Source organism: Dama dama, chromosome 25 (assembly GCF_033118175.1).
Source record: "Dama dama isolate Ldn47 chromosome 25, ASM3311817v1, whole genome shotgun sequence".
Taxonomy (NCBI): Eukaryota; Metazoa; Chordata; class Mammalia; order Artiodactyla; family Cervidae; genus Dama; species Dama dama.
Genome location: NC_083705.1, coordinates 68354469 through 68498647, shown reverse-complemented (window position 1 = coordinate 68498647; position 144179 = coordinate 68354469). Strand labels below are relative to the sequence as shown.

At 46.3% G+C, this 144179-nt stretch overlaps 3 protein-coding genes across 3 annotated transcripts; 1 reads left to right on the top strand and 2 right to left on the bottom strand.

The window, feature by feature from the left end:
- Positions 1–70215: 70215 nt before the first annotated feature.
- On the bottom strand, positions 70216–88997 carry ATPSCKMT (ATP synthase c subunit lysine N-methyltransferase). Its single transcript, XM_061129334.1, has 6 exons — positions 88812–88997; positions 87111–87200; positions 81969–82258; positions 81157–81294; positions 79292–79342; positions 70216–71785 (listed from the first exon to the last, which is right to left on the bottom strand). The coding sequence occupies exons 1-6, from the start codon at positions 88945–88947 to the stop codon at positions 71615–71617; spliced, it is 876 nt and encodes a 291-aa protein (XP_060985317.1). The 5' UTR covers positions 88948–88997; the 3' UTR covers positions 70216–71614.
- A 455-nt stretch (positions 88998–89452) lies between these two features.
- On the top strand, positions 89453–100878 carry CCT5 (chaperonin containing TCP1 subunit 5). Its single transcript, XM_061129333.1, has 11 exons — positions 89453–89641; positions 92278–92338; positions 92868–93032; positions 94379–94577; positions 96217–96409; positions 96490–96639; positions 96845–96964; positions 97545–97730; positions 98351–98488; positions 98905–99085; positions 100309–100878. The coding sequence occupies exons 1-11, from the start codon at positions 89537–89539 to the stop codon at positions 100434–100436; spliced, it is 1626 nt and encodes a 541-aa protein (XP_060985316.1). The 5' UTR covers positions 89453–89536; the 3' UTR covers positions 100437–100878.
- A 6688-nt stretch (positions 100879–107566) lies between these two features.
- CMBL (carboxymethylenebutenolidase homolog) lies at positions 107567–130784 on the bottom strand. Its single transcript, XM_061129332.1, has 6 exons — positions 130625–130784; positions 119294–119527; positions 115885–115992; positions 112123–112265; positions 109144–109235; positions 107567–108298 (listed from the first exon to the last, which is right to left on the bottom strand). The coding sequence occupies exons 2-6, from the start codon at positions 119506–119508 to the stop codon at positions 108119–108121; spliced, it is 738 nt and encodes a 245-aa protein (XP_060985315.1). The 5' UTR covers positions 119509–119527; positions 130625–130784; the 3' UTR covers positions 107567–108118.
- Between the last annotated feature and the right edge of the window lie 13395 nt (positions 130785–144179).

Genomic DNA, 144179 nt, shown 5'->3' with positions numbered 1-144179 from the left:
CAACTAGAGCGCAGATACAGGCGTAACTGGTAAGACATCAATCACTCCTGCTGTCCAGGAGGGGCCTGGGGCTTCCCAGGTGGCGCTAGTGGTAAACGATCCACCTGCCAATGCAGGAGACAAAAGAGACGCAGTTTCAATCCCTGGGTCGGGAAGATCCCCTGGAGAAGGACATGGCAACCCACTCCAGTATTCTTGCCTGGGGAATCCCAGGGATAGAGGAGTCTGGTGGGTTACAGTCCATGGGGTTGCAAAGAACCAGACACAACTTAGTGACTCCATAACAACAACAACCTCATCACCATGTAGAATCTTTCCCTTTGGGATCATAGTACAGCTCTCCTTTTTTTAGGCTACCTTCATGTTCTACTATGAAATTTTATGGATTTGTTCATTTAGGTTTTAACATTTTTCAGGTTTTGCATCAGTTAGAGATGTGTTCACTTGTGAGGCAGACAAAATCTAAACACCAGTGACTATAACAAGTGAGGTTCTCCCTCCCTCTCTCCGTTCTCCTGCCCACCCTCCTTCCTCCTTGCCACCTCTCTCCAACAAGCCCAAGGCAGTCCTGGGCCAATGCTTTGCCTCAGGAAATCATCAGGGAACAGGTGTTTTTTCCACCATCCCCAGCAGGAGGCTTTCATGCTGTGATCACAAGAAGGCAGCTATACCTCCTAACATCTTGTCTGTCTTCCAGGCAGGAAGAAGGTGACATTCTCGTCTTATCTGGTAAGGAATGCCCTCCCATGTAATTCTGCCTATGTTTCTTGGAGCATGGGACTGTTATCACATGGGCAACCCTAGCTACAAAGCATGCTGGGAGATCAAGTATTTTGTTTTACAGAATATTGCCAACACAAACATAATTTGAGATTGTTTAGTAAAGAAGGAAGGAGACTGGCTATGCCCCTGGCATGGTCTATTCTCAGATACCTAACATACTTCATTGCTATTATGAAGCAGATCATTTTTCTTCTATTGTAATCTCTAACTACCTATTGCTAGCTAAAGAAAAATTAAAGCTCTTTATATGTTCAGCTTACATTCAGCCTTTCTGCTGAATAAACTAATTTATTGGCCTTCATTGTTCACCAGGTGATTTCTTTGGTTTTTCAACTTGAGCAATTATAACATCTGAACCTAACAGTTTTGTTTCTTCCTTTAAATTTTTTATTTCTTTTCTTGAACTGTAGCTAACACATTATAGGAACGTGACTACTTAAATTTTGTTACATCATAAAGTAAGGGGACCCCTATGATTTTCTGGTATATATTCTTTATTATTAGTTCAAGGAGCTTCCTTCTATTCAGTTTTCTCATGATTTCCGTGGTGAACGAATATTTATTGTGGGTGGGGAGGGAGGTTAGCATCTATTATGAAAATCATGGAGGTTTGGGGTTTTTTCTTTTAATTTCAGGCAGTTGACCACACTGATAAATATTCTTTGTTGAAGCAACCCTAACTGGCCCAAGGTGTATTGTCCTATTAGTAAACTGTAAAATTCAATTTGCTAATATTTTTATGGCTTCTGCACACATATTCATAAGTGTAATGAGGCTTTGGGGTTTTTTATTCTTTCCTTGTGCAGTTTTGATGTTTCCTACTAACTTCATAAAAATGGTTGGTAAGCATTCTTTTTCTTTATTTTAATATTTTTATATGTGCATTTATTTGACTATACCAGGTCTTCCCTGGGATCACAGAGTCAGCCACCGGATGGCTACAGAAGTCTTTTTTCCATCTTTTTCTATTCTCTAGAACAGTTTCCCCGAATCTAAGTTATCTTCTCCTTGATTATTTGGTAGAACTCATCTATTGGGGCTTCCCTGGTAGCTCAGAGAGTAAAGAATCTGCCTGCAACTCAGGAGACCTGGGTTTGATCCCTGGGTTAGAAGACCCATTGAAGGAGGGCATGGCAACCCACTCCAGCATCCTTGCCTAGAGAAGCCCCGTGGACAGAGGAGCCTGGTGGGCTACAGTCCCTGGGGTCACAAAGAGTCGGACACGGCTGAGCGCCTAAGCACAGCACACAGCAGATCTGTTAGACAGTGTGGACTTGGTTTTGTTGTTCAGTCACTAAGTCATGTCCAACTCTGCAACTCCTCTTGCTTATTGATCTTTGTCCATCATTTCCATTTACGATTGTTTCACTACTTGTTCTTGGGACAATCTTGATTATTTGTATCTTAGGAACTTTTCAATATCAGCTACTTAAAGGATTAGTATAAAGATATGTAATGCTTTAAAATATTTTGAGTCAAAAATATTTACAACTATAGATCTTTTCTTATTTCCTCATGATATTTATTTATATTTTTTCTTTTTTATTGATCATACCTGCCCAAAACTCACTGATTTTCTTAATCACTTTAAATAACTTGCTTCTGTTTGTTGATTAATGCTACTGGACTTTCTAGTTTTCTACTTCATTAATTTCTGCTCTAATCCATATTATTTCCTTCCTTCTACTCTCTTTAGATTTGTTTTGCTGTTCTTTTTTTTTTTTTTTTACAGCTAAGAAAGCTTAGCTAATTTCTTTTCAATCTTTATTGTTTTCTAATAAATGCATTCCTAGCTCAAAATTCTTCTTTGAGTAACACTGTGGTTTTATCTCACAAGTTTATATGCACAGCTCGGGCAGTCATTTGCTTTTAAGTACTATAACTTTTATTTTGACTTTCTCATTAAAACATGAATTATTTAGAAGATATTCTTTAATCTCCCAATGCATTCAGGGGATGTTCTGTCCATCTTTTTGTGGGTGGTTGCTGTTTTTATTGCACTGCCCCCAAAAGAATGAAGACTCAATGACTTCAACTTGGGAAATTGCACATTTCCTTTGTGGCGTAGGACATGGTCAATTTTAATAAATTTTTCTATATATCTATAAAAAGGAGCACACTTGGATGTAGAGTTAATTCCATTTTTCCAATCCTTGATATTCTAATTAGTTATTCTTTTTCTTAATCTGTTCATTTTTGAGAATTTTGTTTCCTATGGCTGCCATAACAAATTACCACAAACTTAGTAGCTTTAAGGGCTTCCCTGGTGGCTCAGAAAGTAAAGAATCCACCTGCAATGCAGGAGACCCAGGTTTGATCCCTGGGTGGAGAAGATTCCCTGGAGAAGGGAATGGCAACCCAGTCCAGTATCCTTGCCTGGGAAATCCCATGGACAGAGGAACCTGGCAGGCTGCAGTCCACGGGGTCACAAGGAGTCAGACACGACTGAGAGACTAACATTTGCACTAGTAGCTTTAAACAACAGAAATTCTTTTTTCTTTTTAAAAATGTATTTATTTTTAGTTGGAGGATAATTGCTTTACAAAACTGTGTTGGTTTCTGCCATACGTCTGCATGAAGACAACAGAAATTTATTCTGTTGCAGTTCTGGACACCAGAAGTCTGACATCAAGGTGTCATCAGGGCCCTGCTTCCTCCCGAGACCCTTAGTGACAATCCATTGTCTATAGCTCCCAGCTCCTGGGGGCTGCCCATGCTGGCTGGAGGCCACCTTGCTTCAGTCTCTCCCTCCATCTTCACGTTGCCGTCTCCTCTGTGTCTCCGGCTCCCCTCTGCTTCTCTCTTACAAAGACACTTGTGATGGCATTGAGACGGTGCTTAGAGTCCACCTGGGTAATTCAGAAGGATCTCATCTCAAGATTCTTCACTTTATTACACTTACAAAGACTCTTCACGAGTAAGGTGGTATTTAGAGGCTCGAGGGATCAATATGTAAGCATATCTTGGGGCCACAGTTCTCCCCATTACAATAGCAGTGTGTTAAAATCTCTTCAATTCGAGGTTAGTCAATTTCTTTTTCAAAGAAAATATTTGTAAATATTTCAAAGATGTGGCAAGATAATAGCCCTATTGTCAGGTTACTTTAAGCCCTAAGTAGACACTGGAATTTAAGAGGAAAGAAGTCAAATTGATCCATGGACTATTAATTATACAAAAATAAGGCATGTACACGGGGCTTCCCAGGTGGCACCAGTGGTAAAGAACACGCCTGCCAATGCCGGAGACGTAAGAGACACAAGTTCGATTCCTGGCTTGGGAAGATCCCCTGGAGGAGGGCATGGCAACCCACTCCAGTATTCTTGCCTGGAGAATCCCATGGACAGAGGAGCCTGGAGGGCTACAGTCCATGGGGTCACAAAGAGTCGGACATGACTGAAGCACCTTAGCACACATGCTTGCAAGCTATGCATACAAAAGCAATAAATTGTTTTTGTATACGATAGGAAGGTATGTAAGTCTATCACCAGAAAATCCCTCAGGGTCTTTTAAAAGTAACTACTTCAGGGGCTTTCCTGATGTCTCAGTGATGAAGAACCCGCCTGCCAGTGCAAGGGACATGGGTTTGATCCCTGGTGTGGGAAAGTCGCACAAGCAGCAGGACAGCGAGGGCCACGTCCCAGACTACTGAAGCCTGCGCTCCACAACAGAGAAACCGCTGCCCTGAGCAGCCTCTGTGCACGGCAACTGCAGAAAGTCCCCAGGCAGCAGTGAAGACCCAGTGCAGCTCTAAATAAAAATAAATGCATCTTTTTTAAAAAACAAAAATACTTCAATTTTCACTTTTTCAATAGGAACTGAAAAGGACTAAATGAATTGAGGAGGTTGACATGGGTGGGGGGGCACTAAAAACAAAAAAAAGTTGTGGTAGTAGGTGTTTACCGTGTCAAAACTGTTATATTTCTTTGGTGCAACTTCACTTTTATTAATATGAATTGTCTGTCTCTGTCCTTAACACTTTTCATTTCACGTTCTAATTTATCTGTAGGAATATTGCTACATTATCTTTTCAATTAATTCTAAAACTTTCAGAGTCGTTTTGTTTCTGTCTTAATTTTTATTTTATTCTTGCATCATCACAGCTGATAAAGTTGGGCCTCTCTCTGCCATTACAACATATTTTTTCCCTTCGCCCCACTTTCTCTAAGCTCCTTTTGGCCCTGTCTTCCCCAAACCTGACTTCTGTTTACCCCTCTGCACACCCGAAGCCTTAGCCTCAGGTGTTTTCAAGTTCCATTACCCACTCCCAAGGTAGATTCAGGTTCTATGAAGAATGCCATAGTTCTTATTTAGTGGCTAAGTTGTGTCTGACTCTTTGTGACCCCATAGACTATAGCCGCCAGGCTCCTCTGTCCATGCGATTCTCCAGGCAAGAATACTGGAATGGGTTTCCATTTCCTTCTCCAGGGGATCTTCTTGACCTGGGGATTGAACCCACATCTCCTGCATTGCAAGTGGATTCCTTACCATGGATGACCAAGGAGGTCCTGAAGAATGCCATAAGTGCCCCCAAAGCGCACAAATTCTGAGAACTGTGTGAATGACCAGTTAGCTACTTTTCCATTTCGTCAGAACCCCACCATTATTTCCAAGGCTGCAGCAACAAAGCCTCTGGCTCGATGTTTCAAGTGCACAAACTATTTTAAAATGCATCTGGTCACACTGTTCTTTTGTTAAAAAAATAATAATACCTTTTAAAACATCCTGTAGACACAGTCAAAAAAACACACTTTGAAAGTTAGTTAGGAAAGGGGCGAGATGTTAAGGACAGCTAAAGAAAGGTGAACAAATCCAGTCATTTGACATTGTTTTGTCGTTCACTGACTTTTTTTTTTAACCAAGCTCAAGCAGAGCTGATTCTGAAAAGGGCAGTTACAGAAGGGCACCAGTGTGCCGAGGAGAGACTGCCTCGGAGGCGGGGTGAGACCATCTCTCGGCCACCCGAGCAAATATTCTTGGCTCAATTCAACTGCAGCTGCTGAGCTAGTAAAATCCCCGAAAAGAAGGAACAGGGTGAATAAAGAGACAGCCATGAAAGAAGAAAGCACAGCCAAGAGAATCTCCAGATAAGGCCAAGGCATTAGAGAGAAAAGGAATTTATAACCCAGAGAACAGACTTCGCTGAGGCTTCTCACATTTCTACTATCTGGGCTGGAATTATCCGGGTTCACATAAAAGGATGCTCTGTCCCAGTCATCATTCATGTGTCTCTGAAATGCACAAATTCCAGCATAGGCAATTTCGGTGGGAACTGAACGATTTATTTACTGGAGTCTTGCTTACGACTGTTGGATCAGGCGAGAGAAAAGATCTGCTCACAGGGAAAGCAGGGGGCTGGCGTCCTCCCCGTACAACTCCGGAGGGGGTCTCTGCCGGACCCGAAATGAGAGCCAGTTATAAAACCTCGGCAAGGCCAAGGGCATTGCCGCTCAGCGAAGGAGGCCATAAACCAGATGGAAAGATAACCTCGCCCCACACTTTCCTGGAACGTAATCCTCAGGTCTGGGGTTTAAATCACTCTATGAGCCAGTTTCCATTTCTGTAAGCAGGTGACCGGGCATCCACGAATTCAGAACTGCCAGAGGGAAAAAAAAATCGGTAAGGTGATGAGACCTACCCGGCGTCTTCACCCGGGAGACCAGATGCCTCCAGGGGTGCAGGGAGGGATAAGAAGGACTCAGGGAGGAGGATGGGTCCTGGGAGGGCTGTGGTCCCCACCTGTCACCCCAGCTCCCTGAATGGCCCAGCCAGGACCTTTCTGGGGACCAGTATCCCCAGCTGTGAGAACAAAGGGGAGCCCACCTGCGTCATTTGCGCATGCGGAACAGAGCAGCTGCTGCTTGCGATGGCCTGTCCATCCCACCCCTGAAACTCTCAGCTAGAGACAGAAAGGAAGCCAAGTAAGGGCTAGCAGTCTCCACCTTCAAGGAGCAAGAAGCTAAAGCCGCAAGGCGCTGCCCTTCCAGTGTGCTAGGTCCTTCAAACCGTGAGAGGTGACTCCAGGGCACTAGGTTCTTCCAGCACATTCTGCAGTCCTCTATGGGAGGTGAGGCCATCTCCGAGGGCTCTTCTTCTTTCTACACGTCCACACCCTCCTCCTTCCTGATCCCACCCAGGCAGTCAGGACCCAGGTGTGGTCACCTGCTTCCCAGACTACCCTCTGACTCTGCCTCTCCCGGGGAAGCCGTGACCTCACCCCGACCCCAGGAATCCACCACCCATCTCCCTCCAACGGGACTCATGTCCCTGGAATCGACATCTGTCATTTGGATGACTAAGAGGTCATCCCCTTTCTAACAGAACCGAGGTCTCCTTCCGAGGAACAGCCTCTCACTCCACCCGCCTCCCCATGTGTGGTCCCGGCAGGTCAGCAAACACAGGTGCAGTGAGGTCCAAACCACAGGGATGGATGCTCTCACAGTCCTAAAAGCCGGATATCTGTCATCAAGGTGCCAAGCTCCCTCCAGAGTCTCTTGAAGAGGATCCCTGCTCACCTCCTCCAGCATCTCAGGGCTGCCAGCATTCCTTGGCTTCTGGCTGCATCACTCCAGTCTCTGTCTCCCCACGGCTTTCTTTTCTGTGGTCTACCTCTTTCCCTTCTGCCTTTTACAAGGGCACATGTCACTGGACTTAGGGCCCATCCGAATAATCCAGAAGGATCTGGTCTCAAGGTGAACTTAATGACGCTGGCCATGACCCTTTTTCCAAATAAGGTCCCGGTCAGGGGTTCATGGATTAGCATTACCATTGGGGAGGCCACCACTCCCAGTGTTCACCCTGTGCCTGGCACTTTTTTCTATTCAATCTCATCCTCCCAACCTGTTTATGGCATACAGACTGCTGTTGTCCCCATTTAACAGATGAGTAAGTCACGTCCCTGAGACAGCACGGAAGGGCAGACCCAGGGTTCAGGTCCAAGCTGCCTGGTCCAGAGCCCACAGCCTTAATCACTGCAGACACCCCAGGCCTGGGGCAATGTGGGGGCCATTCGCTGAGTGCCTTCTCTCCTCACATGTGTGTGTGTGTCACGGCCTGTATTCCTCCCAACCAGGGAGGCGCTGGGGGGGTTGTTCTTTGCATTTCATAGGTGAGGAAATAGGACTTTGGGGTTGAAGACTAAAGCCGCACAGCTGATGAGTGGCAACGTTAGGGCTTGAGTCCAGGTCCACCTGACAAGGAGGCCGTGCTCACGTCCACTGTGCTCATCAGGGCTTTGCATGACCACAGGCCAGGCCCCGTGGCTCGGCCTCTGCAGGCCACCGAGGCTGGTGCATCCGCCCAGGTGGGAAGAGGGGTGGAGCAACACCTCAACTGCTTGGCCCAGAGTCACACGCTGCTCTTCCTGTTCTCCGCTGGCCAAAACTGGACACGCCCACAGGGGCCTGGGCCACTGGGCAACGGGCCACCCCCTACACATAGCAGGACTGCTCCCAAAACCTCCCAACTTCTCAGGGTTTGGGCACATGTGGGCACTGGATAACTGTCAGTGAATAAAGGAATGCGTGAATGAATGATGTCAACCAGGGGAAAATGAAGGTGCCTCCACAGCTTGGCCAGCAGAGAGTGGGCAGGTATAGCCCAAGGCACTGCTAGCTCATATGGCTATTTCCCGCAAATTCTTAAAAGGTGCCCCCTTCTTCAAGATTTCCGTTTATCCAAAAAAAACACAAAATCATCGTTAATACACCGATCTTTTTTAGAGCAAGACAGTTTAGCGCCATCTGCCGCAGTGAAATATCTGCACGCCTGCGGCATGAGTGGCACCCCCTGGGAACAGGCACTGCTGTGCAGTGCACAACCTACACAACTGTACAGGGCATTCTGAATCTGAGAGTGAGACGGATGAGCCACAGCGGCCAGGCCAGTCAGGAGAGTGGTCCAACGCTGTGAGGGGATGGATCTCCGGAAGGACCTCATGCAGCCAGTATCAACCCCTCATGCTTCAGCTGCTGGTGGAGAAAAGATATGGGGAGTGAAGCACAGGCTTCCTCCACTACGAGAGGGGCAAATGTGTCTAGTTTCCAGACTCTGTGGTCCAAAAATGGGTTGACCAGATGCCCCAAGGAGCAAGCTGACTCATGCTGGTGGGTTGTCAGTCCTGACTGGGCTCTGGTTCCAGGAAGGCAGCCTGGCCAGTGGATGACTCCCACCAAGTGGTACCATATTGGTCTCAAAGGTTTGGTGGATCAGTGGTAAAGAATCTTGACCACCAGCGTAGGAGACGTAAGACACACAGGTCGATCCCTGGGTCGGGAAGATTCCCTGGTGGAGGGCATGGCAACCCACTTCAGGTATTCTTGCCTGGAATATTCCATGGACAGAGGAGCCTGGCAGTCCACAAGGTCGCAATGCATCAGACACAACTGAGCACCCACATAGGCTGCCGGAATGGTGCTGACGTGCTGATTCTGGAGATTCTTACTCATGTCAGACACAGGGCGCGTTCACGGCTCTGAGCTCACGAAGGGTCACTGCTGATCCTTGGACTGGAGCCAAGAGCATAGGTCTGTGAATTGGCTTTTGCCCATCTGTGTTCCAACTACAGTGCTGTCTCTGGTCCTTAGCACCCAGGGGCAGCTGGGGTGGTGGCAGATGTCCTTTACCCTGGCGGGCAGGAGGGTCACCCCAACTCTCCCACAGTCTCCAGGTCTGTCTCCATGTCTGGCAGTCCTAAGAGGCGGCTGCTCCCATCTCCTAGGACTTTCCATATCATTGCCCCACGCACCATGTGACTGTAAAACATCCTCTCCCACCTCTGTTAACATGGTGACATCACAGTCTTCTGAGTCAGTATTTTCCTTATGTTAGTGTTTTTGTAGTTTTAAGTTCACAGCAAAAATGGGCTAAAACTAAGGAGCATTGCAGAGGACGAGATGGCTGGATGGCATCATCAACTCAATGTACAAAACTTTGAGCAAACTCTGGGAGATGGTGAAGGACAGGGAAGTCTGATGTGCTGCAGTCCAGGGGGTCACAAAGAGTCGGACATGACTGAGCAACTGAACAACATCAACAGAGCTTTGCAAATACTTCCTGTCCCCCCGCCACACACAGAGAGCCTCCTTCACCATCAGTGTCCATTTGGAAAATTATTACATCCATTGTTATATTTTTTCACAAAGGAAAAATAAAATCAACATCAAAGTACACTTCACAAATGGGTGCAGAAAATTATGAGAACCACAAAGCACTTAGAATAACTCACAGACACACACATGCACAATGGCCGGAATATAAGAGTGAGATTTTTATCAACTACTGGGCTCTTGGACAATTCAGGATTTGTCAAGATTCCCAGTTATGTGAGAATACCTTGTGCATTGTCTCTGGGATAACTCAGGAGACTATCTGCACACCGTCAGATTGACATTTTTACAGAAATAACAGTAAATCTAGAGGAAATCCTTTATGGCTGTACTTTCCTAGGTGAGTGTAGGATAAGGGACAGATGCTCTTTGAGCCAGGAGACCACTCCTCTCCCCCAGCCCGGCCCCTGGGTTGTGGAGTAGAAAGCTGTGAGCGACACTGCGGGAGAGCACATCTCAGCTTGCAGAGACGAGCATCTAAAGAGTTCAAGACACAGAAGACGTGCTGTTCTACCTTAAGCTATAAAATCAGCACATTGAACATGACCACAAAGAAGTTATCATCCAAGCGTTGCTGCATCCTCTGGGGAAGGGTTGCCTTCGTAACCATCATTGACAAAGCACAGTAACACCTTGAGATTGTCCCTGGAAGCCAGTGTTCCCGGACGGCTGGAGGGACGATGTCCACTGTGTCCAATACAGTGTGGCCAGCCCTCAGTAAGTGCCCTAGGAAACCACATGGGCAAGATGAAGTATGTTGTTTCAGTGTGAACAGGTTCCGAAGGGCCATGTGCTGTGTGTGATGGCAAGGTTGGGGGTGTGAAGTGATCAGGAACTGGTCATGAACACGATGAAGTGACGGTCCCTGGACTTGAACAGACAGAAATGGTGCCTGGAGAGGAAGAAGCACCTTCACACACACTGATTGGGGGGGCGGGGGGGGAAAGGTCCTCAGTATCTCTTCTCTGCATGATTCTAAACCTTCACTGATAAACCGATACACCTCAATGGACCCATGCGTTTTTAAAATATTTATTTCTTTGGCTGTGTCAAGTCCTAGTTGTGGCATGCAGGCTCTTTCACGGCTGTGCACACTCTCGAACTCTGGTGTGTGGGCTCAGGAGTTGCGAAGTCTGGGCTTAGTTGCATGTGGGACCTTAGTTCCCTGCCCAGGAATTGAACCCACATCCCCTGCATTGCAAGGTGGATTCTTAACCACTGGACCACCAGGGAAGTCCCGTCGTGCATTTTTGAACACACGTTTCAATCAAATTGTTAACATGGCCAGAGGCCTCACAAAGACTATTTGCCCCAGATCCCACGCAAGCTAGGGGAGGCCTTGGTGAACACCACAGTAAATACTGCCTGATGGGCTTAAGGAAAAGGAATTAATGGGCTCATAGATGAGAGCTGGGAGAAGCCAAGAGCATACATCTTTGGAAAATAGACAATGTGATGATACAAATGAGATTTTTAAAAAATAATAATAAAGAACTGGGGAAAAAAAGAATTATAGCATGCTTTGCATTTAAGAACAGTTTTGTTGTCCCTCCGTCTTATATTTTCAACAGAAGAGAAGAAAATCAGTTCTACACCTTGTCAGAAAAAAAAAAATACATTGAGATTTAGAAAGTATATACACGACAGGGACATTTTCTACTCCAATAATATATCACCAACCCAGACAACAAAACCAAGAGAGACATTAATAGAGGTTTAAACAAGTGTATCTCTCAGGAAGATCTTTTAATTCCTTTAATTTTACATTAAGATATAAAATTGCTCATTCTAATGGGTTCGTAAATGCCTAGTCCTTCAGAAGCCCCATTGACAAAAACACAACACAGGCAGAGGGAAATATACTGTGGTTTCTGCTCCGGCTGTATTTCCGTTTCCTAATAACAATGATGAACTTGAAGCATGGTGTTTGCATACAGATAGGTCTAGATTCCCGTTTTGCTGTGGCTGTACAGTTAAGCATGTCACTGATATGCACTTGCCAGCCTCAAAACACAATTTAAAGACCACTTTATGGAGAGTGGAATTACAGCAACGTGCTTAAAGCATTAGGGCTGAGATTCTTCCCCAAAGTGCTGGCAATAGGGCAAGGTTCTGTGGCACATAAAAGTCAATCACATAGTCCTGAGCTCTTACAGCTCATGGATTCTGACTCTTTTATAAATTTCTTCATGCCCCCCCTCCCATCTATGGTACACTGCCACCCCTTCCATTCCCCAGGTCCTGCCACTATCCCTCCCTCCACCCAGTGACAGCAATGCACAGGGCCTGGCTTCCAGCAGCTCACAGACTACAGAAGCCACTGGAAGAGAAGCAAGTGCAATACAATGTGAGCCCGAGTGCATTCCTGTCACCGTGAAAACACAGAGAAAGCAATGTCTGCCAGCTGGCTTCCCAGATGGCTCAGTGGTAAAGTATCTGCCTGCCAATGCAGGAGACTCAGGAGATGGAGGTTCGATCCCTGGGTCAGGAAGATCCCCTGGAGTAGGAAATGGGAACCCACTCCAGCATTCTTGATTGCGAAATTGCACAGAGAGAGGCCACAGTCCATGGGGTCATAAAGAGTTGGACACGACTGAGTGACTGAGCACGAAGCCTTGATGAACACAAATTCAACCAGCAAACGGCGAGATGGGGTGTGAGAAACAGCATCCCCAACAGGTACAAAAGCACAGAGGTGCGTTTAAAAACAAAACCAACTCACAAATGCACAGTTTTCTCAGGAAACAGGGGCAGAGAGACAGGTGGAGTGGCTGCATCGTAAGATGGGAAAGGCGCTGGAAAGTCAGGGCCAGAGGACAAGCATCCTTTACTATGAATCCAGGAGTTCACCGTGCAGGCAATGGAGGGCCACTGAAGAGGCTTTGTGGGTTCTGTGGGTTAGTTGGTTGCTGCTGTTGGTATTGCTTCCTTGCATAGAAAGCAGGGATGGTAAGTAATCTATGGAGCAGCAACGTAGAGCATGACTGTGTTGGGGATAGAAAAGAGGAAGAAAAGAGGTGAGGGGACCAGCAAAGGCTACCCGTGTAGTTGGACACCAACCCCAAGTTCTGAGTGGAGGTGATAGACAGAGATCCAGGGCTATGAGTGGTATTTAAGAAAAGCTTTCACCAAAGGCTTGGTGTCCAAATGAATTGGAGGAAGAGGAGAGTGAAATAAGTCCGTAAGTCTCTACCTTGAGTAAATAAACAAAACCTGTGTGTCTGTTAGTCACTCAGTTGTGTCTGACTCTTTGCAACCCCATGGGCTGTAACCTGCCAGGCTCCTCTGTCCATGGGATTCTCCAGGCAAGAATATTAGAGTGGGTTGCCATTTCCTCCTCCAGGGGATCTTCCCAACCCAGGGATAGAGCCTGAATTTCTTGCATTGACAGGTGGATTCTTTACTGTTGAACCATCAGGGAAGCCCAGACCCAGACTTACAAATTCACAAGGAGAAACACAACTGTGAAGTGGCCTAAACCCTCTGTTTCATGTGGTCATTGCAGTCTCTGCTATGTGTAACCTGGGCAGAAAACTTAGGAGTGGTTACTGGTGAGCAGGAGGTCAGGCCCTGTGACCTGTGTGGTCTCCTGTGGCGGGGGGCAGAGGCTGGGGGTCTGATGTGCCCCAGTCTCCAGGGCCTCCTACCTGGGCACCCTGACAGGCACCGTGAGCATTTGTCTCGCCCTGGTCTCCTTTCTCTGTTCTCCTCTGGACAAGGTCTCTGTTGTCCCTCCATCAGCTCATTCCCTAAATCCTACCATTTCATACCAGCATCATCCCTGCTCCCTAGTGCCAGCAGAAATGGAGCCCAAACACTGTCCTGAGGCTGTCTGGGGTCAGGCCACTTCTCACCCTCCCAGACTCACTTCCTTCAATAGGACTGCACACGTCTGATGCACCGCAGAGGGTGGTTAGCTGTGGTATCTGCCTCCTGCTCACCCTCAAGCCCAGGATCCTCTTTTTGGTTGTAGTAGTGATGACTGTCTGCATCAGTTGAGCCCCTTCTCTGGGCAAAGGGCTGCTGAATACCTATTGATCCATCTAGTTTTCAACCCTAGGGCATTATACAAGCCTTTGCATCCAGCCCTGAGCCTGGAGTCTACACTCTCAAAGATTCCACCATCTGGAACTTACACGTCTGCATGGCCCTTCCATGGTCCACATGGCACTATGTGTAATCAACACGTGAATAGTTCAGATTTCTACTGTGAAAAAACATGGATTAGAATCACGAAAGGTGGTGCTAGTGGTAAAGAAACTGTCTGCCAATGCAGGAGATGTAAGAGAGGAGGGTTCGATCCCTGAGTCGGGAAGATCCCCTGGAGTAGGAAATGGCAACCCACTCCAGAATTCTTGCCTGGAGAATCCCATGGACGGAGGAGCCTGGCGGGCTACAGCGTATAGAGGTACAAAGAGCCGGATACGACTGGGGCAACTTAGCACCCACTTAGCATCAAGAGCCTTAAAATTAAATAACTCAGTACTTTTAAACCAGATATCTTCCTTTACAATAAAGTGAGATTGTCAAGACTTCTTGCCTAATTTTAAAATTTGTATTTAATTTACACACATCTCTTAGAGATGTCAGATGGCATTTCTTTTCAAACATCCTCTCATTCAGACCATTCCTTCCCAGATCTCCAAAGCAGTTTGAATTGACGAGGTTTTACTGTGTGACGCCACCTCCAGCTGTCACATGGCATCATGCAGGGCTAAGCGTCTTGACTTCAGTTTGCCTTCTTGAGTGTAAAAGCTGGCTCTGCCACAAACTTGCAGAGTGATCTCTTTGTCATTGTTCAGTCACTGAATCGTGTCTGACTCTCTGCGACCCCATGGACTGCAGCACGCCAGGCTTCCCTGTCCCTCACTATCTCCCAGAGTTTGCTCAGATTCACATCCACTGAGTCAGTGGAGCTATTCAACCATAACCTCTCTGCCTCACATTTCTGCATCAATTTCTGCATGGTGATAATCATCACCATCCACCCATCATTGGTGAGGTCAGCTGATAACCTTGGTACAGGGTGGCAGAGAGTAAACACTCAGTTTACTGAGAATAGCAGTTACTATCCTACACTATGTTTTAAAGACATGGTTGACTGTTTTATTTTTTTAGAATGGGATGTAAAACTGTATGGCTCAATTCTATTCAAGAAATTCTTGGGAAGTTGTAAATAAATAAATATTAAAATAAGGTCAAATCACATGCTTGTTTTGGATGGATGGCTAATCTCTTTGTTTTCTCCTGCATGGGTCTCTTGAGGACTTCCCTGATAGCTCAGCTGGTAAAGAATCCACCTGCAATGCAAGAGACCCCGGTTCAATTCCTGGGTTGGGAAGATCCACTGCAGAAGGGACAGGCTACCCACTCCAGTGTTCTTGGCTTCCCTGGTGGCTCAGCTGGTAAAGAATCCACCTGCAAGATTTCTTAAAAAACTGGAAATAGAACTGCCATATGACCCAGCAATCCCACTGCTGGGCATACACACCGAGGAAACCAGATCTGAAAGACATGCACCCCAATGTTCATCGCAGCACTGGTTATAATAGCCAGGACATGGAAGCAACCTAGATGCCCATCAGCAGACGAATGGATAAGAAAGCTGTGGTACATATACAGCATGGAATATTACTCAGCCATTAAAAAGAATTCATTGGAATCAGTTCTAATGAGATGGATGAAACTGGAGCCCATTATACAGAGTGAAGTAAGCCACAGAGATAAAGACCAATACAGTATACTAACGCATACATATGGAATTTAGAAAGATGGTAACAATAACCCTATATGCAAAACAGAAAAAGAGACACATATGTACAGAACAGCATTTTGGACTCTGTGGGAGAAGGCGAGGATGGGATGTTTCGAGAGAACAGCATCGAAACATGTATATTATCTAGGGTGAAACAGATCACCAGCCCAGGTTGGATGCATGAGACAAGTGTTCGGGCCTGGTGCACTGGGAAGACCTAGAGGAATCGGGTGGAGAGAGAGGTGGGAGAGGGGATCGGGATGGGGAATACATGTAAATCTATGGCTGATTCATGTCAATGTATGACAAAAACCACTACAATATTGTAAAGTAATTAGCCTCCAACTAATAAAAATAAATGGAAAAAAAAAAAAAAAGAATCCACCTGCAATGCAGGAGACCTGGGTTCAATCCCTGGGTTGAGAAGATCCCCTGGAGAAGGGAAAGACTACCCAGTCCAGTATTCTGGCCTGGAGAATTCCCGTGGAGTGTGTAATCCATGGGGTCTCCTGAAAGAGGGAACACCATGCACCTGTGCCGTTATCAGCAGCGCTGACTCACGGCTAAAAGAGAGGAAGACTCGGGACTCTCAATTCTGAATCTTTCAGACAGTCTCACCTTTCTCCAAACACTGTGCCCACATCTTGAGATACTTTAAAATCAATAAGAATAGATTTGGCAACAGAAGGTGATCATTCACACATTATCTGAAAACAATAAGTTAAAATATACTTTCCATTCAACTTTCGGGACTCTGTGTATTACAGGTGGGTTTTTATTTTTAGCTAATGTTCCCCTTAGCTAACTTTTAGCTAACCTTTTTTAGCTAACTTTTCCCTCTTTCTTCCCTTTTTGCTCCAGTTGTTAGCTTCCGAGGGTCAGAGAGAGTTCAGTTGCACAGAGAAGAAAGTACTGAGTGCTGAATAGCTCTGTCAGGCTCCTGTATTTAAGGAGACAGAATTGCATATTACAAGAAAATGATTGTTCTGCTACCTTTTCATTAACAATTTGTCTAAAAGGAGACAGATTTAACTGCTCCTATTGAAACTGGGAAGCAACAAATTGAATGTGTTCCATAAGGATTATGTCATACTTCAAACATATGGTGAGCTACAAACACCAAGACGGCACATTTGGAAATACTGGTGAATTCCTTGTTATTTGGTGACTGTTTAATTGAACAGCCATAAATACTACTAAAAAAAAAAGGGGGGGGGGGAACTTGTCAGTATCTACACAATCTCACATGAAATATTGTAATGATTTTCTTTTATATATATATTTTTGGTCCCTGACACATCACAGAAAAATTTCTTTAGGAGACCTATACAGAAGGTTATTAAGAAAACGGTGGCTACAAAAGGCATCCCAGGTCAGCATTATCCAGGGCTAGATCACACCCGTGGCTTGAGGAAAACAGAGGGTATCTTCAGCCATAGGAAAGTCCCTCGGGACATTAGAAAGTCTGGCAGGACACCGGGCAATCCTTCCACAGACAGGACTGCCCCACACTCTGCAAAAGACACAGTGTCGCTGGGCCATGCTCACTAAATGCTATCAAGAGCAGAGGCCCTTCTATTCGTGCCTGGAGAATCCCATGGACAGAGGCGCTTGGTGGGCTACAGTCTTTAGGGTCGCAAAGAGTCGGACATGACTGAAGCGACTTAGCACACTCCCCATCATTGTCACAACCAAAAACGCCCCCTCCAATTTCCACAGTGTAGCACCCCTCAGGGAAAATCACCCCTACAGGAAGCCATGAGAAATGCACAACTAAACCATAAGATCCAGAGAGAAAAATCAAGGAGATGGGTGGGGGGCAGAGTGGGGGCACTTAGCTGGGATTCTGCCTCCTGCCAATCAAACAGCTCAGGCTCCACCCCCAGGCCCTTGCCCAAGGAGAGTCTCGCAAGTCTGGGAACACAAGCAAAGGTTCCTCTTGGCAAAGCCATCTCAGGACAAAATTCAGATTCCATGCTTTAATTTCTTTGACATTCAATTTATGCTCTGCCCCACATACATCCCTATCATGGAGTTAAATTTACTTAGGACACTCTGATGGCTCAGCAGGTAAAGAATCCACCTGCAATGCACGAGATGTGGGTTCCATCCCCGGGTTGGAAAGATCCCCTGGAGGAGGGCAGGGCAACCCACTTCAATATTCTTGCCTGGAGACTCCCAAGGACAGAGGAGCCTAGTGGGTTGCAGTCCATGGGGTCACAAAGCGTCAGACGGGACTGAAGTGGCTGAGCGTGCACTTGAAAATGAAAGGTTTCCACCTCAAAGGAGCAAAGCACAAAGCTGATGTGCTGTTACACCAGTGAGGGAACCACCCTTGGTCTTCGTGATGGTCCCCAAATAATCGCCAGCCTGGAGAGACTCAGTCTGCCAACAGCGGGCACTGAGGCTGGATGGAACTTGAGTGTCTGTGCATTTTCACTTTGTGGTTGCCATCTCCCTTCCTGCTTTGCAGAAAGTGCAGCCGCCTGGAGGTTAAAGCGTAACTGCCACAGCTGCAATAGCATAACCAGGCTCTCTAACTTCCTCTGGAGAGGCACCTACTAGTGTTCAGAGGCAACAAAGGACCAAATGAGGAGTTGCCTCAAGGAGAGAATTACCATGAAACGCCCATCAGACACTAGTTATCATCTTACCCACGTGCTCTACACAAAAGGAGAGGGGCACTGGGCTGCCTTTCAGGGATAAGTCCACGTGAGAAGGATCGTTAGAGGTCCTAATGCCAGCCATTTCTCCCCGCCCTCATGCCTTAATATGCATTTCTTGCACAACGATGTGTGCTGCTACTAATACTAAACACTTAGGATAAAAATGAGACCCAGTCCCTACGTCCAAGCAGCGCCAACTGAGGCTGCTGATGCTGTAACAGAGAAACACAGCATCCTCGAGAGCACCTCGGGCAGGGCAGGGACAGGGGTTGGCAGGAGGCAGTGATAACTTCCGCCCAGATAAAATGCCTGAGATCCTGAAATGATTGGGGCAAACGGGTGTCATATGCCTGAATGACCGAGAACATTAAAAACTGGAAGCAAGTTTTGTGTCTAGACAGAGCCGAGTCTAGGAACCTATTTGATATGCAATTTTCTACTTAGCAGAGCAGGTACACAGAATTCAATTTGGGGGTGATCTGTATTCTATTCAGTTTCCACAATAGCATTCAAAGGTAGGCAGGGACAAGGGAATTTATCTTTCTGCAAATTCACTCCCTAGGGGTCCGCTGGCTCACAGCAGGTTTCAGTGCAAGCTAGGAGGACGGCAGAACAGACAACAGCAAGAAATTGCAGCCACAAATCGCCCTGCGGGAGCCTCACTACTAGAGCCACTGGCTTCTGCCTGCTCCTGTAATTGCAGACCCCAAACTGAGGGAAAAGGGATAACTAACTCGAAAAAAAAAAGCCTCTTCCACTACCTACAGAGCTGGTATTGCTCTAGTCTAGAGCAGAAAATCTTTTCTAACATATTTCCTTGAGCTAAAATATTACCATTTCATCACATTTTATCATTTCTATAATTTGGAATGTGTTTTGCAAACAGCACATTTTAAGCAATAGTATTTTGTTCTCAAGGCACCAAAAATACTGTTATTTAATTGATAATGTGTTTTACAATCAGTGATATCTGAGGATCTAGGAAATTCAGTAATTGCCATGAGTTAAGAAGTATCTTACAGAACAACTAGAAAAACAATACTAAGTGGCTAAGTGTTGCTTCCCACACACATCCATGTCGTCAAGAGTTTTTTTGTTTTTATCCCAGCAACCCTGTGGTTCAGCTTTTGGGATTTCCAGGGAACTATTAGACCTACCTTACTCTTGGGCTTCCCAGGCTGCTCAGTGGTAAAGAATCTTCCTGCCAGTGCAGGAAACTCAGGTTCAATCCCTGGGGCGGGAAGATCCCCTTGAGGAGGAAATGGCAACCCACTCTAGTATTCTTGCCTGGGAAATCCCATGGACAGAGGAGGCCAGCAGGCTACAGTCCACGGGATCACAGAGTTGGATATGACTCAGCGACTAAAAAGCAACAACAAAGCCTTCACTTAAGTCCCTGCAAGGTAGACCTCCTGACCAAGCTCTCCCCCCGAGGAAGAGTCCACCTCTCGTCAGTCAGAGGGCACACCAAGCAGACAGGGGGTGGGGTTAAACCTCTGAGCTCAGCCCATGTCACATTCTTGATTTTAAGAAAGGAGTGCTCCAAGGCCACCGCTGCCTTCTGCCTCCAGTGGGGCCCTGGGGACAGTGAGTCAGCGTCCCTGCAGGGCTGCAGAAAGCTCAGCTGCCTCCTCGTTCAGCAGCCCAGCTTCATGAACAACCAGGCAAAGTGGTCCATTTCTTGGAAGCATGTGACTGACAATGATCATCTTGGAGAAAAGGTATCCAGAGCCCAAGTATGATGTTGACCTGGTCCTGGGATGGAGCTAACGGCAGGGAATCACTCACCACACAGTGGGGGTCACCTGTAACCTTTCATCCTCTTGTTCATTCATTCTCTGTGGCTATTAAATCTCAGACCTCTCATCTTGGGCCTTAGCATAACTCACTAAGAAAGAATTGAAACGATGCACTGTAGACATTTCTTTTTTTTTTTTTTTTTTATTAGTTGGAGGCTAATTACTTCACAACATTTCAGTGGGTTTTGTCATACATTGATATGAATCAGCCATAGATTTACACGTATTCCCCATCTCGATCCCCCCTCCCACCTCCCTCTCCACCCGATTCCTCTGGGTCTTCCCAGTGCACCAGGCCCGAGCACTTGTCTCATGCATCCCACCTGGGCTGGTGATCTGTTTCACCATAGATAATATACATGCTGTTCTTTCAAAACATCCCACCCTCACCTTCTCCCACAGAGTTCAAAAGTCTGTTCTGTATTTCTGTGTCTCTTTTTCTGTTTTGCATATAGGGTAATCATTACCATCTTTCTAAATTCCATATATATGTGTTAGTATGCTGTAATGTTCTTTATCTTTCTGGCTTACTTCACTCTGTATAATGGGCTCCAGTTTCTTTTCAAAGTCTTGATCCCAGGACTAGGGAGAAATTTTTTCCCCTAACCAATCTAGAATTTTCATGAAAGTGTTAGCCACTCAGTCAAGTTGAACTCTTTGCAGCTCCATGGACTATAGCTCGCTAAGCTCTTCTGTCCGTGGGATTTCCCAGGCAAGAATACTGGAGCAGGTTGCCATTCCCTTCTCCAGGGGATCTTCCCAACCCAAGGATCAAATCTACGTCTTCTGCATTGCAGGTAGATTCTTTACCATCTGAGCCACCAGGGGATCCCAGGACTTTCATGAGAAGCAGCAAAATGCTGAACAAGGTTCAGAGAGCTTTAGAAAGGGCTAGAAACTTCCCCACCCGTGGCCAACAACCTTGAAAAGGCCGGCAGTGACTTGAAAGCTGAGTCCATTTAAGGAGCTGTTAATAGCCTGAGCAGTAACACAGAAAAGCCAGAAAATATCCATTCTCCACGGGAGCCTGGCCGAGCCAGGCAACTGTCAAAACACCTACAGAAGCAACCCTTGAGGTGGGAAACAAGAGGAGAGCAATGAAAAAAAAAAACAGACATTGTCAAGAAATGCAGTTTTACTGAAAGAAAAAAGCTAAAGGGAAATACAAGGCTAATATTTGAGAGTAAGAAAAATATATGGCTTCTCTGCTATTGTTTGGAAATTAAAATTTGGGAGACACAATAAACCTATGTTAAGCTTTACAAACTTCATTTTTAAAAATGTTGTTAGTGGCATTGTTTGCCAGACAACGTGAAAAGATGAAAGTCGCCGTGTGTGAGTACATTCATGGGGAAAGATGATGCTACTGTTGTTCAGTCGCTCAGTGGTGTCCAACTCTTTGCGACCCCATGGACTGCAGCACGCCAGGCTTCCCTGCCCTTCATTATCTCCTGGAGTTTGCTCAAACTCATGTCCACTGAGTCGATGATGCCATCCAACCATCTCATCCTCTGTCCTCCTGCCCTCAATCTTTCCCAGCATCAGGGTCTTCTCCAATGTGTTGGCTCTCTACATCAGGTGGCCAAAGTACTGGAGCTTCAGCTTCAGCATCAGTCCTTCCAATGAATATTCAGGGTTGGTTTCCTTTAGGATCTCCTTGCAGTCCAAGTGACTCTCAAGAGTCTTATCCAGCACCACAGCTTGAAAGCATCAATTCTTCGGTGCTCAGCCTTCTTTAAAGTTGGACTTCTTTAAAGTTCTTTAAAGGGAAAGATGGGATTCCAGAATAATGAAGAGGCCTGACTTTGTGTGGATGGCAGCTACATGCTGAGGGTGCCAAGGTCCCAGAGAACAGCAGAAGCACAAGGCAGAAGGCACCAGGGGACAAAAGCCACCCACCACCTGGGAGCCCCCAGGTGGGCTGTCCCATGAGTGAGCAACAAATGCCTGAGACTTAGAGGTCTACTTGGCCGGAAGATGGTGTGACCCTAACAGACACACAGCTCTCTTCCTACTGAGGCACCGTTTGACATGTCCCATGTTTTCTGGGTCCACATCTTTAAAATGGAAATATTAACATTTACAGGTGTGTTGCTGTAATTGATGGGAAGGGGATGGGAATTTGAACCTGGCACATCATAAATCTTCAGTACAAGCTTGGATTTGATTTCTTCCAAGGAACAGAGACAAAGACAGAGAATAGGAACTGCAATGAGGTAAATAAAATTTAACAGCATCACTAATAATAAGAAATGGCTTATTAGAAACAGATATAAGGGGGAAATAAAATTTTTACATATGGCCTTGTTCTATATAACAGGAGGCACTGTGTATGTGTGTGTGCTCAGTCATGCCTGACTCTTTATAAACCCGTGGACTATAGTCTGCCAGACTTCTCTGTCCATGGGATTCTCCAGGCAAGAGTACTGGAGTGGGTTTCCATTCCCTTCTGCAGGGGATCTTCCCAATACCCAGGGATCAAACCCGGGTCTCTTATACCTCCTGCATTGGCAGGCAGATTCTTTACCACTGAACCACCAGAGAAGCCCCACTGCTCTGTCATTAACTGAATAACCCAAACACAACATCTATACCTATGAAGCTATCCACACTTTCTCCCAGGTCTCAGAAAAACAAAATAAGACTTACACTTTCCATTTGAAGGAAAAGGTCATAAAGAAATGAAAACACCGAAGTCTGGGAGCATCTGGTCTACCCATCTGAAGTGCACATAACATCTGGAAAACATGTATCAGTGAAGTAGATATCCACCATGTCTTCCCTGTCCCAGCACTATTTCCCTTTTTCAAGGCACGGAATCCTCAAGGCCTTTACAAACCTGCCCCACCACTCAACTCTGTGCTTGAGAGCCTGACTCCACCCTCCCTGAAACACTCTCAAGGCCCATGCCTGCCTGGCTAAAGTCAAACAGATTATTGCATCTGCCGGCCATGGAGATTGATTTGCACGTGGATTTGGGAGCTGGGCCAGACCACAGAGTCTAGCCAGGGTATGAAGACTGCCTGGAATGGAAAGCGTGAATCGAGTCCCCATCAGTAGGCTAATGAAACAGCAAAGAGGGTGGCTACGAGGCCCAGCATCTGAACTCTCAAAGGATTGCTCAGGTAAATATGAGCGCTGGGCTGCAGCGCGGGTGAAGTCTTCTCCACTGGGCCTCCCACACAGTGTTGTCCTAACAAGGGGTAACTGTGCGGGTGTGCCTGGAGTTACTCAAAGAAGGAAGCGGTGATGGGAGAGGGCAGTGGGGTGACAGGAAGCCTGCCACTTGCCAGGGGATTTTGACAGCAACCCTCCCCAGGTGAGCTGCAGGGATTAAAAAGTGAAATTTCACCTCCCTAGTCTGTGCTTTATATTTTGGGGCTTCTTTTTCTGATGACAGGAAATAGCATATGCTCACTGTGTATGTGTGTGCTTAGTCACTCAGGCATATCCCACTCTGTGTGACCCCTTGGACTGCAGCCGATCAAGTAATTAGTGGGTGCATATCCAGTAGCACTTTCTATACCTGTATCAATATATGTGACTTTTCTAATCAACCACTTAGTCAAATGATCATTGTGTTTTAATGATCCAGAAGTAATGTGGGCTTGCAATACTGTGAAAATGTAAATTAATTATTGCTATTCATAAGTCCATGAGGTTGCAAAGAGTTGGACACCACAGAGCAACTAACACTAATTAATATAAGCATAACTCAACTTTTAATAATAATCTTCAGACTCCCGATATTTTCCCTGTAGTCTTTTTTCAGTATTTATTTATTTATTTGGCTTCACCCAGTCTTAGTTGCGGCATGTGGGATCTAATTCCCCAACCAGGGATTGGATCCAGAATCCCTGCATTGGGAGTCTTAGCCACTGGACCACCAGGGAAGTCCCTTCCCTATAGCTTTTTCTTTCCTACCTACCTCCACACGGAGCAAAATCCTTTGTTTCCTCATCTCTATGCATAAAGGTAACATGTTTGGGTCAGATGATTGGATGACACAGACTAAGCTGGGCCAGTCACCCTCCTGAAGGACAGGAGTGTCTTCTGAATGCTGGGGTGTCACTGGCCTGGATGCTCCTATGAGCAAGATGAGGCCATGATACCTTCTGGTCGATGATAGTGATGCCGTGTCTGGTCTCAGAGGACATATCTCACTGTCCAGAGGTGAGGGATGGTTCTAAAACCCACCAGTTTCAGGAAGTCTCTTCATCCTCTGAAAGATGGCACAAAGCCATGGGAGCATCACGTCAGTGCCTGAGGCCCGGCTTAGAAATGGGAATCTAGAACCTGCCCTGGACCCTGAGGATCTGATGGGAGTGGGGGCGGGGACCCCTGGGAGACATCACAGTGCCCCGGGGGCAGGCAGGGGGGAACCCCACAAGCCTCTCACCCTCCTCTGTGCTGAAATAGCCGCGGTCTCCAGCTAGGTGCCCGATTCTCACCACCATTAGTTGACCCCATGAATATAAACTCTCTTCTAGAAAATGGGCTTCCCTGGTGGCTCAGACGGTAAAGAACCTGCCCACAATGCTGAAGACGTGGGTTGGATCCCTGGGTCGGGAAGATCCCCTGGAGAAGGGTATGGCTACCCACTCCAGTATTCTTGCCGGAAGGTACCATGGACGGAGGAGCCTGGCGGGCTTCAGTCCAGGGGGTTGCAAAGAGTTGGACACGACTGAGTGACTAACACTTTTCAATTCTAGAAAATACACTCATTTTTCTTTTAATTTCATGCCACATTTAACTGAGCCTGGAGCCCAGTGTGTGTTGGAGAGAAGTCAGACTGTCTGGATTCCAGTACCAATTCCATCACTGATTAAGTACAACACAGGCTGAGTTGTCTAACATCTGTCCTGAGGTTTCCTCATCTGTAAACTGAGGATAATATATGTCTCTCAGAGACACTTTATTAAAAGCAGGAAGAATACTTTTTTTTAAAATACAGGCAAAAAACAACAGAATAAAACCACACATAAAGCTGAGGAAGTGAAGTGAAAGTCACTTAGTCGTATCTGACTCTTTCGACCCCATGGATACAATCCATGGAATTCTCCAGGCCAGAATACTGGAGTGGGTAGCCTTTCCCTTCTCCAGGGCATCTTTCCAACCCAGGGATCAAACCAGGTCTCCGGCATTGTGGGTGGATTCTTTACCAGCTGAGCCTTAAGGGAAGTCCAAAAATACTGGAGTGGGCAGCCTATCCCTTCTCCAGGGGATCTTCCAGACCCAGGAATGGAACCTGGGTCTCCTGCATCGCAGGCGGTTTCTTTATCAACTGAGCTATCAGGGAAGCCCCAGCTATCAGGTGGCTCAACTGGTAAAGAATCCACCTGCAATGTGGGAGACCTGGGTTCAATCCCTAGGTTGGGAAGAGGGGAACAGCTACCCATTCCAGTATTCTGGCTTAGAGAATTCCATGGACTGTATAGTCCATGGGGCCCATAGAGTCGCAAAGAGTCAGACACGACTGAGTGACTTTCACTAAAATTGGGGGAAAAAAAAGCTAAGGATGTGCTCAGTAAATGTAGCTACTCCCAAGATGAAAGCATTTGCAGGGGAGCCAGGCACAGGGGCTTCCCCGAAGACTCAGCAGGCAGAGAATCCTCCTGCAAAGCAGGAGACACAGGTTCAATCCTTGGGTGGGGAAGACTCCCAGCAATGAGAAATGGCAACACACTCCAGTATTCTTGCCTAGAAAATCCCATGGACAGAGGAGCCTGGTAGGCTACAGTCCAATGGGTTGCGGGCTACAGTCCATAGTGGGACACAACTGAGCAACTACACACACACACACACACACACACACACACACACACACACACGAAGGTAGGAGGCAGTCACTCAAGAAGGGAGACCCCTAGTGGCCTAAGATGAGGGTGGCTCCAGACCTGGCCAGCCGATAGTTAAAGTCCACACTCTACTCAACAGCTGTGCAACCATCAGCCAGCAGCTGAGCTTCTCCAAGCCTCTGGATCCTCATCTACAAAAGGTTTATCAAGAGTACCTACCCCTAGCGTACTAATGGCAACTATATCAGGCCATGCATTTCTAAGTCTAATAACAATTAGCAAAATGTTGATGGTGATTGAAGCTGGGTGATAAGAACATGGAGAATCATATTTTTGCTTTCCCTGTTGTACATTTGCAGTTACCCATAATATTTTTTCATTTTTTAACCAAGTGCTTAGGACAGTCCTGGCACATAATCATATACATTATTATTAATAATATGCTTAATATCAATTTCATTGCTTGTCAATCAGTCTCTTAAGTTTTGTCCAATTCTTTGCAACCCATGGACTGCAGCATACCAGGCTCCTCTATTCTCCACTATCTTCCAGAGTTTACTCAAATTCACGCCCCTTGAGTCAGTGATGCCCTCCAGCCATCTCATCCTCTGTCGTCCCCTTCTCCTCCCACCTTCAATCTTTCCCAGCATCAGGGTCTCTTCCAATGAGTCAGCTCTTCGTATCAGGTGACCAAAGGATTGGAGTTTCAGCTTCAGCATATTCCAATGAATATTCAGGACTGATTTCCTTTAGGATTGACTGCTTTGATCTCCTTGCACTCCAAGGGACTCTCAAGAGGCTTCTCCAGCACCACAATTCAAAAGTATCAATTCTTTGGTGCTCAGCCTTCTTTATGGCCCAACTCTCACATCCATATATGACTACAGGAAAAACCATAGCTTTGACTATACAGACTTTTGTCTGCAAAGTGATATTTCTGCTTTTAAATACCCATTAGCCCTTTTGTAATAATCAAAATAATTTCTAAGAGAGTCTTCTGTAAAAGAGAGATGCTTTTACACTTCACTCTTGGCATCTGGAAGATCATGGACCCCTTGAAGAATGTGATGAAATATGTGGACCCGCATCCCATAAATAGGAAGTGCCCTGCTCCCTTGGCCACAAAGCCAACCCAAGGAAGCCCAGGGACTCCAGGGACCCAGGTTGAGGATGGGGAAGGAACAGAACTGCATGACTCTCTGCCATCTTGCACAGAGCTTCCTGGCTTCCCTGGGGTGACAGTGTGTGTATTGTGGGTCCTCAAGGAAGAAGGACTCGAATGATGGAGCAGCGCTCAGTAGGAGAACAGCCAATCTAACATAGATAACAAGCAAGACTTGTCTCATCTGTGTGGTTGCTATTTCTTTTCCTACCTCAGGACATTTATCTGAACGTATTTTCCTTTTCATTTCCAGTTAGCATATGAAAGAAGTTTTAGTGTCATAATTTTAGATATCTGAAAATTTGGTCTAACTGTATTAGCCATCACAGTCTTGGGCTGAATCTTCTCCACAGCAATAAATCTCAGAAAACAATAAAAGTAAGATGATGCAGTCTATCACTTCTGATTCCAAAACTATTTCGGGTTTAACATATGGCTTTTATGTCTTTGTTAACATTTTTATCTAGCTTTGTGAAAAATAGATGAAAAAATATTTAACATGGTACAAAATGTAACTGTGAAATAAAAGCTCTAGGTAAAGCCATAAGCAAGAATAATCAGCTACAAAAATACCTCTCGAGTTGAATAAAATAAAGTTTCAGCTGAACTATCAATTTTGAATACAATTACAGCCCAGTAGTTAGCAGATCGCTCAGAAATAGATATTTTAGTGTTCTACTTTTCAAATTACAATGTGGAACTTCAAGCAATAAAGGGCAGTGTGAAGAACTGAAAAGTCATAAAATGGGAAATGTAACATATCTAGCATGAGCAAGGGGAAAGGGAAGTGTGAGGAGCATTAAATGGGACTGGAATCACTGTAAAATTTTAGGAACAGCAGTACCACCCAACTGCAAGTCCCAAGAGAGTGTATGATAAAGAAGGCTGGATGAGTAAAGTTTAAGAAAAAAAAGACTAAGTACTCAAATAAATGTTGAGAAGTAAACATAGACAGTGTTTGTTAAAATCAGTGCTGTTAAATTGAATTATCAATAGCTAATTGCTATGACAACTGCAACTCCAGGATTAATTACATTATCTTGAAATTAAACACTCCAGAAAAGTTCATTAAAGTGATTATTTACTTACATTTGGTAAACTTCTTGTCTAAATGGTACTCACTATGCTCCAAGAAAAAAAAAAAAAGGCAAAGCTGAGCTCACAAAATCAATGAGAAACACCTACAACCAACAAAGAAAAAAAAAAAAAAAAACACCCAATGCACGCAGGAGAGTTAAAGATCCTGAAACAAACCTACCTGTGGCTCCAGAAGAAGACACCATATCTATCTCCCAAGGCAGTTTTTTTCTATAAATATCCTTAAAAAGATAGTCTAGAATAGAAGCTGTCAGTGTCTCCTTTATAAGATGTTCAGAAACACAAATGACAATTACAGTGGCATAGACTCCTCTTCAACAGCATTAGATGCTGGAAGACAGTGGAATAATATTATTGAAGTGATGAAAAAATAATAACTTAGAATTTTATCCTCTCAAGAGGAAGGGCAAAATAAAAAGATTCTCAGATAAGTATAGCTATTAGGATAACTATTCAGATTCAAATATACCCATCTGAATGCATAGTTCAAAAGAATAACAAGGAGAGATAAGAAAGCCTTCCTCAGTGATCAACGCAAAGAAAAAGAGGAAAGACTAGAGATTTCTTCAAAAAAATTAGAGATACCAAGGGAACATTTTATGCAAAGAAGGGCACAATAAAGGACAGAAATGGTATGGACCTGACAGAAGCAGAAGATATTAAGAGGTGGCAAGAATACACAGAAGAACTATACAAACAAGATCTTCACAACCCAGATAACCACGATGGTGTGATCACTCACCTAGAGCCAGACACCCTGGAATGCGAAATCAAGTGGGCCTTAGAAAACATCACTACGAACAAAGCTAATGGAGGTGATGGAATTCCAGGTGAGCTGTTTCAAATCCTAAAAGATGATGTTGTTAAAGTACTGAACTCAATATGCCAGCAAATTTGGAAAACTCAACAGTGGCCACAGGACTGAAAAAGGTCAGTTTTCATTCCAAACCTAAAGAAAGGCAATGCCAAAGGATGTTCAAACTACCGCACAGTTGCACTCATTTCACTCACTAGCAAAGAAATGCTCAAAATTCTTCAAGCCAGGCTTCAACAGTATGTGAACCATGAACTTCCAGATGCTCAAACTGGATTTAGAAAAGGCAGAGGAAACAGAGATCAAATTGCCAACATTTGTTGGATCATTGAAAAAGCAAGAGAGTTCCAAAAAAACATCTACTTCTGCTTTATTGACTACACCAAAGCCTTTGACTGTGTGAATCACAACAAACTGTGGAAAATTCTTAAAGAGATGGGAATATCAGACCACTTTACCTGCCTCCTGAGAAATCTGTATGCAGGTCAGGAAGCAACAGTTAGAACCTGACATGGAAAAACAGACTGGTTCCAGATCAGGAAAGGAGTACGTCAAGGCTATATATTGTCACCTGCCTATTTAACTTATATGCAGAGTACATCAGGCAAAATGCTGGGCTGGATGAAGCACAAGCTGAAATCAAGATTGCTGGGAGAAACATCAATAACCTCAGATACGCAGATGATACCACCATTATGGTAGAAAGCAAAGAACTAAAGAGCCTCTTGAGGAAAGTGAAAAAGTTGGCTTAAAATTCAACATTCAAAAAATGAAGATCATGGCATTTGGTCCCATCACTTCATGGCAAATAGATGGAGAAACAATGGAAACAGTGAGAGACTTTGGTTTTTGTTTTTGTTTTAATTGGAGGCTAATTACTTTACAATATTGTAGTGGTTTTTGCCATACATTGACATGAATCAGCCATGGGTGTACATGTGTCCCCCATCCTGAACCCGCCTCGCACCTCCCTCCCCACGCCATCCATCAGGGTCTTCCCAGTGCACCAGACCTGAGCACCCTGAGAGACTTTATTTTGGTGGGGGGCAGGGCTCCAAAATCACTGCAGATGGTGACTGAAGCCATGAAATTAAAAGCACTTGCTCCTTGGAAGGAAAGTTATGACCAACCTAGACAGCTTATTAAAGAGCAGAGACATTACTTTGCCAACAAAGGTCCATCTAGTCAAAGCTATGGTTTTTCCATAGTCATGTATGGATGTGAGAGTTGGACTATAAAGAAAGTTGAGCACCAAAGAATTGATGCTTTTGAATTGTGGTGTTGGAAAAGACTCTTGAGAGTCCCTTGGACTGCAAGGAGATCCAACTAGTCCATCCTAAAGGAGATAAGTCCTGGGTGTTCATTGGAAGGACTGATGCTAAAGCTGAAGCTCCAATCCTTTGGCCACCTGATGCAAAGAACTGACTCATTTGAAAAGACCCTGATGCTGGGAAAGATTGAGAGCAGGAGGAGAAGGGGACGACAGAGGATGAGATGATTGGATAGCATCACCGACTCCATGGACATGAGTTTGAGCAAGCTCTAGGAGTTGGTGATGAACAGGGAAGCCTCGCATGTTTCAGTCTATGGGATTACAAAGAGTCGGACACAACTGAGTGACTGAAGTAAACTGACTAATTCAGATTCTGGGATATAATCACAAAACAACTTAAACTTATTAATATCTATTCTCATTTTCCCTTTTAAACTGCTAATGGACAAGTTCTACTCCTGGAAAGAACTCAGTCTCCTGAACTTTCTGGCCACTGTTAAATTAAAAACTTTAAAAAGACCTTAATCACAAAATAAAAGGTCAGTCCCACATAAGCACCGAAATTCAAACCTTGATTCCAAGTTCAGGTTTCTTTCCTTCCCCAGGTCAGTTTGCTGCAGTCAGGAGGGGAGCTGCCCTTTTTCTCTTTTTTCAGCTTGTACTTCTTCTCCTGTTCATTAAATCCAGCTCTGAGTCCTCTGGGTCAGGAAAGAAAGAAGAGGCAAGGAGACCAGCAAAGCTCTTCCTGACAAGTATGAGAAGTGAGTTAGCATCATCTCAGGGCTCAGCAGTATCCACATCTGACTCTTTACCTCATGATGCATTATGGGCCGAATGTTAAAGGCCCCCTAAAAATTCATATGTCGAAACCCTAATCCCCAAGGGATGGTGTTGGGGGCGGGGGGGTGCAGGTCTTTGGCAGATGATTTCATCTTGAGTGTGGAGCCCTCCTGAATGGGATTAGTGCCCTTATAAGAAGAGACACAAGAGCTTTCTCACTCTTCCTGCCATGTAAGCACATACTAGAGAGACATTCATGAGACTGCAGGAAGTAAGATGTAAAATTGCAGCAGTGGGACAAGGACATCCCAGGAAAAGTGGGGGCTCCATAGCAAGATCTACAGACACTGACATTTGGAGGCTCCCCATGAACTGGCTATGTCCCCACACAGTCACCATAAAGTCTCCAGGCCCCATCTAAGCACACAGGGTCTCAGGTCCCTTTTCAGTGCTTCATTCTTTTTTGGGGGGGTGGGAGAGGGAGAAAATTGCTTTATTTTTTTAAGTTATAAAAGCATGACAACACATTTACAGGAGACTTGGAAAATAAAGAAAAATGTTACATATAGTTCCACTATATATTACAATTATTTTAAGTAGATAAGTTAAGATTTTTAGCTGGAGTTTCAGTATCCAACTCTCAAAAATTAATAGAATGAATATACAGAAAAGTAGAAGGATATAGTAGACTTGAAAAGCACTATGAACCAATTCAACATAATTAAGATTTATACAACTTTCACACAACAGTAGGATACAAATTCTATTCAGGTTCCCATAGACTATAAACTAGAAGACACTGGAACATATTCACAGACATAAAACAAGGTACAAAAATTTCATGGTCTAAAGGTATTAAAATCATAGAGTATGTTCTTATCTTCAGTGCTCCATTCTTAAAAGTGAGCCACCATCCAGAGATCTCTAAACATATGAGGAAAGCCTCTTTATCACTCAGGTATTGCTACAATAATCCCACATGGAAAATAACCACAAAATCTTGACTGACAATTAGGTAAGAAAAAGAAATAAAATGCATTCCAATCAGAGAGGAAAAAGTAAAATTGTCTCTATTTTCAGACTGCATGATTTTATATAGAGACAACCTTAAAGATCACCAAAAAGCTTTTAGGATTAATAAATTCAAGTACAGTTGCAGGATACAAAATGAACAAATCAGTAATCAGTTACACTTCTATACACTAACAACAAAATATCCAAAAAAGAATAAACAAAACAATATTATTTATGATAGCATCAAAAATAATAAAACAATTAGGAATAAACTTACACCAAGAAGCTGTACACTGAAAAGTACAAGACTTAATGAAAGAAATTAAAGGAGACAGAAATAAATAGAAATATATCCTGTGTTCATGGATTGGAAGAACATTGTTAAAATAGCCACAGTACCCAAAACAATCTATAGATGCAATGCAATCAAAATTCTAATGATATGTTTTACAGAAATAGAAAAAAATTTTCTATGGAACAATGGAAGACCCTGAATAGTCAGAGAAATCTTGAAAAAACTGGAAGTTTCACAGGTCTTGGTTTTTCAAACTTTATTACAAAGCCATAGTAATCAAAACTGGATGTTGCTGGCATAAAAATATACAAATAGACCAGTGGAACAGAATCAAGAGCCCAGAAATAAACCCATAGATAAACAGTCAACTAATATTCAACATGGGAGCCAAGAACACTGATGAGGAAAAGATAGTTTCTTCAATAAATGGTGTTGGGAAAACTGGATAATCCCAAGCAGAAGAAAGAAATTGAACCCCTATCTTTTTCAACTTATAAAAATAAACTCAAAATGGATTTTAAAGATTTAAATGTAGAGTTGAAACTGTAAGACTCCTAGGAGAGTGTTGGCAAGGGTGTAGAAATGGAAACCCTCTGCGCTGTTGTTGGGAATATAAATTGGTATATTATGTAAAAGAGTATGCAGATTCTTCAAAAATTAAAACTCAAATTATCATATGATCCAGCGATTCTACCTCTGGGTATAAATATACAGAAAATGGAATCGATATCCTTTTTTTGGAAAATACAGTTTTCAAACTGTATTTTCAAAGCTCACAGTTTTCAGGATCCCAGTTCCCTGACCAGGGAATGAACCTAGACCCCGGCAGTGAAAGTGCCAAGTCCCAACCACTGAACCGCCAGGAAATCCCCAAAATCAGTATTTTGATGAGACATCTGCACCCCTGTTTTCACTGCAGCATTATTCACAATGGCCAAGATATGGAAACAACCTGAGTCCGTCTATGGATGAAAAGATAAAGATGTGAGACACACATGCACACACTGGACTGTTAATCACCTGTTACAAAAAGAAAAACTCCTGCCTTTTGCAACAAAATTAATGGATGGATGGATGGATGGATGGATGGATGGAACTTCATGGCATTATGCTAAGTGAAATAAGTCAGACCGAGAAAGACAAATGCTGTCTGATCTCACTTACATGTGGAATCTAAAAAAGCAGAACTCACAGAAGCAGAGAGAAGGATGCTGGCTGCTAGGGGCTCGCTGGGATGGGGAAAATGAGGAGAAGTTGGTCAAAGGGTACAAACTTCCAATCATGAGTAAGTCCTGGGGCCCTAATGGTGACTACAGTCAACTACACCTGACAGTATATACATGAAATTTGCTGAGAACGTAGATCTTAAACATTCTCGCCATTTTTGGGGTGGGAGGTGAGAGGGAGGTTCAAGAGGGAGGGGACACACACATACCTGTGGCTGACTCACGTTGATGCATGGCAGAAACCAACACAGTATTATAAAGCAATTATCCTCCAATTAAGAATAAATAAAATTCTTAAATGGCAATTATGTGAGGTGACTGAGGTGTTAATGAACCTCTTGCGGGCATCATTTTGCACATGTAAGTGTATCAAATCATCATGTTGTGCCCCTTAAACTTACACAGTGTGACATGTCAACTGCAACTCAATGAACCTGGGGGAGAAAAACCATAACATCTCAGAAGCTTATCCAAACAAATATCTGAGAAGTTATCCGAGAGGTTTGACGTTATGGAAAGTTATAATAAAAGTTGGAGAAAAAAACTGGTTGAGAGTGTGAAAAGATAAGATCAGAGAGGGAGAGATGAAGAAACACAGAAAAGAGAGAAGAAAACAATTTCCAGGAGAAGGAACTGAAAAAATGCACAGGAAATGAAATATAATCACTGAGATATAATGTGTCTTACTTGTAAACAAGATTTACACAGCTAAAATTATGACAACACTAGATCTCTAAACCCATCCATCCCTGAATGTGGAGAAAAAGAGAATTACACACACACAAAATGTGTTCAGCATTTTAAGGCGAGATATGAGAAAGGGAAACATGTTCATGTGAGGATTTTATGATCATGTAACACAGCTAAGTCCTGCATTTTCATGACATAAATTCAACAGTAATAAAACTGTAATCTATGCTGAAAGTGAAGAAACAGCAGTTCAGTACAGTTCAGTTCAGTTCAGTCACTCAGTCGTGTCCGACTCTTTGCAACCCCATGAATCGAAACACGCCAGGCCTCCCTGTCCATCACCATCTCCCGGAGTTTACTCAAACTCATGCCCATTGACTGGGTGATGCCATCTAGCCATCTCATCCTCTGTCGTCCCCTTCTCCTCCTGCCCCCAATCCCTCCCAGCATCAGGGTCTTTTCCAGTGAGTCAACTCTTCGCATGAGTTGGCCAAAGTATTGGAGTTTCAGCTTCAGCATCCGTCCTTCCAATGAATATTCAGGACTGATCTCCTTCAGGATGGACTAGTTGGATCTCCTTGCCGTCCAAGGGACTCTCAAGAGTCTTCTCCAACACCACAGTTCAAAAGCATCAATTCTTCGGCGCTCAGCTTTCTTCACAGTCCAACTCTCACATCCATACATGACCACTGGAAAAACCATAGCCTTGACCAGACGGACCTTTGTTGACAAAGTAATGTCTCTGCTTTTTAATATGCTGTTTAGGTTGGTCATAACTTTCCTTCCAAGGAGTAAGCGTCTTTTAATTTCATGGCTTCGTAAAAGCGTCCTGTTTAGAGTTCTGGAGGGAAGAACAAGAGAAAACAACAAAAGGGGTAGAAAGTGTTTGCTGCGGAAGGGGAGTGGGAGGAGGAGACAGCGGCAGTTTTCAGCGCAGCCTGTGACGGTCGGTTTTGTGTATTGACCTGACCCAGCTAAGGGATGCCCACGGAGCCAGGAAAACATGGTTTCCGACGTGTCTGTGAGGGTGTCTCCAGAACAGAGTAGCTTGGAACCAGTATACGGAGTAAAGAAGATGGCCCTCACCACTGCGGGCGGGCTTCCTCTGAGATCCTGAACGAAGCGGAAAGGTGGATTCTATGTCTCTCTGCTTGAGCGGAGACAGCCGACTTCTCCGGCCCTTGGACAAAGGCTCTCCTGGTGCTCGGGCTCTCAGACTCAGACTGGGACTGACCTTGTCCCACTATCATCACCACCGCCCCCGTCTCAGGCCTTGGGACTCAGCCTGAGTTACCCCATCGGCTTCCCTGGGATTTGAATTTGCAGAGACAGACCCTGTGGTTTCTCGGCCGCCGTAACCACGTGAGCCAATTCCTCTGACAAATTTCCACTTCTGTATCAATGTATATCCTACTGGTTCTCTTTCTTCAGAGAACCCTGCCTGATACAGCAGAGCACAACAGTCTCCATTTTCTAGTTCCCAGTGGTCAAAGCAAGTCGCGTGGTCAAGCCCAGCTTCAGAGTGGGAGGAGTCTAAAAGGTTAGGGGTGAGGCGGGCTCATTCATTGGCCCACTCACGTGATCACCATATCCCACTACCTTACTTTCTGCGGTCCTTACAAGAAGTAAATGAAGGAATACCATGACAAAACTGAAAAAGTAGATACTCAAGACCTGAAGAATCTATAGGGGTGTCTAAGCTGAAATACCCTAGTTCAGCAGTCCCCAGACTTTTTGGCACCAGGAGCCAGTTCTGTGGAAGACAAGTTTTTCCCTGGACCTGGGGAGGGGAGGGTTTCTGGATGATTTAAGCACATCACCTTTTATTGTGCACTTAGGACTTCCCTGGTGGCTCAGAGGGTAAAGCATCTGCCTGCAATGCGGGAGACCTGGGTTTGATCCCTGAGTGAGGAAGATTCCCTGGAGAAGGAAATGGCAACCCACTCCAGTACTCTTGCCTGGAAAATTCCATGGATGGAGGAACCTGGTAGGCTACAGTCCATGGGGTCGCAAAGAGTCGGACATGACTGAGCAACGTCACTTTTACTTTATTTCTATTATCACATCAGCTCCACCTCAGATCATCACGCCTTAAATCCCAGAGGTTGGGAAACCCCGTCCTGGGGCACCTCTGGCCTCTTCTCTCCAATTCCTTTGTTCGGCTGAACAGTGTCCTTGAACTATTTTAATATTCTGCAGTACCTTTCACCATAGAGAATTCTTCACTCTTCCTGTAATTTTTGTGTTCTGAGGAATGCTTAGGTATCTAAGTAAGCTTAGGTTTTGACACTGGAAAGACGATACATGGATCTAAGCCAGGAGCTTATGAGCTTTTCTCCCCAGGATCCTAGAGGTGGGAGGGCAGGTGGGATGCAGCGGTGGAGGCATCTCTGCTTCAACAAGCACGAGTTTATCTTATGTTTTATCTCCTGAGCCTCTACAAATGATTTAACATGAACCAGACTGAAACCCCACTCACCTAAGTGCTGTCGTTGGTGCCAGGCTGTTAGGAGAAACAAGATCCACCTGGAAATTCTCCCCGTGTTAATGGACAGGTACCATATATCAAAGATAGGAAGAGCCCCAAGGAGACAGGCTCACAGAATCTCAGAGGATAAACAACTGCAAGTTTGGGGTAAAGGTCCTAGTTGAGAGCTTGGTTCTCCCATCTCTCTCAATAACAGCTCTGCTACTTTAATTACAGGTTGTGGATGGTTACAGCAGGGCAGAGGGTAGAAAGGTTTCAGAGGTGCCTGTGGAGAGATGTGGGCAGCAGCCCACATAAAACCTTAGCAGACTGGCTCCTTGCACCTGGGAGAATGCAAGACATCACTGAAGGTCAATAAAGTATTCTACCCCAGGTTTATGCAAGGCCCCCTCACCATGTCATGTCAGGCAGGAACATGTATGAAATTTGCAGGATCCAGTACAGAAACAAAATGCAAGGTGGGACTTCCCTGGTGGACCAGCGATTAAGAATCTGCCTTCCAACGTAGGTTTGATCCCTGGTCCGGGAACTAAGATCCCACATGCCGCCAGGGCATCTAAGCCTGAGTGGTCGCAACTACTGAGCCAGGGCACCATAACAAGAGCACACTGCAACGAAAGACCTCGTGCGCCACAATGAAGACCCGATGCAACCAAAAATAAACAAACATGAGAAAAAGGAAACGCAAGGTTCCTTATGCAGAACTTTTAAGACAGCGACAGTGGAGCGTCCTTCTGAGCGGGGGACCCTGTGCCACCACCTGGGGGTGGTGCCCCGGTAGCCAGCCCTGGTTTCCAGACCACGGGAAGCCCACTGCTAGTGAAAGGGAGGGTCAGAGTTTGCCGAGAAAGGGCTGAGGGATTGCTGGTTCCCTCCCTTTCACAGAAACACGGTCAATCCTATCACTTTGGTTTTCTTATCAAATAATTGCACAAAAATAGCGAGTGGATGTGAAAGCTAAACACTGCTTTAAAAGCCCCCTTTTTTCCTCCTGTATTCTAGAAAAAATAATCAAACCTCTGCTTCATGTGCCCTGCAGAGGACGTGAAGGGCACAGAAGGACGCATAGCCGTCCAGCTTTCAGAACGAAACTTATCTCTTACGAAAGCCCTGTCTCCTCTGAAGGAAAGACTGGCATCTGTGAGAAGTTGGGACAGGCAATTCGGGAAGAAGGGGATGACTGCCCCAAAGAAGTTCCTAAAACCTATGGAGGCACTGACTTGCTCGGACTGGAATGTATGTCAGCAATTCCATTCTCATACATCCCAATGTCTAGATACATTTTTAATTATAATGGAACATTTTATACAGGTACATGAATCATAGCCAAGAGCAGAGAGAAACATCAGCTGACCTTGAGTCACAGACACAACTTCAAGGCAGTTAAGAGCTCAGGTCTGGACTCAGAGACACTCTTCTCAAGTTCAATCCCTGTGACCTTGAGGGAGTTAAGCCTCAGTTTCCCAGTCTGTCCCAATCCCAACATTGCCTTTCCCAGTGGTAACAGAATTGTGTGTGTGCTCAGTCAGTCAGTCGTGTCCGACTCTTTGCGACCCCACAGGCCGTAGCTCACCAGGCTCCTCTGTTCATGGGATTCTCCAGGCAGGAATACTGGAGCGGGTTGCCATCTCCTCCTCCAGGGGATCTCCTCTCCCAGGGATGGAATCCCCATCTCTTGCATCTCCTGCATTGGCAGGTGGATTCTTTACCACGGTGCCACCAGGGAAGCCCGATGACAGCAGGTGAAGACACAAAGAGATGGTGAGTGGAGAGCCCACCCACACCCTGGCACTGTGAAAACACCACACCAAATGTATTGTCTCATTATTGAGCCACGGATCCCACAAGGACACTCGGTCTGATGCAAAGTGCTCAGGGGTTGAGTCAGGAACAGAAACAGAGCCCCAGGCCTGCAGCCTCCCCCCAACCCCGGGATGCTGCACTCTTGACTCCAGGGATGCACCTGAGAGTCCTGGTTTGAAACGTGCCCCTTGTCTGCAAGCAGCTCCTGTCTCAGCCCTGAGGAAGAAGCCCCCAGTCGGTGGCTGAGCCTGGCACTGGGAGGGCACGTCCACTCAGGCTCCCCTGCTGGGTCACCTGCTCTCCCCTCAATCCCCCACCCGGCCAGACTTCCCAAAACACAGGGACTGCAGCTGTCTGTTCATAGCCCCGTTCCTTCACCTTGGGCTGACGCCAAGGAGCATCCTTCTGGTGGACCCATCTGCTTCCTCCTCGCATCGCCAGCCCCATCCTTGGCCAGTCTCACTCCCACCTGTGACTGTGTGGAGCTCACCTCTGCCTCCAGCTCTGCCCAAACCCCAAAAAAGTCTCTCCCTGTCCTCTGCCTGCATTACCTGACCTGGGGCTGCTCGAGCTTGCTGGTGGGATGTCTGCAATTCACAACTTCTACAAAGAATACAGCCTAATCTAGAACTCTCTGCTTTCCTTTAGTCCATGTGGAAAATATTAAGTTAGATCCCTGTGACACTTGTCGTACCAAAATAAATCACAAGTGGGTCAAACATTTACATTTTTTAAAAAATTCATAAATATTGCTGAAGAAAATTCAGGCAAAGTCCCTTATGTTCTCAGAGTAGGGGAGGACTTTTATGGACAACGCAAAATCCAAAAGCTATAAATAGGAGATTTTTTTTTTAATCCGGATAAAGAACATTAAAATTTTATGCACAGCAAAAAAGAAACCAGTACTGCTATATGTTTGTAGCACCATGACAAAAGCCTCCTATAAATCAGTAAGAAAAAGTGCAACAGCATAATATAAAAACGGGCAAAGGATATGAATAGACTCGTCGCAGGAGGGAAAAGTGTGTTAGTCACTCAGTTGTGTCCCACTCTTTGGGACACATAGCCCACCAGGTTCCTCTGTCCATGGAATTCTCCAGGCAAGAATACTGGAGTGGGTTGCCATTTCCTTTCCCAGGGGATCTTCCCAATCCAGGGAAGAAAAACTGGTTTTTAAAACTATGAAAAATAATCTCATCACTTATAAATACAAATTAGAAACTACAATAGAATATTATTTTCTATTATCAACTTAGCAGAGTTAAAATCTTTTTTAGAATCCGTTGTGTTGGCAAGAGTGTAAAGAAAGAGGCATTCTTATAAATATTCTTTTATACTCTTGACCGGAGATGTAAATGGGTACAACCTCTCTGAGCAGCAATTAGGCAGTCGTGATTAAATTTTTAAAGTTCACATACCCATCAACCCGGCACTTCCTTACACATTGCTTGCACCGGATGGTCTGTTGTCAACTCTCCATCACCACCTTCTAAAGTCTCTGAATCGTAAAAGAAAAGGGAGGAGCTACATCCCCCAGAAGCCCCTCCCAGGTTCTGAGTTACTCCGCCAATGAGAAGCCCTCGCGGATACGAGAAGGGGAGGGGCCACCACTGTTTTGCATTCAGAGGTGGAGCCAGGCTGGGGGACAGGGGGCCTGAGGCTTGCTCCTGGCGCCTCTTGAGAACCACCACTTTGCGCCACAGTGTGAGGTCCCTGGTGAGGGCTTCTGGGAGCTTACAGCAGTTTCACAGCGAGCTTGTAAGGACCACCCACTCAGGGGCTTCAACCTGAGATTGCTTTTTGCATCTTCTCTAACCTTAGCTCCCCGGTGGCTCAGAGAGGAAAGAATATGCCTGCAGGGCAGGAGACCCGGGTTCGATCCCTGAGTGGGGAAGATCCCCTGGAGTAAGGGAATGGCAACCCACTCCAGCATTCTTGCCTGGAGAATCCCAGAGCCTGGCGGGCTAGAGTCCATGGGGTCGCAAAGAGTCGAATATGACTGAGAGACTAACATTTACTGAATCTTCGCTGACCTGGGTGTGCCAAGGATGTGTAAGCCCTCACTCCCTTTATTAAAATCTTTAACACCAGAACTACATGGACTGGCTTCTGTTTTCCTACTGACCCCAGTCTGACATATTTATCTTGAGAATGTATCCTACAGGCATACTCATAAACGTATACACACAAAAAATCATTTCTAACAACAAAAGACCTAAAATATATATATATATATATATATATATAGTCGACAATTAAAAATATCATGATGCATCTATATGATAGAGTGCCATTTCCAATTTTAGGGGGGAAAAAAGCACAGTGCTTCATGGATCCATGTGCACCAATTTGCAATGAAAAGAATTTCAAATTAGTTTATCTTGTAAGCTACCATTTGTGTAGCAAATACAAAGAAGATTGCCAGGTATATGTATACATAAGAAACCAGTGACCAAGCACACCTTTAAGGAAAAATTAAAGAATCAGGAGTGGGAGGTAGAGCTATATTACCCCAAAGACATTTTCACTCTTGAATATTCTATCATGTGCACATATTTCAAAAAAGAAACTACTAATTAATCAGATGACATAATCATCATGAAAGGCCAGTGAGGCATCAACAAATTGGACAACATATTTCTTCCCTTTTCCTCTCTTTCTGTTTTACATTTTTCTTGAAATTTAAGACGAGTTGGAGATGAGGACTTTGACCTTCTTGTTAGAGCATTTTAGAATAATGTCCATTTACTCTTTTGAGAATAATTTTCTACATCCATTCACACTGTCTAACACTCTCTCCTTATACCCCAAAGATGAGGTAGGAACTGCATGGAGACCTACATGCTCCCTGTTCTATTCCAACATAGGATTAGTACTTTAATTAGCTCTTTATCTTGCTGAGCTGAAGTTCCTACTGTCCTTTGGTTGATAAATTCAAGAGGTTGATTTCACTGTTTTCATATCTTACCTCTAATGAAAAAAGAATGAACAAAAAAAGAGGCACCCTGAATACTTGGGAATAGAATCCACATTCTTTAAATTTTGTCACCATCTTCATCCTTGTCGAGAGACTGGAAGACTGATGGATGCCCTCCATGGAATGATGATAATTTGAATTCCAGTAACACTGAAACTGGTTTCAAATCACAAGCCCTGAAAAATTCCAGCTTCAAGTCACTCTTTACAACCCCAGACCTGTGATAAATAGCTAATGTGATTCATCAGACAAATAACAGCTAGTATTTTAACTCTTCATGAAACCTTTTCTATTTCAGCAAAAACCTTTCTTTTTTTAGACCCTTATAATATTATGTATAATTGAAGTAATCACTGTCGTGTCATATTTAGTTTTAAAAATGGCCATTCAACAATGAATTCAAATATACACTTTTAAATGATTATTATTGCTATTATTCATTTTTAGATGTAATAAGATATTTCCTGGCTCTTTTTGATATTCCCACATAACAGAGCACTGATTATGTTTTACTCTCCTTTACACACAGTGTCCCCTGCCTTCCCTGCTACACGTGTCAGTAATCCCACCTCTCTTTTCTTTACTTAAGCAGTTTTGAGCTGGGCTTCTCTCTCTTCAGAAGGCAAGAGTCCCAATAGCTCTAACCCTGTCTGTCCTCCTCTGTGGGGCCAAGAGATAGACAGCCTCACACAGCTCTCCTTTGAGTCATTCTGTTAATTCAGCACCTGATCACATATCCCCTCCAGACACAGATGAGGGGGTGTTCTATAACTTATGTCAGCACTTTCTTCCCCTATACCTGCTCTGCCTCCAGGCCCCCAAGGTCTGCCTCAGGTCCCCCTCCCTGCAAACCTAAGTGACACTGCAAGAGACAGCGATCACGTCCAGGAAGCTTAAGGTAAAAGATGCATACAAGGCGTTATGGGTTGAATTATGCTCCCCTCCCCAACCAGATGTGTTCAGGTCTGAACCCCGGCACCTGTAAATGAACCTTGTTTGGGAATAGGGTCTTGGCAGACGTGGATCAAGTCAAGGTGAGTTCATTAGAGAGGCCCTCCTCCGGTATGACTGGTGTCCTTAAAAAGAGAGGAGAAAGGACTTCCCTGTGGTCCAGGGGTTAAGAATCTGCCTTCCCCAATGCAGGGGGTGCAGGTTCCGTCCCTGGTTGGGGAGCTGACATCCCACATGTCTCGGGGGCAAAAAAAAAAAAACAAAACATAAAACAGAAGTCATATTGTAACAGATTCAATAAAGACTTTAAAAATGGTCCACATCAAAAAAAAAAAAAAAAAACCTTTAAAAATAGAGGAGAAGGGACATAGAGACAGACAGACAGAAGGCAGTGTGAAGTGACACAGAGAGCATACGTGTAACAGCAGAGGCAGAGATTGGTGAGACGCAGCCCCACACCAGGGACTGCTGGGGATGGCCACCCATCCCCTGGAGCCAGCAGAGGGGCATGGACTGATTCCCTCCCTCCTACCTCGAAGGGAGACAACCCTGCCCACACCTTGGCCTTGGGCTTCTGGCCTCCGGAAATCTGAAAGGCTACATGTCTGTTATTTTAAACCACTTAGTTGGTGGGCTTCCCTGGTAGCTCAGTTGGTAAAGAATCCGCCAGCCATGCATGAGGCCCCTGGTTTGATTCCTGGGTTGGGAAGATCCCCTGTAGAAGGGATAGGCTACCCACTCCAGTATTCTTGGGCTTCCCTGGTGGCTCAGCTGGTAAAGAATCCACCCACAGTGTGGGAGACCTGGGTTCAGTCCCTGGGTTGGGGAAGATCCCCTGGAGAAGAGAAAGGCTACCCACTCCGGTATTCTGGCCTGGAGAATTCCATGGACTGTACAGTCCATGGGATCACAAACAGTCAGACACGACTGAGCAACTTGCACTTTCAGTTTGTGGTCATTTGTTACAGCAGCCGCAGGAAACTCATACTTAAGGAAACTCATACATAAGAACGCTGGGTCGTCCTTAAGTTAGTCAAGGACAGGACCAGGGGAAGCCAGGCCCTAGGACCCTCCAGGCTTGGTCTCCAGCACTTCCCCTCTACAGCTCGCTTTTTTCTTCCCTCTCTCATCACAGGCCTTCCAGAGGGGCAAGACCGCTCAGTCAGCTCAACTCCAAGCTTCATCTCTCATGACTTCTGCCTCTAGAGAGACTCTAGGCTCTTTGGTTCAGGAGCCCCCTTGGACAATTAGCTGTGGGCAGAGGTGGGAGGGCCACACTGCACGGAAGGACTGTTGAGAAGAACGTGGCCAAAGACAGCTTCCGGGAGACAGGGACGATGCTCTGACTGAAGACTACAATTCCGCCTTCTAACCTCATGTGCCTGCATACATGCTCAGTCACTCAGCAGTGTCCAACTCTGTGTGACCCCATGAACTGTAGCTGCCTGTCCGTGGGATTTCCCAGGCAAGAGTACTGGAGTGAATTGCCATTTCCTTCTCCAGCCTCATATGCAATCTTTCCCCAAAGTTTCCTTCTTCCAGATTCTTCTCTCTCTCTCTCTCTCTCACACACACACACACACACACACACACCCCTTGAAGTTTTCTGCTTTCTGAAGCATTGTTAGAGAGCAAACAACCTACCATACAACAGACAACTGTGCATTCTACTCCACAGAATGTGTTCAGCTAGTTTTCAGTTCAGTTCAGTCACTCAGTCAAGTTCGACTCTTTGCGAACCCATGAATCGCAGCACACCAGGCCTCCCTGTCCATCACCAACTCCCGGAGTTTACTCAAACTCATGTCCATCGAGTCAGTGACGCCATCCAGCCATCTCATCCTGTCTTCCCCTTCTCCTCCTGCCCCCAATCCCTCCCAGCATCAGGGTCTTTTCCAATGAGTCAACTCTTCACATGAGGTGGCCAAAGTATTGGAGTTTCAGCTGGTCTTAACCCCTATTATAACAACACACCACTCTACACTCTAAGAGTTTTATTGATGACTTATTGGCAGTGCACACAGTAAAACTCCCTTGCAAGCTCATTATTCACAAAGGTATACAACAGGTATTCCTCAGGTCACTAGACTTGGAGCTTGCAAATGTCTGCAATCTGCAGGAGGCCATACCTTGCCCCGTGCTCCTGGTGTCCGGTTCACGTTTGAGCTAAACATGCTGAGGATCCCCTGGTGACTCCGCCGTGTTGCTGTCAACTGCTGGTGCCCATTCATCGCGGCACAAAGTGAATGGAACTGACACGGTGGACTTGAGGCCCCGACTGGCTCTGGTGACATATAACCCTTGCCTTCCTAGAGGTAGCTGAGTGGAGAAGAGTGAATGGTTATGAGAATCCATTACCACTACTGACAAATTAACTGAAAACATGTTCTTCCTATAGTCATTCAGCAGCATCACCTTTGAAGACAGAGGACAATGCAGTGATGGATGGGCATCCTCCAATATCAGCTCCACTTCTTTATCTAATGAAGGGCAAGCTCCAATATATTGAATTAATCATATGACACAATCAAATTTTCTGTGAGAATTTTGGAGGTTTTTCCTACCCGTATTATTGATTACATCAATCGAGACAGACTAGGCTATGCCACAGTAATAAACACTCCCCGAAATCTCAACGACCGTAAACATCATTTCTCACCCTGCTCGTGACTATTATGGATTGGCTGGGACCCTGCTCCATGTCGTCACTATTCAGGGACACAGGTTGGCAGACACTCTACCATCCGGAACATCACAGATGCTGTGGCAGAGGGAAGGGGGATCAGCACATCATGCATTAGCTCTTAAGGGACTCTGGCTAGACAAACACCAGGTCACTTCTGCTCACGTATGATTGGCCAAGGGAGCCACATGACCATGCCAATCCTCGAGGGGCCATGGAATTACCATCTTAATGGCCGAAGAGTCCTAATGGTAATCTGCCTCTCTGGTGGCCAGTCAGCTCCGTGTTCTTTCTTTAGACAAAATTCACTCATCCCCTCCCCAAGAAGGACAACATAAAAATCCATCTAGTCACTGATCCAGCACCTCTGGGTGATATACGCTTGTCCCTTCATCCAAAGGTATATTAGGCTCTTCTGGCTGGTGTGACAAAATATTGCAGATTTGGGACTTAAACAATAGAAGTTTATTTCACACAGCTCTGGAGGAGAGCTGTGGTGTCAGCAGGGTTAGCTGCCCCTGAGACTGATCGTATCAGCTTAGGACCTCACCTTATAACCTCACTTAACCTTGATTCCCTCTTTTAAAGTTCCTGTCTCTGAGTGGAGTCTCCTTGGGAGTTAAGGCTGCAACATTTGATTTGGGGGGACACAGTTCAGCCCGTGACAGCAGGTGGGACACCAACTAAAGTGGTCCCAGATACAGCTTTTCTCATTCTGGAGACACAAAATAAAAAGACACAGACACCCAGTTTTCAAAGAGGAAACAAGGAAAAGACAATGCCAACAAACATTTCTCTTTGGAAAGAGGGAGAACAGGAGATATATAACAGACAGTGGTCTTCACCAGTCCTGAAATCCCCTGGACAAATATTGGGTTGGTCAAAAGTTTTGTCTTTTTGGCCAACCCAGTACTATAAGGCCCACCCTGGGGTGGGGGACATTAGTCCCTGAATGTGCTCCCTGCAAGAAGCCTCATTATCCCTCATCTTCCACAGGTCTTGGCTCCACATGCAGGTCCTTGCCCCATCTGAAGTAAGCATCAGGGGACATGCTCTGCTCAGGAGCTGTATGGTTTACTCAGCCCACTTCCCGACCTAAACATTTAGGGTCCAAGGGCCCTAAACAATTTTAATTTTAATCCAATTTTAATCCGGCCTGGTGATTCTTTAGGAAGTATACTTCTTGCAACAACTTCATCAGTCTTTTATCTATTTGATTCCAGAAAACTCCATGTGCCAACAGGCACAACCAGTTATTTTGAACACCTGTCTTAGACTTCCCTGATGGTCTAATGGTTAAGACTCTTCATGCCTAGTGCAGGGGGGCATGGGTTTGATCCTTGGTCGGGGAACTAAGATCCCATATGGCATGGCCAAAATAAATAAATAAAAGTAAATACTCTACAAAATTAAATAAACCTTGCAGAGGTTTTAATAACGGTGTGATAGCCAAGGAAATATAATCGGTTGAATGGTTTTTAACAGTAGGCACAGAGGTCACGCCCTGGGCTGCAAGACTCAGATTTAATTCCTTTTTATTACTAAGAGGTTTTCTTGATTTTATCTCCTGCTGTTGGAGTCTAAAATCAGTCAGCTTTTTCAATATTGCAAAACCTCAAATCTTCCATGAACTCCTGCTTGGAATCCAGCTAATTCTTTTCTGACCTTGTTTCTTACAATACTTTGTCAAGTGCAGTCAGTGGAAACCAACATGTCAGTAATGCAGCTGACCCCCGAACAACACACATTTGAACTGCGCAGGTCCGCTAATGTTCAGGGATTTTTCAACAGTAAATGCTACAGGACTACACGATCCATGGTTGTCTAAGAGTCAACTGTATTGTCTTTCTGCAGCTTTTTCTAGCTGCAAATTCATTAGGCATATAATATGCCTTCCAAATAACTGTGGGCAACAGTTACACCAAAATGTTTGCACCTGCATAACAAGGATTGTCATCTTTCCAGACGTCATCACAGTTTCTTCACTGCCTACAACTTGTCCTTCAATGACAAATTATAATTTTCCTGCTATGTTAGCATCCAACTCCTGGTAGCAATTTCTGTATCAGTCAGAATAAGATAAACTATGCTACAGTAAGTAAAAGACCCACACTCTCCACAGCTAAAAAGTTAGTTTTCTCATATTACCTGTTCACTATGCATTGGCCAGTAGGGGGCGCAGAGCAGGCACTGCTACATCTCATTTGTGCTAAGAGACAAGGTCTGACAATGGAGAAGGAAATGGCAACCCACTCCAGTACTCTTGCCTAGAGAATCCCGTGGACAGAGGAGCTTGGTGGGCTGCTGTCCATGGGGTCGCACAGAGTCGGACATGACTGAAGCGACTTAGCAGCAGCAGCAGCAGCAGGGTCTGACAAAGACAACACCATCTGGAACTGTTATGGTAGAAAGAAGTGAAAGTGAAAAAAGTTAGTCACTCAGTCGTGTCCAACTCTTTGGGACCCCACATGCTTCTCTGTCCATCGAATTCTCCAGGCAGGAATACTGGAGTGGGTTGTCATTTCCTACTCCAGATCTTCCCAACCCACGGATTAAACCCGTGTCTCCTGCACTGCAGGCAGATTCTTTACCATCTGAGCCACCAGGTGAGTGTAGTAATTGATGCACTAAATCTTAATGATTCTGTCCATATTTTATTGACCACGTTGAGTCACATGGCCATACCTAATTTCAAGGAGCTGGGGAATTCCAACCCTACTATGTGCCTGGAAAAGTCAAAGTGTTAGTTGCTCAGTTGTGTCCATCTCTGAGACCCCATGGACTGTAGCCAGCTGGCATTTCTGTCCATGGAATTCTCCAGGCAAGAATACCGGAATGGGTTGTCATTCCCTTCTCCAGGAGATCTTCCCGACTCAGGGATGGACCTGCGTCTCCTGGACAGCAGGCAGATCCTTCACCATCTGAGCCACCAGGGAAGGAGACCTCGAAAATAACAGTCAACAGTCCTTATGATGATCATACTCATTTTTTCAGATCAAGACACCTGAGAATAAGCTTGAATAAACTTTCCAAAAGACTGCACGCAAAAAGAAGACACCAGGATTTCCCTGGTGGCACAGTAGATAAGAATCTGCATGCTGGCACAGGGGTCCTGGGTTAGATCCCTGGTCAAGAGAGGATTCCACATGCCACAGAACGACTGAGCCCGTGAGCCATAATTACTGAGCCTGCAGGTTGCAGCTACTGAAGCCCCGTGAGCCTAGAGCCTGTGCTTAACAAGAGAAGCCAGCACAGTGAGAAGCCCACTCACCACAAGCAAGAGTAGCCCCTAGAGAAAGTCCATGCAAAGCAACAAGGACCCAGTGCAGCCAAAAATTGAATAAATAATATATAAATTATATATTAAAAAAAGAAGACACCAGTCTTCATCTGTGGTTCTATATGCAAGAGAATACTTTAGGCCATCTCCCAATCTTTAAAATGCAGTTTCCACTAGATTTTAAGAGACGATACATGAAAAAAATAGAATTCTGTGTTCCAACAAAGTTGAAAAAAATGGATCGAAAGTTAAAATGGGTTTCTTCACTGCAGAATTTTTCAGGAGCATCTCATGGAATGAGAGGACCTTGAAACCCATTTGGAGAGAAAATGGCTTTCATTTCGAAGAATATAATGCAGTAAGTGAATTATCTGGGTTGTATTTAAGTTTTGTTTCTCAGGTGAATTTATTCTGGGCTTGGTTATTTTTGAGGATATGAGCCATGGAATCCAAAAAAAAAAAAATGACCTGTAACCACAGAAGGATATCTCTGAGTTATGGAACCAGGTCTAGCATGTCAGAGCTTCGTAGTCTGTGTTGCCATGATTTTAGGAGGCTCCTGGCAGCTAACATAGAAAAATGTTTTCATATATGTAGATAATTCTTCTAACACAGATTCTGTTCTCTACTTCTATGCCTTAATCAGGCAAAGGGATGGACTGGGTTTTCTCTTCTCAAGCTGCCCTTTTTTTGGAGTTCTCTTCCCATAAAGACTATCTTGTCATTCATATTCATGCCATTTACTCACTCAACAGCAGAAGAAAGCTTCATCTAGATTCCATAAGGTCCATGGACCCAACCCAGACTCACTTGTGCAGCTTCACTGATTCCAACCTGTTCCACACATCTTACCCAACTGTTGCTAGACTTTTCTTTGCTTTTGACCACAGTGTAATTTCCAAGCCCTGGTTTTCTGTTTGGAGGACAAGCAGGCTGGGTACCCGTTTGCATCATTACCATTGTGTTCACAACTGTTTCTTGGAACAGAACTGCTTTACAATGTGGTGTTCGTTTCTGCTATACAAGGAAATGAAGCAGCCATATGCACACATGTATACCCTCCCCTTGAGACCTCCCTCCCACTCACTCCCATCCCACGTGGTTACAACTTTAGAAATGCAAGACTGGTTATTATCTCCAGACACTAAACTGCATTATGAGCAATTTTATGTGTGATACACTCTCAAGAATGAGTCTGCTCTCTTGCTCTTCTCTTGCCTTATTTACTTCAAGAAGGACACTGGGAGTCTGCTGGAGAAGGATGATGCTCCGTGGTGATGTCTTCCCTGGGAGCTGCAAGCAAGACACCATCAGCCTGCCAAGCATATGCAGGGGTGTTCCAACGTGAAAGAGAAGCTTCGCTGATCAGTGAACAGAACAAACCACAGATGCTAGTTTAGCTCTGGCTTGGATCAGAAGATGCAACTTATCCCACCTCCAGGAGCTGGTTAAAGCTCTGATTCATGCATGAACTACCCAGCCCATATGGGATGGGCCACTCAGCTCGAGCTAAAACTTTCTTAGAATTTTATAGAGTTCAGGAAGGCTTCCTTGGTGACTCAGTGATAAAGAATCCACCTGTAATGCAGGAGACGAGGGTTCAGTCCCTGGGTCAGGAAGATCCCTTGGAGGAGGGCATGCCAACCCGCTCCAACTCCAGTACTCTTGCCTGGAAAACCCCATGGACCAAGGGGCCTGGTGGGCAACAGTCCACAAAGTCTGGGTCACAAAGAGTGATACTGAAGTGACTGAGCACTTATGCAGAGTTCAGGAAAACTGCCTCTGATAGCAACCCATTGCTGTTTTCTGATCATTACCTGTTTTCTGATCATGAATAATGCCATTTAAAGCCATACTCTGTTCATCATCGCAGTACGACTTCAGCTCAGTTCAACTGCTGTCGTGTCCGACTCTTTGCAACCCCACAGATTGCAGCATGCCAGGTTTCCCTGTCCTTCACCAACTCCCAGAGTTTGCTCAAGCTCATGTCCATTGAGTCGGTGATGCCATCCAATCATTTCATCCTCTGTTGTCCCCTTCTCCTCCTGCCTTCCAGACCCTGATGCTGGGAAAGATGGAAGGCAGGGGAAAGACTGAAGGCAGTATGACTTGCTCAGAGGTAAAATTTGTAAAGCGCTGCTAAAAGTCATCCTCCCACTCAAACTGCCTGCTCCATCTCCTTAAATGAAGTCTTAGTCTCTGGAAGTTCCCCCTTCTGGCATTAAAAAGCCCTCAGGAATAACTCATTAAAATGTTTCCCAGACTTCCTCACTAGGGTACACCTAATAGAAGATAAGGAAGGTATCTGGAAGGAAATGTGGGAGGCATTTCTGAAAGGGTGCCAAATTCCTTTGAAGAAGTCCCTGTTTTGTCTTTTAAATGTAAATAATTTCTGTGCTCTACTCCACAGATATTTACGCTTAATATAATCGTAAATACAGACTGAAGTACTTATATCACTCACAGTCTGATAGGGGAAACAAACTCCGCCCATTATTTTAACTGAGAATTTAACATAAAAGCTTGATAACCAAGCACTGGTGTGACCTAAAAAACGCAAATAGGGGACAATGAGATTCCCAGTCTAGTCAAAGCTATGGTATTTCCAGTATTCATGAATGGATGTGAGAGTTGGACTATAAAGAAAGCTGAGCACCAAAGAACTAATGCTTTTGAACTGTGATGTTGGAGAAGACTCTTGAGAGTCCCTTGGACTGCAAGGAGATCCAACCAGTCCATTCTAAAGGAAATCAGTCCTGAATATTCATTGGAAGGACTGATGTTGAAGCTGAAACTCCAATCGTTTGGCCACCTAATGCAAAGAACTGACTCATTTGAAAAGACCCTGATGCTGGGAAAGATTGAAGGTGCGAGGAGAAGGGGGCAACAGAGGATGAGATGGTTGGATGGCATCACCAACTCAATGGACATGAGTTTGAGCAAACTCCAAGAGTTGGTGATGGACAGGGAGGCCTGGCATGCTGCAGTCCATGGGGCTGCAAAGAGTCGGCCACGACAGAGCTGAACTGAACTGAGGTTCCCAGAGGTTGTAATGCAGAAAGCAACTAAACACCCCAGGGCTGGGAAACAAAAGGAAGCGGTTGGGATCATTAAACCCTAGAAGCAGAGAAGCGAGTCCCAAAGGGGATGAAGGTCTCTGGGGCAGAGACATGAACAGCAGTGTGGGTGTTTCTAAGGGGATCAATGAAATGGGTTGTGTGCACATGGGAAAAACTGCAATCATTATCACTGCAACATCGCATGTTGCGGGGTAAGGAATCGTCAGCAGGCAGTCAGTCACTGGGTGGTCACTAACAGGAAAAAGCAGCAAGAAGGACCCTTCTTCCTCCTCCAGCCTAGCAGCAACCCTCTGGCGCCCCCTTTGGGCAGTGCCTTAAAAGGAGCAGCTCGGAAACAGAACCAAGGTTGCAGACACACAGCCCAACACCAACACACTGACCACAGAAAGGTTGGGGGAGCTGAGAGACAACAGCTGAATCAACACAGTCCTTAATTTTTTTTCTCCAGTATCATTTCTGGTTGAATTGATGCTCCAAGAAGATGTACCATATGGATTCATCCAATGGCTCAACATTGTTCAGTCACTCAGTCGTGTCTAACTCTGCAACCCCATGGACTGCAGCACACCAAGCTTCCCTGTCCCTCACCATCTCCAGAGTTTGCTCAAACTCATGTCTATTGAACTGGTGATGTCAACCAACCACCTCATCCTCTGTCGTCCCCTTCTCCTCCTGCCTTCAATCTTTCCCAGCACCAGGGTCTGTTCCAATGAGTTGGCTCTTTGCATCAGGAAGCTTCAGCTTCAGCATCAGTCCTTCCAATGCATATTCAGGGTTGATTTTCTTTAGGATTGACTAGTTTGATCTCCTTGTAGTTCAAGGGACTCTCAAGAGTCTTTTAATTCATGGCTCTACACACTTCTGAAAAAACATCTCCTAAAACAGTCCTGAGAAACACCAGGGGCTTCCCTGGTGGCTCAGATGGTAAAGAATCCACCTGCAATGCAGAAGACCTGGGTTCATGCCTGAGTTGGGAAGATCCCCTGGAGGAGGGCATGGCAACTCACTTCAGTATTCCTGCCTGGAGAATCCCCATGGACAGAGAAGCCTGGTGGGCTGCAGCCCAAGGTCGCTGAATGGGACACAACTGAGCGACTAAGCACACACACTTCTGAAAAAAACATCTGAGAGCCTGGACAACACACCAGCATTGCTCTGAGCAGCCTGGTGTGAACCAAGTCATCAGGCATTTAGGAAGGTCCAAGGACCCTGTGTTCCCACTCCAGTCCAGCCACTTCTCTGTGACCGGGGGCACACTTCCTTGGTTCTCTCTCATCTAACCAGAGGGGGGTTGATTAAATCTTCTTAAAGTCTGTTCCAGTTTTATAATTACTGGAGATTGCTATGGAAAAGCTCATAAGCATGGTTTTTGTGAGAGCGGATTCAAAAACAGTGAGATTTCTGAGATCCTGTGGACAAAGAGTGTCACCAGCCGTTTCAGTAAACAAAGGATGTTGCGGTCATCAAGCCATTAGTCACTGCAGCCGCCTGACAGTGCGACCTGAGGGGGATTCAGGATGGAAATAAACAGGATACTGACCACAGATAGTGAAGGAGCACATCAGAGGAGTTATCTCAATGAGCCGGACTCTTGCATCTTCCCTTACGTAGAAAAGCACTAAAATTGTTAACTTGAGATATCCGGGTTTTGTGATTAGCAGCTATCTTCTGATGCTCTATGTGGGTTGTTTTTATTTTTTCTACCAAAACTGTGTATCCTGGCTCCTCCCTTTCCTCTTTGAAGCCATCCTCAGGGCTACCTGAGACGCCACATTCCTGGCCACCATCCTCAGTAATTTCCCCAGATAAAACCTAACTGACAGCTTTTAGGCTGTGCATTTGTTTTCAGTCGACAGCACCCAGAAGTAACTTAGGGGTCCTGGGAGGAGGAGAACTTTGAAAAAAGAAGATGAGGAAGAAGGACATGAAACAGGAATGAAAGAGTGATGAAGAGATGTTGAAGGCAGAGCAGACGGAGCAGGAGGTGTTGTTCAGTCACTAAGTCGTGTCTGAATCTTTGCGACCCCACAGACTACAGCACGCCAGGCTTCCCTTTCCTTCACTATCTCCCGGAGCTTGCTCAAACACATTGAATCAATGATGCCATCCAACCATCTCATCCTCTGTCATCCCCTTCTCCTCCTGCCTTCAGTCTTTCCCAGCATCAGGGTCTTTTCCAATGAGTCGACTCTTTGCATCAGGTGGCCAAAGTATCGGAGCATCAGCATCAGCTGAAGCATCAGTCGTTCCAGTGAATGTTCAGGGTTGAATATTGTTGGAGCAGGAGGGCACCCGACGTCTCTGTGATTCCGATTACCTGCATTTTGCTCAGTGGCCCCTCTCAGGCTTTCCGGTGGTTTTGAATTGTGATCACGTGTGCTCTACAGTCCTGTGTGGCAACAAGATGAAATGGGCACAAATCTCCTCCGGGGAAGGCAGCCTTTCTTCTGCGGTCAGGGATTAGAGTCCAAGGGTGGACACTTAATCATCTCCTCCCCTCCACTTTTACAGTGGGGAAGGGAAGAGACCTGTATGTACTGCCATCTGCCGCAGTGTATTTCTTGACATCAAACTCCCGTCATAGAGATGAAATACCTTGTCCTTCTTAGCACGATGGTGTTGTTTCAATGCATCATATGTGTAATTCACTGCCTTGCAGAGGCAAAACTGCTTCTGTCTGGATCACAGAAAAAGCAGTGAGTACCAAATATAAAGTGTCGCTAGACTTTGTGTGTTGTGTTGATGTCAACATGCTTAAAATTCCTCCTATAATTCTCCAGTGAATCTGGTTACAAATCACTTGGTAATTAAATACCCTCTTCAAGATATCATGGCTGATTTAATGAGGGCCAAACCCATCATAAGAGATTGTTAATCTGAGCTGGTGAGCTTTTTTTTTCCTTTGTTTCATTTTCAAAGATCTTTATTACTGTAAGATATTTGGTAATATTCTTTATTAGGCTGATAAGTTTTGAATTGCTTTTCATTTTATTATCACATTAGTTCCTTTTTAATGGTTTTACTAGAACTCAGAAGTCTCCTGAGTTTTAATAACCTCTTCTTTTCAGTACTTATAGTCATGGAATTAATTGCATAAAATCATGATCCTTCACTGAATGTGTCACTGGGCCAAAATAAGAAAATACAACAGGAAGAATGAGACCTTGCAGAGTGATTGACGATTCATCTCACTACAGATTTTTCACTTTGAGACTTTCATTTGCTTTTCTATATGTTGCACAATTTCCTTTTTTTCCACCTCTAAGAATATCCTTCAGACTGAAGAGTGCTTTAGAATTCTCTGAACTGGGGGGTAATACAGTTAAACTTTTTGTTGACTTTTTAAACATGGGAAAGGAAACGTTTTTATTCACCTATGAATATTTTCTTTGTAACTGGTTTTCTTTAAAGGAGAGACAATGATAAGATGAATTACAAAAAACCATCAAATTAGCAATTAGAAAATTTTCTTAGGATCATATTTACATGTTCATCTTCCTTGATTCATGATGGTACCAAATCTCTTAAACACAAATGTTACTTAAAGTCTTAAGGTGAAATCACCCTTGTTAAATCACAATTAATTACTTAAAGAACAAAATGTCAGCTATAAAAGGCTTGGAAACAACAGAAATTTTAAATTCTTTATCTTGAAGTGAAGTGAAATGAAAGTTGCTCAGTCATGTCTGACTCTTTGTGACCCCATGGACTATACAATCCTGGAATTCTCCAGGCCAGAATACTGGACTGGGTAGCCTTTCCCTTCTCCAGAGGATCTTCCCAAGCCAGGGATTGAACCCAGGTCTCCTGCTTTGTAGGCAGATTCCTTACTGCTCAGCCACCAGGGAAGCCTTAAACCTAAATACAGAATGTTTGTAAAAATAAAACAGATTTTATTTTCTTCTAAAGTATCGGGTAACCATATGGCTTCACTGGTGAATCCTATCAAATGTTTAAAGAAGAATTAATGTAAGTCCTTCACAAAATCTACAGAAAAATAGAAGAGAAAGGAACATTTTCCAAACTCACTCTATGAGTCTAGCATTTCCCTGGTACCAAAACCAGATAAAGACATCATGAGAAAAGAAAACCACAAATCATTCCTTATGGCTATAGGCATAAAACTCCTCAACAGAACACTAGGAAACTGAATCCAGGAACTAAAAACAAAGATCACAAGATCACCTGAATAGATAAAGAAAAACCATGTGACAAAAGCTAACACCTTTCATCATAATACTCATTAAACTAGGAATAGAAGGAAGCTTTCTCATTCTGACAAATGATGTCTACACAAAAAGCCCACAGATTACTATAGTTAATGCTGAAAGATTGAAAGCTTTCCCCCCTAAGACCAGGAACAACACCAGGACCTCCACTCTCACCACTTCTCTTCAACACTGTACAGAACATTCTAACCAGGGCAATTAGACAAGAAAAAGAAATTGAAATATGCAGATTAGATGATATGGCCTTGTACACAGAAAACCCTAAGGTATTCACAAGTACACTATCAGAGCTAACAGACAAGTTTAGAAAGGTTGCAAAGTACAAGATCAACTGCATTTCTATACACTAACAATGAACAATCTGAAAAGGAAATTAAGGAAACAATTCCATTTACAATAGCATAGAAAAGAAATATAGAGGAATACTCTTAAGAAAAAAGTGCAAGATTTGAACATGAAAAACTATAAAACACTGTTGAAAGAAGTTAAGATCGAAACCATTACTGAGCCCACGGGTTCCAGAGCCCCCCATGCCGCAACTAGAGAAAAGGGTGGGGGCCGCGAGGAAGAGCCGGCTCACCACAATGGAAGATCCCACGAGCTGCAACTAAGATCCGGCACAGCCAAACAAATAGTTTTTAAAAAAAGGAAAGACAGTTCTCACGCGCCCTCCCTCTCTTTTTGTCTCTACGCACCTGGAAAAAGAAAAGGCAATCATGTAAGCACACAATGAGCAGGGGGGCCTCCTAAAGGAGAAGAGTCCTCAAAAAAAAAAAAAAAAGTGAAAAGACAACCCACAAAAAAGGAGAAAATAGTTACAAATTATACATCTGATAAAAGCCTAGTGTGTGCTTAGTCACTCAGTCCTGTGTGACCCTTTGCGACCCCATGGGGTCTGAAAGCCTGGACTGTAGCCAACCAGGCTCCTCCGTCCTTGGGATTCTCCAGGCGGAACACTGGAGTGAGTAGCCATTCGCTTCTCCGGAGATATTCCCAATCCAGGGATTGAACCCAGGTCTCCCACACTGTAGGCAGATTCTTTATTGTCTGAGCCACCAGGGAATCAGCTATACCCCAAGACAAAATAAAAAGTTTTTCTTTAATGGTAAAAAAAGAAATAACCAAAATAAAAAAGATTCTGTACATTAAAAATCCCAAAGAATCTACAAAGGAGCTATAACAACTAATAAGTGGGTTTAGCAAGGTCATGGTCAATATGTAAAAATGAGTTGTACTTTTATGTACTAGCAATAAAAAAAATTGGAAATTGACATCTTTAAAGCATTATTTACAATAGCACTCCAAAACATGAAATACTTAGGTACAAATCCAACAAAATCTGCGCAAGATCAGTACACCGGAAACTACAAAATACTGATGAAAATTGTAAACACTTAAGCAAATGTGAAACATACTGTGTTCATGAACTGGAAGACTCAATATTGTTAAGACATCAATTCTCCCAAATTAACCTGTATATTTAATGAAAATCCCTTCAAAATCCCAGTAGACCTTTTTGTAGAAATTGACAAGCTTATTCTAAAATTTACATGAAAAGCCAAAGGACCCACATGGCCAAAACAATTTTTATAAAGAACAAAGTTTAACCTTATCATAAAGCTGTAGTCCTCAGGATTGTATGAAATTAAAGAAAGAACAGATACATAAATCAGTGGAAGAAAATATCCAGTCCAGAAGAGACTCACATATTGTCAATTTATTTTCAACACAAATGCCATGACAATTCAAAAGGGAAAGAACAATTTTTTCAACAAATGCTGCTGGAATAACTGAATGGCCTAATACAAAGAAGGGCTTCCCTGGTGACTCAGCCAGTAAAGAATCTGCCTGCAATGCGGAAGACCTGGGTTCAATCCCTGCTTTGGAAGATCCGTTGAATGAGGGCATGGCAACCCATTCCAGTATTCTTACCTGGAGAATTCCATGGACAGAGGAGCCTGGTGAGCTACAATCCATGAGGTCACAAAGAATCAGACAGGACTCAGCCACTAACACACACACACACACACACACATGCAAAGAAATGGGCTTCCCTGGTAGCTCAGATGGTAAAGAATCTGCCTGCAATGCAGGAGACTTAGGTTCAATCCCTGGGTCGAGAAGATACCCTGGAGAGGGGAATGGCTACCCATTCCAGTATTCTTTCTGGAGAATTCCATGCACAGAGGAGCCTGGCGGGCTACAGTCCACAGGGTCACAAAGAGTTGGACATGACTGAGCAACTAACACTTTCACACTTTCACATGCAAAGAAATAAGCCTTAATCCATACCTTACTCCACAATATTTAACCCAAAATAAATCATAGGCCTTAACATAAAACCTAAAACTCTAATACATCTAGAAGTAAACACAGGAGAAAATCTTTGTGACTTCAGGAAAGATTTCTTAAATGTGACATGAAAGTACAACTCATAAAAGATTAAGTTGGACTTCATCAAAATTAAAAACTGCTTTGCAAAATATACTGCTAAGTGAAGAAAAAAAGAAAAACCACAGACTAGAAGAAAATATTGGCAAAACACATGTCTGATGAAACACATCTCATATATATTTGTATCCTAAATATATAAAGAACTATCAAAACTCAGTAATAAGTAAACAAACAACCCAACTTAAAAACAGGCAAAAGACCGGAATAGACACTTGGTTAAAGAACTGATGTGTTATGGATAGCAGATAAGATTATGAAAAGATGCTCCCCATGACATCATTTTAAAAAATGTAAAATGATGCTCTAATAAGAAACCAGTACAAACTCATTTGAACAAGGGGAGAAAACTCAGATAACCAAGCGCTGATGAGGGCGGCAAGCTACCAGAACTCTCCAAAGCTGCCGGTGGGAACATGGACAAAATTAATATATGCACAGCCTGGCAGTTCTTAAAACATAACATATACCCAGCAATTCTACTTCTAGGTATTTACCCAACTTCAACAAACAGTTGTGTTCAAAAAAAAAAAAAAAAACCACTATGCAAATGTTTACAGTGACTTTATTCATAATCATCAAGAACTGTAAAAAAAATCCAAATGTTTCTCTACTGGGGAATGATAAAATCAGATGCATCCCATACAACAGATCCCTACTCAGCAATAAAGATTAATAAACACGCGACACAGATGAATCTCAAATGCATAATGCTAAGTTAAAGTAGCCAGACTCAAAGGTTTACATTCTGTATGTGCTCAGTCGCTCAGTTGTATCCCACTCTTTATGGCCCCAAGGACTGTAGTCCACCAGGCTCCTCTGTCCATGGGATTCTCCAGGCAAGAATACTGGAGTGGGTTGCCACTTCCTGCTCCAGGGGATCTTCCCAACCCAGGGATCAAACCCACAGATCGAACCCACGTCTTTTGTGTCTCCGGCATTGGCAGGCGGACTCTTTACCACTAGCGCCAACTGGGAAGCCCTTACGTCCTATAAGACTCCATCTACAGGATATTGTGGAAAATAGAGGGACAGGAAGTAGATGAGTAGCTGCCAGGAAGCAGGGGTTGGGAGAGGGTCTGACCACAGAGAGGCACAATGGAATTTTGTGGATACTGGGATTATTCTATATCTCATTGTGTGGTAATTATGTGACCCTCATGTATTTGTCAAAACTAACAGCCCTGTAAACTAAAAAGTCTTTTCTTTTTCTGTAAATTATACTGCAAATTTTTATGTGTATAGCTTTAATATTTTCCCATTAACACCTTAAAACATTAGGTCAAAACATTCTAAATGGTTCTTTTATATGGTATCATTATTGGCCTGCCCTTGGAAGTTATTTCTATTTCCTTAGGCCAGAATATTGGTTTTTCTGAACAAAGGATTGAAAACTGAAAGGAAAAAAAAAAACACATATCAAATCCACTTTGAAACTTTCTCCTGCTGTGGGGGAAAAATTGTAAATAGCAAGTCACCATCCTTCATCATTTCCCTTCACATACAAATCAAGCAGTAAAATCCTCTTCCTTGTCTTATTTCTAGCAATAGTTCATTTCTTCTGGGGCAGAATTCATCACAGTCCATCTGAATTATTTGCACATTTGCTTAGCAGTTTGTAAGATTTGACCAATAGTCATATGGATAATTTGAAATATTTGTTTGTTCCTATTGCTCTAAACATAATCCATTGCATTCTTTAGCAAAGTAATTCTTTATGCTTGAAAAAAAAAATCGGAACTTTCTGTTTTAATGGAAACTCTTCTTAAATAGGATCAAAATCGATGTCTTAAAAAGCATCAGGTAAAATCCTTAACAGACAATCACCAAACTATTGAAGACAAAAAACACTGACCTATGAACCAAAGAGTGAAACAGAATAAAATGTAAATCCACCGCTTACTTATCTCAGAGAACTGCTGAGCACTCAGGCTTTTTTCCTTCTCTCTGCCTAACTACTAAGTGGGTGGAAATGTTTTCCTTTCATTTACTGGAAACAAAAGTGATGCTGCGTCAGCAGACAGGCCACGAAATAAAACAGGAAGAAACAAGATGACACCTAGTTAAATGCGAACAAAACAAAACATCAAGAGACTTCGTTACAGCGTGAATTTCAAGATCAAAAACTGTATGTGGAAACATTAAAATGTGGAAGGAAAAGACCCCTTCAAGAACAGAAAGAGGACACAGCAAATGCCAGGTTCCAAGATGCAAGAGACAAGACAAAAAGTAAGATGAAGGTGAGGGTCCAAGGGAAGAGAGAAAAGAGATTAAAAAAAAAAAAATTATTACCTGGAATAGCACCACCTGGGAAGTCCACTACCCAGAAAGTGATCTGTAAATTGTAAATACAAGCAGAATCATGTGGTAAATGTGAAATCCATTGTTTTATTTTGGAATCCACCACTCCCCAAATACTTAAGATTTCTGCACTGAGACACTATAAATGAAAAATTGTTCATAGGGGTAAAGCTTATCTCAATTAGCGATTATACTAAGAAAAATTTTTCATTAGAAATTTCAAATTTAGACTCATTTACTCAGGAAGAAACCAGCACTGTGAGAATTCTATAGTCATCAAACTATATATAGTTTATATATAAACACAAAAAGAAAAAGTTTTAAAAATCAGAATGGATAGCAAAATGTAATCCAACTTGGGCTTTTTTAATATACAGAGAGACAGCCGGGTGAGTTAACGGCTCTTAATGAATCCATGTTAGAATAAAATATTGTCCAGAAATTACTTTATCCCTGGGGATATTGGAGAAATTGTGTACGACAGGAGAGAGATGGCGATCTCCTGGCAGTCGTAGATATTAGTCCTGAAAAGAGGAGGAAGGTCGATTCTGGAAACTGTAGACTGACAAGAGCTAGACCTCAGAAAAGAGTTGGGCGGAGGTTTATGCACCCCAGCAGAAAGGAAGCAGAGATCCCTGCCGTGTGTGAGTGCATGGATGAATCTGCAGGGCCCTGTTGCAGCGCAGAAAGACAGATATTTCATGATTCCACTTTCATAGGAAATTTAAAAGAGGTAGACTCCCAGAAGCAGAGAGTAGAGTGGGGGTTGCCAAGAGCTTGATGGAGAGGTGAAGGGGAGACCTTCACCTTCAATGGGTATAAAGTCTCAGTTGTACAGGATGAGTCAATTCTAGAAGTCTACTGCCCAAAACAGTGCTTAGGGTGAACAATTCAGTACTGTATGCATCACAGTCCGTTAGGAGGGCAGACATCATGGTAAGTGCTCTTCCCACCAAAACAACAACTACACAATACAGAAGAACCAGAAACAAGCCTTGGAGGTGATGGATATGTTTACTACCTTGACTGTGATGGTTCCACAGGTATGTGCACATGTCCAAACTCATCAAACTGTGTACATCAAGTATGTCCTGCGCTTTGTTTGGGGGGAGAGGGTTGAATATCACTAGACCTCGGGAAACCTGTTTTTTCTTAAAGAAAAATGAGATATATAATTTAAAAAAATGTAAAAAAAAAAAAAACCAGTAGAGACTACAGGAGATAGTGCGGATGGCTAGGAATGAACCCTGGCAGGGTAGCGAGTTTTCATTTTTATCCAGGAAGCCAACACCACTGGGATAAAGGAAAACAGAGCACTTCGGTAAGACAGGGGGGCTAGGGGCCCAGCCTCCCCTGACACCCTTCATTTGCCCATTTATTCCACAAATACATATGGACCAACCACCGACGATATGCCCAGACTGCCCTCCCAGCTGGGGCACAGCGACGGAGCCCAGGTGAAGGGGCCGCGGGTTCCGGGAGGGGAGGCTTCAGGGTTCTGCCTCGCTGGGAGGCTCTGCCCGCGCCCTTCAACCCAGGGCGGATGCGAACGCTGATGGATTGGCTGTTGCAGCTGCGGGTGGCTGCGGGCAACCAGAGGACGGATGCGGAAATGAGGGTCCAGCGGTCCCTTCAAACCCCTGGCAGGCGGGCAAATCGAGCTCAGTAAAAGATTTCGGAACATATCTAAGGTTATTCATTGGCTTCACAAACAAAAACCCACCTGGGTCACACACAAAAAAATCCCATACATCAACGTAAATCAGCCATAGGTATTCATGTGTTCCCTCCCTCCTGAAGCCCCCTCTCACCTCCCTCCCCACAGCATCCCTCCAAGTTGTCACAGAGCACTGGCTTTGGGATCCCTAAGTCATGAAGTAAGGTATCCTCTAATTAAAATAAATTAAAAAAAAAATTTTTTTTTAAACTCCATGAATGTGGTTTGTATGCTACTGCTAAGTCACTTCAGTCATGTCCGACTCTGTATGACCCCATCCCTGGGATTCTCCAGGCAAGAACACTGGAGTGGGTTGTCATTTCCTTCTCCAATGCATAAAAGTGAAAAGTGAAAGTGAAGTCGCTCAGTCATGTCCGACTCTTCGCGACCCCATGGACTGCCACCTTCCAGGCTCCTCCGTCCATGGGATTTTCCAGGCAAGAGTACTGGAGTGGGGTGACATTGCCTTCTCCAGTCATTTGTATAACTGGGGACAGATCATGACTAACGAGCAAAACTAAAAAGTCCACATGAGTGACAGTGTCACACGTGTTCAGCTAATTTGAAGATAAGGAAGGAGCCTGTTTTCTGTGCTGATCCGGCCATTCGGGGGGCCATGTCTGGGTCCAGTAGCCACACTTCAGAAAGATCACACCGAATCTAGCTTCTTAAGAGGGCAGTAACCACCCCAGGGAAGTTAATTTTTACCAAGACCTATGAGAGTAGAGGATAAACTGGGGACAGGAGACAATCCTTCAAATCTTTGAAGCTCCAGCCCACAGAGGAAGCCCTAGATATGTTCAGGGTGGTCCCCAGGGTGTAAAATTAGACCAGTGCATGGGACATGCCCAGAAGCCAGGTTTCAGCCAGGCTTATGGAAGGCATTTCTAACAGGGGTGTCCATGGTAAATGGGGCTCCCTGAAGGGCTGGGAGCGAACCTCCAGCCCTGGGGATCATGCCCTCAGGGCTCCCTAGACACAGAGGAAACGCTTCAGACAGGACTTAACGGTCACTTAGAATCAATAACCTAAACGTTCCATTCAGCACTGTTCGTGTGTGACACTTGCTAATCTACCCAGGATGTCCCTTTTTCAGATGGTACAAAAGAGAAAGCGACAGGGCCAGTTGGGCATGACCTGTTCTGGAAGTTAGCAGCCATCTCTCAGAGGCAGCGGGAAAGGACAACGAGAATGAAGGGGAGAGGAGGGGCTGGACGCGACCTACAGTGGCCAGGAGGGGCGGGGAGGAAGGGGAGGGCTGGTCCAGCAAAGGGAGGCTCTGCGCAGGCCTGCCCACTCTCCTCCTCGCCCACTGAGTCCACCGCCTCGCCCACCCGCCTCCTGTCTTTGTGTCTAGTTTTGGGGACTGCTGACCTAAAATCTCATAAATCGTATGTTTCTCGCTTTCAATTTTATGATAAAGACATGTAACAGGGAGGAAAGAAGGAAAAACCTGAAGATGAAAAAAAGAACTCAGAAATAGTATGTAACCAACACAAACCACTGAGAGGGAGTTCTCCATCTTCACAAAAGCTTGACTCTGACAACCAGTAGACTTGCCCTGGGAGGTCCAGTTCTCCAATTTTCTGCTCTTATTTACCAGCGTGGGCTTCCCAGCTGGCTCAGTGGCAAAGAATACGCCTGCCAATGCAGGAGATGAAGGAGACCAGGGGTTCGATCCCTGGGCTGGGAAGATCCCCTGGAGAAGAAAATGGCAACCCACTCCAGTATTCTTGCCTGGAGAATCCCATGGAGAGAGGAGTCTTGCAACAGCCCAGCACACTTCAGTCCCACACTGCTGAGCCGTTCTCTCTCCAATGAACCCTAAAAAGTAGTTTCTGGTATGTGAATCAGAGCTAATCTATGTGTATGAACTTGTAAAATTTAACTTTTCATTAAAAAGTTATGTGTATGGTAAAACGCAAACATATATATGTATTTTAAAATATGTAACGAAAGATGTCTTCCTCATACATCAAGTTCCAAACGCCACCCACCCTCCTGAGACTCAAAAGCTACTACCAGTTTCTCATATATTCATAGTTTACTTCAGGTAGGATATGCATGAGTGTGTCTGAGTGTGTGTTGGAGCAAGAAGGCATGTGGGGGTGCGTGAATGCCCCATGATGACATAAATAGAAACAAACCTGCCGCCCGCCTCTTGTTGGTTACACCTGGCAACACTCCGCGCTGCAGCAGTCCCTGTTGCTCTAACACCAGTCGGCTGGCGGACCACGGGTGCAGAGGGGAGGGGATGACTGGAAGTCATGCTGGCTCATATCGGATTTTCCTGCAAGGGGAGCTTAGCTTTGATGATCAGAGTAGAACTGGAAGCTTCGGCTGGAAGGGACGTGGCTCTCAACCTGGAGTCCTTCCTGTTGTATTTCAAGAAATTGTAACAGCAGCGTCTGCAGTGACCCGGGGCTCGCGCTGTCCCAGGCTCCACTTGTTTGTGGAGGCCCTCGGGAGCTCACTGTGGCTATAGGGTTCCCCCAGAGCAGCATTCCCGGGCTGTTTGTATAAATTACTCTCTCCCGGGCAGTCTCCAGCGCCACCGAGCTGCCAGTCTGGGCAGCCCCGGCAGTCTCCCCAGGTAGCAGTGATTCTTTCTGTGGATGCTCTGGTTTCCAAGTTGCACAAACGCACCAACTGAGTAGTTTAGGTTAGACCGGGGTAAGGGCAGGTGGAAGCAAGCAATCTGACACGTCGCCATTACAAATTCATCTCTTTCAGCCTTACTAAAATTCAAATTTATATTAACACTCTCCTTAACAAAATACAAGTATCTTTGAAAATATAACACTTAAAAGCAGAGATGCGAGAAAAAAAAAGGGGGGGGGGGGGGGTTAAGCGATGAGGGGTATGGGTAAGTTAGGAGCTTGGGATTAACACAGTATTTTATATAAAATAAACAAACAACAAGAACCTACTGTGTTACACAGGGAATTATACTCAATATTTTGCAATAACCTATAAAGGAAAAGAATCTGAAAATATATATATGCATGTACAACTGCATCAGTTTGCTGTACTGAAACCAAAACATTGTAAACCAACTATACTTCAATTATTAAAAAAAGAAAGAAATTTTAAGTGTGAAAAAATGTGCAAAAAAAGGGGGGTGGGGGGGCAGAGATTTGCCTGGAGGTTCAGGGGTGACGACTTCGCCATCCAATGCAAGGAGTGCGGATTCAATCCCTGGTTGTCGAGTTAAGACCCCACATACCTCACAGCCAAAAAACCAAAATGTAAAACAGGAGCAATATTGTAACAAATTCAATAAAGACTTTAAAATGGTCCACTTGAAAATAAATAAAAATTTGAGTACATTATGTTCTTTTAAAGAGTAAAGGATTAGAGCCTGGGACAAGGTCAGCACAGGGGGAGGTAAAGGGAAGACCTCGAGCCATCAGCCTCACTCGCCTCACGATTTTGCTGACTGTCAGCTACTCGGTATTGGCATTTCGCCTTATGTCCTGTGATGCACTGTCCCTTCTTCAGCTGTCATGCTCTGCATGGACAACACAGCAAAGCTGTATTTATAGCAAACCCTACGAGATCTCACCACGCAAATGCATCCACCAAGTGTGGGATGCAGATGGAGTTTTTGGGGAAATCATCTGACGTTTGCATTCATTCTTAGGAAAAGTAATTCGGCTGCCCAATTGCTCATTCTACAATATTACAGAGAAGAAAAATCACTTGATTCTTCCCTCGCATCCTTGAATTAAAGCTAGTGATTGACGAGCTACTGTTTTATCCTTTCTTCTCAGATAACGTTCACCACCATAATATTAAGTTAGAAAAAGACATCTAATCCCCCTCACCTAGAAAATGCAATGGGATTTTTTTTGTTGTTCACATTCAATTTGCATCAGTCCACAGGGTCACAAGTGGGACAATTCCAATACAATCATAACTTGGTGTTTTTACAGGAACACTCCCCTCTAAAGGGAGACGGAGTCCTGTCCAAAAGGATCCCAGGCCACTAAAGTTTTCCACCTGAGCTATATTGTGTTACTTAGATGGAAATTTTCTTATGTTTATACAAATATCCACTTCTTCCACCTAAGTTTATAGTTTGTGGGATTCCCTGGTGGGTCAGCAGTAAAGAACTCTCCCGCCAATGCAGAACACGTTGGTTCAATCCCTGGGTCGGGAAGACCCCCTGGAGAAGGAAATGGCAACCCACTCGAGTATTCTTGCCTGGAGAATCCCATGGACAGAGGAGCCTGGGGGGCTACAGTCCTCGGGTTGCAAAAGAGTCGGACACGCGGTAACGACTAAATGACAACAATGATACAACTTGCAACATCTTGGGGGAAGATTATTTCCTTGTGTTTAATACCCACTATGACAAGTGGTATTTTCAATCGTCACAAAATAACCCCGTTCCTAAATGGAGTTATTCAAGGAACCAACACTCAGCTGAATCCAATGAGGGAGCTGGGACATCCCAGGGACAGTGACAGCTCCTCCAGCCACCCGGCGGCCAGTGGTTGAGGGCAGGCATCTGGCAGGAGCTCCCACCACCCCCCCACCCTCCAGGACCATGGCCAGTCCCCTGCACTGAGCCCTTGACCAGAGAGAAGCCTGCCTCGTCTTTAGGTCCTCTGGCCTCAGCTTCCTGACCTGAACTCCCACTTGGCGGTCCCCAGTCCTCCTGTTCCCCAATTAAAATTCTCAACACAAAACCGCACAGCTCAGCTCGTCTACCAGCCAGCCGTTCCAGATGCCAACTCTGATCAGACAAGCTGGGGAAGGGTCAGGGGGTTCCTGGTCTTCAGAAGGCTGCTCCTGGGTCAAGGTCCCAGGTCAGGCAGTATCAGAAGGGGTTGAGGGGTCATCAGTGACCTGTTTCCACCAGAGGCTTCAGAAACATTCCCCCGGGTTACGCAGTGCCCAGTGAACTCAACCACGTTCTCTCCAGCTGAGCCCTTGATGGGTTATAGATTCCAACCTCCTTCTCTGGTCCTGCACGCCTCCTAGCTGGAGACCCCGGTGTGTTTCTCTTCACCCATCTGCACATCCCAACTACATCCCAAAGTAGTTGTGTTTGGGGTGCTGAGTTCTGTGGAGTTGTGTGACTCGCCTTCATGGCTGAAGCCTGTCTCGATGCCTCCCAGACCCCCGGAGGCTGGCAGACAGGATGCAGGCGGCCCCGTCAGACCTGGGGAACTCATCATCAGCCCAGGTCGTCTCAGCACTCAAGTCTGCTGGAGGACGGATCTCTTCTGCAACATCTCCACCTGGTGGCCGGCCTGCCTCGGCTCCAGCATCTCTAGGGACCAGCGACTCACCAGGTACTGAAAGGAGTTCATCCTGAGCGTGAACGTCACATCTGTTCGGCTCCCACCCGATGACCCCAGTTCACACCTCGGAGCCACGGAACAGGTCGAACTGCAGAGAAGCAGCCGACTGTAGTAAGACCCTGGGATCCCGAGGCGGGTTGTAACTGAGCAAGTTAATGATCACACACATAGACATACACACACACCAGAGCAGTCTGTAACTGAGCAGGTTAATGATCACACGCACACGCACACTGGGACGGGTTATAACTGAGCAAGTTAATGAACACTCACACACACATATACACACACACACATATACACACACGCACACATACATACACGCACACGTGTGCACACATACATACACACATGTGCACACATACATACACACACCGGAGCAGTTTATAACTGAGCAAGTTAATGATAATCCACATACATACACATAAACACACATACACACACACCAGAGCAGTTTGTAACTGAGCAAGTTAATGATCTCTCACACACACACACACACACACACACACACACACACCCCCGTGGCTAAAAAGGAAAAATAAATACAACGCCACCTCCCTGAAGACGAGAACAGGACACTTCCAGCACATGGAAACTGCACGGGCGTGTTGTCACTTTCCTTTCTGCTGCTGCTTGGCAACCCTGCAAACTTTGAAAGATCTTTCCTCTGAACCATCTCTCATCCAAGGTAAATACCACAGCCTCCTATTTTTAATATAAATCTACTTATTTTTTGGCTGCACTGGATCTTCGTTGCTGTGTGTGGGCTTTCTCTAATTACGGCCAGCAGGGGCTCCTCCCCAGTTGGGGTGTGCAGCTTTCTCAGAGGTAGTTTCTCCTGTGGCTCACAGGCCCCAGGCACGCAGGCTCATGGTCTTGGCACATGGACTCCGCAGCTGTGACACAGACTTAGCTGCCCCTTGGCATGTGGGATCTTCCCGGGCCACGGATCAAACCCGTGTCTCCTGCACTGGCAGGCGGATTCTTTATCACTGAGCCACCAGGGACGCCCACATCACCACCTCTAGAACGACCCCTCTTCGGATGTGTTTTCAAGACCCTATACCGTCCAGAATTCACTCTGCTTATCAGAGCAGTTTCTTCTGTTCCTTTTTCTATTCCCAGTTCTTTCTATCACCCACATTAGTCCAGGGACAAACTGTGTTCAAAGCTTCCCCCATGAGCGTCAGGAGGGGAGATCCAGAGAGAAGACCCCGGCCAGGGAGGCCGCCTTCACGCAGAGCGTCCACCCACAGCTTCCAACCACCGGGAGCTTACTCAGCCCTGCCCTTCAGCGCAGTGGGCTGGTTTCCCGCCCTTCCTGGCGGGTTCCCAGGAGAGTCCTCTTGAAGCCAGGCTCCCTCTCACTTCCCTTCCTCGCCAGGGCTAAGGAAATGTTGGCTGGAGCCCAGATGGGTCTAGGTATGGCTGGCACGGCTCTTCTCAGCACCGGCTGGTCTCAGTCAGATCAGGCCGCTCTGACGGATGCCACAGTAAGGGGCTGGAACACCAAGCATCTACCCCCTCACTGTCCCGGAGGCTGGGGAGTCCAGGATCAAGGTGCTGGCTGACACAGGGTCTGGTGGGGGTTCTCTTCCCGCTGTGACCTTCTGTGGTGGACGGGGCGAGGGAGCACTCTGGGGTCTCTTTCATCAGGGCATGAACCCACCCTCAAGACCTAAAGCCAAGGTCCCCCTTCCTGATACCAACACACTGGGAAGGTTAGGATTTCAACACAGGAAACAGACATGCAGCCCATAAAATAGCTCCTCTACCTGCCAAGAAGGGCAGTCCAAGGTGAGTTCTTTCCCTCCTTTCCCCAAGTCCTTTCCAAGCCTGAGAACTCATCTCTCCCCCAACAGAACTCCCCAGTGGCAGGGATACAGGAGAGGCTCTGCTGCCCACATCCCCAATAGGACGCTCTCATAGGATGTCGGCTGTGAAGGCCGGGTCCAGGGTCACTGACCCCGTGACTTGGTGTGATTCCTAAACACCACTCTGGGAACGGGTGGGAGTTTCTGGGGGCTCGTCATCCCTCTGGGACATTCCAGACACACCTTCCAACCTTGCCAGCAGGCGTTCCCCCTCTAGGTACAGCCTCACCCTTCCTGTCTCCATCAGACTGCTGAGGTTGCAAATAACACAGCACCCACGCGAAAGCAGCTTAAGAACAACATAGGTTTATCACTTAACAAGGTATCCTGAGGGCTTCCCTGGTGGCTCAGCGGTGAAGGATCTGCCTGCCAATGCAGGAGACACAGTTTAATCCCTGGGTCAGGAAGACCCCTGGAGGAGGAAATGGCAGTCCACTCCAGTATTCTTGCCTGGGAAATCCCACGGACAGAGGAGCCTGGCAGGCTAGAGTCAGGCAGGACTTAGCAACTGAGCAACAAACACCACGCTACGGCCCCAGTGGGGGACAAGACACGCCACACAACCAAGGGGTGTGCTTCTGGTCTGTCCGCCTGTCGAGACTTAAGGAGACTCCTGCCGTATGCTCTGCATACTCTGCCGTACACTCTGACAAACATCCACAATATCCCACCCCCTCACCCCAGACACACTCGCTTCTTGTTATACCATCACACTGCTTATGTCTTACGGAGAATTCACACACGGTAACATTCACTCACCTGTTTGTCTCTCTTCTAGAACATAAACCCCATAAGATCTGGGGACTTGCACGTCACCGACCACTGAATCAGAAAAGTTTATTACGCAGTAGACAGTCAATAAGCATTTGTTGAATGAATGAGTCTCCACTTGCTGCTCATGAAAATGAAGATTATCAAACTGATCGTATTTTTATCAGTTTAGTTAAAAATGCGAACCATCTCATTTTATCAAACCTCTCAAGATGGTTTGGTGTTCAGGTTTCAGATGTATTACTAGGAGTTTAATTCCTTTCTGTGATACACGGGGATTGTGCGAGCCACCAGTCAATATTCATTTTTCAGATATCTGAAGTCTATCTACTAACATTCAAAGGTTTTCTTGATGTGTCTTTATCTCAATCAGTTAAGTCTCTTCTCACAAACGAGAAATATTAAATAAATGGCAGCTTTCATAAAATAAAGAGGTGACTAGCAGAAATAATCTGCAGCTTCTGTTAACAAGCTTCTCTTTAGTGTCTGAAATAATAAACACCACTTACAGGCCTCAGACTCCGTGCTGAGAGTTCTACAGGTCAGACCCCAGCGCCATGTTCAGCACATCACCACCCCAACGACAGCGATCTCAAGGCCCTGCTGCTGCTGAAGTGGGGCTCTGAACCCAGGTCTGCCTTGCACCAAAGCTCAGGATGGTTTACTTCACTATCAAATCAACACCAGCTATTCCACCACAGCATGTATCTTCTCTGAATACCACAGCTCATCAATCTGAGACTCTGCCAACAGTGGCTGACATACAATTGTGCCGTGCAATACCACACTGCCAATTAGGTTACAAAACACCATCAACTGGAAGGTATGTCACAATTCAGAAATGTTAAAATGTGCATGTATGTACACAGATTTACACACACATACACATCTAAGATTGACAAAATATAGTAATCCAATAGCCTTGGAACAAGTTATTCCAAAAAAAGTGTTATAAAATATGACACTTCTCTAAACCTTTAGAAAATTAATCTTGTCCTGAAGTACAGAAAGAAAAAAAAAGTGATAAATCTAAAGTATGAATAAAGTTATAGGAAACAGCAAGCATTTACAATACATTCCCTCTTTAAAAATTATTTCTTGTCATCTGTGGCATCAAATCATATCCTTTACAATCTGCAGAGCTGCTAACGTCTCTCCCAGCCATCAGCGTGAGCACAGCTTACTCGAATCTTCGCACGTCCAAGTGCTGTCAGCACACACCATGCAAAGGGGCTTTTCATCTACCTGCTGGCCTCAACTTCTGCTTATTTTCTACACAAGTCAGGGAAAGTAATTGTCATTTCTCATTCCACAGTGGTGAAAAACATAATCTTTGCTGAAGACACAGCCTTAAGTGTCTAGAAGATCAAAGACTCCAACACCTCAGGAAACTCTGGGTAGAGCCTGTACAGGAATGACTGACGGGAAGTGCACGGGTCTTCAGGGCCTCCCATCTCTTCCCCTGAAAGAGCGCGCGTCGTAGGCCCACACCGTGTCCAGCCCCTCCCCCGTGACCTGCGCCGGGGTCCAGTTCGGGAAGGGGAACCGGCAAGCGATGACCCGCGCGTCGTCCTTGAGTTCAAGCTCGAGCTTCTCCTCCAGCTGCGCCATCTGTGGAGAATGACAGCCGTCATTTCAGGGAGCAGGGGGTCACGGGAAGGGACTCCCCAGGGTCCTTCTGTAGTGTCCCTGAAAATATCTGTGCCAGATTACTGACTGTAAAACAGACCACTCCTGGGCGACAATCCACCAAAACACAGATGTCACATGAACCACCGTTTTAAGACTATCTTCTATCATCAAATATAAAATGTGCCCTTTTTAGCAAATGTGTATCACAGATTCCCACTTTCCTAATGAAATATGATAACTAATTCCACTTTAACTAATGAAATATGGTAGAATTAGATGATGAAAAAAAATACACTTTCTACCAACTTGAAATATGATCAAACATTTTACAATTCTTTTAAAAAGATATCCATAATATACCAATAATTAATGTCTTTATAGTCAACATAACTTACAAAAAGTAAAACTCTCTTATGTATCACTTTAACATTATTTTATGAGTAATCTGTGAAGAAAGAGTTTCAATGTTTACTAAAAGTACTGACACTGTGATTACATTAGCAAATTAACAGCCGCTTAAAATTTTATCTTCAGGTCCTAAAAATATATTACCACCTTCACCTCCTAAATATATTTTTCTCTATTCTTTTACTATTTTCAAATAATTTCAAACTTACAGAAAGGATACAAGAATAGAGCATAAAAAAAAAATAAATAAATTTTAAAAATTAAAAAAAAAAAGAATAGAGCAAAAAAACTGCTGTACTCTTTTACCCAGGCTCACCAGTTTTCAGCAGTTTGTCACAGCTGCTTTATCTGACTTGCTCTATGCCCCCCTCTCTCAGAACACTTTTTCTTATCCATCTGAGAGCAGGCTGCCTACAACATGCCCCTTTACTCCATGGTACCTCAGTGTTTTCTGAGGAGCCTCAGCACAGTTATCAAATTCAGGAAACTTAACATTGTATCCCAGCAACAATCATCCCCACAGCACCCGATCAAATGCCCCAGGAGTGTCCTTCACACTGTCCCCGAGTCCAGGGTCGCGCACTGCGACCTGGGTTGTAATGGTTCCTTGAATCTGGAACAATCTCTTGCCTTTCTTTGTCTCTCGTGACAATAATCTCCTTTAAGAACACAGGCCAGTCGACTTGAAGCAGTTGATCAAACATATAGTCCTGTATATGATCAATGATTGTAATGGTGTAACTCTAAACATGGCAAGATACAAGAGGGAATTTTGCCCGGACCATGTAAGATTGAGTGAGACAGCCAGCCCAGAGCCCTCTGGTTACTGCCGACAGACCTAGTCCAGTAGGGGCACACTGAGTGACCCATCTGCAAAACCTTCGCTGGCCCTTGGAATGAGCCTTCCCAGCATCGTTAGGTTAAATGGTCACGAAAGGCCTCCCAAAGGATGGTCGAATTTATGACCATAAGTAGGCCCTGTCAACTACAAATTGGCATTTGCCATCTACCTCTGTAAGGGTTAAATCACACACTGCTGCAGCTGCTGACCACCAACACCCCCTGAAGGGATGGACAGCAGAAAAGAGGCACTCTGTGCTCGGGGAAAAATTGGCAGGGCACGCCTTCAGAGAGATAGGTATCTTCAGGAGCTGATTTCATGAGCCCAATTCTTGCATCTCCTCATATCTAAAAAGGCACTAAAATCCTTCACGGTGATGAATGTGTCTCGTGACCAGCAGAAAGCTTCTGCAAAAAACATATGTGCTTGACTGTAAGTATTCCTCCTTCACCAAAATCACATAAATGCTAACCTAACCCCCTGCCTCTTTGGAGTAGTTTCTCAGAGCTATCTGAGGGGCTGTCTCCCAGGCTACAGTCCTCATTTTGCCTCCAAATAAAATTTTAACTCAAAAAAAAAAAAAAAAAAAGGACACAGGCTGGTCCCTCTGGTGTCTTGTGATGAGTGGTGTGTGCGTCCAAGGCAACGACCCAGCAGAGAGATTGTGAACTTCGCACACTCCACAGTCCTGAGCTCATGGGGTCCTTCTGCTTTGAGGGTGATGCACCCCTCAGCTAAGGAGGTATCTCGGTGTCTCCACAGGGTGGTTACTATTCCTCCTTTAAAATGAACAAGATACTGGGGGCAGACACCTTGAGAAGATGCAAATGTCTTGTTACGCGTCTAACTGTCCCCCACTGAGTGCTGCATTCTTGACGACTGTGCCAGAGTCAATTTCACTATACAGGTTGAAAGTGGCAACTTTCCAAGCCCATCCTTGCTTTCAGATCAACAGTCAGAATCTCAAGGAAGAGCTCTCTCCATCACTGTAAGCATGAACTCCTGGGTTCATCAACGGGTTATGATCCGCTGTCGTCCTCGTTTCTTCTAACACTCAAGTTGTCCGGTTTGGTCATCGGGAGCCCCTCAAGCTGGCTCCTCTCCCGTGCATGTGCCCTGACCAAACCTTCTGAGTGCTTCCTCACCACATTCAGACTCAACTAAATGTTCCAGGCTTTCACACCTTCCCTTCCCAGCCCTGGGATCAGCCACTTCTCAAACGTTCCTGGTTCCTCTGAGAAGCAATGTTTAGAAACCAAGACCTGTGCAAAAGCTACTCTCTTTAAAAGTAATCGAGCAGGACTTCCCCTGATGGCTCAGGTCCAGCAAGGCTTTGGCCCCTTCCCGGGTGATCTCAGTCCCCACTTGGCTTCAGCTCCTGGGCGCTGATGCCCCAGTGAGCCCCCTGTCTTGAGCCCAGACCTCTGGGCATGTGCCGCTGCCCACCTGACATGCCTACATGTGTCAACCCACACGTGTCCCAGACTGTATGTGCCAGATAGGACTCTGCCTGCCCATGCAGGGGACACGGGTTTTGATCCCTGGTCCAGGAAGATTCCACATGCCACAGAGCAAATAAGCCCATGCTCCACAACTACTGAGCCCGTGAGCTTTTAATGACTGAAACCTGCGCGCCTGGAGCCTGTGCTCACAAAAAGAAAGTCACTGCCATGAGGCGCTGTGCCCTGAACTGGACAGTAGCCCCCACTCGCCGCAGCCAGAGGAAGCCCGAGCACAGCAACAAAGACCCGGCACAGACAGAGATTAATTAATTAATCTACTAAATTAAGACGAACAAATTTTCTACAACAGTTTGATTCCTCACCTGTGTCTTTAAAAAGCAGTTTGGAAAAAAAAAAACTCCTCTACATGACCTGTGGCTGAAGTGAGCCAAAATTGTGATTCTTTATTAGAATCAATATCAAGATAACAATGAATAAATTCCACTAAGGATGAAATATTTTTATTTTTTTAACAGCTAGCAAAAGATTGTTCCTTAAAAAAAAAAAAAGCAAAAATTTTGTTCCTTGAGGGAAAAATTAAATAAGCAAAGAATAAGACAATATGTGTTTTTCCAAAATGTCAAGGGTTTCATATGGTAATTTTGTTCATATAAAGGACAACTGTAAAGTTATTCAGATTACTATTCTTCTTTTCTCTTTTACAGATCTTTTATTTCCAAATGACTGTCATATGCTAAGTCAAGATAAACCTATGAATGAAAGGCTCTATTTCAATCATAAGAAATTAACGGACTAAATTATACATAAATATGCAACAAACCTAGGTCTTGATATCTTACACAAAGAGAAGCCATGATGTGTCATGTCTGCCTAATGAAACTCAAAATTATTCATACAATTATACGTTTCAAAGTGACATGAAACTCATCCTATTCTAATTACCTCTTCAAAACTTTAAATATAAGTTGAAACCAGGGTGCCCCCCACTGGATCTCCAGCTCATCCTGTTGTTTCTGTCCTCACGGAGCATCCAGAGTCTGACCACCTGTCACCAGCTTCTCCACCCTGGCACTGGCTTCCCCCACTGATGGCCTGGATGCCCACAAGAGCTCAGACCCGTCCCCCAGCATCTGCCCCACCCTCTACTCCCCATGGCAGGCCCTGTCCTTCCCACCTGGTCCCCCATATCTCTCCCCCGCCACCTCTGCTCACCCCCTCCCACCACCCCCACCTCCTCACTGCTTCTGGACCCACGGGAACACACCCCTCAGCACCTTTCCTTTCGCAGTGGCTGTTCCTCAACCTGAAGCACTCTTCTGGACACGGCCGCACGGCTCCCCCTCACCTCCAATGTCCCTCTTCAAGGACGGTCTCCCTTTCACGCTTTGGTGAGCCCACAGCACTGACCCACCCCCCTTACTGTACCACAGAGTCTACACTGCCATCTCACTGAATACCTACTTTCCCAACTAGCACGTAAATACCTTGGGGCAGGGATGTTTTCTTTTTTCTCTTTATTCACTGAAGTACTTGAACAGGGACTGATGCTTAGTGGGCCCTGAATAAACACTTGTTTAAGGAATGACTGAATAGCAGAACACTGAGACAGTATTTTCATTCATGGATTCCTAACAGAATTCGTAACTAAAATTAAATGAGTCATCCTTTGAAGTTATGAAACTTAATTGCCCATGGAAACAGTGTACTTAAGGCACATGTTTATATGATATTCATCCATTCCTTTAACAAACACTCCCTAGGTGATCACTCTGTGCCAGGAGCTGAGAGTCTGGCAGATTGCTCAACAGGTCCGCCCTGTCCCTGAGCTCACAGCGCAGTGCACACGACCAACACCACCAAAGCCATCACACAAGCAGAAGTGCAGCCACATGTCCATAGAGAAGGGAACAAGCTCTGGAAATCGTGGTCTCAGGGGTCATCAAGGGCAATCAAGGATGGCTTCTCGGAGAAAGAAACATCTAACCTCTGAGTGGTCAGCAGAGGTTCACTAACCAGGCCCAGAGCTGGGGGGACTGGAGTCTCGGGGAGGACACGGCCCCACACAGTGTGGTCCAGGAGCCAAGAGGAGGGCAGAGCCAGTGCACAGAGAGCTGGGGCGGCCGGGCGTCCAGGCCAGATGGAAGGTGGGCCTTACCGTCGCTGCTTTAAAGCAGGACGAAGTCATGGGAGGGTTTTCAACAAGAACACGACCCATCTGTCCGGCACTGCTGGCGCATGAGTTCATGGTAAGCATGGATATCTCCCATCCAGGCACTGGCCTGCCAGGTCCAATGGCACTCTTACTCCTGCTTCACTGGACACACACGCGTGATGCAGGCTCGGGCCGCTGTAAGCCAAGCGCCGCTACGCAGAGGTATGAAGAACCGCCAGTAGGGCACCGGAAGCAGAGCTGTGAGAAACGGCCAGTCCCGCACCGGAAGCAGAGCTGTGAAGAAGGGCCAGTCTCGCACCGGAAGCAGAGCTGTGAGGAAGGGCCAGTCCCGCACCGGAAGCAGAGCTGTGAGGACGGGCCAGTCCCGCACCGGAAGCAGAGCTGTGAGGAAGGGCCAGTCCCGCACCGGAAGCAGAGCTGTGAGAAACGGCCAGTCCCGCACCGGAAACAGAGCTGTGAGGAAGGGCTAGTCTCGCACCGGAAGCAGAGCTGTGAGGGACCCAGTCACGCACCGGAAGCAATGAGGGACCGCCAGTCCCGCACCGGAAGCAGAGCTGTGAGGGGCCGCCAGTCTGGCACCGGAAGCAGAGGGAGACCACGTAACACCGGGATCTCGCCCTCTGATGCTCCCAACACCTGCTCCGGCTTCTTAACGGCCCACGTGCGCCCAACCGGCCACAGGAAACCCTTCCTGCCATGCTGGCTCTGTCCATCCCCCAAGCCCCTGCCGGGACACTGGCCAGTGAGCGGAGAAGGGAAATGCGTTCTAACAGAAGACAGCATAGTGGGCCCAGACAGCCTAAAGAACTTTCCAGGGCCCACAGGACGCCCAAGAGCCAACCTGGCCCCCTGACTCCCCCGGCAGTCCCCTCCCTCCTCTCACTGTCCCCACGCAGGCGAGGCCTGGGGAGGGCGGAAAGCAGGGACCTCCACCCGGGAAACCGAGCCTCCCAGACCAGCCTCCGTGCCCTGATCCGTCCCCCTGCGTGGAGGACTCAAGTTGGCTGAATCCCTCTCGTGCCAGGAGACGTGGGCACTTTGTGCATTTCAGCTGCTCCCTTCTTCCTGGGAACCGTGAAATGCTGCGCCTTATTTAAGGCTTCTCTGTGTACAGAAGAATGGCCCATAATCACAAAAGTATTTATCAAAATAACACTCTTCCCTTGGGTGAACAGTTTCCAAAACTGACTACACTTCAAATGTGGTGAGAAGCCCGAGGAGCCGGAGCCCGGAGGCCAATGCTGCCCCCGGCTTGGACAGCACCTCGGGGCCTCTCAAGACAGCGCGGAACATATGTCAGCTTTCTATTTGTATAAAGCATGGATTTTAAATTAAGATTCTTTGCTTCAAAATGCCAATTATCCCGAAAGAATACTCAAACTTCACAATAAGTAAGGAAAAAACCATTAAATTCCATAGCAATTCTGATACCAAATACGTTTTTTGGTGTTTTTTTTAAATGATCAGAGATCATACCTTTCTACCTCTTTTCATTTCTGTAACAAAAGTATAGACACCCAGGTTTCATCTTCATGTTAGGCTTGCTGAGAATTATGAACATACAGAATCCTATCACTTTCAAGAATATCTAACAAAAGCACTTCTAAATACTTTAAAAAAAAAAAAAAGAAAGAAAGAGGGAAAAAAACATTTCACTGAAAATTCTAATAGTAAGAAAAAATTTTCTCCAGCACTGAGATAGCTTAAGGAAAAATTAAGATATGAATAAGAAAGCATAACAACAAAAAAAGCCCATTTCTTTTTTTTTCTTAATAAAAACCATATCACTTATTTAGTGGCATTTCAGCAAAAAAACAGTATTTGCCAGGATTACTATGCCTACAATTATAGAGCTTAAAAAGTGAAGGGGGATTTCTTTCTACAGTCTGTAAACCAACAATTACAATGAAAGCCTCCCATTCTCATCATCTTTCCAAAGGCTAAATTGAGGACCATTTGCAGTCCAATGCTGCAACATTTTCACTTTCGAAAGTACAGAGTCAGAATTCAACACAAATCAGCCAAGTGAGGTCAACGGAAACTAGTCAACGCATGTGCGTGTGTGCTAAGTCACTTCAGTTGTGTCCAACTCTTTGTGACTCCATAAACTACCACACCCCTCTGTCCATGGAATTCCCCAAGCAAGAATAATGGAGTGGGTAGTCATTCTCTTCTCTAGGGGATCTTCCCAACCCAGGGATTGAACCCATGTCTCCTGCATCGCACACATATTCCTTACCACTGAGCCATCAGGGACACCCCATTCCATTAACTTTCCCAAGTGTTTTCAGCCAGATATAGTAAGTAAGCAGCCGTGAAAACCTACTCACGTTAGACACCAGGAGCATATAAAGCAGTTTTCAGACTAGAATTGTTAGGACTTATGTAGAGCACTGACACCTTCATCTAAAGCAGAAGTTTTAAACTACAAGACTGAATCTTTTATGATTAAACTATTAAGGCCCTAAAGTACTTTGTTAAACCAATGATCTGTCATTCTGCACATGGGAGAGCAGGCCAGAGAGAGACGGTCTGTTCGGGCCAGAAGCCCCCTCCTAACCTAGAAAAAGACACTCGGGTGGCAGGAAGGGCGTACTCACCATCTGGGGCACACCAAAGATAACAACATTTGAGTACTGCGAAAAAGTGACCTGAAGGGAAGGGAGAAAACAATTCACAGATTAATTCTGGAAAGTTAAACATCAGCTTAAGCTTTATTTCAAAATAAGTAGCAATTTCCCATTTCAAAAAATAGTTGGTTTTCCAGAAAGAGACTCAAAGACTTAGAAAACAAATTTCTGGTTGCCACCGGGGAGGGGCAGTTAGGAAGTTTGCGATGGACGTGTACCCAGTGCTATATTTAAAATGGATATCCAACAAGGACCTACTGTACTGCACAAGAACTCTGCTCAGTGTCATGTGGCGGCCTGGATGGGAGGGGAGTGTGGAAGGAAACGGATACATGTACATGTATGACTGAGGCCCTCTGCTGTCCACCTGAAACTATCACAACACTGTTAATCAGCCATTGTTGTTATTCAGTGCTAAGCTGTCTGACTCTTTGTGACCCCATGGACTGCACCATGCCAGGCTTCCCTGTCCTTCACTACCTTCTGGAGTTTGCTCAAATTCGTGTCCATTGAGTTGGTGATGCCAACCAACCATCTCATCCTGTGTTGCCCCTTTCTCTTCCAGCCTTCAATCTTTTCCAGCATACATACCCCAAATCAAAATAGAAAGTTCAAAAAAATAGTGGGTTTTCACAAAGAGTGGCCCTTTTTAAGATTTCCTGTGTTAATACTTTCACCCATGTTAGCTCATCTGTTACAGTTTTCCAGAAGTTTCCGCAGAAGCTATCCCAGCTCATCCTCACAGCCACTCCACACAGGGCCACCAAGATAGACGGTCACAAAGGCAGGGACTCAACAGTGACCACTGGTGGTCACCCTGGTAGACTGGGCCATCTGCACCCCGGCCCACTTTCTACTCTGCTCTATACGAAACAAGCTTATCGATAACTCAAGGTTTTTCAGAACCACGTTTCTCCTGCGGAGTCATCCTTAGAATTTTGGTCCCCCTCCTCTTCACTAAAACACTAAGTAAAAATGGCAATAAAATGGTCTTTAGTTGGAAAACGGGGGGGGAAAGTGCTTCGCCAGTCAAAATGCTTATTACCCAATAAAAGTTTTATTTACTCTATAGAGAGATCATTTACGTATATATGGAATAAAAAACAATGCAAACAAAACTCAAGTGAATTTTTATAAGCTACTGATGACACTATTACAAAGGAAAATTCTTATTTAAGAAAAAGCATTTTATGGAGCATTCCTAAAGCAAAATTACCAGGCACTTTTTAGAGAACAAGTAAACTTGGAAATATCTTGTACTTTATGAAGACACAAAGGAGCATCACAGCATGGTTGGTGGGTCCTTTCTTTTCTCCTGCACTATTTCTGTCTCTCCCTAGGTATATATACACATACACACATGAACCCACACACACTGACACATTAGCACGCACACACATATACACACACACATAAACACACATACACAAACTCAGACACACAGTCTCAAACACACTCAGACACACATATTCATATGTGCATATAAATACACACACACACACACAAAACTATTTACCAAGAATGACATTAACAAGTTAATGCCTATATGACAATGTAGAAGACTTACAAATGAGATAAAAAAATCTTATCACTGCATAATAAAGAGAAATGGGAACATTTTAAATTGAGTAAATAAAGCCTTAGAAGTCACATGACCTGTAAAGTTATAAACCTCAAGTTTCTACTCTAAAGTAGGGCTGATTTGTAAAATCTATCAATTTAAAAGCTGTTCACATTTCATAATGCTGAAATATACACTTTAACTCTATTTTAATTCAGTTTTCAGTCATACTAACCAAAAATCATAAAGTTAGCACGTCCTCTGCCGCACGTACCTTCCACAAGTCTGAGATGTAAAACCTGGCCGACGCCTGCACCCCTGCCCGCCAAGCGCAGTACCTGGAGTACCAGACAAGCCAGGGGTTCAGCTCATACCCCACAGCTGTGAAGCCTTCCTTTGCAGCTGCGATCACCTGCGGGGAGAGGCCGTGTTCCAGATCAGAAAAAGACATGAAAACTCCCTACTTATGTTGGTACTGTTGTTGAGTCCCTACATCATATCCAACTTTTTGCAACCCCATGGACTATAGCCCGCCAGGCTTCTCTGTCCATGGGATCTTCCAGGCAAGAATACTGGAGTGGGTAACCATTTCCTCCTCCAAGGGATCTTCCCAACCCAGGGATTGAACCCACAAGAAGTAGAATTTATTCAATACCAACTAAAGGGTTTTACAGAAAATTATCCAATACTAATGGAAGACTGCAATTTTTTTCCCCAAAACACTGATTTTTTTTTCCCTAGGAGTCATCCTTAGAAAAAAATATAAAATAGTCAAACCACATGACTTAACATGTTTCTGTTGGTCTGTTTTTTAATGAACAAGTTCATAATAATCAATCAATTGTTCCTTTTTACCACACATCCAGAGCACTTTCCCCTTTAAGAACAATTAAATCTGAGAAAAATAAATCCCAAAGTCCTGCTGAAGGACTGAAGTAGTTCAGCCAAACAAACACAAAATTAAATAACTATCAGGCTATCAATTTAACAAGGCTTTGCATAAGCCTCAGAAGAAAAGTGAAACGGAAATTTTAAAGCATAAAACCTAAAAAAACATAAATCTTAAAACATCTTCAAGTAACTCACAATACGTCCGTCACCACTACCAATGTCCACCAAGGGTCCTCTCCTGCATTGCAACATTTTCACAACATTTTCAATCTGTTTCGTAGTTGCAGGTACAAAAGGCAAACAAATTCTTCGGAGGGCTGGTGTTACAAATGGTGTGGCCACGGCATACACAGCCACCAGCGTGCCCCCAACAATGCCAGTAAATAAGACCCCCCAACTGCTTTTCTTCAATCTGTTGGCTTCAAGACTTGTAGATGGAACAAATTCTGACAGCCTTTCTTTTTCAAGTGTTGCTGGGTGTGTCCCTGAGTTGAGAGCACAAAAAGATATATGAAACATCAAATCAGAAATCTAAGGTAGTGTTTTTTTCCCCCACAGTTCTTATTAACAAATAAACTCATGCTTTCTAAAGGCTAATTTTGCTCAATACAATTGGAATTACAAATGTAGAATTCCACAATAAGTTCTACAGTCCATCAACTAGAGTGTTTAACAGAAAATTATTCAATACTAATGGAAGACTGAAATCTTTTCTTTCCAACATACTGATTTTTTCTCCAGGAGTCGTCCCCAGAAAATAACGTGTTCAAATCTATTTATGAATCAGTATCCATTATGAATCAGTACCCATGGCATCACCGACTCAATCAACAGACATGAGCTTGAACAAACTCCGGGAGATCGTGAAGGACAAGGGGAGTCTGCCATTCTGCAGTTCATGGGGTCACAAAGACTCAGACAGGGCTTAGCAGCTAAATTTAGCAACTAACCAACAATGCATTAATAAAAATATTAATTATGTACTCCGTATCTTTGCGGTTCAGAACAAAACTCCATAATAAGCATAAAAATGTCTAATCATTATCCTATTTCAAATAGGAGGAAAGTATTCTACATCAAAATTGGTCAGGCATCAAAAATCCAGTGGTACAAATTCAATTCTGAAGTTAACAGAGGAGACAAAATCCTGGTTTTACTAAAAATCTTAAATAGTCATGGTAATAAGAATTTTAAAGCAGATCCATAAAGGACCAAAAAATACTCATTTCAGGGCTATCACAGTACAGAATAAAACAAACTCTAATCACTGATTACTGAGGGAATAAATGGTACCTTAAACATCCTCCTCTTGAGTTTTATGCTTTAGAATGTATTCGTAATAGGATCTCACATTTTTTATGTTGAAATTTATTTGAAATTAATTCTGAAATGGATTAATGATGGGCAAAGCACAGAGGGTAAGGGCACAGCAGCAGAGACTGGACCCTGGCTCCACCCCTTACTGACAGCTGTGACCCTTCACCTCTCGGAACCTCAGTCTCCTCATCTGTAAAGTGGGGCACGGGATCATTGTGAGGATGAGACAAAGGGATACAGGCAGAGCATGCACAAGAGTGCGCAGCACTGGAACCCCACTGGAACAAGACCACCCTGCCCTGAACCAGCTCTCACTCTAGCTGAGGTGCTAAAACCAAAACCATGGGAATCTGTAGACAAATGGAGTAAGAGGAAGAGGCACAAAAGAGTCTTATCATTTGAAGACACTAGCGTTCACAGTTTAGGGAATAGTAAGCTGTTCTAAAGGTCACTGTGTTTAGTCTCCTACTGATGCGATAAGAAATTACCATACACTAGGCGGGTTAAAAAACGATACACACTTATTAAAGTACAGTTCTGGAGGCCAGATTCTGAAACAGGGTGGGAGTGCTTCTGGAAGCCCTGGGGTAGGACGGGCTGCCCGCACTCCTTGGCCAGTGGCCCCACACCAGTCCAGCCACCGGCTCCACAAGACACCTCCTCTGACACCCCTGCTCTCCTTTCCTGCTTAGGAAAGGATTCCTTTCCTTGGGAGCACACTGGCCCACCCAGATGGGCCAGGACAAGCCTCCCATCTTGACGTCCTTCACACTCAACCACATCCGCCGAGTGGCTCAGGCAGTGTCCTCACAGGTGCTGGAATCAGGACATGGACTTACTTCTGCTTACCGTCCCTGTGTGTGCCTGCTCACTCAGTTGTGTCTGACTCTGTGACCCCATGGACTGTAGTCCACCAGGCTTCTCGATCCATGGAATCTTCCAGGCAAGAATACTGGAGTAGGTGCCATTTCCTCCTCGAGGGGACCTTCCCCACCCAAAGATCAAACCTGCATCTCCTGCACTGGCAGGCGGGCTCTTTACCCAAGCCACCAGGGAAGCCCATGAGATGTGGTAACTTGTCGCCGTGGAGGTGAGGCCCAAGCGTGGACACAGGATAGGCCGGAAGCCCATGGTGACCACCTCAGCATCGCCGGCTCAGTGTGGCTCTGCTATTGAAGGCTGAGGTCTCCTAGAGTGAGTTTCACACCTGGTATCATGGCAGACGACCAACTCAGAAACAATAACAGAAGTCTACTCGTGGTGCCAGTGATGGAGGTAAAATAAAAGTCAAGTTTGGAAAAGTGATGGTGTTTGATAGAAAGCAAGAGTTTTAAGTACATTCTCATTCATACTTTTCAGCACTGCATGGGGGAACTTAACATGCTAATGGAAGTGCATTTGATTTTTTTCTTTTTTAAAGGCAGGCACATCTGCCTTGCCTCATATGAAGAAGTCCTTCTGCAGGTGTTACAACTGTAGAGGACAGTGATCAGAAAGATCTCAGTCACACAGCTCTGGAGTCTCAGAACTCAGAGCTGTGTAGCACGAGACAAGTTGTTGGCGCTTCCCTCATAGCTCAGTTGGTAAAGAATATGGCTGCAATGCAGGAGACCACAGTTTGATTCCTGGATCGGGAAGATCCCCTGTAGAAGGAAATGGCAACCCACTCCAGTATTCTTGCCTGGAGAATCCCATGGACAGAGGAGCCTGGCAGGCTACAGTCCATGGGGTTGCAAGAGTCAGACACGATTTAGAAAGACAGTTAAAAGGAGAGAAAGAGAGATGAGTTGTTGCTAAGCCCAAGTTTCCTCGCCTGCAAGATTTTAAAATAATACTATCCTGAGTTACTGGGACAGTTAAATCAGCAATGCCTATAAAGCCCTTAGCACAGCCGGAGAAAGTGATGACTTTTAGCCACTATTATTTTAATGGAGGAGGGGATGGCATAGGATGAGATGGTTGGATGGCATCACGGACTCAATGGACAAGAATTTGAGCAAACTCCAGGAGATAGTGAAGGACAAGGAAGCTTGGCAAGCTGCAGTTTATGGGATCACAAAGAGTCGGACATGACTTAGTGACTGGGCAATACTATCATCGGGAGGTGTGGAGGAGGTCAATAATTTGTAAAAGCTTTATTGAGACATAATTCATGTATCATACAATTTGCCCATTTAATTCAAAGGCTTTCAGTAGATTCACAGATACATGTAACCATCACCAGTTAAATTTAGAACTTTTTCATTACTTCCCAAAGGAACCTTTATGCTTTAGCCATTACCCTCATCCTCCCCGCCCCCTCTAGCCCTAAGCAAACACAAATCTAGTGTCTCTAAAGAAAGCAGACTTTCCTGCTGCATAACACAGGGAGCTCAGGGCGGTACTGGAGACAACCTAGAAGGGTGGGATGGGATGGGGTGGGGGGTGGACGGTGAAGTTCAAGAGGGAGGGAACATGTGTATGATTCACCTTGTCGTATGGCAGATGCCATACAATACTATAAAGCAATTATCCTCCAATTAAAAATAAATTTAAAAAAGAAAGACTTTCATGAATGAAATCACAGTTCATGGTTTTTGTGACTGCCTCTTCACCTAGCGAGTGTTCCCATGATTCATCCACGTTGTACCACATATCAGCGTTTTATTCCTTCTTACTGCCAAATAATATTCCACTGTATGGACAGCCCACATTTTGTTTTCCAACTATCTGCTGATGGACCGTTTCTCTAGCTGGGCTTCCCTGGCAGCTCAGATGGTAAAGGATCCGTTTCTCCCATTGGCATAAGCCAATAGGCAGCTGATTACATAAACTCAAATCAGATGACCCAAACAACTGTTTCACCTGTGCAGACACGTGCTCTTCAACTTAACCAGCAAAAAGATGTAATAAAGTGCTCCTGGTCTCCAGAGCACCCCTTTAGCCTGTGTGAATGGTGGGTTACACTGAGACAGTTACAAGGCAAGGGGTAAGAGACGCTCTAACGTGTACCAAACGCGGTGGGAACATAATAGGAGGTGGAAGAAAGGCTGATCCCAATGATGCAACCAGGAAGGTGTGGGCAGAAACAGAATTTCAGCTGGACCTAAGGTACAGGGTCTCACACCCTGTCCAAAAGCAGTGTCTCTGTGAAACCTTTCATAAGCCAAATGGCATTAAAGCAAAGAAGCAATTACCTTAGGGCACATCTTGCTAAGGAATGCACAGAACACAGCTAGCTAGAGTACAGGTACTAACAGAAAGGGTTCAGCGATGCGGCAGCTGGACGCGGAGTGTGGTTCCCAGGAAAGAGCCCGGAGGGGTGCTCCTGCCCCTGGGGTGAATGCTGCCCCAGGGACAGCTCGCTGCAAAACTCAGAAAACAACTTCCCTTGTCCCCTTTTATCATGAAACTGAAAATCTTCCTTGGACTTCAGTTTGGGAAAAACAGGTACTAATGTTGGTTTTTCATAAAAGCAAAGTTGTGTAAAGTTTAAAAAAGGAGGGCTGCTTGTATTGAAAAGGGGACCTTCTCAAAAGAATGCCTTGGGAATCAAGGTAAGGCAAGCGAAAGAGCATTTGATGAGTACAGGGTGGGAGTCCTTGACCACTGGACTAAACGTGTACTTCATTCATCGCATTGGGATGAAACTTTTTGAGCAAAGGCAATACACTATCTGTTTTTAACAAAGGCAACACCAACAGCAGTGTCTCTCAATGGTATCATGCACTTTTCTGTCTCAAGTTTCTACACCTACAGAAGTCTTTCAACATCACAAAAATTTGTATGAGCTTTTGAAGAAGTTACTATGTAAATCCAAACTATATACCCAAAATATTGCTATGTCAGTTCAATAAAAAACATACTGATTTTTACCAGTGAAAACCAGTCACTAAAGATTAAAAACTAAAATCAAGACTGCTTCTACATAGTGGAACTACATGTAACCACGTTCTGTATTTTCCAAGTCTCCTGTAGACATGTTATCGTACTTTCATAATTTAAAAGAATTAAAACTAAAAAGAAAAAGCCAACACTAACCACGCCATATTTCAAGGCCACTCTCGCCTGCTGAGACAGTCAACATTCTTGTCTGTGGAGTGTTTCTCTCTAAATAAATCCACTTCTTACCTATTTAAAAAAAAAAAAAAGACGGCTTCTACAAATCTCTAAATCTTTTTGATGCAAAGTTTTAAGATTCACTCTATTCACTGTCATATAAATAAATCACACAAGATTTCTGTCACATGTGCTCTTTTGAACATTCCTTTAAATGGGAGCTGTGGAGGACAACTGGCTATTTCTGTTGAGAGGTTGGAGGGAGCTAGCCCTTGAGAGTAAAGACTCAGAAAAGTGAACTTCCATTGTCTCCAGGCTTGCTTAAATACTGACTTCTGATAATAGTTGAAGACCTCAATTTCCAGGGACAGGTTTGGGTCACCTAGAGCTAGAGGCAGTGACAGAGACACAAAAAGGTACAGGGTCTTATTCAAGTCCAAGTCAAAGGAAAATGGCCAGGAAGAAAGGAGAGGCCTTTCCGGGATTATGACCTGCCATTTGTGTTTAAAGTGGCGTTTGTATTTGCACATCACAGTATTTTAGGGCTATCCACTGTGTACATTCATTTACATACAGGCTTAAAAACTACAGCATATATTTTATGTCCCTTTAACGTGCATTATTTTGTCCACTGACGAAGTCTCTCCTGTCCTGGTCTTGTATCTTTTTGAAATACAGAATGTACTGATATGGGGGGGGGGGGGTACCTTTTCCCCACGTTTTGACAGAAAATAAAGAAACTACACAGCAGACCTCACTAGACATTCCCTGCATTACACAATCTAAGGAGGCAAATGGAACGCAGGATTCACCACTGTGAAGGAGGACACTGAACTGGCCAAGCTAAAGTGAACTGAGACCTGACTCCAAAAGTCAAAACGTCCTTGGAGCATCACTGAAGTGGGTCGAGAGGTTAAATGATCACCACTGGCCCCGGTTTCAAAACCCGTTCCTAACTGTCAGGCCACGGTTAAATGTTACAGCCCCACGCATTCATTTCAACATTTGAGCAAAACAATAGAAGGCTAGGAATAACACAACAGGGTAAGCCCCCGTTCTGTGGCAGCCGGGATGGTGGGAGGCTGGAGAGTCAAAGTCGCTCAGTCGTGTCCGACTCTTTGCAACCCCATGGTCTATACAGCACACGGAATTCTCCAAGCCAGAATACTGGCGTGGGTAGCCTTTGCTTCTCCAGGATATCCTCCCAACCCAGGGATCGAACCCAGGCCTCCCGCATTGCAGGCGAATTCTTTACCAGCTGAAGCGGGAAACCCACAACAAATCAATTTAGGCCTACAAATGATTAGCTCGTAATCAGCGCTCAAAAGAAAAAGCAGCTGGAGGGATTCAGAGGACCTGGTACTTCACTAGGGTTGCCACGAAAACACTTTCAGAAGCAGCACAACCCCGGGCTTCAGGGGGTGGAAATTCAGCGTAAGGCCAGGTCAATTTTCTTCTCAGAAGCTGAGTAACTCTGGGCTAGTTACCGAAGTATTTGTGCAAAACATGTGATCTCTTAAACAGTTTGCCAACGGTCAGGCACGGTTCTCCCTGAACCCGTAAAGAGAGATGCTGGTGTCATTACTGCCATTGCTGCAGCCAGGTCACTTCCCCAAAGACGTAGCTAGAAAAAGCAGCGGAGCTGTGATTCCCCAGCCGGGACAGCGGGTCTCCAGTACCCACATCTCGGAATATCGTGCCGGACTGAATGAGTTATTCGCCATAAAGCGCTTGAGAACAGCTCCGGGCGGTCAGAAACCAGGGCCAAGTACACCGCAAGCGCGAGCACTGAGCACCGAACGCCAGGCCGCGAGCCCATGAACCGGCCCCGCGGGTCCCCGACCTGCCGCGCCCAACTCTGCCAGGCTGCTCCGGGGACTGACCGCGAGCCCCACGCCGGGCCCCACAACGCACCCGCGCCCCAAACAGCCCGCCGCGCACGGCGGCTCTCACCTCCTCCTCCTCCCTCCATCGCGAGATTTCCAGCAGTTAGAAAACCGGAAGTGAGCTCTACCACCTTCCCGGAACCGGGAGAGGAACGAGGGAGAAAATAATGTTCTAAGTAAATGAGCTCCTCGTTAGGAAACACTATCAAGAAACAGTCAATTTTAAAACTTTGATGAATGTCTAATTTACATCTGTTCCTGGCTTTTGGATTCTAAAGTTCCCGTCCGTGTCTTCCAACTTCCACCCTCCCCCCACAGCTTCCTGAATGATAGAAGTTTCCGAAGGCCGTTGCTTCCAGAAGGTACTGTCTGGCGTTAAACTAATCTCAGGTGAAAAATAGGTCTCGGGCGGCCTGCACTGCGTCTGCGCGAGCTCTTGCGCCTTCCCGCGAGAGGAAGGCGGGCTCTGGGTTCCGGCGTGGTCTCCGCCGGTTGAGGGAGAGTAACTCTTGCTGCTGCATCATGGCGTCCGTTGGGACCCTCGCTTTCGACGAATATGGCCGTCCTTTCCTCATCATCAAGGATCAGGACCGCAAGTCTCGTCTTATGGGACTTGAGGCCCTCAAGGTAACGGGCCCGGGACGCACTGGCGGTGGGATGAGGGGAGGCGGCCGAAGCCGGTGGTTCTGCGCCTGCGCAATGTCTGAGGGGTTCTGCCATGTGCTCCGGGGGAAGCTTGAGAGAGCCCCCTTTGGTCTCCAGTCCGTCACCCCGCGCCTGGGAAAAATCGACGTATAAGCCTTTAGTCTCATCTGTGGATTAGGGTGGCCCGCGGGTGCTCTTCAGAGTTGGGTGCGGCTGCTTGAATTCTCAGGCGGTGAAGGCGCGTCCTCGCTGGTTTCTCCAACCTGCAGGCATTCCGAACAGTGTTTTCGTCAATAGGATGCAGGAGAGGTGTTCTCAGGTCACCTGGGCGGTTAGGACGCTGGCTCTTAACGTTCAGTCGGTGTCCCTGCAACGGCCTCAAAGGAAATGAGGGTCATTTTCGTCGTGGCATCCTAAAGGTTTAGCCATTTCATTTTTGAGTCCCTTTATACATGGCGTATTCCTGGGTGTGGTCTCGTAAAAGTTAAAAACGTACACTTTTAAGGAAAAAAATACAGCTGCAAGAGTGAAAGGTGGTCACCAGTAACCGTAGTACAAGACAGTGTGTGACCGGAATCACCAGCTTTGGGAGGGCGTGTGTGCAGGTAAAAAGTCAGAGGCGGTCATTAGGACTTTGGGTAGAGCATTGGCTTTTGGTCGGGGATGGAGTAGTGTTCTGGATGGGGGAGAGCTAGCTGCTAGGGAGAGGGAAAGCAAGAGCAGGAGAACGCCTGGCACCTTGGAGGAGACAGCAATCTGGTTTTAGCATAGTCTAAGCTGCAGGGTGGAAAAGGTGGAAGTTCTTGAGCTCCTTGACATGACCTTGTTATCCTCGGGGATGGGAGGGAGCCGTTGACAGGGGTTTGAACAGAATCACAGTTTAAGTAGAACTGTACCTGAGGAGGTGGTGTTTGGGATGGAATCCATGAAGTTGGTGTGTATGACCGTGTCATCAGGTCTGAGATGTCCCTTGTCTTGAGGTTTTACTTAAATTAAGCGCTACAGTTCTGCCCCAGGCTGTTTCACTTAGGGCAAGTTACACATCCTTTCGCAACCTCCTTTCCCAGTGGGGCCAATACACCCCTGTCAAGCGGAGGACAAGAATTAAATGGGGTAACCTAAGAAGTGGCCACCCAGCCTTTGACCAATGGTAGGTACTCAAACCACTTGTGTTATGTGTTCAGTTTTGAGTTTCATGGAAAGCAACCAGCAGAGAAAGTAACACCCAGTACATGCACCCAAAATACCAGGATAACAGAAGCCACAGGTGATTTTGCCTCTGCCACATCTTTGTAATCCTCGGTCTCTTGAGACAGGTCTTAAAGAGAAATGTGGCCCCAGAGCTAGTAAAGAACAGGACCAGGGTTCAAACCCACGTCTGTCTGACAGTGCAGCCAGTAGTCTAGAGCCTGCTCCGTGGCCTCGGGGCTGATCCTGCTTTGTTATGGGGTCTGTCCTGTACGGGGTGCTTAATAGCACCCTGGCCTCCACCCTCTGTGGTCCCCTCCCTGATTGTGACAACCAGGGATGTCTCTAGGCATTGCCAAACGTCTCCTGGGGGCACATTCGCCCCTGGTTAAGAACCACCTGCCTGTGGTCATTATTCTTTAAATATTTCATTGTGCAGACCTATCAGTCAAAGATGTATTTTAAGAATAACCAGTATTTTTACGAACTAGTGAACTTTGTGTCTTGTTAACCTGTGAGCTTGGGTCGCAAGGGAAGGCCTCACAGAACATTGCATTAAACTGCTTTGTAAACTGGTCAGGATTTAATGAGCGGAGGTCTTCAGTGCATCAAGACTTCGGGGGTCAGAGGGCATGTTGGAGAGCAGGCCTTAGCCGCCCTCACTGGAACAGAGCGAGGTCTGACTTTGAAGAACACCTGGAGCTTACAGACTTGAGAGTCGGAGTCCTGGCCCTGTCGGAGTCCTGGCGACTCATTTAAGGGTGGGGACTGAGGAAAGCAGCACATTTGGGAAGATGGATGGCCCGCTGGGTGGGGGGGTGAACCTGAAGGTGATGAGAGACCCTGGAAATCTGCATTGTGTGGTGGGTCAGAGTTAGGTTGGTGAGGGCAGGAGCAGAAAGACAGGGAACAAGGTATTTGGAGGGAATATGAGCGTAATTTATGGAAAGGAAAAAGGATGCATTCGGGCTTCTGTTATTTTCAGCATTGACCCCCTTGGTGGGCAGTTCTTGGTTGTGGGTTGTGTACTGACTGGACCTTTGGGGAGAGGAGTGTATTAATCCATGGCGTGACAGTTCAGGGTGTTGTGTGTAGACGGCTGGACTCCTCCCACGGAGTTAGCTTTGTACAGTGGTCCTGCACGGCCTCTCGGGTCAGACTGTCCCTGCTCTTGGCTGTAAAATGGGCCCGGAGAACCTGCCTCATTAGATGTGTTGAGGGTTATAGAGAGAACACAGAGCACTTGGTTCTGTTCTTTTACACAAGAATTGTCTTCTCTGACACTAGGAGTTGTGCAGTTTTCACAGGTAGATGTGACCCTGTCTGCTGCCTTTTCTAGAGAATAGAAGCTGTGTCATAAGTGAGTTCTACAGCGATATGTTCTTAAAATTATGTCTAACTTGAATATTGGCTTTTTCTATTTCATTTAGTCTCATATAATGGCAGCAAAGGCTGTAGCAAATACAATGAAAACGTCACTTGGACCAAATGGTAAGAGACTTAACATTTTGTGTTTTTTAACGAAAGTTGTATAACATAAAGTAGTCAATTCAATCTGTTTACAGAAAGTTAGGAGACGGGGGGTGGGGCATCCTCCCCCTAATAAGGTCAGATGTTTAGGATGTATCCCAGACCTTCAACACAGTTAAAAGTCATAATGCTACATCCAAATTTAGGTTGTGTGTTTTTTCCACTTGACATAATTTCATTAGCATTTTCCAAATCATAGCTGTTGTCTTTTGCAACATTATATTTTGTGATATTACATTTAGTGATGCTCCATAATTTTTTTTTTTTTTGCAATTTCTCTAGTTTTAGCCATCATTAAATTGTTTCAATGTCTTGCTTAAATTAGCCAATCTAAAAAGGTCTTCATGGAGATATTCCTTCATGTATGTTGAATTATTTGTAATAAGCTGCTAGAAAGGTACTGGGTCAAGAAGTAAGGGTAACTGTTTTATAGGTTTAATGTAGGTTCTTTCTTTTCCCCTCAGTCTTTTTAAACACAATTGTCTCTTAGGGCTTGATAAGATGATGGTGGATAAAGATGGTGACGTGACTGTGACCAATGATGGCGCCACCATCTTAAGCATGATGGATGTTGACCACCAGATCGCCAAGCTGATGGTTGAACTGTCCAAATCACAGGATGATGAGATTGGAGATGGAACCACAGGAGTGGTTGGTAAGAAAAAGCAAAATATCCTGTCTCATTTGAGAGGAGTTATTTAATATTAAGGGCTTTCTTGGTGGCTCAGACATTAAAGAATCCACCTGCAGTCCAGGAGACCCAGCTTTGATCCTTGGATTGGGACGATCCCCTGAGAAAGGGAATAGCTACCCAATCCAGTATTCGTGCCTGGAGAATTCCATGGGCAGAGGAGCCTGATGGGCTACAGTCTGTGGGGTCGCAAAGAATGTTACAGGCCTAACATGCTTGCTAAGTGTTTATTCTGAATCACATCATGGGGAGACAGTCTGACAAATCATGTGGAAGGACACCATACAAGACAAATGGCCCAGGCTCTTCAAAAGTGTCAATGTAAAAGAAAAAAAAGTGTCAATGTAAAAGAACAGGAAGGGAGTGGGGAGTGGAGTAAGGCAGCTCATCTAGATTCAGGGAGCTCAAGAGAAATGACAGCAGCTCTAACGTGTGAAACCTGGTTGGGTGCCAGATTTCTTTTTCCAAGCTCTGAAGGATGTTTGGGACACATGGGGTCATTTGTGGGTTATGTATTAGTATCTTACCAACGTCAGCATCAAGATTTCCTGAGTGTGACAGTTACGTTACAGCAATGCAGAAGACTGTGCCTATCCTTAGGAGCTGAATGTTAAAATACTCAGGAGTGACATGTCTGATTTCTGCAACTAATTTTCAAATCATTGAACAGAAAAAGCATGCGTATGTAAAGAAACCATGCAACAAAGTATTATTAATAAGTAAATTGTATTCATTATACTACTCTTGAAATTTTTTTTGAATGTTTGAAATTTTTTTAAGTTTGGAAGGATTGATGAGATGAATATCCTCAGTGTTACTTTTTCTGCATTTGAAATTCGAATTAACTTATTCAGCAAGTATTTTATACATTTGTTGGGAAGCAAACACTGTTCTGGATGTACTTGGAGTGCAGCAATATATTCAAACTTATTTTTGTGGTGCTAAAATGAGAGGAGAAGGCAACAGGTCGGGGAAGGATAGTAAACAAATTTTATTACTGTAGGATGCCGGCATGAATTTCACTGAATAGAAATCCTTGGCCTAGGAAACAGGAAGGTTTTTTCCCTTATAAAAATGGTTTGTATATTACGTTCTTTGCATCCTGTATGTCACTGAGAGTTGAGCATCCACCTATGAGGGGTGCCTGTTAGAACTGTGTTAGAACCAAAACGCGAGGCTCCGTTTTTAGGGATGGCCTTCCCCTCTGAGACACTGAGCTTGAGTCTGGAACCTTCGTGCGTCCCGGACAGCGTCTCATGTGTGTTGAGCTCTAGCGGTTGCCTGAGCCAGGTGTGCTGTCTCGCCTGCAGTCCTGGCTGGCGCCCTGTTGGAAGAGGCCGAGCAGCTGCTGGACCGTGGCATTCACCCCATCAGGATCGCCGACGGCTACGAGCAGGCCGCCCGCATCGCTATCGAGCACCTGGACAAGATCAGCGACAGTGTCCTTGTCGACATGAGGAACACTGAGCCCCTGATCCAGACGGCGAAGACCACGCTGGGCTCCAAAGTGTGCGTGTACAGTGCGGGGTTGCAGGGCGCGTTCGCGCAGGAGGCAGTGCTCGTGTGCTGTGTCTTAAAGACAGCTCAGGATTATCCACAGTGGCTTCATCCTGATTTATGAGCTGCCTTTCTGGTTTTGTTATTTGGGTTTACTTTCTCGTTACTGCTGGTATAAACATGGGCATTTTGTGTTTTTGTTGGAGGCTGGATTTCCAGGTTTGGTTCAGTCCTCTTGATGTTTGTGTAAGCTATATAGTTCTTTACTTCTCAGGATAGGCTAGGGTAGGACAGGGTCCTACTAGTGGGAAGTGGGAAGTACTCATTTTTTGTAACAGTTTCTACCGTTTCTTTGCTGGGAAGCATTTTAGTGGAGAGGTTCTCTTTATTCATTCGACAAGGAATTTAATGATCCAGAATTTTCCTTAGTATGAAAGGGCAGTCTTGAAATTGTCTTCCATTGGCTGTTGTTAACATTTACATAGTACTCATTACTTGCCAGGCCTACTACTGAGTCTTGGGGACACAAGACAGCTCTTGCCCCCAGAGACTCAGCCGCCTCAGCCACGGGGCACACTCAACTTGAACAACAGTGGAGACTTAGGGGCTCTTGTTACAATGTAGTGTAAAAACCTAATGTAAGGTACCTTATTGCACCATTTGTCTTAATCCACATCAGTTCGGGAAGTTTTTAAATTTGTGCCCTAAAGGATGACATGGGCTCAACTTAGAGGGCAGGGCAAGTGCAGCAGAGACGGCTGCTTCCTTCTGTCCTTCATGGTGCCAGCTGTCGTCTTGTCACAAGTCTGAGCGGAGACCACTTCTGGGCAGGGGTGACTGTCCAGGGTGGCCTCTATTGCAAGAAGAGCACTCTGGTTCTCCTGGAAGGAAGGCATTACCCTTTCTTGAAATGCACACATTCTGTGTTACTGCTTTCTAAGTTGACTCAGCTTCATTTGCAAGTCTTTAGAAAACTCCAGTAAGCATAGATCTTTACTATAGAAAACATTCAAGTGGACCAACAAGGGCCAGGTACACTCAACATAAGGTGAAGCATTGTATGTCAGTTACTTAGGACACAGTATTTTAGTTTCTTGGCTGTCTTTCCAGGTGACTTAGGATTCCAGGCACTGTATTTGGAGGGCTACAGTTGCCTTGTGGTTTTTTCAGAATCAGATGTGAAATTATCGAGCAGTCTCTTGAGATGTTAAGTGGTGCACTTCCCATAGATAAGATTGGCTTCTCCTTGGTGGTTTCATCTCTTTCCTGTTCTGTTTTGGCTTGAAAGTGTTAGTGGTATTACAAAATAGTAGTCTTGGTAAATTTTTGGTTCTTGGTATACGTTCGTGGTCTTTTAGTGTACATTTATAATGGAAGAAAATAGTACATTTCAGTTATTATTAACAGTTTTTTCCCATCCCAGTTTATGATTCCTTTTGGGGTCCCTGGACCCGGGTTAAGCGTCCCTTCCCAGACTGCTGAAAGCGCAGGTCATGGTGACACTCTTCCCTGGGGACCCTGCACGTGGTTAGTTCTACATGATACCTGTGGGTCACAGTATGTCATGTCATCTGAGTTCACAGCACGTGTTCTCTCTGGCTGCAGTCACTGTTGAGTGGACATGAGAGGTTAGTGTTGTGTGTCCCCTCAGGGTTAACAGCTGTCACCGGCAAATGGCCGAGATTGCTGTGAACGCCGTCCTCACCGTGGCTGACATGCAGCGCAGGGATGTTGACTTCGAGCTCATCAAGGTAGAAGGCAAGGTGGGTGGGCGGCTGGAGGACACCAAGCTGATCAAGGGCGTGATCGTGGACAAGGACTTCAGTCACCCGCAGATGCCCAAGGTGAGCCCTGCCTCCATGGCATCAGGCTTTTCCCTCTTGAGCCCTCCAGGTAGTTCATATGTTTCTGTCTCTTCCTGCAGCAAGTGGAAGATGCTAAGATTGCAATCCTCACATGTCCATTTGAGCCCCCGAAACCAAAGACGAAGCATAAGCTGGATGTGACATCTGTGGAAGATTTTAAAGCCCTCCAGAAGTACGAAAAGGAGAAGTTTGAGGAGATGATCCGGCAGGTGCGCCTCACCGCAGCTCCCAGTGAGGTTTACGCTCACTGGGGCCGACAGGACACAGCCACTTGTGTAGTTCTTTCTCTTTTCTGTACGCTAATGCTCCCACCTATACACCCAGCTATGTTTCTCGCCTTGGTTTCAACCTTTTTTCCAATAGAAGAGCACAAAGAATACTTCTGTTAACATGATTGTGGCATTTCTTTCCCAGATTAAAGAAACTGGTGCTAACCTAGCTATTTGCCAGTGGGGCTTTGACGATGAAGCGAATCATTTACTTCTCCAGAATGACCTGCCGGCAGTTCGCTGGGTCGGAGGACCTGAAATTGAGGTAGGAAGCCCCCTGCAAGGACACTGCGTGCAGGGCTGGAGCTCGTGGAGCATCTCTGCTCGAAGCCACTGTGACCACACCCTGCTGTGGTTCCCACGCTGTGCTGAGGCTCCACAGACCAGAGGCTGAGCTGCAAGAGGGGAAAATGCTAGAATCTTTCTTCCTGTTTGTACATGAGTTTCTGGTGTGGCATTTTCACGTGCTTTCCTTTCTCTCTGCTGTCTGGTTGGCCTGTTGAGGTGGGAGACTGACTGGTTGTGCACTTCTGTGTCAGGGTCATAAACATTCAGAGCTGCCCCAGACATGGTCTGTGGCTCTGCAGACACAGCCTAGTTGGTCCTCATGGGAGCGAGAGGGGAAGGGGGAGAGCTGAGAGAGTGTGCAGGGTCATAGTGGCAGGCCGCCCACCCTTCAGAACCTTGTTCCCTGAACAAGGCATTGGGCTGGACCTTGATACTTGGGCTGGATTCGGCAGTGGTTCTAGGGAGCACGGCCGGTCTTGGGTCACGTTCGGCCCATCTGTGGTCTGGTGTTGAGAGTGCCGCGTTCACCATGCTGGTCTTTCCCTTCCTCCCGGCAGTTGATCGCCATCGCCACAGGCGGCCGCATCGTCCCTCGGTTCTCAGAGCTCACAGCTGAGAAGCTGGGCTTTGCAGGTCTTGTGAAAGAGATCTCGTTTGGGACCACCAAAGACAAGATGCTGGTCATCGAGCAGTGTAAGAACTCCAGAGCCGTCACCATTTTCATCAGAGGAGGAAATAAGATGGTGAGGACTCACTTCTTTGTCCTGCATTTTTTCTCCTGCATTTTTTCTGATCTGGAATGTGGTTGGGTTTTTCGCATAATGTATTTAGCTGGGACACTTTGAGGAGGACAGGCTCATCTTTCTTGGAGAAGCAGGGACACCTCGGGAATTCCTTAGCAGTCCAGTATTAGGACTCTGCTCTTGACTGCTGGGTCCTGGGCTCGATCCCTAGTCAGGGAACTAAGATCCCTCAAGCCATGCAGTGTGGGCCCCTCCCCTACCTGCCCCCCCCAGAAATAAAGTGGGGTCACAGTGTAAAACCCTGAAGACCATGTTCCACTGTTGGGCCTACGGGGTACACTTGCCTTTCCTCGGTCTCAGGTAGAAATGGGGACCTGGGAGAGCGTGGGTGCGCGCTCCACACTCCAGGGACAGGTTTCTAGCGGATCACGGTGAGTAAGACTCGTCGTAAGGGTGTTGCTTTGTCATTTTTGTTTGACCCCCTTCACCACTTGGTCATACGTCCTGGAGTGAGGCCTAGGCTGCCCGGTATTTGGGAGTTTTTCCCCTAAGTACATTATAGGGGGGAAAAGTAGAATGAAGATAGGAACCGTTAACTTAGGCAGTGTTGCTTTCCCCAGATCATCGAGGAGGCCAAGCGTTCCCTTCACGACGCTCTCTGTGTCATCCGAAACCTCATCCGGGACAACCGCGTGGTGTACGGCGGGGGCGCTGCGGAGATCTCCTGCGCCCTGGCGGTCAGCCAGGAGGCTGACAAGGTGAGGGCTTCTGACCACGGTGTGGGACCAGCCGCGTGGTGTGCGGTGGGGGCTGGACGCCGGGACTTTAATCTGAGCTGATCCTTGTGCCTGTGGAGGTGGATGCAGGTTACCACAGGCCAGCGTGTGTCAGCCTTTTTCAGACTGCAGCCTTGACACAGATCTCTGCACACTTAGTGTTACCTGGAATTGAGAATTGCTCAGATGTAACTAAAGGTGCAGCGGGAAGACTGGCTTTCTTGACTTCTGATGTGTACCTTCTGCATCCTTGCCCTCATAAATAGCGGCACTCATGTTACGGCCTGTTCTGAAAACTCGTCCCGAGTTAGCTTTTCCAAGGGTGCCTTTCTGTAATGTCCCCAGATAGCTGCTGGGGGTTCTGTCAAGAAAGCTGACGTGACCCTGTGCCCTTGCAGTGCCCGACCCTGGAGCAGTACGCCATGCGCGCCTTCGCCGATGCACTGGAGGTCATCCCCATGGCGCTCGCCGAGAATAGCGGCATGAACCCCATCCAGACCATGACTGAGGTCCGGGCCAGACAAGTGAAGGAGGTGAACCCTGCCCTTGGGATCGACTGTCTGCACAAGGGGACCAATGGTGAGGCGTTGGGCTGCGGTCTGACCTAAACTGGGGGATTACGTGCTACATGATGTGTACCGTGAACTCATCCTGGCTTTTTAAATTCTTGAACACGCTTCAGGTATCCAGGTCCTTAATTCTAGTGTTGGATGTAATTATCTGGGGAATTGTTAGGATGCTGGTCTTAGCAAGCTACAACAAAAAACTGCAGTGCAGTATTTATTCCAAAGGTGATTTCCATTGTAGAAAATCATTCCCATCTCATTTCTTTTACATAAATGTCAGTGTGGGTTCTGTATGTCATATAAAATAGTTCTGAAATTGACTTTCAGTTTACTGCTGATTCTGTGGGCGTGTCCCGTAAATCATAGGGTGTTTTACAAACGGAGTGTGTGCTGTGACTTCTGTAGTACTTCCATCATTCATCACTGAAAAGGTCGCACAGCCCTAGCATGTAGGGATGGTGGTCCTGGTGAATCCCCAGATTCTGTACTCATTGGGCTGTCTTGGGGGTTCTGTCTCAATCCTGACCACAGAATCCGATGGCTTATTTTTTTTTAACTCAGAACTGCAGATGTGTTCTGGATTTTAGGTTACCAACCTGAGGATTTAGTAACAGCAGCAACTTCTTGTCAGACAGTTAACATTTCTTTAACTTGAATGTCTGGGTTTTTGCTGAAGCAACTTTCCTTGTCAGGCACCGTCTCGCCTCACTCACTTTGGTCTTACTGACCGACGGCGTAGGGAACGTTGTGGGGTGAGACGTCGCTGAATGGTTCCCTCTTTAGCAAGTCACTGAGAAACTCACCGTCATGGAAGAGGGCTCCCTGTCCTCCAAGTGCTCCAGTGACCAGGCCCGCATTCCAGAATGTCTTGGGAACTAATGAAATTGTATTCTTCTGAAAACATAACCGGGACTAGTGGCTTTCAAAGTTCTATGTCTTTTTTTTTTCTCTGATTCATAAAAAGTATTAATGATAACGGGCTTCCCTGGTGGCTCAAACAAAAGATTCGGCCTGCAATTCAGAAGACCTGGGTTCAATTCCTGGGTTGGGAAGATTCCCTGGAGGAGGGTATGGCTGCCCACTCCAGTATTCTTGCCTGAAGAATCACCAGGGATGGAGGAGCCTGGCGGGTTACAGTCCAGGGGTTCCCAAAGAGTCAGACACAACTGAGCGACTTTCACTTTCCATTAATGCTAGGAGTGTGCTGTTTTAGAATAATGAATTTGTGTTTTTCAGATATGAAACATCAACATGTCATAGAAACCTTGATCGGCAAAAAGCAACAGATCTCTCTCGCAACACAAATGGTTAGAATGATTTTGAAGATTGACGACATCCGTAAGCCTGGAGAATCTGAAGAGTAAAGAGAGAATTTAGAGTAAAATGAGTAAGATCCACTACTGTGACGAAATAAATAGGTGTCTTGTGCTGCATCTACAGCTATTTATTGTTACGTCCCGTATCAGACACTGTAGTAGATGCTGTGACAACAGTAGCTGTTTGGTAGCCATAGTTTCACTTGTTCAGAGACATGAAAGTGTAGAGGTATGATCTCACAAGGTTTTGTATTTGTTATATTAAAGGGAACTCTAAACAGCCTTTATATTCTGCTCTTCAAGTTAAACATTCACTATAACATTCATCAAATGCCTTAATTGAAGGAGTTTGAGTTGAAATTTTTTTTTTTTTTTTTTTTAAATGTAGGACCTGTTTTTAAAAACAGTTTTAAACGTTTGGTTTGTTCTCAAGACTTACTTTAACATTGAGGAATATGGGCTTGGTCCTATTAAATTTATTTAAGTGCTGCATCTGTCTACCTGGGTGAATCTTTGATTGTGGAGACCCTCAGAGATGAGTATCCAGCACACGCCTGGGCTGTCTTCTGTGCTGTTAGGTTATACTAACTGGGTGGCCCCACAGTGCTGCGTAGACCAGCCTTAACCCTGTGATCGTCACCCAGTCCCCTGGCCTTGTCCTGGCCTGGCTCCACCCAGAGTTCTGGGCAGCGTTGTGCAGAGGAGGCCAGGGTGGGCACAGGCTGGCGGCACCCGCAGGTGCTTGGAGGGCCATTCAGAAGCCGGTTGGGGTTTTCTCAGAGGAGCAAAGCAAGTGAGGGTTAGAGTGAAACAGAAAACATGGGTTGAGTGGAAGGAAACACCTTGCAGTCACCATGTGCAGATAGGTTGGTACTGAATTAGTTCTACTTATTGTGGGTTTGATCCCTGGGTCTGGGAGATCCCCAGAAGAGGAAATGGCAACCCACTCCTGTCTTCTTGCCTGGAGAATCCCCATGGACAGAGGAGCCTGGCAGGCCACAGTCCATGGAGTCAAGAAGTAAATCGACATGACTTGGCAACTAAAAAGTACTGGCTCACAGGGGCATAGCCCTTGGCAGAGGCCAGGCTGTGTTCCGAGCACTTCACCTGTTACCACCCTGTGATGGAGAAAGGCTTCTTGCTGTTCACATCTTACAAATGGCCTCATTGTCCAGCATCTTCCGGCCTGCCTTCAGTGGAGTAGGGTCAGACCCTGGCCGACTTCCCTGGGGTCCCATCTCCCCGTGCTGTTCTGCCCCCTGCTGGCTTGTGTTTGCTTTTCTAAAAGCATGCTTCTTAGAGGATGTGATGAAGAAGGGCACTCTTGTGCCACCAGGGGAGAGGGTTTGGAGCCATCAGTTTCTCCTGGGAACCTGGATGCTGGCCAGTCTTAACTGTTGGGTCTTTGTGTTTGCTCCATGTTAATGCGTTGGTGGTTTCACTAGGAAACTTGGCAGTGAGCAGTAACATAGTTCTTCCTGATGAACATACAACCTAGTACGTATCTCATCGTGAAATGGATTCTGAAGTGGCTCAATTATAATTTACTACCTATTGGGTGCAGCATCAGAATGCATCAATTTCAAGTTTAGTTTCAGTGCAGACACAGACCCACTCAGATAACTGTCTTGACCTAGTCGCCTGGATGAGTTGATTTACAAGGGCGAATTTCAACCTGTGAAGAACATCCAACAGCTTGCTTTGAACCAGAGTCTCCCACGTGAAGCGGTTTGTGGTTGAATGAAGACTAAACCACTCCTCAAAAGGGAACCACGGATGTTCCTGGAGGGTTTTGGTTGAAAGAAACTATGTGGTTGATGAACAAACTCGTAGATGTGTTCTTCACATGCTTTTGATTCTTTCCAGGAAAAGCACCTCTTCTAGGTACCACGTTACCCTTTATCTTCCAGTTCCAAATGGCTTGTTTACATCCCTTGTGCTTTGGCTGACCCCCATCTCATGCCTGGAGAAGGAGATGGCAACCCACTCCAGTATTCTTGCCTGGAGAATTCTGTGGACAGAGAAGCCTGGTGGGTTGCTGTCCATGGGGTCGCAGAGTCGGACATGACTGAAACGACTTTGCATGCATAGGAGAAGGAAATGGCAACCCACTCCAATGGTCTTGCCTGGAAAATCCCAGGGACAGAGGAGCCTAGTGGGCTGCAGTCTATGGGGTTGCACAGAGTCGGATACAACTGAAGCGACTTAGCAGCAGCAGCATCTCATGCCAGTGAAGCCCTTGACCCGAGGCCACATCCCCACACAGGACCCAGCACTCCTGTTGGTTCCCAGTTCCTGTACTTCCAGCTTTATTCAGTGTTTCAGGGGTTGGAGGCGAGTTCTTTATTCTTCTGTTTTCTGGCCAGGCCACTCAGCTTCTGGGATCTTAGTTCCCTGGCCAGGGATGGAACCTGGGCCCCTGGCAGTGAAAGAGTTCTAGCCACTGGACCACCAAGGAAGCCCCTATTTGATGTCTGTTAAATGGCTTGATCTTTAATTACAAGCAATCACACAGAAATAGAGCTTCCCAGGTGACTCAGTGATAAAGAAACCGCCTGCCAATGCCAAAGATGTGATTTTGATCCCTGGGTCGGGAAGATCCCCTGGAGAAGGGAATGGCCACCCACTCCAGTATTCTTGCCTGGAGAATCCCGTGGACAGAGGAGCCTGAGGGGCTACAGTCCGTGGGGTGACAGAGAGGAGAGTTGGACATTACTGAGGGACTGAGCACATGTTAGAAGAAGATGTGAGAACTTCTGTCTGTCCTCTGTAAGGAGAGACATTGAGGTTTGCAAAAGTGGAAAGTAATGCTACTCCCCACTTTTTTCATTTTGGAAAATATAAAATACATTAATACATCAAATGCCAGTCAGTGTAGACTGGCATAAACAGGCGGCAGGGGGTAGGGCATTTTGCAGGTCTTGACGAGTATTCAGGGATCTTGAAATCAAAATGTTTGAGAACTGCTCCGTTAGTACCTCTAATCTTCATGAGTAGTCCTGGTCATCGACAAATCCAAGAGATGCTACATAATTTGCACCAACCTGAAGTAAACTCCAGTTCATACAACACATGTTCTGAAGATAAGCACTGAAGAGCCTTATCAATACTTGCACTATAATCTTGACTCCTGTTTCGAAGACAATTGAAGCTGACTGTGAGAACTTCCAGCTTCCGTGCTCCCACCTAGAGTCTCACCCGCCCACCCCCCTCCCTGTGGTAGGCAGGATTCTGCACCCGGGTTCAGCCTGGTGGTGCCGTCAGACACTGATCCAGATGCTGCTGTGAAGGGACTTTGCAGGTGGAGTGAAACTAGCTGGCAGACCTTAGAAAGCTGATGTGGGTGGGCCCCATGCAACCACAGCAGAAGAGAGGGGCAGGGGCGAAGGACTGGACGCCCACCTGCTGGCCCTGAGAGGCAGGGGCCGCGTGCAGGCCCTGAGGAAGGAAAGGAGAGCTCGGTCCTAAGCCGCGGGAACAACTGTCCCTGACACTGGGATGTTCAGCTGGCCCTTGGACAGCACAGGTGGGGGCACTGACCATCTATGCCGTTGAAAATGCAAGAAAAAATTACAGCCGGTCCTCCATGGGCTCGGTTCTGCATCTGAGCGTTCAGCCAACATCAAACATGTGGTACTGTTGGGTTTACTGTTGAAAAATCTGCAAGAGGACCCATGCAGTTCAGGCCTGTTCTAGAGTCAGCTGTATCTGGAAGCAGATCCTTCCCAGAGCCTGGCCAGCCAGCACCTGCACTTGGACCTCATGAGACCCCGAGTGGAGAAACCAGCTGAGCCAACCTGGGCTTCCAGTCCACAGAACCGTGGGGTCATACATTTGTCCTGAAGCCACAGAGTTTGTGCTCATTTGTCACACCAGCACTTTCTGGGCACCCGACAAGATCACACTTCTGGATTCTTGTGGCCGGTGGGACCTTGTAAGCAGCTCGGGCCCATGAGCAGAAAGAAGCATCGTTTCCAGGTCAAAGCACTGACTCGCCATGCAGGGCCTTCTGGGGCCCTTTCCTCTGGGCTCAGCCAGGGCCTGGCCCCGGGAGGTGACGGTGACAGCAGTTCCTGCCAGCAGCCGCGGGCACAGCAGGAGCAAGCTCCCGAGGGCAGGGGTAGAACCTCTGCATCCTCACCTGCCCCTTCAGTTCAGTTCAGTCGCTCAGTCGTGTCCGACTCCTTGCGACCCCATGGTCTGTAGCGCACAAGGCTTCCCTGTCTGTCGCCAACTCCTGGAGTTTACTCAGTCATGTCCATGGAGTCAGTGATGGCATCCAACCATCTCATCCTCTGTCGTCCCCTTCTCCCGCCCTCAATCTTTCCCAGCTTCAGGGTCTTTTCAGATGAGTCAGCTCTTCGCATCAGGTGGCCAAAGTATTGGAGTTTCAGCCTCAGCATCAGTCCTCCCAATGAATATTCAGGACTGATCTCCTTTAGGATGGACTGGTTGGATCTCCTTGCAGTCCAAGGGACTCTTCTTCAGCACCACAGTTCAAAAGCATCAATTCTTTGGCACTCAGCTTTCTTTATAGTCCAACTCTCACATCCATACATGACTACTGGAAAAACCATCTTTGACTAGGTGGACTTGTTGGCAAAGTAATGTCTGTGCTTTTTAATATGCTGTCTAGGTTGGTCATAGCTTTCTTTCCAAGGAGCAAGCGTCTTTTAATTTCATGGCTGCAGTCACTATCTGGAGATGGTGCCCAAAAAATAAACTCTGTCACTGTTTCACCTCACAAAGCAGAACAGAGCAAACCCCTCTGGGTCCTGAGCCCGGGCCCTGCCACCCCTCTCCTTTGCAGCACCCCTGAAGGCAGGCTGACACACAGTCAGAAGCAACCACAACTCAGCCCCCTGACCAGTACCTGATGACACGCCCACACGAGACTGGGTTTATTCTGCAAAATAAGGTCATTCTCTTCATTTTGTAGATTTCCCATTGAGAAAAACTAGAGGGTGTGGGTGGTCAAGAATCCGCCTGCCAGTGCAGGAGATGTAACAGACACAAGTTTGATCCCTGGATCGGGAAGATCCCCGAGAGGAGGAAATGGCAACCCACTCCAGTAGTCTTGCCTGGGAAATCCCATGGACAGAGGAGCCTCGAGGGCTACAGTCCATGGGGTCACAGAGTCAGACGACTGAGCAACTACGCCACCACCACCAGAGGTCAGAACATTCGGGCAAGTTTCCCAAAGCCACACGGGAGCTTGACACCCAGGGGCCTGGATACTGGGACCCCTCCCCGCCCACCTCACTCTCATCCTGCTCCACCCTCACCGCTGCCCACCCACCAGCAGGCCTTCACTGGACGGCAGGATGACAGCTGAGGGGAGGAGGGCCTGGGTTCTGGGAGAGCTCCCACTAACAGAAATTGACAGGATTTCCCTCCCTCCCCACGAGGCCTGGAGGAGAGGGGCCCAGAGCAGCAGGCACGTACCACATCCTGACATCAGGAAGGCCCTGAGCCACTCCTGGTCCATTTAAGGGTGTCTGGGGGAGACTTCATCACTCTTTACTGTTCAGTCGCTCAGTCATGTCCGCCTCTTTGCAACCTCATGGACTACAGCACGCCAGGCCTCCCTGTCCATCACCAGCTCCCTGAGTTGACTCAAACTCATGTCCATTGAGTCGGTGATACCATCCAACCATCTCATCCTCTGTCGTCCCCTCTCCTCCCTCCTTCAATCTTTCCCAACATCAGGGTCTTTTCCAATGAGTCAGTTCTTCGCATGAGGTGGCCAAAGTATTGGAGTGTCAGCTTCAGCATCAGTCCTTCCAATGAATATTCAGGACTGATTTCCTTTAGGATGGACTGGTTGGATCTCCTTGCAGTCCATGGGACTCTCAAAGAGTCTTCTCCAACACCTCAGTGCAGAAGCATCAATTCTTCGGCACTCAGCCATCCTTAGGGTCCAGCTCTCGCAGCCGTATGTGCCCACTGGAAACACCGTGGCTCCGGCTGTCTGAGCCACTGGTTGTTCGTGGCCCTTTTGCTTATTTGCAGCCCAAGAAAACCTGATATTCCAGGCTGGACCAAAACCAAACTCTGCTCCCCACAGCCCCACTTCTCTGTGGTATCCCTGCTCCTGCATGGTCTCTCGGTGACTTCAGAGGACGCTGTGTCCTCCCAGCTCCCTTCCTAATGCTCTAGAGCCCCTTCGCCTCCCCGCCCCCACTGCGTCAGGCTGGCACCCCTGCTCCCCAGCCCCCCTCGCTCTCCAGAGGAGCCCGGCCCTGCAGCCCTCCAGCCCTGGTCCCTTGGATGCTCCTACGGGAAGAGCTTCAATCAGCCACCACACCCTCCCTGGGCCTCTGCAGGCCCAGGAAGAAGAGAGGTTCCCTGGGGCTGAAGGGATCGTCTCGCTCCCCATCTTCTAGAAGAGAAGGGCCCCGATTTCCCCCACCCCAAAAACCCAGCCCTGACAAGAAATGGCCCAGTAGCTCGTGCACCTTGGACCAAAAGCCCACCCGTAGCTCAGGACTCAAGCAAGCCCCCTTCCCCCAGCTGGCGCGGAGCAGCCCCTGCGGGGCCCGGGCCCCAGGGGGGACACAAGCAGCCTTCAGTGTCTGCAGACCCCAGGCGCAGTGGGAGGGAAGGCTGAGGGCCAGGCCGGGTGGAGAGTCTCCGGGGTGCAGCCGAGACAGACGGCTGCAGGTCTTACGGCATCAGCAGGGTGCGGCCACGGCCCGTGGGAAAAGCCACAGATGCAAAAACTCAGAAGCCGTGGCCACCTGCGGCTAGTGAGGCTTGACGGTGGGGGGGGGGGGGGGGGGTCGGGCGGCTCTTGAGGAGCCAGGGCTTGGCTTTGATTTCTTTTTTTTTTTTTAAGTGGGAACCATTTTTTAAAGCCTTTATTAAATGTGTTACCATATTGCTTCCGTTGCATGTTCTGGTTTTTGGGGCCACAAGGCATGTGGGAATCTCAGCTCCCCAACCAGGGATTGAACCCACACCCCCTGCGTGGAGAGGTGAATTCTTAACCACTGGACCACCAGGGAAGTCTCTTAGCTTTGATTTCATTTTAATGAATTTCAAGGTAAACACGCAAGCTCCACCCTCGACACCGCCAGCCTCCTGGTTGAACACAGGAGAGGTTTTTGATGCAGTTCCAACCCCGAGGACCCGAAAACAGCCGTGTTTGAAAAACCACTGCCTGCAAGACAGCCAGGTGGCAACTCTCATCCATCGTTTATTAGATTTTAGAAAAAGACATTCAAAAATCAGGTTTATAAGCTTTATATAATTAGTTCAGTGGAACCCTACTTTAATCTCAATATGTATATGATCATGACAGATTCATTCCTGTAAAGACAGAGATAAAAATGAAGGTGGGCTTTTGCTCCACCTGAGTTCACTTTTCATGGTTTCACCAATTTAGTTGTTCTAGAGAATGTGCTCAATTCAAGGCCAGGAAGGCCATACCCGAGCAGTCACGTGTTCCTTGGGGACCTCTAGGGATTTTTTGCTAATAGTTAGGATATTACTCTATCGCCCAAATCCTTCAGGTACTGCCTGTTGTTAAAAATCTTATCTTGGGCACATGTTAAAAATGAAAGTATTTCATACATTAACTTTTCCTTCTGAATTTGTGTTTCAAATGACACAATGAATTTCAGGATTCCTTGATTTATTTTCTGTAAAGTGAAAGAAAAATGATCTAAGCACTTCAAAGAACATTTCCGAATGAGAGCTATTTGGAGAAAGTTTGCCCTCGGCTGTGGCTACACGTACTTGCTCAGCCACTCGAGTAAGTTCCTCCTCGCCTCGTCAATGTACGGCTTGTCTTCAGGCGAGCAGTCCTCTCTCTTGCGATGCACAAAGCCATGCGTCTGCCCGGAAAACGTTTTAATTTGATATTCCACTTTGCAGTGCTCTTTGAGCTTCTGAGTCAGCAAAGAGACCTGGTTGGCAAACGATGTCATGAACACAGGATGTTAACCCTCCAGCAATATGTTCCAGTCTCCACTCCTTCCTGAATGCTCATCAAAGAGCTTTTACATCTGTGCTTTAAGCTCCAGAGCTAGAATGAAGTTTTCACTTTTAGTTTTATAACTGACACCATCCTAACCTCTGGCAAAGGAGAGAATTCAGTGCAGTATGTTGATAAAAATGATACATCCATTATTTTGAAGTTATACTAATATATCTACATATTACTCAAAATATACTTAATCTATTTGACCATACAATACTCAGTGAATTCAATCTGTACTTCAATAGATTCAAATGTAAGTTGTTTGAAAGGTATATTCAACATTAATATAATGCATTGGTTATAGTATAATGTATTGTATTTGGATGGCATCACCAATTCAATAGACATAAACTTGGACAAATTCCAGGAGATGGTGAGGGACGAGGGGACCTGGCGTGCTGCAGTCCAAGGGATCCCAAAGAGTCAGACACGATTTGGCAACTGAACAACAACAAGGGTTGTGAATAACCACAGTAATTTCTAAACAACTGCTTTGAACCATAGTTCCCTTCTGATTTTTCCTTATCAACATACTGGATTTAACAAAGCCATGTCTTTAAGGACAGAGAACTTATGGTAACTGGTGAGTTACACACGGGGGCAGGGGGGCAGGGCCTGCTTACCAGCAGCACTCTAGGGGTTACAATCCCCCTCAAATAAAACCCACTTTTAACATTTCAACATTGAAAAATATCTGGAGCAACACATGAGTCCTTTGGGATGTCTTCCCAGAAATGTCAAGTCGTCCTCTTAAACAAGATGCCAGCTTACCTGCTCGAGAGGAATCACAGAATCGTTTTCAGCAAAGATGAACAGCGTGGGATTCTTCAGACTGTACACGTCTTCAGCGTCTTTGATGATGCCTGGAGAATGGGAGCAGACACGAGGGTGTGAATCCCGTACACGAGCCACAGAAAATGATAGGAGTTTGATTTTTCAAAGGAAGACATGTGCTTTGGGGGTTTTCTCTCTTTTCTTTTTAGCAGCTCCACAGAAGTGGCCTGGCCTATACAACTGGGCTCAAAGAGAAGGCTGCTGAGTCAGCTCTCCCTTCTCTCCACCTCGCTAACCAGGAAGCAGGCCATTAAATGAGGACTGTAGACCTTGCCGGCTGCCTGGCCTGTAAAGATACAGAGCAGTCTGAAAAATACTCCCTCCTGGCGTGTGCCTTCATTTACCAAGAACTGACAACTTTCTAACCTAGACCATCTGACCAGGGCTGTTCTGGAAGTTTCTCGCAGTCTACTCAAGCCCCGAGGTTCTGACTTCAGTGTTTGACGGGATATTTGTGCTCAAATGAGACCAAGCGTATGAAATCCCCGGGAATAGCACCGGGTCCTAGAAGGTCACTTATAATAATTAGCTTTAAGTGCCTTCAGAAATTTAGAGATCATTTAGTCAAAATCCTAACGGATTCAGACAACTGTGGGTGTGCTCAGTCCTGTAGGAAAATCTGTAAAAGTTTTGCAATCCATTGTCATTTTGAAATAAAAGGAGTTCTAAGTGAAAGTCGTTCAGTCATGTCCAACTCTTTGCAACCCCATGGACTGTACAGTCCATGGAATTCTCCAGGCCAGAATATAGGAGTGGGTAGCCTATCCCTTCCTCAGGGTATCTTCCCGACCCAGGAATTGAGACGGGATCTCCTGCATTGCAGGCAGATTCTTTACCAACTGAGCCGTCAGGGAAGCCCAAGACGAGTTCTAAGGAAAGATTATTCTGGCACCTGTTAAAGGCGACATGGATGATTTTACTCAATGAGAATTTGCAGAGGGGAGGGAGACCAGAATCAACCACACTGTAAGGACAAGAGGGATTTACAGACAATGAAGCAAAGTGAGGATTGATGGAGGGAAAGTCACAAAGGGACCAAGAGGAATGGGGATTCTGGCCAGATGGCATTTGACAAAGCCTTTGCTGGAGACAGGGCTTCTCTGGGCACAGACAGTAAAGAAATCTGCCTGCAATGCTGGAGACCCGGGTTCGATTCCTGGGTCGGGAAGATCCCCTGGAGAAAGGAATGGCAGCCCACTGCAGTAGTCTGGCCTGGAGAATCCCATGGACAGAAGTACAGTCCATGAGAGTCCTTGGGGGTCACAAAGAGTCAGACAGGACTGAGCAACTCACACTTTCTCCTTGCTGGAGGCAGGCCAGGGTGACAAGACATAGAGGGTGGGACATGAGGAGTTTGATCACGTATCAAGGGTGGAGGATTCTTGCTAAACTGGCCCAGTGGGCCAAGGACAGAGCACAAGGTCGGGACCTAAAGTAGCCTGACTCAAGGGTGGTCATAGAGAATCCTGGTCGGGGGGTAGGAGATAAAATTTCCCCATTTTCTGTAGCAAAGCTTCATAACCCAGAGAGCCTCCCTTTAGCTGCAATTCTTCTCTAGAAGGTAAGGAGCCATGGGAAAGAGGGCCATGCTTTCTGCGCTAGTTAAGGCCAGGTTGGGTGGCTGGACCACCCTGGTTGGTTTGAGACCCCAGGGCTCTGAGAGCAGCCCTGCTCCGCAGTCGGCACTTCCCAGCAGCGGCCACGAGGGGGCGCAGGCGAGCAGTCCACGCCGGAGCGCCCGGGTGGCCAGCCCCATTGCCCACAGCAGCAACTAGCTACTTACTAACACCTTTGTGTTAAGTTAATAGGTAAAGGGCTTTTTAAATGCTAAAAGTAAGTGAAAATACCACAGCGAGGAACCACTAAGCTAAATAAGAATCTCTAGCATAACTGTGAGATATACGACTATGAAGACAAGCCAAAGTCAAACATTTCACATCCTAACTTAGTAATGTTTCTGTACACAGATATTGAAGCTGAAACTCCAATACTTTGGCCACCTGATGCGAAGAGCTGACTCATTGGAAAAGACCCTGATGCTGGGAAAGATTGAGGGCAGGAGCAGAAGGGGACAACAGAGGATGAGATGGTTGGACGGCATCACCAACTCATGGACATGGGTTTGGGTGGACTCTGGGTGTTGGTGATGGACAGGGAGGCCTGGCGTGCTGTGGTTCATGGGGTCGCAAAGAGTCAGACATGACTGAGCGACTGAACTGAACTGACTGACACAGATAACACGTTCTTGTGTCACTGCTGTGATACCTTTGGTCTATTTGGATGAAATGTTTATGTTGCTATTTACATTGTGGAGTGGGTTTTCCCTTTCTTCATGTATGTGTTCAGTCGCTCAGTCGTGTCCAACTCTTTGCAATCCCATGGACCACCAGGCTCCTCTGTCCACGGGGATACTCCAGGCAAGAATACTGGAGCAGGCTGCCATTTCCTCCTCCAGGGACTCTTCCCAAGGGAAACCCGTGTGTGTGTGTGTGTGTGTGTGTGTGTGTGTGTGTGTGTGTGTGTGCAGGAGGGCACGCATGTGTGAGTAGTTGAGATTTCATATCTCAGAAAAAAAATCTTTTCAAAGCTGTGGCTAACGATATTGTTTAATATTAACCATTATCATGGAAAGAAACATTATCCACTTCATCCTAGGTGAAAAAACTTGAGACCTTGGGCTAGGGGGTTTTCCAAAAACAAAGGCCCACTGTCGGGACCTTGTTTCCTCTGGTCGGATAGAACATACATACGCCTCTAGCTTCAGATTTTTAAAACCGTTTCCTGAAGATCAGTACATCTCTATACAACAGGGTTTTGCGTTACACCTGGGACTCTCAGCTGGGGAAGAGGCTTGCAGCCACTGTCACTCAAGCCCTCCTCCGGCTTTCACTGCGTGAAAACACACGGCAGATTTACCGTAGACGGACACCCCCGCCCTGAGCTCTGGGTATTTCATCATCACGTGATGAACGGCAATTCCACCCCAGCAGAATCCCACGACGCCAATTCTCTTGGCGTGACACTGTTGCTTCAGATACTTCAAGACTGCATCGAACTCTCTAAGAAACAGAAAGGAAAGTTATTCAAGGGGAATAACCTGGTGGTTCAGTGGTTACGACTCAGCACCTCCACTGCCAGGGCCGGGGTTCAGTCCCTGGTCAGGGAACTAAGATCCAGCAAGTTGCACAGCACGGCCCCCACCCCTCCCCGCCAAAAAAAAAGTTATGGTGTGGCCCCTTGAGAGCGAGCAGGGCAGCAAGTGCCAGTGGTTACAGGGCTTTGTCAGCAGCTGTTCCGGGAGGCTCTGAGATTCCTACCTTCAGGGCCCTGTCCTCCTGCCCAGCGGATGAGTAACCAGCGCCCTATCCCCCGGGAAGTATCCCTGCCAAGCCCAGCCTCCTCCAACCACCCAGCAGGGCGGCACAAACAGGACGAGTTTGAGCAACAGCCTCCCACAGCCTCGGAATCAAAGCCAACGACCGCAGCTCAGCTTGAGGGCCTGCTCCAAGTCCTGCCCCAGAAAGCACCTCCAGCTCCTCTCCCTCCTCCCCAGCAGGGCCCAGCCGCAACCAGGAGGCAGCCCCCCTGCTCGGTCTGACCTGGCACCTTTGCGCTCCCTGCCCAACACGTGAACTCTGCACCGCCTCTTTCCTCTGGTGCCCGGAGCCCAGCGGTGCTGGGCAAGCCACAAGGACAGTGCAAGCCCAAGGGGACCGGACAGCGGCCCTCCTCTCGCAAGCAGCTCATTTGCAGATGGGTCTCTTGGAACGCCTACAGCTTTTTTTCAACTAGACGCAAGATGCCAAAATGGAGGTAGGGCTGCCAGGCCTGCCCAGAAAGTTCTGCTTGTTCTGATAAGAAAGAAATGCCGTCTGTTTGCAATTAAGGGTAAAAGAGAGAGAGCAGGAGAGAGAAAACAATTCTCTTGCACTTTTTTTTTTCTCCTTTAATCGTAAGATATCTTGGAACATATTTAAACATTTGTTATCATACCATTCTGGGCGCAAGTAGTTTTCACAATGTTAGAAGAGCAGTAACTGAGTAATTCTGCAAAATGAAATGGAATAAGCCATGGTTTTTGTCATTTTCGTTTTTCTCAAATGCTCTAATCTTAAGAATAAATGCCTTAGAGCGGCCAAGAAGGTAGAGGGCATTTCTGTAAAAATTCTTTAACTGACTCGAGTGAACCTATCTTTGCTTTTGTTGCTGCGAGTGTTCCCCACTTTCCTGGGAACACCAGGATTTAGCTTTAGACGAACTTCTCTTCCCCACGCTTGGTCCATATACCTTGGGGGCCTTGGTTCCAGGAGTGCAATATGTGGCTCAGGCCTGGCCTGTCAAAGCATAAGCGATCTCTGGCCACAGTGATTGGTTCGAGGATGGACCTGCGAGCCAGTCATAACCATCAGGACAAAATGGGAATTTTGCTGGGTTGCTAGGAAAAGAGTCAACAGGAGGCTGGAGCTGCTGCAGCCATCTTGCCATCCAGAGGCAAACGCTGCCCGAGAACGGAGCCAGCATCAGACAAGGGTGTGGAGGTCAAATCCTGGGGATATACCTTCTGAGCTACGGATCAACCTCTGCTCAGAGCCAGAAAACACCTCTTCTAGGTTCTGTCAGCCAATTAATCTCATGACTGCTTAAGCAGTAAGCATTCAAGATGGCTTTTCTTTCAAACAAAAGACTTGCCCAGGCACAAGGACTTGCGTCTATTTTCCAAATGAGTGCTTGCATTTTATGTCTCATTTTGATTGAAAAGGTGTGGTTCTCCTTACCCCTTGTTCAGGGCCCCCTCTGGGCTGCTCTGATGCCTGCCAGAAAGGACCACCCAGATCTGAGCTCACACACAGGAGGCAGCCCCACGGGCTCTTCCTCAAAATGTCCTAACTAGTCTCTCCAGCCCAGCCCTACACGCAAAGCTGAATTTCACAGTCACATCCCAGGCTCTCGGGTTTTCTTGTGTTTCGACTTCTAATGTACTCTTAACTTTCTGCTTATTTTGTTTTTGTTTGGCTTGCAGCTTGAATCCCTGGGAGGGAGGCCTGGAAATGGATAAATGTGTGGGAGCTTGGGTCCCCAGTGATCTTGGGGTCCACCCTGGGGAAGGGAGAAAGCAGGATGGGGACAGAAAGTGGGGTGTGGCACGGTCTCTACAAAAACCTCAACTGGCTCCTCAGGGAGCTTGGAGATGGGGTGACCTCTGAAGGTCCCCCAGCTTGGGGTGAAGGAGCCGGGCCTCCGTACCCCTGCAGTGAGATTCCCCAGGATGGGACGCAAGACAAGGTGCTTCACACCCTAGAGGCAATTCCAAAGGGAGCCGCTGGCCCTGGTCTCCCCTGCAGTGAGACCCTGAGGTTGTTGCTACTTGCTGATACGCTCGGGCAAGCGGGGAGCTCCCAGGGCAGCCTGCAGCATCTCCCCGGCCTGACGGACTGTGCAGGGGCCCGAGGGAGACCCTGGCCTGAGCCACAGAGAGCGGCTGCTCCGCACAGGCGCCCAGAGAGGGGGTGTCCAGAACCCGGGGGAGCATGGGGAGTGAGGCGGGGCCAAGGAGCTGGAGCAGACAGCGGATAGGCTGGGGAGGTGACTCTGAGCAAAGGCTGATCCACGGCTCAGAAGGTATCCCCAGGATCCCCATCTCCATACCTTTGTCTGATGCTGGCTCCATTCTCGGGCCCCTGGGGGCTGGGGGCAGAGGTCAGAGTGGGGTCCCCCTGGTCAGGGGACAGAGGGGCCGCAGTCCGGAGTCAGCTCTAGAGGAGCGGAGTCCAAAGACCAGGCAGCCACAGGCAGGGAGCCTTGTTATTGCACTTGCCCCAGCCTGGGCTGGGGGGCAACTTATCAAACACGAGGCTCACATGCGTGGCAGGATAAAGTCCCATGATGGGAGATGAGGCCTAGGGGTTGGCAGAGTCATTTGCCTGGGACTCAGGTCTCTAACTCAGGAGGAACTTGGCCCTGGAGAACATCCTGCCTCTTCCCCCACGCTCCATCCTTCACCCTCCAGACAGAGAAGGGATCCGAGTGGCAGCTGAGCACTCTGGTCCTTGCTTCTGGACTGGCTGGAGCCAATTCAATGAAAGGCTGCAATCTAGGGGATTTCCCCCCACACACACACACACACACTTTTCTTCCCACTGTTCCCTGGACCCTGGCAAGAGAGCAGCCCTGGCCTGGCAGGTCTGGTCTAAAGACCCGCCATTTCCCCAGGGAGGTGGGGAGGATCTCTGGGGGAGGAGAGCACTCAAGGCTTTGTTTCCAATCCGCTGAGCAGAAACGGGCCTGAGGTTTTCTCCAGTCTCTCTTCTCTGCCCATTGTTTCAAGCAGTTCTGCAGCCCGAGGAGGAGGAAGGAGTGTTGATCTATGGCCCCTGAGAGCCCAAAGGAGAGGGAACCCCAGGGACTTCAAGAAAGCTCCCTCAGCATCAGAGCCATGAAGAATTTCCCAGAAGGCAAAGCAAGTGAGCTTGCTGGCGGCATGGTGCCTGTGGGGTTCTACCCCTCCACTGCATAGACCTTGTCTTCCTGCCTCAGGAAGGACTCTATGAGCAGTGGCCCCTAAGGTCCTACGTGATGGAGAAGTCAGACCCTCCCCTCCCTCCAGCCTCTTGCTTCCTCTTGCTTCCTCTTCCTCCACCAAGACTGCCACGCTGGCTGGTGACATACTCGTAAACTCACTTATCAATCTTTCTGGCGTTTCTTGTCTTCAACCACTCTGGGAAGGTGGACCAGTCCCCCGAAGGGTGCCAAGGCTCCTGCCCGACAAAGAAGTCTGGAACGATGGTTCTGTAAAATAGGAGACCCACCCGTCTTAGTGCTGGAGCTGTTGGGACTTGTTCTCTGTTTACCTTCATTACGAAACCTGCCGTGCTGGCAGTTCTGGACCATAGGAAAAGAAAAAGCAGTGGCCACCGGGCCAACTGCGACCACAGCAAACGGGCCAGCTGGCCCCAGGCCAGAGCATCTCGGATTTCACAACCCCAGGTGCATGGCCTCCAGCAGCCTGTTCAGAGCCCAACCCCTCTGAAACGCCTGCCTCAGCACAGTGCCCGCGAGGTGTGACACCTGGGACAAAGGTTCTGGGTGGCAGGAGCCTGCCCTCCTACCCCTGGGGAGCCGCACCTCTCAGCAGGCCTTTTGAGTTAGCCTCAGGTCAGCCGGCACACCTCCGAGCGGTCCAGTCACCATGACCAAGCAATTTTTCAGCCTCCGCCCAAGAGCCCAACGGGGCACAATCTCCCGCCTGGAGGGTCTGGTCTTGGGCAGGCTCTAAAAGGGCTGAGGAGCAGACAAGAAGGCTTGTGGAGTCCATGTCAGCCTTCCATGGTCATGTCAAGCATGTCAACCTTCCACAAGCATCAGCCCAGGGACTGCGCAATGTGGCGCTAGCCAGAGACCCAGTTCCTAAACTAAAGGTCACGGCCATGGACAGAGGAACACAGATCCTCCTCCTGCGGGGGTGGGGGTGGGGTGGGAGGAACACTGAAATCAGGTCAGAAGAATCTAAGTTCAGGCCCCAGTATTGCCCCCTTCTGCCCTGAAACCTTTTGTTGTCGCGAAGTCATGTCCAACTATTTGCCTTTTGGAGACACCATGGACTGCAGCCCACGAGGCTCCTCTGTCCATGGGCTTCCCAGGCAAGAATACTGGAGTAGGTAGCCATTTCCTCCTCCTCCAGGGGATCTTCCCAACCCAGGGATCAAACCCTCATCTCCTACATTGGCAGGTGGACTCTTTACCACTGAGCCACCAGGGAAGCCCCCCTGGAACCTTAACAAGTCACTTAATCACCTTCAGCCTCTTTTTCTTGATCTGATAAAGATGGCGCCAAGCACCCACCACCCAACCTCAGAAGACTATTCTGAAGGGAAAATAGACAAGTATGAAGGGGCTTTGTAGGTCACAGGCATCTTTACTCAATTTTTATGTTCTGTCTCCAGCTAACAGACCCACCTGAACCAGTCCATCCTAAAGGAAATCAGTCCTGAATACTCATTGGAAGGACTGATGCTGAAGCTGAAACTCCAATGCTTTGGCCACCTGATGAGAAGAACTGACTCACTGTAAAAGACCTGGATGCTGGGGAAGACTGAAGGCAGGAGGAGAAGGGGATGACAGAGGATGAGATGGTTGGATGGCATCACCAACTCAATGGACATGAGTTTGAGTAAGCTTCGGGAGTTGGTGATGGACAGGGAGGCCTCGCGTGCTGCAGTCCATGGGGTCGCAAAGAGTCAGACACGACAGAGAGACTGAACTGAACTGAGACAGTAGAAGCCTCCATCCTATCCAGTCTCCTGGTCATAGCAGGGCGCCCGAGATCTCTGACCTTTGCTGGTCAGTTTTCTGACCAGCAAAATGAGAACCACAACAGCCCCGCCTCAGCAGTTGTTGGGAGGATACAGGGCAATCGCCCAGGACCCACCCTAGCCCAGGGTGTGGCTGACCCAGAAGGCAATCAGGATGGCTGATGTTTTTACTCCTGGTGTGGCCCCTGGAGAGTTAAGCTGCCTCATCTTCAAAAGGCTTCCCTGGTGGCTCAGCTGGTGAAGAATCTGCCTGCAATGTGGGAGACCTGGGTTCAATCCCTGGGGAGATCCCCTGGAGAAGGGAAAGGCTACCCACTCCAATATTCTTGCCTGGACAGAGAAGCCTGGCAGATTACAGTTCATGGGATCGCAAAGAGTCAGACACGACTGAGCGACTAAGCCCACATCTTCAAAAAGACACCTGAGGGCACGAAAAGGGGAAAAGTCAAATGAAGACCCTCCTTCCAGTCAAGACGAAATCCACATCGCATGTCAGTGGGCGTGTGCCCTTAAACAGGTTTCTCCTGGTGGGAAAATGAGGCAGGCACTCCCTTTGGTTTGCAGCTCTCTTTTTAGGAAAACAAAGGGAATCAGAGTGCGCCACACTCAGAGCTTGCTGGGCTTACGTGAAGCTGGACAGAAAGAAGGATCCCTCCCCTCTCTCCTCCAAGCTTTATTGAAAAGAAAGTGAAAGTTGCTCAGTCGTGTCCAGCTCTTTGCAACCCCATGAACTATAAAGTCCATGGAATTCTCCAGGTCAGAATCCTGGAGTGGGTAGCCTTTCCCTTCTCCAGGGGATCTTCCCAACCCAGGGATTAAGCCCAGGTCTCCCACATTGCAGGTGGATTCTTTACCAGCTGAGCCATCAGGGAAGCCCAAGAATACTGGCATGGGTAGCCTATCCCTTCTCCAGCGGATCTTCCCAACCCAGGAACCGAACCAGGGTCTCCTGCATTGCAGGTGGATTCTTTGCCAACTGAGCCATCAGGTAAGTTTTACTGACGCTACTGCCAACACCAGGGCGGTGAGGAGCAAACAGATGACAGCATTCACCAAAGGTGGTCGTGGCCACACAACGTGGCCAAGAGATGGCCTTCGGGAGCTGAGGGACGTCTCACTCTGACATGATAGTTTGTGTTTAGACCAGGATAACCATGGGCGCCCTGCATGTGAGAGTTGACCCAGGAAGAGATGCTTCAGGAGCTAATAGGTCCATTTTAGAGTTGCTGACTTCTGTCCCAGGTGTCCTGCACTAGTGTCTGTCTGGGACCCCACACAGGGAAATAACTCTCTCAGCATCCAGCAGGTCTACAAGGCCAGCCAACCAAGGAGGATCTGAAGCCCAGAGACGGTTGGGAGCAGTTGGCTTCCACTGGATATTGGCTATCATATGATATTCTCCATTTTAAGGGCTTCCCTGGTGGCTCAGATGGTAAAGCATCTGCCTGCAAAGCAGGAGACCCGGGTTCAATCCCTGGATCGGAAAGATCCCCTTGAAGAAGGAAATGGCAACCCACTCCAGTACTCTTGCCTGGAAAATTCCATGGACGGAGGAGCCTGGTAGGCTATAGTCCATGGGGTCGCAAGGAGTCGGACATGACTGAGTGACTTCACTTCCTTTTTTCTTTTCAGTGAGATAAGAAAATAGATAATGTACATCGGAACACAGTCAGGGTTTTTTGGTTTTGTTTACTTTGAAGGGAACAAAATACAGAAATTTACGCAAATTTAAGTCCCCCCTCCCCCCCCAAAAAAACCCCACAGAATTCCATACGTACGTGTATCCATTTCTTGCAATCATGTCAGCCATGTATCTGGTGTTGGGCAACTGCCAGCCAAATATATCCTGAATGACAACCACAGCTTTGCCAGCGTCCACGGGGCATTTGGTGAGATAAGCCTTGACATGCTCCACTTGAACTTCGTGCCCCAGCCCTCCATACTCTATTCTATGGCCAATGTCACACGGACAAGGATGAGCTTCATTAGCCATTGGAGATACTCAGGTCGGGCTACAGAGAGAAAACAGGCGTTACACTCTGAGTGGTGCAAAGCCAAAGCTCACAAACAATGAGTAAACTAAAATCAAGAGTACAGGGAAAATTAATTTTAACTATGTTGTTGTTTAGTTGCTCAGTTGTGTCCAACTCTTTGCCACCCCATGGACTATAGCCTGCCAGGCTCCTCTGTTCATGGCATTCTCCAGGCAAGAATACTGGAGTGGGTTGACATTTCCTTCTCCAGGGAACCTTCCTGACCCAGGGATCGAACCCACATCTCCTGCACTGGCAGACAGATTCTTTACCACTGAGCCACCAGGGAAATGTATTCAGGCAAGAAGTCAATGATCACTTCTAGTTCTGGGTAATAAGATTAAGGCTGATCAGAATCCACTCCCATTACAAACACTGGAAGCACAAGAGTATGTGCATGCATGCTCAGTCATGTACGACTCTGCAGCCCGACCCCATGAACTGCAGCACACCAGGCTCCTCTGTCCATGGGATTTCCCAGGCAAGAATACTGGGGTAGGCACCCAGCCCCTACTCCAGAGGACCTTCCTGATCCAGAGACTGAACCTGCATCTCCAGCATTGGCAGACAGATTGCTTACTGCTGAGCCACCACGGAAGCCCCTATGACATTCCAGGGAAGGTAAAATAATAGAGAAAGAAATTAAATCACTACTGCCAGAGGCTGGAAGTGGAAGAAGACTGACCTCAAAGGGACAGGGAATTTATTGGGGTGATGAACATGTTCTGTATCTTGGTTTTGGTGCTGGCGACCTAGTTTGATATGTCAGCATCAATCAAACTGTACGCTTAAAAGGAGTGAATATATCATACTTCAATAAACTTTCCTTTTAGAAAAAATGGCAGATTAACAGGAGAGAGAGCATACATGTTATTGCTATTTTTAATGAGTATACAGGGGCTTTGCAGAGAAGAAGTGAAAGCCCAAGAAGGAGACACACGGCTTATATACCGTTTTAACAAAGGATGATAAATTGTGGAGATGTGACCAGGAAAGACATGGGGAATTGATAAAAAGATAAGGATCTCTGAGCCCAGTTTGTTTATGCAGACTCCTCTTGGTGACAGCTCTTGTTTCATCTCTGTTGATAAGAGTTGCTCCTCTCATTGGGGGGAGGGGAGTTATGGCCTAATTTTAGGCAGAAAAACAGAAAGTGGGAGTGAAAACTCTTTTTTCATCTGCTGTTTCTCAGTTGCCTTTAGCTTGAAATAATCAGTATGCCTAAGTGCCATATTTGAGGATGGCATTCTCTGACCCTCTTCAAGTGCACGTAATTGACAGGAGGAAAGAACAGAAATAAGCTAAGAATCCAGTTCAGGAAGAGAGAGAGGAGAATTCCCTGGCAATCCAGTGGTTAGGGCTCCGAGCTTCCGCTGCGGGGGGCCTGGGTTCAGTCCCTGGTCAGGGAACTAAGATCCCACGTGCAGCAAAGCTCAGCTTAAAAAAAAAAAAAAAAAAGCAAGGGGGAAAAACAGAATGAACCCCAAAGAAGAAAATAATGAGATGAAAATAAACAATGAAGAAAACAGAAAATGATTAAAACCTGAGTTTTTTTGAAGAGTTATAAAATAGGTATATCTCCAGGAAACCAGTAAAAAGGACAGAATGATAAAGACACATAACAACTACAACATAATAGCACAAGGAATGGAAAAAAGTACATATTTTTCCTTTTGAAACTCATAGATGGTAAGTATGAACAACTTTATGCTATTATATTTGGAAACAGAAAAAAAAAATGACAAATATACAGAATAAAAGAGAGGGAAACATTCCTAACTTCAGAAATCAATGGAAAAGAAAAAATAAAGGATGAGGCAGCAGGAGGTTAAAAGAGATTAAAGAGAAATAAAACCAAATGCACTGTGTGAATCTTGACTACATCCTGGTTCCGAATTGAGAACAGCTATAGGGTTTCCCTGGTAACTCAGCGGTAAAGAATCCGCCTGCCCACGCAGGAAACACGGGTTCAATCCCCAATCCAGGAAGATCCCACACGGCTCAGTGCAACTAAGCCCATGCGTCACAACAGAGCCTGCGCTCTAGAGGCCAGGAGCCACAACTACTGAGCTCATGCACCTCGACTCCTGAAGCCCAGGTTTCCTAGGTCCGCGCTCCACGGCAAGAGAAGCCTGCACACCGTTACAAAGAGTAGCCACCACTCTCCACAGCTAGAGAAAAGCCCGAGCGGCAACGAAGACCCAGCAAAAATAAATAAAATAAAGAAATAAAATTATAAATAATTAAAAATAAATGAAATAAATAAATAAAATTATTTGTAAAAGAAGAGCTATAAGAGACATTTGGGGAACAATCAAGGAAATGAATATGGATGATCGTTGATATTATGAATTAATATTAAATTTCTACGGTGTGATAGTTATGCAGGAGAACATTCTTAGTTTTAGAAGATGTATGTTCAAGTAGGGGATGAAGTGTCAATATCTGCAGTTTATCCTCAAATAGTCATCAAACAGACATGCACAGACACACATAGACACATAAAGCAGTTATGGAAAACTGCAAACACTTGTTGAATCTAGGTGATCAGTGTACAAGTTTGATTTCGGTTTGTGTGTGTGTGTGTGTGTGTGCGCGCGTGTGTGTGCGTGTGTGTGTGTGTGTGTGCGCGTGTGTGTGCGTGTGTGTGTGTGCGCGCGTGTGTGTGTGTGCATGTGTGTGCGTGTGTGTGTGTGTGCGCGCGCGCACGTGTGTGTGCATGTGTGTGTGCGTGTGTGTGTGTGCGCGTGTGTGTGTGTGTGTGTGTGTGTGCATGTGTGTGTGTGCGTGTGTGTGTGTGTGTGCGCGTGTGTGGCTGTGCTGGGTCTTCACTGCTGCATGGGCCTTTCTCTGCTTGCAGTGTGCAGACTTCTCATTGCATTGGCTTCTCCTGTGGACCACAGGCTCTAGGACACGTTGGCTCAGTAGTTGTGGCTTCTGGGCTCTAGAACATAGACCCAATAGTTGTGGCACACGGCCTTAGTTGCTCCGTGGTATCTGTGGGATGTTTCCAGATCAGATATTGAACCTGTGTCTCCTGCATCGACCAGCAGATTCTTTACCCCTGAGCCACCAGGGAGGTCCCCTTTCTTTCAGTTTTTGAAGGACAAGGAACAGTGTAACTGAAACAGAAAGATCAGGGAGGGTGGTGGGGGATATTCCTCTTCCCAGGATCCTCCGATAGCTCCCATCTCATATGGAAGAAAAGCCAAATTATTGCTGCAAGAGGGATAATGGAGAAAAGAATGAGAAAAGTCAGGGGCTGAGTAGATTTTCCAGGTGCAGCCAACTGGTTTTGTTGACAGATGGCATGGGTAGGGTACTTGACCAAAAAGAGTCAGGGGTGACTAGGTCTTTTGCTTGAGCAACTGGGAAAGGACAGAAGTTTTATTGAAAAGAGGAGAGTGAGACAGAGCAGGTTTGAGACCAGGACTTCAGTCTGGGGCATGAGAGTTTGAAATGGCTATGAGACACCCTGAGCAGAAAGTTGGATAACAACCACGAGTTCCGGGCAGGGGGCCAAGCTGAAGGCATGCCTTTGAGAGCGATCAGCATACACAGTCGGACCTCATGATCTGCAGATTCTATATTCATAAACTTGCCTGCTTGCTACATTTACTCAGAAGGCCAAAATCAATACTTGCAGGGCTTTTGCGTCATCTGCTGGTCTGTGTAGGGCTGCAAAAAATCTGAGCCACTGAGATGCGCGTTCCCGGCCAAAGTTGAACAAGGCTGCACTCACTTCCTGCTTCAGCTCTCCTGCCGTAAACAAGCGTCCTTCTCGTGGTCTATTTAGGGCCACGTCTTTTGTAATTCTGTGCTTTTTTGCTGGTGGTTTCATGGGAAGTGCTGAAGTGCTGTCTACTGTTCTAAGTGCAAGAAGGTGCTGCTGTAACCAAGTCTAAAAAACACTTATGAGAAAACTGAGGGGACTTCCTTGGTGGTCCAGTGGCTAAGACTCCGAAGTCCCAATGCGGGAGACCTGGGTTCAATCCCCTGACCAGGAAACTGGATCCCGCATACTAGAACTAAGTTTGCATGCTGTAACTAAGACCCAGCACAGCCAAATAAGTAAACAAATATTTGAAAAAAAAATTGGAGAAAATCGACTGACTGGGTATTTGATGATATTGAGAATCATTTTAATGCGTGGGGGGGAGGAAGGGAAAGAGGAATCGCATTACATCAGCAATTGTTTCGGTTTTAATGAGTCCTATCTTTTATAGCAACATGCTAACACACATACCAGTAAAATGACCAGAAGTCTGGGGCTTTCCCAGTAGGCCATGAAGGTGACAGAGAGTGTCCAAGTTCTGACAGTGCTGGAAGTGAGGGATTCAGGAGTGTCTATTGTACTAGTCTCTGGACTTTTATACACCCTTTAGATGTTCCACAACAAAAAGGTTTCAAACTCTCATTAAAATTTTAAACACTGTAAGATAAAAGGTTTCATTTAAAAAAAAAAAAAAGTGAGGAAAACAAGATACAGACTAAATGAAGTTACTCTTTTCAAAGCAGAGGCTGTAGTATCCAGATAAAATACATGAGGAATTGCTAGATGTTAACAAGAAAAAGACAACTCCAATAGAAAATGTTCCAAAGATGTGAATAGGCAATTCACAACAGGATATACCTGAATGGTCCGTAAACATATGAAAATATACTCAACCTCAATGGTATTTAAGGAAATTATACTAAGAACAACACAAGATACCATTTACCTCTTGCAGATCAGCATTAAGTCTTTTAGCACCAAGAGATGATGCCCATGTAGGGAGGAGGAAGGGAGTAAAAACTGCTACACACTCTAGGAAGCAGGTCAGCAAAGGCAACAATGAATGCACCCTGCAGCCCAGAAATCCCCCACTGGGTGTCTTCCCTGGAGAAATTCATGCATATGTGTGTATGTGCTCACACGCGCACACCCACAGAGGATGTGGAAAACTGTTCTTGCCATCAAGATGTGGCAATAATTTCAAGCAACCTATGCAAGCAGTCTAAGGACCATCAGGAGAAGAATGGGATACACTGTCATTTACTCACTGTCATGGGTTAAATCATGTCCCCTTCCAAAGATACTGTTCAAGTCTGAACCCACAGAACCTGTGAAAGTGCCCTTATTTGGAAATAAGGTCTTTGCAGAGGTAACCAGGTTAAGAAGAGGAACTAAAGAACCTCTTGATGAAGGTGAAAGAGGAGAGTGGAAAAGCTGACTTAAAATTCAACATTCAAAAAATCCAGATCATGGCATCTGGTCCCATCACTTCATGGCAAATAGATGGGGGGAAATGGAAACAGTGACAGACTTTATTTTCTTGGGCTCCAAAATCACTGCAGATGGTGACTGCAGCCATGAAATTAAAAGACGCTTGGTCCTTGGAACAAAAGCTATGACCAACCTAGATGGTGTATTAAAAAGCAGAGACACTACTTTGCCAACAAAGGTCAATATAGTCAAAGCTATGGTTTTTCCAGTAATCATGTATGGAGGTGAGAATTGGACCATAAAGAAGGCTGAGCACCAGAGAAGTGATGCTTTCGAATTGTGGTGCTAGAGAAGACTCCTGAGAGTCCCCTGGACAGCAAGGAAGTCAATCCTAAAGGAAATCAACCCTGAATATTCATTGGGAGGACTGATGCTGAAGCTGCAGCTCCAACACTTTAGGCACCTGATGGGAAGAGTCAACTCATTGGAAAGGATCCTGATGCTGGGAAAGATGGGAGGAGATAGGGACGACAGAGAATGAGATGGTTGGATGGCATCACCAACTCAATGGACATGAGTTTGAGCCAACTCCAGGAGATAGTGAAGGACAGAGAACCTGGCGTGCAGCAGTCCATGGGGTCATAAAATGTCAGGGACCGAACAACAATATCCTGGATGAGGGTGGGTGTTACTATAATTAATGATGGGTTTCCTTAGAAGAGAAATAAATTTGGGTACAGATATAGGCATACAGGAGAGACAGTCATGGGACAACACAGGCAGAAGTTGGAGTGAGGCATCTACAAGCCAAGGAACGCCAAAGAACGCAGCCACCCCCAGAAGCCAGGAGAGAGACAAGGGAAAACTCTCCTTTACAGGTTTCAGGAAGAGCATGGCCCTGCCAACATCTTCATTTCAGATTTCTGGCCTCCGGACAATGAGAGAGTAAGTTTCTGTCATCTTAAATCACCCAGTTTGTGGTGATTTGTTACAGCAGCTGCAGGAAGCTAATCCATTCTAATAAAGGACACTGTAAGTTCAGTGAACAAACTCCATACATATGTACCAAAATGTTCAATCTCGAAATCTAACGCTTTATAAAAAGACAATGGCTTTTTGATGCTAAATAAATACTAAGACCTCCAAATAATAATACTTCATGAACAAATACACTGTAGGAAAAGTGTAACACATGGGAATAAAACACACCACACATCACACAGTGGTTATTGTCAGGGGGTAAGGGATGGATGACTGTTGGTTTTAACTGTAGTTGGTACATCTTATTTCCTCAAAAAGCTTTGATTTGGGGCTTCCCTGGTGGCTCAGGGGTAAACAATCTGCCCGAAAATGCAGGAGACACAGGTTCAATCCCTGATCCAGGTAGATCCCACATGCAGCGGAGCAGCTAAACCCGTGCACACAAACCCAGCTAAGCCTGTGCTGTGGCGCCCAGGAGCTGCAACTCCTGAGCCCACGGGCTGCAACGACTGAAACCCGAGCACCCTAGAGCCTGTGTTCCACAACAAGAAGCCATCACAGCAAGAAGCCCTCCCAGTGCAGCTAGAGAGGAGCTCACACTCGCGGCGCCGATGGAAAATCCTGTGCAGCGACGAAGACCCAGCACAGCCAAAATCAAATAAACAAACAAAATTGCTTTCTTTTTTAAGTTCTGGTTTCAAGTACATAGGACAAAATATTCATATCTTAAATCTGGGTCATGTAACTATAGGTGGCTGTTACATTATATCCTGTACTTTCTACCAGATTCTAAATGTTCATAACTAGAAATAAATACATTTTAAGGAAAGAGAAATTAAGAGTTAGTCATTTGACGACCTCCCTGGTGGCTCGGTAGGAAAGAATCTACCTGCCAATGCAGGAGACTCAGGTTTGATCCCTGGGTCGAGAAGATCCCCCGGCAGCCCACGCCAGTATTCTTGCCTGGGAAATGTCACGGAGAGTTGCAAAAAGTCAGACTAAAAACAACAACAACAACAAGATTGCATGCTAAGCAGAGCTCTGGAAACCAGAAAAAATACGAACAGTTAGTCGTTGGATCGTAGAAAAATCTGACTGTATCTTTCACAGCTTTGCTTCCATAAATTACATTATAGAACGAAGATTAGTAAGAGAAGTCAAAGCAATCAAGAGCAGTGAATTTCATGTCCCAGTGCACACGATTTCTTGAGAAGCAATTCCTCCGGCGGATTTTTTACCTGGGCTTTCCAATGAGGATGCAAGACAGCAGAGAAGAAGCAACCTCGAATCAGAATCTTTTTACTTGACTTTCAACCCGCTATCCACTTTCCAAAGGGAATGTTTACAGCCAGAAGAGCCACTCTCTGGGCTGATCCCGAAAGGTCCTTCTCCCGCAGAAAGGGCTGGTGGCCAGGGACGGCTTGGCCAGGCCACACACGAAGGCTGGACTCCAGCCAGAGCCTTCCCGGGGCAGAGCAGCCCGCCCAGGCTGTGTGCCCCAGCCCAAGGCCACGGCGGGCAGGGCAGACAGTCTCCCTGCCGACAAGAGCCTTGGGAAACGTGCCCTTGACACTTGACTGACTGTACTAGACATAAATTTTCTGCACAGACACTTTAGGATTTGGGCCTTTCCCTCACCCTACCCCCAAGTACACACTTGTTACAGCATAATTTTCAGGGAACAAATGAAAATTGTTATGACTCCCCAAGAGTTATCAAAATGACTTCATGTTAAGGCTTGTGTATTACTCGTGTAATAAGACGAAATAGAGCAGATGCTGTAACTGGGCCTAAGGGGAAAAGGAAAGGGCACAGAGGTCTACCCAGGAGAGGGATCTTGAGATCAACTGTACGTGGAGACCAAACCGATTTTTCCCCAGTAGGGGAGGAAGCCAGTTAGTTTATCACCAGACAGGTGAGAACTTACAAACCTATCAGCTACCCCCAGTGTTCACAGAACTGCAGAACAGCTCAAATACAGGGAACAGGCTGGAACCACACAGCCCAGAAGGGTGTGCTACCACCGACGGGCGTTCTTCCACTGAAACAGAGTTCCTCCCATGACATGACAAGGTCATGGTGAGTGATAAGGTTTCCTCCTGTAAGGGGATCGGACTGTGGGCTCACACCTATGGTGGGGGCCTCACAAAACCTACCGAGAAGAGCTTTTCCGGATCAAGGCAGGTGGGCTTGGCCACACGCGCCAGCCACACCGAGATCAGGTCTGTGGTCTTCACCGCGGACGCCTCCAGAAGCTGGAGTCCTCTGTATGACACCAGGGGTGGCCAGGACAGACCCCAGCAGGGGAGACCCTGAGGGGCACATTTTTTTTGGCAAGGCCACCCAAAATGCAGCACTGAAACCCACGATCCACCCACCACATCCATGCATGATCCCACACAACTGTGAATGACTGCAAGAGCCACCCTCTACAGACCGGCTTTCTCATCCCTTGATAAAGATGCTCTCCTTGATCCGACTCCAGTACGGACCCTCTGACCTCTTTTCTCAGCCAGGCTCTGACTTTGGGCTTCGTTCAAGTGTCAAGTCCCTGATTCATGTCATCGTATGGCAAAAACCACTACAATATTGTAAAGTAATTAGCCTCCAACTAATAAAAATAAATAGAAAAAAAAAAAATAAGACTGCGGGCTAAGTCGGTTCAGCCCCCACTCTCCGTATCTGACTCGGTTCCTCCTCCCCCACCGCCCCCCAGGGGATGTCTGCTCACCCTGGCTCATCTTCTGCAAGAATCCTGCTAGGTCAGCTTAAACCGGAATCCCCTGGTTTTCGTCCACTGACCCCTACTCTGCTCCCTGGTTAGAAAGTCCCACTTTTCATGACATTCGGAGTTAAAGCCCCTTGCCTCTCTCCTACTGCAAAATCCCGCTGGAGGGGTCCCTACAGCTATCACGATGGTCCTGAATAAACCCACCTTACCGTTTTTTAACAAGCAGCATGAATGAATAATTTTTTCTTTAACGCCCTCCAGTCCTCCTTCACACACCAAATGTCCCCACCAAGTCTAGACCCACGGGGATCCCTGAGGTGTGTTCCATCTGCAAAGTCCAAGGGGCTGCTGTCCTCCTCCCCTAAGATGCACCTTCTGGAGGCATTCTTTTACTCCATACGAATGTGTGCTTCTTGACTTCTTCTTTTGAAGCAATGATCACACCTGCCTAGTTCCCTCTTGAATGAATAAAACACAATCTTTAGCACATGCTCATGTTTGTACCAGAGTCATGATTTTGCCTTTCATGGAAAAGTATCCTTTAACTGTGTAATTGAACACTCTCCTTTTCTCACTGGAGGGCAGAAGGCGAGAGAAATGGATGGTAAAGCTAGTGTGGGTTCCTGCTTTCATATTCCCAAGGATTTAAATAACTCAGGAGTCACACTTCCCAAAGCAATGAAGACTCTCTAACAGAGACAGAGAAGCAGGTCTCGAGGAGTGAAGCAGACGGGCATTGAGAGAAATGTAACTAGCAAAGAAGTCAAGGGATAAAGTGCCAGCAGCCTCAGAGATTTAGACATGGAAACCCCTGCAAAGGCATCGAAAGCAACACAGGAATGTTATAGGACCATGAAGGTGGCTGCTGGGAAAGGCTGGGGGCTTCCTTTAAGGGTAAACGTTGGCACTTGCAGGGTAATCGATCTTCAGTCTCTATCCTTAGAGACTGTGAACATCTGTGAACATCAACTCCTCCAGTTATTGTTGTTTTTCAGTAATCATGGCTTTCCCCGGTGGCTCAAACAGTAAAGAATCAGCCTGCAATGCAGGAGACCCGAGTTCGATCCCTGGGTCTGGAAGATCCCCTGGAGAAGGGAATGGCAACCCACTCCAGTATTCTTGCCTGGAGAATTCCTTGGACAGAGGAGACCGGTGGGCTACACGGATATGACCGAGCGACTAACTCACACACACAATCAGGGCTGCGTCTTCCCTAGGGTTACACAGTCTTGAAAACATTAACTAGAAAACAAGATGGGATGAGGCTAGACTGGCCTGTGAACTTGGCAACCAGACACCTGCCTTTGGCCTTTTCTTGGACTGTGGCGAAGCCCAGATGGCATTCCCCCCGATATCCACAAGACTCACTTCTGACCACCTTACTTTAAATGGGCTTTGAAAACAACAGGTGGCATTCCCATCAGCAAGTGGCCCTAAATTACAAGGCCCAGTGTCAGCACGGCCTGGGCTTCGCCTCCTGACACATGTGGCCCGGTGGGAACTGTACAGTCTCTGCAGGCAGGACCCAGCCGGCAGGCAGGATGCCGCACTCCCAGACCAGCCCCCATCTCTTTTAACATCACGCTACATCGCTTCAGTCGTGTCCGACTCTCTGCAGCCCCATGGACTGCAGCCCGCCAGGCCCCTCTCCGTCCATGGGATTTCCGAGGCAAGAATACTGGAGTGGGTTGTCATTCCCTTCTCCATCACACCTTAATAAATGCTTCAAAGTGTGGAGAACGGACTGGACACCGGTATGCTCATTTCTCTCCCGCATACTTTTGCATGAGTAGGAAGAACTTTACAACCAAAATGTTCAACTATAGGCACACAGTCACGAAGAGTACTTAACAGCATGTAGGAAAGGATTGTGACATGGTGTTTCATGGGGGGAAAAAAAGACTACAAATTTATGCAAAGTATGAGTTCAACTTTCTCTTCAAAATGTATGGTGAAAGTGTAGTACAGGGTAACACTCCAAGCAGGATGGCGGGGTGGCCGTCCTGCAAGGGACAATGTCCTGCTTTGCTGAAAGCAGGTGCTGAGAGCGGACTTGGATGGGTTCATTTCTGTGCACACAGCCAAAGACCTCCTTTGCACACAAGTCCGAGCAGCGCAGACCTGCAGCGCAGTCCTCGGGTCAGCAAAGTACACTTACCTCCTCCGGCCGCCTGAAGACCGCTGTCCACCCCGCGAGGAGGAGGAGGAGACCGGACAGGCAGCGCCGCAGCCCTGCGGGACCCAGGGGAGCCGATCGGGGACCAGCCGAGGTGGGAGGCGCCTTCGGCCGAGACGGAAGCGGACGCGGTGACGAAGCGCGGCGGGATCCAGGCGGGCCAGTGGCAGTCCAGGATTCCAGCCAGCGGGAAGGCCGGGGTCGGAGGGCGGGGCGGGGCGGGGAGGCCTGGAGGGAGGAGGAGAGAGGAAGGAGGAGGGAGGAAGGAGGAAGGAGGGAGGAGGGACAGGCGAGGGAGGAGGGAGGACGACCAGGAGGATGAAGACCGCGAGCCCCTGAAATTTACACGTGGGCCTGGTTCCGGAGGCCTGTGACTCCTTTGTTGTTGTTCAGTGGCTAAGTCGTATCTGACTCTCTGCGACCCCATGGACTGTGCAGCTCGCCGGGTCTCCCTGCCCCGCACTATCCCTCAGCTGCTGCTGCTGCTGCTAAGTCGCTTCAGTCGTTTCTGACTCTGTGCCGACCCCATAGACGGCAGCCCACCAGGCTCCTCTGTCCCTGGGATTCTCCAGGCAGGATACTGGAGTGGGTTGCCATTTCCTTCTCCAAGGCATGCATGCATGCTAAGTCGCTTCAGTTGTGTCCAACTCTGTGCGACCCCATGGACAGCAGCCCACCAGGCTCCTCTGACCACGGGATCCTCTAGGCAAGAATACGGAGTGGGTCACCATTTCCTTCTCCACACTATCTGCCTGAGTTTGCCCAAGTTCACCTCCATTGGATTGGTGATGCCCTCCAACCATCTCATCCTCTGTCCGCCCTCTTCGCTTGTGGCTTCTTTAGTGACTTAGTGAAGTCGCTCAGTCGTGTCCGACTCCTTGCGACCCCGACTCCTTGCGACCCCATGGACTGCAGCCTACCAGGCTCCTCCGTCCATGGAATTTTCCAGGCAAGAGTACTGGAGTGGGTTGCCATTTCCTTCTCCAGGGGATCTTCCCAACCCAGGGATCGAACCCGGGTCTCCCGCATTGCAGGCAGACGCTTTACCATCTGAGCCACTGAGGTCGCTTTTTTAATATAAATCAAAATTAGGCTGTTTTAAAAAGTAGGTGACTAGGTATTCATACCTGACCTCCCGCCCTCTGCCTTTACTCCATTTTTTGTCAGGTCACCTGAGAGTGATAGCCAATGCAGCTGGCCACAGAGGAGGGTTGAGAAAGAAAACAGGAAGGAATGAGGGTTAAGAAAATAAGTGGCAGAGGGGAAAGGAACAGCAGTTTTTTGACCCCATAAAAAATTTCATCCAAAATCTGATGGCCAGAGAGACCAGAGCCTTGCTAATTAAGGTGCTTCTAATTGAAAAACTTGTGAATTCAGATTAAGGGTGACCTTTTTCATGAGACCTTTTTTCCACAGGGGGACGATGAGTCAATAATATAAAAAGCCTGCAGCAATAAGGTTTGTGAGACTTAATCTGAGCGTTAAAGAATAATTTCCCAAAAAAGGGAAAACGATGCTCACACAGATATAAAAATGACATGTGTTGAAGGTTTTACAATATTCAGGAATTAATGAGAACACCAGGCACATGTTAAAACTAGTTCAAGAGAAAGTTTCTGGGAAGTCCACACACATGTGGAGTTAAGAAACGTTGAAAGGAAAATGCAGACGAAGGCAAAACTGGCTTTTTTCCCACAAGACAGAGGCAAAGGTCAGTGTGCTTATCTGTCATTTCCATACCACTTACTGAATTGTAAAATAGCTCCCAGACACTGAAAGACAAAAATCAGACAGCCTGAAGGGTGACCTCTACACAAGCATATATTTCCATGGAAACACAAAATTGTTTCTATAAGACTGTTTCTAAGCATCTTGTAAGAACCATTTACAAGGAAGGATTAGATGTGACTGATTAGGCATCATTTTTCCTGTATTTGCTAAGTTTTGCTCTCCAAGCATAATTAGTGACTTCTTATTTATTAACACTAATTAACATGATGGATTTCATATTCGAAGCTCTATGCATGTCTTGCCAAAACTTACCAACCCAGTGCTAAACTGACACAGATACTTAAAAGTAGCTTTGTTTTGTTTTGTTTTGTTTTGATCCTCCAGATCAATGTGCATGTGCATGCTCAGTTAGCCTGCCAGACTCCTCTATCCATGGGATTTCCCAGTCAAGAATACTGGAGTGGGTTGCCATTTCCTTCTCCAGGTATCTTCCTGACCCAGGGATCGAACACGTGCCTCCTGAATTGGCAAGCATATTCTTTACTACCTGGGAAAACTTCTCCAGATCATCCCCAACTAGCAAAGTTGTGTGGCGGATTCACATTTTACAAGACAGACTTATAATGTGAAATACACCTCTGCTCCTACCTAAGCTGAAGCTCCAATACTTTGGCCACCTTATGCGAAGAGCCGACTCGCTGGAAAAGACCCTGATGCTGGGACAGATGGAGGGCAAAAGAAGAACAGGGCAAGAGGATGAGATGGTTAGATAGCATCACCGACTCAATGGATGTGAGTTTGAGCAAACCCCGGGAGAGAGTGAAGGACAGGGAAGCCTGGTGTGCTGCAGTTCATGGGATCGGAAAGAGATGGACACGACTGAGCGAATGAACAACAACTAGATTCAGAACAGTTTGTATCTACTGTTTCCCACCAGTTTTCCTAAAACAATCTCCGAGATCCAGCCCACAAGCTTTCTCTTTGTCTTAACTTGCACCTTCCACTTGAGCCTGGCTGCAATTTTCCTTTCTCCGCCTTTTCCTCCCTGTGGTTTTCCCACTTTGGGGAAAGAGCCGCCTTCTCTTTTTCCATTTGTGCAAATCCTCTCCAGCTTTTAAAATTCTTCTCCATGAAGCTTGCATTAGTGCTACAGCTCTTGATTTTCCCTAGTATGCACTCCTAAAAAACAAATTCCTTTGGCATCTTGGACTACAAACTGGCTCATTGTATCATGTATTATATTCTAGTTGATGACAACTTTGCTTTCACAAGTGTAGTAACCCGAGGTTTCTCAAGACAAAGGCTGTGAGTATTCTCTCCTCAAAATACCTGAGTGCCATAAGAGGCTGCTTACTCTTCTCCTCTCCTTGCTGTTGTTGTTGTTCAGTCACAAAGTCGTGTCCAACTCTTTGCAATTCCATCGACTGCAACACACCAGGCTTTCCTGGCCACTATTTCCTGGAGTTGGCTCAAACTCATGTTCATTGAGTCAGTGATGCCATCCAACCATCTCATCCTCTGTATCCCCTTCTCCTCCTGCCTTCAATCTTTCCCAGCATCAGGGTCTTTTCCAATGAGTCAGCTCTTCACATCAGGTGGACAACGTATTGGAGCTTGAGCTTCAGCTTCAGCATCAGTCCTTCCAATGAATACTCAGAACTGATTTCCTTTAGGATGGATTGGTTGGATCTCCTTGCAGTCCAAAGGACTCTCAAGAGTCTTCTCCAACACCACAGTTCAAAAGCATCAATTCTTCAGTGCTCAGCTTTCTTTATGGTCCAACTCTTACATCCATACATGACCACTGGAAAAACCATAACTTTGACTATATGGACCTTCCTGAGCATAGTGATGTCTCTGTTTTTTAATACATTGTCTAGGTTTGTCATAGCTTTTCTTCTGAGGAGCAAGTGTCTTTTAATTTCATGACTGCAGTCACCATCTACAGTGATTTTGGAGCCCAAGAAAATAAAATTCTGTCACTGTTTCCAGAAAGTGGAAAGAGTGACTCATCTCCTTATATTAAGCCAAAGATGTGTCCCCTCTCTTTAGACTCAGTTTCATTAACTGTGAAATGAGGGATTAAAATCAATTTGGTTCTCAAATTTTATCAAGCATCAGAATCCCCTGGAGGGTTTGTTAAAGCACAGAGTGCCAGGCCCCCAAACACAGAGCCTCTGATTCAGAAGGTCCAAGGCAGGGGTGGGTAGTGGTGCAGAAATTTGTGTGTCCAAAATGAGATTCTAGGTGATGATGCTAGGATTCCTGGTCCAAAGACCACACTTTGAAAATTGCAATGACCAGCAAACCCACTTAGCTGACCATTCTAACCACCTAAGGACTTCATAAAATTCAGATGATAAACCTGAGCTTATTTACTGAACTGGAATCTTCCAGGGTGGTACTAGGGAAACCATATTTCAAAAAATACTTCCCAGATGAGTCTTATGATGGACCAACTTTAGGACCCAATTGAACTAGGTAATCCGTACAGGCCATCTCAGTGTCAACCTTCCACGATTTTGTTTGGCAAGGAGAGCCTGGCTGGAGGAAGGCAGGTGCAACTCTCAGGATAAAATATCTCTTATAGCTCAGCAGAGATCATTCCCAGGTGAGCTAGTGGTAAAGAGCACACCTGCCAGTGGAGCAGACATGAGAGACTTGGGTTCGATTCCTGGGTAGGGAAGACTCCCTTGGAGGAGGGAACGGCAATCCACTCCAGTATTCTTGCCTGGAAAATCCCATGGACAGAGGAGCCTTGTGGGCTACAGTCCACGGGACCACAAAGAGTCGAACACGACTGCCTGACTCAATAGCTCAATCAAACTGGGAACATACAAGAAAAGGAATCCTGGGAAATAGAGCTGAGCTAGCAAACCATCACCCTATGGCTTGTACCCTTCTGATCCTCCCCACTGCAAAGGTGTCCTGCTAGAGATACACCAGTTTAACATTAAACAGAACCCTTCACATGCCAATCTGAAACATCTGCAACTGAATTATTTCACTGCCTCAGGATTTCTCCAAAATAATGTGTAGGTATTTTTTAAAATATCTGAATAAGTAAAAGAACTCACCAAAGTATCATCACCCAGAACAAACTGAGGATCAACTCTAAACATAAATGTTTGCTTCTATCTTAAAATGTACAAACTGCTCGCAACACCCCAAAGGGCAGTTTTTCACCTTCACCAATTTCAGTTCCAAACTCCTCTGGAAAATTGATCACAAGTTAATATTTAACTCTAAAAAGAATTCCTTTTATAACTCTATTCTTATAGGAACTCTTACTGAACACTGGGATTTCACAGAGTTCCTTAATAAATTAGAGTTGTGACTCAACCGTCACAGCTGGTTATCCCTCCAAAGTTGTTTTATTTATTATTAAGAAATCAGGACCGAAATTCCAGGAACTGAGTGAACCCAAGCTGAATTAACAAGCAGGGCAAAGGCAACGTTAAACAAGACTGCTGACTCTGCTAAATCCCCGGGATCAACCGTGACCTTGAAGGCAAGGTCAGGAAAAGTATTCCGTGTAACTGCTCCTCTAAAGAAATTGAGGAGCAAAATCAGAAAAAGTGCTGGTGTGTTTGAGAACATCTCCCAGGAATCCCTGGGGGAGAGCGTCTTGCGGTTCATCTGCTCCTATTTCTGGGCCGTGTTGCTGACTCAGCCCCCCACCCCCTGTGTGTGCAGCTGCAGGTAGCCAGCCGGGAAAGCACTGAGTCCTCTGTGCAGGGCGGGCTTCGCTGCTGAATGTCGGAAGGCTGGGTAGAAAGGAAAGTTGGTTTCTAGGTGCTTCGTGAACCAGTAAGCCATCTGGTCACCCCCACAGAGAAAACCTAAACTGGCTTTTTTTCTCTCTCACTTTTTACTATGAAAATGTGCGAATATGTAGCAAAGTGAAAGAAAAGCTCAATAAAGTCCCATAGATTTAGATATAATTACAGGAAGTCCCCTGGGGCTTCCCAGGTGGCGCTAGTGGTAAAGAACCTGCCTGCCAATGTAGGAGATGCAAGAGTTGCAGGTTGGATCCCTGGATCAGGAAGATCTCCTGGAGGAGGGCATAGCAACCCACTCCAGTATTGTTACCTGGAGCATCCCATGGACAGAGGAGACTGGCGAACTACAGTCCATAGATTCTTCACAAAGCGTCACATACAGTAATGCCTCTACAAACAAAGGATCTCCATTCTGAGAGCATGTTAGTAACTGCAATCTGCTAACAAGTCCAAAGCGTTAGCCTAGGTACCGACTAACACAGTCGGCTGTATGCTCCTGTACTATTAACCGGAGCTTCCAGGTGGCGCTAGCGGTAAAGAATCCACCGGCAATGCAGGAGATGTAAGAGACTCGGGTTCGATCCCTGGGTTGGGAAGATCCCCTGGAGGAGGGCATGGCAACCCACTTCGGTATTCTTGCCTGGAGAATCCCATGGACAGAGGAGTCTGGTGGACTACAGTCCGTAGGGCTGCAAAAAGCCAGACATGCCCGAAGTGACTGAGCGCGCACATAATAGGTTGATAATACTTTTCACACTAATAATACATAGAAAACAGACACAAAAAATAAAGAAAACGTTTTAAATCTTACTGTACCTTGAAAGGTCCAGTGGTGCGGTACTACGGCTGGCACACAGGGGCTGGCATCAAGAGAACAGGCAAGAAGGGGTTACTGATGGGAGCAGGGAGAAGAGGTGAGAGACGGCAAAGCTGAAGAATTATCAGCAACAGGAGACGAAGGGCCAGCTGCGATTTCACTCACGCCCGATCACCAAGCTACATCTCCGCTGCTTTTACGCTTGCTTCTTAACATCCTGGGCCTGAAATAAAGATACTGCATACTGTACACTATACAGAACTATGCAGTTAAGTACACAAAAGCCCAGCCCCTTGCAGAGGATGCAAGCATGTGACATCCCGAAATTCCAGGAGCGGAGTGAGCCCAATGTACGTCAGACGGGTGAACCAGCTGACATGATTGGGCATGTGAATGCACGTTCGCATCTTTGAAGTTTACAACTGGAAGGTTCATGTGAAGGGACTTCACTGTATTGTTACTGTTTGCTTCTTTTTTTTTTTCTTGCGGAAGTATGTAAATTATAGACAACATGACATTTTGCCCCTAAATAATTGTGTGGCCGTCAGCCTCCAAAATGATCCATAATACTCTGTGCTTCTGGGATTTCACATCCTTTCGCATGGTATGGGGTTGGTCCAGTAGAATACAGAAATCGTGATGCCGGTCTTGTCTGGAATTAAGTTACAACAGACATGTGGCTGCTTCCATCTTGTCTTCACTGCACACCCCCCCATCACTTGTTCCTGGGGGAAGTCAGCTGCCAAGTCACTAGTAGCCCCATGGAGAGGCCCTCGTAGCAAAGAAAGCCTCATGGGCATAGATGCTCCAGACCCAGTCAAGGGTCAGATGGCCACAACACCCACCAACGTCTGGACGGGAGCCTCTTGGAAGACCCTGCATGGGAACCACCGGCTAAGCCACTCGGATACCTGAGCCTCAGAAACTGCAAGGCAATAATTTCTACTGCTTTAAGCTGCACAGTTCTGGGCTAAGTTGGTAGCCTAGAGAGTATCCATTTGTAGGCAGGGTCCTGTGACGGAAACTCAAAATGTGGGAGTGGCTTTCACACCGGGCAGTGGGCTGTGTTGAGAGTATTGGTGAAAGCCTGGAGCCCCTCAAAGAAACTGTGAATAAAAGAGTCAAGGTCTTGAGACTTCCCTGGTGGTCCAGTGGCTGAAGTGAAAGTGAAAGTCGCTCAGTCGTGTCCGACTCTTTGCGACTCCATGGACTATATAGTCCATGGAATTCTCCAGGCCAGAATACTGGACTGGGTAACCTTTCTCCTTCTCCAGGGGACCTTCCCAACCCAGGGATCGAACCCAGGTCTCCCGCACTGCAGGTAGATTCTTTACCAGCTGAGCCACAAGGGAAGGTCCAGTGACTAGGACTCTGCATTCCTAACGCAGAAGGTCTGGGTTCAATCCCTGGTCAGGGAACTAGATCCCACACGCCACAACCACCTGTTCTCATGCCTCAGCTAAAGGAGCCTGCATTCCATGAGGAAGACCAAAGTTGCCGCCACTAAGACCTGGCACAGCCAAATAAATAAATACATAGTTTTGGAAATAATTTATTTTTACTTTTGGCTGTGCTGGATCTTTGCTGCTACATGGGTTTTTTCTCTCTGATTTCAGCAATTGGGGGCTACTGTTCACCGTGTGCAAGGGTTTCTCATTGCAGTGGCTTCTCTTGTTTCGGAGCACAGGCTCCAGGGTGCTCGGGCCTCAGTAGTTGCAGGACGGGGGCTCATTAGCTGTGGTTCCTGGGCTGAGTTGCTCCAGGGCATGTGCGATCTTCCTGGTCCAGGGATAGAACCCATGTCTCCTGCATTGGCAGGCGGATTATTTACCTCTGAGCCACCAGGGAAGCCCTCTATTTTTTAAGGCAGTCATTTAAAAAAAAGTAATTTTTTTTTTTTAAAAGAGCCGTAAAGACTCAGGTGAGAGCTGGCAAGAAAGTGAGGGAAGTGTTGTCAGAAACTGGAGGAAGGAGATGCTGGTGATGCCACTGCCTGCAGTCACGTGGACGGAGGAACATGCACCCAGCGGGCTCGTGATCTAGTCAAGGAGATTTGGAGCCAGGACTGCCTGGTTTCCGCTAGTTACTCATAATAAGATGTCGGGGGAGAGAGAAATGAATGGAAAGGCCGTTAAGCAGAAAGGAGCTCGGACTGGATGGTTTTCAGCTCGGCCAGAAGACAAGTTATGCTAGAATCAAGGAATGGCTTCCAAGCGAAAGGTCAAATTCAAAGCCCTGCCAGAAAAACCGTGGTCCAGTGACAGACCCTGGACTGGGCCTGTAAGTCATTTTTGAAAGGTTTCAGAAAGCCATAAAGCCCTACCCCCAGACATAAAGCCCTCTAATGAGATTAAAAGTGCCTCACTGCTGTGGCCTTAATGCTCCTGTCTCCCCCAGATTCCTACACTGTAATCCCAACCCCCCAGCATGATGGCATTAGGAGGTGGGGCATTTGGAGGGTGCTTAGGTCAACTTAAAAAATGCACATGAGAGTTTCAAGTTAAGTTTTATCTGGGGCAAAATGAGGACTGCAGCCTGGGAGATAGCACCTCAGATAGCTCCGGGAAACTGCTCCAAAGAGGCAGGGGGGAAGGTCGGTATATGTGTGATTTAGGTGAAGGCAGAAGACTCTTGAGAGTCCCTTGGACTGCAAGGAGATCTAACCAGTCCATCCTAAAGGAAATCAGTCCTGACTGTTCATTGGAAGGACTGATGCTGAAGCTGAAACTCCAATACTTTGGCCACCTGATGCAAAGAGCTGACTCATTCGAAAAGACCCTGATGCTGGGAAAGATTGAAGGCAGGAGGAGAAGGGGACGACAGAGGATGAGATGGTTGGATGGCATCACCGACTCAGTGGACATGAGTTTGAGTAAACTCCAAGAGTTGGTGATGGACAGGGAAGCCTGGCGTGCTGCAGTCCATGGGATCACTAAGAGTTGGACATGACTGAGCAACTGAACTGAACTGAGAACATATGCGATCAAGCCTGTTTACTTTTTAGAATGTTTCTACTGGTCTCATGAAGCTTCTGCTAGTCATGAGAAACAGTCATCTCCATGAAGGATTTTAGTACTTTTCTAGACATGAGGAGATACAACAATTGGACTCATAAAGTCAGCTCCTAAGAATATCTGATTATCTGAAGACCCATCCTGCCAGTGTTCTGGGAGCACAGAGTGCCTCATTTCTGCTCTCCACCCTGAACCCCTTCCAGGGGTATTGGAGGTCAGCAGCTGCAGTGGTACATGACCTAATCCTCGAGGAGGTAGATGGCAAGCACCATGAAAGTGAAAGTCACTCAGTCGTGTCCGACTCTTTGGGACCCCATGGACTATACAATCCATGGAATTCTCCAGGCCAGAATACTGGAGCAGATAGTCTTTTCCTTCTCCAGGGGATCTTCCTGACCCAGGAATCGAACCAGGGTCTCCTGCCCTGCAGGCAGATTCTTTACCAGCTGAGCTATGAGGGAAGTCCAGCAAGCACCATGCCCAGTGTGAATTTGTGGTTGACAGGGTGGAGCCCCCTGAATGGGATTAGCGTTCTTATAAAACAGACCCCACCGAGCTCTCTAGCCCTTTTCACCCTGTGAGGGCACAAGGAGGCGTCTGCGACCTGGAGGAGGGCCCTCACCAGAAGCCAACCAAGCTGGTACCCTGGACTCAACCCTTCAGCCTCCAGAACTGTGCAAACAGATATCTGTTGTTCATCAATTACCCAGTCTGTGGTGTTTCGTTACAGCAGCCCCAGTGGCCTGAGACACTCACAGACCCTCATGATCAAAGGACGGTGATCCTTGGGACTTCCCTGGTGGTTAAGATTCTGAGCTTCCGCTGCAGGGAGCACAGGTTCAATCCCTGGTCGGGGAATTAAAATCCTGCATGCCAAACGGTGCAGCCAAAAAATTTCCTAGTGCTCCCAGAAGCTCCAGCTCATTGCCCCTCAGCTGTCTTCAGAAGCCTTGTCTTTGTGGGAAGGTCTCATCTCGAAGAGATTCGGAAGTGTTGCCTTTGTCTAATGGAAGAAATCCCATGGAGATTAGCCGAGAATCCATAAAGATTTTGTGAGAATTACATGCACAGAATCATTACTGATTTGGACTGAAAGGGACAGGGGTAGTGCAAGATAGAAGGAGGTCTTTGGACCCTCAAAGTTCTACTGACAAGAAGCAGGCTGAGAATATTCCCCAGCTGCTAACACATGATACCTTCATGAAAAAGGAAGGATGAGTCACAGGGAAAGACCAAGAGCCCAGAGGGCAGTCAGGAGCCTTGGAGTATGGTTTCCAAGCCCTGAGACATGATTAAGGAACTTATGACGTTTGCCTGGCTTGGAATCTTCATGGACCAGCAACTGCTTCAAACTCTCATCCTCTCCCTTTTTTAAAAAAACTTTTTATTTTGTATTGGGGTATAGTCTCTGGTGGCTCAGATAGTAAAGAATCTGACTGCAAAAGCAGGAGACCCAGGTTTGATACCTGGATCACGAAGATCCCTTGAAGGGAGTGGCTACCCACTCCAGTGTTGTTGCCTGGAGAATTCCATGGACAGAGGAGTCTGGGGTCTATAGTCCAGGGGGTCGCAAAGAGTCGAACACAGCTGAGCGATTAATACACACACACATAGCCAATTAACCAATTAACAGTGTTGTGATGTTTTCAGGCGAACAGCGAAGGGACTCAGCTATATGTATACCTGTCCAGAGCCTTGGAGTATGGTTCCCAAACCCTGAGACATAATTGAGGAACTTAACAACAGTTGCTTGGCCTGGAACCTGTATGGACCAGCAACTGCTCCATGCTCTCATCTTCTCCCTTTATGAGCAGGATTTTCCAGAGCGGTTATTCCATGTCTGTCCCACTGTATGTTCAGTAGGGCAGGGTGTACAAACTGGATATCTGTGGCCCACTAAAGTTCATTATGAAGCTCTAACTCCCAGTGTGATGTATTTGAAGGTGGGGATTTTGGAGGTAATTAGGTTTAGATGAGGCCATGAGGGTGGGGTTCTCGTGATAGGATTAGTATCCTTGTAAAGAGACCAGAGAACTAGTTCTGTCTCTTTCTCTTCCATGTGAGGATACAGTAAAAAGGCAATAAATTTTTTTTTTTTTAAAAAGCCAGCTCCAAGTCACCAGATCTTAACCACACTGGTACCCCAATCTTGGATTTCCAGCTTCCAGAAATGTGAGACATAAATGTCTGTTGTTTAAGCCCCCCAGTCTGTGGGATTTTGTTTCAGTAGCCTGAGCTGACTAATACAGAGGGGGTTAGGGTGGAGCAGATAACTTAGCAAGAAGAACTGGAATGGAGCAATTGGATTTAAGGAACTATGATAACATCCGGACCTGATGTGCACTGTGAGATTGCGGACATTGAGCAGATGCTATCGCAGGGTGAGATTTCTGGGGACTCTGGGAGGAGCTGACTGTATTCTACACGTGGGAAGGATACAAATCTTTGGTGGACCGTGGTGGTCTGCAAGTTGGCACATGGAGATCCCGCCTGCCTGGGATTCATCTTCTGTCCAGCCCTTCGCCTCACAATGGTTAGTCTGTCTGACTAACAGCACGTGGCAGAAGTGATGGTATGTCACTTCTGATATTAACTGATTTTTGTGGCTTATCTCTTTCACCATCAGATCGCTTGCCCTGGGAGAAGCCAGCAGCCCTCTGAAGAGGGCCATGTGGTGAAGAACCGAGGCTGCTGGCCAAAGTCAGCAAGGAATGGAGGCTTCCTTCCAACAGAGAGAAAACAAGACGCTTGGGCCATCTTGGACGCAGATCCTGCGGCCCCATCCAGTTTCAGATGACCGCGGTCTGCCAGCATCTGGATGGTAACCTAGAGACCCTGAGCCAGAGCCACTCAGCTAAGCCACGCCCAGATTCCTGACCCTCACACTAAAACTTAAAGTCACTATGTGTATTAACCATGTGTATTAAGATGTTTTGATCTTGGGGGGCTCCAAAATCTCTGCAGATGGTGACTGCAGTCATGAAATTAAAAGATGCTTACTCCTGTTATGACCAACCTAGACAGCATATTAAAAAGCAGAGATGTTACTTTGTCAACAAAGGTCTGTCTAGTCAAGGCTATGGTTTTTCCAGTAGTCATTTGTGGATGTGAGAGTTGGACTATAAAGAAAGCTGAGCACTGAAGAATTGATGCTTTTGAACTGTGGTGTTGGAGAAGACTCTTGAGAGTCCCTTGGACTTCAAGGAGATCCAACCAATCCATCCTAAAGGAGAGCAGTCCTGGGTGTTCATTGGAAGGACTGATGCTGAAGCTGAAGCTCCAATACTTTGGCCACCTGATGTGAAGAGCTGACTCATTTGAAAAGACCCTGATGCTGGGAAAGATAGAGGGCAGGAGGAGAAGGGGACGACAGAGGATGAGATGATTGGATGGCATCACTGACTCAATGAACATGAGTTTGAGCAAACTCCAGGAGTTGGTGATGGACAGGGAAGTCCGGCGTGCTACAATCCATGGAGTCCCAAAGAGTCAGACACAACTGAGCAACCGAACAGAACTGAACTGATCTCTGGGGCCTGGAAAGGCTGCCCCTCCGAGGGCTAGCCAATTCCCAGGGAATAGAACTCAGCTTTCACAGACACGTGTGAAAAGATGCTCAATATCACTAATCATCAGGGAAATGCAAATCAAAACCACAATGAGATATCACCTCACAGTTGTCAGAACCACCATCATCAAAAAGACCACAAATAACGGGTGTCGGCCATGATGTGGAGGAAAGGGAACCCCCGTATGCTGTTGATGGGAATCTTAATTGGTGCTGCCACTGTGGAATATAGTGTGGAGGTTTCTCAGAAAATCAAAAATAGAGTTACCATATGACCCAGCCATCCCACTCCTAGATATAGAGTATAACCCAAAAAAGCAAAATCACTAATTTGAAAAGATACATGCACCCCAATGTTCATAGCAGTGCCATTCACAATTGCCACGACATGGAAGCACCTGAACTGACCATCAGCAGATGAATGGATAAAGATGTGCTGCATATACAATGAAATACTACTCAGCCGTAAATTTTGCTATTTCCAGCAACATGGATGGCTTTGGAGGGCATTGTACGAAGTGAAATAAGTCGGACAGAGAAAGACAAATACTATATGATATTACTTATATGTGGAATCTAAAAAAATGCAACAAGCTAATAAAAGGAATCGGACTCACAGATATAG

Excerpts from the sequence above, each read along its gene's own strand:
- ATPSCKMT (XM_061129334.1), bottom strand. The coding sequence starts at position 88,947 with ATGGGCTCGCGGCCTGGCGTTCGGTGCTCAGTGCTCGCGCTTGCGGTG. Across the intron at positions 82,259-87,110 it reads TGGCCTTGAAATATGGCGTG|GGACACACCCAGCAACACTT; the intron begins GTTAGTGTTGGC and ends CTCTCAACTCAG. Across the intron at positions 71,786-79,291 it reads TCTTTGGTGTGCCCCAGATG|ATGGCGCAGCTGGAGGAGAA; the intron begins GTGAGTACGCCC and ends CATTCTCCACAG.
- CCT5 (XM_061129333.1), top strand. The coding sequence starts at position 89,537 with ATGGCGTCCGTTGGGACCCTCGCTTTCGACGAATATGGCCGTCCTTTC. Across the intron at positions 94,578-96,216 it reads ACCACGCTGGGCTCCAAAGT|GGTTAACAGCTGTCACCGGC; the intron begins GTGCGTGTACAG and ends GTGTCCCCTCAG. Across the intron at positions 98,489-98,904 it reads TCAGCCAGGAGGCTGACAAG|TGCCCGACCCTGGAGCAGTA; the intron begins GTGAGGGCTTCT and ends GTGCCCTTGCAG.
- CMBL (XM_061129332.1), bottom strand. The coding sequence starts at position 119,508 with ATGGCTAATGAAGCTCATCCTTGTCCGTGTGACATTGGCCATAGAATA. Across the intron at positions 115,993-119,293 it reads ATTGCAAGAAATGGATACAC|AACCATCGTTCCAGACTTCT; the intron begins GTACGTATGGAA and ends CCTATTTTACAG. Across the intron at positions 108,299-109,143 it reads CTGTGATTCCTCTCGAGCAG|GTCTCTTTGCTGACTCAGAA; the intron begins GTAAGCTGGCAT and ends TTTGCCAACCAG.